Source organism: Caretta caretta, chromosome 2, assembly GCF_965140235.1.
Source record: "Caretta caretta isolate rCarCar2 chromosome 2, rCarCar1.hap1, whole genome shotgun sequence".
Taxonomy (NCBI): Eukaryota; Metazoa; Chordata; order Testudines; family Cheloniidae; genus Caretta; species Caretta caretta.
In genome coordinates, this window is record NC_134207.1 from 237,394,509 (window position 1) to 237,538,687 (window position 144,179).

Consider the following 144,179-nt stretch of genomic DNA (forward strand, 5'->3'; position numbering starts at 1 on the left):
CCACCCAGACGTTCTTGTTAAACCCTGGATTTGTGTTGGAAATGGCCCAACTTGATTATCATACACATTGTAAGGAGAGTGATCACTTTAGATAAGCTATTACCAGCAGGAGAGTGGGGTGGGGGGAGGTATTTTTTCATGCTTTGTGTGTATAAAAAGATCTTCTACACTTTCCACAGTATGCATCCGATGAAGTGAGCTGTAGCTCACGAAAGCTTATGCTCAAATAAATTGGTTAGTCTCTAGGTGCCACAAGTCCTCCTTTTCTCCTTACAATGTGTATGATAATCAAGTTGGGCCATTTCCAGCACAAATCCAGGTTTTCTTGCCCCCCCCCCCCCCGTCTTTGAGTGTCCTTTCAAAGACTGAATGACTCACCCAAGAAACTGGGTTTCAGAGACCTACCTGCCCATTAACTAAAGTGGTTTGTGATGGGCCATCCTCACTGTTCATTGTGGAAGTTGGTTTTGCCTGGAGTAGAGAAGTTTTTCTAAACCTAATACTCACCTCTCTTGTGTCCAGGGCTATCCTTAGGCATACACAGCATACGCGGCTGCATAGGGCACCTGAAAATTTGGGGCACCCCTGGGTCTTAGTGTCCATGCTCCCACCTCTTCCTATCCCTCTTCTGACCCTTCCTGCAGGCTCCCACAGCTAGCTGCTGCAGCCTGGTGAATCTTCCTCCAGAGGGGATCTTGTAACTTAAAAGTGAAAAAGCCTTCCAGCCTGCCAGACCTATTAGCACAACACTGAAACTGTTAAAGAGCCATTCAAGTGGTAATGAAGCCATTTAACAGGCATTTGCCAACCCCCAGGTATATACTGTTAGTTTCTGAATTTACTGACAAAATCACATCTCTAAAAAATCCTTGCATAGATTTTTAGATTCACAATCTGAGTATTCATCTTTAGCCTTAAATCCTTGGATCTTCAGTCATATAGTTTTTTAAATAAATCTTTCAAAAGACCACTCTTATCTAAAATACACATTTTAATTTTAATTACTACAGTACAAAAAACTTGCTTCCAAAGTCTTCCTGTCCTTTCTGTCCATCCTTTTCTCCCTTCACTCCCCTGTTGAAGAGAGCCCTTCAACAGACAACAAGTTGCAGTGGGGGAGGTTTAGATTGGATATTAGGAAAAACTTTTTCACTATGAGGGTGGTGAAACACTGGAATGCGTTACCTAGGGAGGTGGTAGAATCTCCTTCCTTAGAGGTTTTTAAGGTCAGGCTTGACAAAGCCCTGGCTGGGATGATTTAACTGGGAATTGGTCCTGCTTCGAGCAGGGGGTTGGACTAGAGGACCCTCTGGGGTCCCTTCCAACCCTGATATTCTATGATTCTATGAACACCCCTTTCCTTCCAAATAGCTGGACAAACGAGTTTCCCTTTCTTTACCTCTAACTATTTGATGAACTAGTTTTAAGACAACCCTCCAGCAAAATCAATACCTTAGCAAGATATAAAATCCTTTCTTATTTCTTATGCCTAAAATCTTTGGAAACATATTTTTTAAAGTTGGTGAAATTTCATAAACATGTCTATTGTTATGGAGATTACACAGAATAAATTAGTGTTCCCTTTTTCTAAAAGCAATGAACATTGTTATGAACACACTAAACCTCTGTGACTGATGAATTTAAAATAATGTCTTTGTTTCAGTGAGTTAAATATGTAGTAATCTGGAATGATTACTTTATGAAGGCTTAAGAGTACATTTAAAATATAAAATCACCTTAGAAATACTGATTAAGAAAATGTAAAACAGAGAAAAGCTGCATCATGTAGTCCATAATATTTAATGTTGTATTCAGCAGGACAGCTGATTTGCCCTTACTACAAAGTTTTTGCAAATAAATCTCTGACAAACTTCAGGATATATCAAAAAAACCTGTGACTGCCATTTTTATTCCCAAGTTTAGTGCTTTTAATTAGGTACCTTCTGCATGTCCAATCTTCACCTTCTCGCATGCAGTGGAAAACATGCTCCATTTTCTTTAGAAAGAAATTGCAGAAGAGTGTTTTTTTCAAATGTCATTTGCGTCATTTGAGTTCAGGGATTTGGCTGGAAGGGGGTGAGTGGGGGGGGAAGAGGGAGACAGTGGGGAGAGGGCGGGGCCTGGGCAGAGTGGGGACGGGGCCACAGGCAGAAGAGGTGGGCTGGGGAGCTAGCCTCCCCAAGCGGCAGCTTCACCCACTGCCCATGACCGCAGGTAAGAATGGGTCAGCTCCCACACACCCAGGGCGCGCTGCAGTCTCCTTAGGCAGAGGCCGTATTCATAGAGCCGAATGCACTGGCGCTGCACATTCTGCATGAGGGAGAGGGCACAGGGGTTTCTGCGGGGAACTGTGACTCTCCACCACCATGAGGCAGGCTGGGAGGCTCAGTATCCTTTGCTGCCTCGCTCTCCCACCCCCGGGCTGTGAGCCCGGGTTGCCGTCGGGCATAGGGGCACCAGTTTAATAATACTGCGTAGGGCCCCATAAATCCTAAGGATGGCCCAGCTTGTGTCCCTTCATTAAGAAATACAAATTTATTGCCAAACATATTCACTCTGTCCCCACATTACTTCAGTAAGGTGCTCTTTGGCCTTGTCTTCTCCTTGCCGTATGTGACACTGAGCCAGAAAGGGTTAAGCAATTTGCTGGCTAAATGACCCAAATTCTACCTTTAAAGACATATTAGAAAAGTATGTAAAATGGTAATTAGGGCCATTCCTTATAAATAGCTAACGAAGCCATGTTAGATAGACTAGAGCTTTGAAATGCAAACCTGTACTGTTAGGTAAATACTAAAAGGTATTCATATGTGTTTACTTACATCTTGTTAAACAGTGTAACCAGTGGTTCTTGGCAGTTATTATATTCTGTTGATTCACAGATCAGAAGGAATATTAACGTTTAGATGAAACGAGTGTAATAATATCATTGTCTATATTTCTCTTTGAAGTTTGTAGTGAACTATCTATGAACTGTTTAATGGTTAATTACCTTATACTGATGAATGCAACTGATTACCTGGGTATACATAGGAAATAGGAGATTTTAATTCAAAGCCACAATGTTTCACCCAAGGAATTCCTGCTGTCAAGAGGCTATCCACAGCCTGCCAGAAATCTATAATAACTCTAGGCCCCAATTCTGTGCCTCAGATCTGCTTAAACTTGGTCAAGGGAAGCTTGAATCGCAAGACTGAGGTCTCCAGCTCCAGTATGGATTACTCTGCTCTTTCACATGGAAGAGTTAGAACAAACTCTATATATGGTCTACATATTTGGACTATAACCTGATGAACTGATTCTGGAAAGAACTTTTTGCAACTCAGCAGCTCACCCTCTCTACTATGAAACTTACCTAAGAGCTTTATTCTGTATGTATAATGATTAAGGCTGTGTGTCTGTCATGGACGTCAAGAAAGTAATGAATTCTGACTTTTCATGACCTCCATGACTTCTGCAGTGGCCGGTGCGGCTGGCTCTGGGGCTGCTCAAACAGATCAGGCAGCCCCTAGGCCAGCCTCACCAGCCACTGCTGGGGCAGTTTGGGTGTGGGAGGGGACTCAGAGCTGTGGCAGAGGCGTTGGGGAAGCACTTACCATGGGGCGGGAGCTCCCTGGAAGTGGTCTGCATGTCTCTGCAGCTCATAGTCTGGCATGGTATGGTATTGCCACCCTTACTTCTGTGCTACTGCTAGCAGGGCTCTTCCTTCAGAGCTGTGCACCCAGCCAACAGCTGTTGCTCTCCGGCCATCCAGCTCTGAGGGCACATAGAAGTAAGGGTGGCAATACCATGACACCCCTAAAATAACCTTGCGACCCCCCTGCAACTCCCTTTTGGGTCAGGACCCCCAATTTGAGAAATCCTGGTCTCCCCCATTAAATCTGTATTGTGTAGGGTAAAAGCACACAAAATACCAAATTTCACGGGAGGAAACCAGATTTCACCATCTGTGATGCATTTTTCATGGCCGTGAATTTGGTAGGGCCCTATTCATTACACTCTCCTGTAGGCAGGTCAAATCAGTTGGGTCTGCAGTTACAAAAGAGATCCTGCATCTTTCCCATTGAGGAAGTGTCATTCCCTGGGAGGGGTTCAGCTCCCATGTCGTCATCCAGGAGATACACATCTGCAGCTGTCTGTTCGGTATGATACCAACAGTTCCATTCTCATGGTCTGTCTGGCAGAATCTTTCTAGATTTCTCCACCACCAATAACTAATCTCAAATTTAAGCCACCAAGACCAGAGATCCCAAAACAATTGCGTGCTGACTGGGAGCCAGGAGAGCAGAGCGGCACGGGCTGGGGCTGGGTCACTCCACTTCTTGCTGCCCCGTGAGTGTGGGGTCGGGACTGCCTTGCACTCACCGGGCAGCAGGAAGTGGAGCGACCCGGCCCCAACCCGCTCCACTCCACTGGCTCGTGCTGGGGGACGGTTTCCCCACTACCCCCAAAGCCTGCTCCTGCCCCCCCCTCGGAGGCCTGGGGCCCCACACACACACACCCCGCACGGAGGTGGCTGCGTAGGACACCAAAATGGCTAGGGACGGCCATGGCTCAGAGGGTGTCTATTAAACAGGGTGATTGCTGATAAGGCCAGACTAGCCAAAGGTGGCAACTCAGCTTCTGCTGCAAAGGTCCCAGATTGCTCCTGCTCTTGTGCAATAACCTGCTGTTGCTGAGTTGCCAGTCGTTGCAGTCCTTAAGTGCTGCTGCTGTTCCTAGGCCTGGTTTTCAATCAACCGCTTTAACAATTTGTCTGCTTCCATGGTAATACAGGGATGCCTACATTTAAACTTCATGAGAGTACACTGTGAGAAAGCTCAAATAATGCTGGCATAATTTATATTCCTTTTGAAATCTTTATTGGGCATTTAACACAGAATATATAAGATCAAGAGAACATGCTTTTAACTTCAAATGTATTTTAACCAATTTTTTTTGGTTTGGTAATATTCTATTATTGTGATATCATTTTACTTAACCCATGTTTTCTCTAATGATCTAAGGGCTTATCAGGATGAACAGCTTGTCCATTGCAAACTGGGGTATAATCTACAGCATACTTGCATGCTGTGTAGTAACTGTCCATGTGGACCCTGCTATGGTGCGCTAAAAGTTCCCTAGTGGGCTTTGAGCTAATCCCATTAAGTGTTAATCCTGAACAGTAGAAAACTGACATTTTCATACAATGCTAATTTAAATCTGCAGATTAATGTTTTGAAACCTTCAGCATGTTCTTTTTGGCTGATATGCTGTATTTTAAATTGTATGTAAATTGATGAGCAATCTGGATTTATTTTTCCTTCAGCATGAAGCTGTTTGATACATTACTTGGACTTTGTGCGTCACTAAAAGAGCTGCTGTTTTTTCCTCTTGTTTTTATATTTACCCTTTTGTGTGATGATCTGCCTCGAATTCCAAAAAATGTTAAAAATACTGGAATAAAAACAAGACCATGAACAGCTCCAAACAAGATAACGAGAAACATAATCTTAAAAAATGTTCTGAAGATGTAAGCTTGTGCTGCAGAGAGCACAATTACTCCTAATATAGTGGAGATAGCACCTTGGATCACCGGGTAACCTAGCAGATACAGGGCATCAACTGCCCTTTCATTGACAGTTGACTTTTCACTTGAAACAAATGCATAGGATATATGAGCAGAAAAATCTACTGAAAACCCGATGCAAATGACAAGGTTAATCATAGATATGGAATCAAGATTAACATTCCAGTATGTCATGAAACCAGCAACGCCAGCAATAACAGAAGCAATCGCAAAAGTTACCCACAAGGAGCAGAGCGGATTGGGAATAAGCAGCAAGGAAACACACAACATGACTCCAGTAGCAATTCCAATATTCTGAATGGTGTTTGGCACTATTACAATATACTGATCATAGTATATGAATGCTGGGTGATATACCATTAATGGGATCTTACAGTCCTTGGCTAGGTCTCTTAATTGGTGTAAAAGGTTCTTCTCATCAACTGCAGTAGTAACATTCACTGTTTGAATGAAAAAACGTGAGGCTGCTATTTCCTTATAGCGAATATCAATGTCCCATTCAAATTCTGGAAATAATTTATATAGTTCAGATAGATTACCCATGAAAAACGCCTTAGTATCTATATTCAGTGAACCGATTCTAGCAACATTCTCATACATTCGTAGCCATGACTCTGAGAGACTCTTCTCCACATAGGAGTTATTTTCTAAAGACTCCATACAGTTCTCAATGTCATTACGAATGGATAGATTCCAATAAGGTACATTTTCTGTGATAGTGACCATAACCCTGGGACCGTACTCTGAGAAATATTCATCTTCCCAGTCATAGTACTGAATGACATAAGAATCGTCACTAGCCAGATTTCGCAGGTCTATACCTTCCTTCATCTGAGTACACCCATAAATACTACTAGCCAGGAACCCTCCATACAGCAACACCACAAACACTTTGGTCCAGATCTTTGTAAGGAAAGGACCATAATATTTCCTAAAGAATTTGTTCATTGGATGTTCACCTTCGGCCCAAGAAGACTTATCAGAAAACCCTCCTACACAGCACATGTTGTACAAGCAGGAGTGATGAGGCGGAACAATGTCTTTCACTTTTGTGCAAATTAACCAGTGTCTGTTGCCTTCTTCCCTTTTACCATTTAAAGCAAGAACAGCTCCTAAAAATGTGATGTTGTATAAATAGCAGAAGATGAAAGCAGTTCCTGTGTAGAGACAAAAGGACTTCACAGACTGAAAGGAAGTCATGATCCCTATGTAGAAAGCTAAAACATCAGTGAGAGTGGTGATTGTGATAGACACTGCTGCCTCTGCATAAGTTTCAGCCATCCGCTTTTCAACTTTATTTTTAGGATTAGTCTGTTGCCAGCAGGAGATCATAATGAACATGTCATCAACACCAACCCCTACAAAAGGGAAAAGGTCAACTTATTGTACATACCATCAATATCAATTTTTAATGGAAAATAGCAAAATTGCAAAACAAGCAATGACTTAAGCTGAGCAATAAGCATTGTGTTCACACCAAGCGAAGTTATGGACCCACAGAAAATAAATGCCACACACCCCCTCCATATACGAGGTAATGTATTACATTTTCCCATGGTGCGATCTCTTTAGGTGAGATCTCTCTTTCTCTCTCACCACATTTCTCTGAAAGAGAAAGCACCTCTGGGATAATGAGGTAGACCTCTCATCCATGCAATGGAAAATACAGAACTGCTTTTCGGAGCATGGATTCACCTTCAACCTCACACTGAGCTGAACGGCCCTCTGCTGCTGTACTTCCTGCTATAAACCATTACAAGTGAGCCCTTATTTTGCACATTCTGCACTGCTGAATAACAGGATGGATAAACACCTGGAAAACGACTATCATACCCAGTGGTCTTAACTTATAATTGTGCTGATCCCTGATTCATGCCATGTAAACATAATCTCCCACTAGGCACATTTTGCAGTTCCATTTTTTCCATCAAGCCCAATTCCTTGTCACTTACCCAGTATAAGAAATGGTGCATTTGCTACAGTCATGTCAAATGGTATCCCACAGAACAGCAACAGTCCAAAGCTGCTTAGCACAGCTAACCCAGAAGACAGCACTCCACATGCTGCAACCCACACTTTATTCTGTACACAGTCAACCCTGGAAAATTGTGTAAAAAGCATCTAGTTTAGATTTTAAATGCTGTGTTTTTATATTATACAATTATATTATAAATAATATAAAATATGTAATGGCATGCAAAATCCTTATAATATAGAAATTTTATATATCATGTTTGGTAAAAGCAACTTTGGTTACATGAGTCTCATTAATACTTTAATGAGAGTTTCAGGTATTAACATTTTAAAGTCACAACATGGGCCAAATCAGTCCTTCAATTTAAAATGCACAACCAGTGACTCAGTGTAGTTGCATGAGTTTAACTGACATCAGAATTGTTGTAGCTCTCTATTCCCCCATCACACAACAATGAGTAAAAAGAAAGTATTATGGTGCCACCTACCTACCCTGATCATGTAAACCAGACCCACTTTTCAGTTTTCTTTGACTCCTAGGCATGTTGCCTGAGCAGTGTGGGGCGCTGTGTCGGGAGCTGCACCATGCAGCTCCCGGAAGCCATGGTAGGGCCCCGCTCCGGCTCCTACACGCTCCAATGGGAGCTGCAGGGGCGGTGCCGGAGGATGGGACAGTGTATAGAGCCGCCTGGCCGCACCTCTGCAAAGTAGCTGGAGAAGAGACATGCCACTGCTTCCGGGAGCCGCTTGAGGTATGCACTGCTCGGAGCCTGCACCCCCTGAGTCTCTCCCCACGCCCCAACCCCTTGATCCCAGGCTGAAGCACACTCCTGCACCCCACACCTCTCATCCCCAGCCCCACCCCAGAGCCTGCACCCCAGATGGAACCTGCACCCCTGCCCCAGCCCTGATCCCCCTCCTGCCCTACGAACCCCTCGGTCTCAACCCAGAGCACCATCCTACACCCCCAAACTCCTCATCCCCAGCCCTACTCCACAGCCCGCACCCCCACCCCAATTTTGTGAGTATTCATGGCCCGCCATACAATTTCTATTCCCCGATGTGGACCTCAGGCCAAAAAGTTAGCCCATCCCTGCTTTATAGCATGCCCATCAAGGCAGCATCTACGCATCTTGCAAGAGATGCTCACTGCCTTACAGAATCAATCTCTCTAGCAGATATTATGAAAATGTCCTACTGAACATTTACATACAACTAGTGCATGGCTATGTGAACCGTTTCTTTAAAGCTGTCACAGAAAACCAGGCAGGAAAGGGCTGGGGAAAGTTATAGATAGAAACTCTACAGTGAAGCAGAGAGAGAAAGAGTGGCTTTAGTAATAACATTTTTCAGAGGAACAGCCGTGTTAGTCTGTATTCGCAAAAAGAAAAGGAGTACTTGTGGCACCTTAGAGACTAACCAATTTATTTGAGCATGAGCTTTCGTGAGCTACAGCTCACTTCATCAGATGTTTACCGTGGAAACTGCAGCAGACTTTATATACACACAGAGAATATGTGTGTATATAAAGTGTGTATATAAAGTCTGCTGCAGTTTCCACGGTAAACATCTGATGAAGTGAGCTGTAGCTCACGAAAGCTCATGCTCAAATAAATTGGTTAGTCTCTAAGGTGCCACAAGTACTCCTTTTCTTTTTAGTAATAACATTGTTTTCCTTATTCGAATCAAGTTTTTTCTGCTCAGGGGACAGCATCTTCTTCTGTAAGTCCTTACATTTGTCACATGACATAGTGTCAGACATTGACTAATTTAGGACATAAGAGGAAAAGAAAATGCCAAAGTTCCTTCTCTCTACAAGTCTTTCAGTCTGGCACATACATGGAATGGCCTGAGTGGAAGGAGCATATTACAAGATTGTGAGCCCTAATGATGCTTATCACAGGGAACAGTAATGCCCAGGGAAGTTTATTAGGAGTGAAGCTGTAAATGTCTATAAATGGATTAAAAATTCCCTGACAGCTCACAAAATGTAATTGCAAATAGGAACTCCTCATCAAGGTAGTGCGTGTCTAGGGGGGTCCCAATGCGATCAGTTCCTGGCCCCGCACTATATAACGTTTTTATTAAGGACATGGAAGAAAACATAAAATCATCACTGATTAAGCTTTCAGGTGACACAAAGATTGATGGTGAGGACAAGTCACTGATAAGGAGCAATCTGGACCTTTTGGTAAGCTGGCAAGCAAACAATATGCATTTTAATAAGGCCAGAAGTTTAAGCTTTAAATTGTAAAGTTAAAGTTATACTTTTAGGAACAAAGACTGTAGGCCATTCTTACAGGACGGGGGATTCTGTTCTGGGAAGGAGTAACTCTGAAAAAGACTTGGCTGAACACAAGTTACCAGAGCAACACTGTGGCCAAAAGGGCTAAAGCGATCCTTGGATGTAGACATAGGGGAATATTGAGCAGAAAGAGGCTCAATGAGCACCTACGGGGGAAAAAAATAGCTGTTCAATGGCATGCAGGAGGCACTGAGGGAGGAGGGGGAACGGGGGTGGGGCCTGTGGTGGAGCAGGGGTCCAGCACCCCCAGGGAAATCCCAAAGTTGGCACCTCTGAGAGAGGTTATATTACCTCTATATTTGGCACTGATGTGACTGCTATTGGAATACTCGGTCCAGTTCCAGATGTTGATAAACTGGAGAGGGTTCAGAGAACATCCACAAGAATGATGAAACAATTGAAAACTACGCCTTATAGGGGCAGACTCAAGGAGGTCAATCTGTTTAGCTTTACAAAGAGAAGGGTAAGGAGTGACCTGATCAATCTATAAAAACCCAGAGAGCAAAAATGTGATAATGGGCTCTTTACATTAGCAGACAAAAGTATAACAAGATCCAGTGGCTGGACGTTGAAGTTAAACAAATTCACACTAAAAATAAGGCACATATTTTAACAGTGAGGGTAATGAATCATTGGAACAACATACAAAGGGCTGTGGTGGATTCTCCATCGCTGGCAATTTTTAAATCAAGGCTGGATGTTTTCTAAAAGAAATGGTCTAATTAAAATAGGAATTAATAGAGTGATGTTCTACGGCTTGTGTTAGGCAGAAGAGTAGAGTAGATGAGAAGATCACAGCGGTCCCTTCTGGCCTTATAACAGGGGTCGGCAAACTTTTTGGCCCGAGGGCCACATCTGGATATGGAAATTGTATGGTGGGCCATAAATGGTCACAAAATTGGGGGTTGGGGTGTGGGAGGGGGTGAGGGCTCTAGCTGGAGTTGTGGGCTCTGGGATGGGGGCAGAAATGAGGAGTTCAGGATGTGGGAGGGGGCTCCAGGCTGGTGCAGAGATGCGGGGGGTGAGGGCTTTGGCTGGGGTGCGGGCTCAGGGGTGGTGCTGAGGATGAGGAGTAGGCGGTGCAGGAGGGTGCTCCAGGATGGGACCAAGGGATTTGGAGGGTGGAAGGGGGATTAGGGGTGGTGCAGGGGGTTGCGGCATGAGAGAGGGTCGGGGTGCAGGCTCTGGGGGGGCATTTATCTCAAGCAGCTCCCAGAAGCAGCGGCATGTCCCCTCTCCAGCTCCTAGGTGGAGGCACAGCCAGGTGGCTCTGCACTCTGCCCTGTTTGCAGGCTCCACCCCTGCAGCTCCCATTGGCCATCGTTCCTCGCCAATGGGAGATGCGGGGGCGGCGCTTCAGGTGGGGGCAGCGTGCGGAGCCCCTGGCTGCCCCTATGCATAGGAGCAGGAGCGGGGACATGCTGCTGCTTCTGGGAGCCACACGGAGCGGGGCAAGCTGGTAGGGCTGGGGATGAGGAGTTTGGGGGTGTAGGAGGGTACTCCAACCCCCGGCTGGAGTGGGGCAAGCCCCGGACCCCGCTCCCTCGTGGGAGCTCAAGGGCCAGATTAAAATATATGGAGGGCCGGATGTGGCCCCCAGGCCATAATTTGCCCAACCCTGCTTTATAATCTAATCTGTGGTTTGACTTTACTGAGGAAAGAGAAGAATAATTATAACATAATTCTTAAAAAGACTGATGAGCAGTCAGTTCAAAAAAGGAATAGATTTTACACAAATGGGCATGCTCTTAGGAGAAAGTATGGAAACCTTCCTGAGGGCTCTCTATGAATAAGCAGATAATCGTGACTTTGGTGTCACTAAGGAAGAATATACAAGAGATCATCTAGCAGTTTGGATTGTAGACAAAAATTTTCAGAAAAATACAGTTAACGCCTAAGTTAGCTTTAGGACAAGCACTGCAAGTGTCATGATACCCTAATCTAAGGAAAATACAAGTCATTCAGCAAGAGAGTGGTGGAAATACAAGAAGTGGCAAAGGAATAATTCCTATTGGAAAAAGCAGTACCATTTAAAATTGCATCTTAAAGCATGGAGTTCTCTGGCTTGAATTGTAGCAGGTGTCTCACGGGAGAACACTGAACAGATGAGGTCTGCCCACACAGTAGAAGCATATGTAGAAAAAGTAATAAGGACAAGGGAATGTGTCTACGGACGCAAAGAAGTCAGGGAAATATCCTAAGCAAGAGCGAGTGCCTATTTTCTGTGATCTCTGTTCTAAGACAGCGTTCATGAACAGGCTTTGATCTCAAGATTTACAATATTATTGTTACATTTAAAATTGATTCAGGAGCAGAGGAAACCTTTATTTGTAATGAGACTTTTAACAAGATTAAGTTCTACTCTGAAGCTGGACCAGTAGAAGTCACTGTGCTCAATAGCCCTGCGTGATAAATAAATTGATGGGTCAGTTTAAAGTCTGTACTAGATGTAAAAATCAAGGAGTATGTGTTTGATCTGTTTGTCGTTAGTGGAGTTACTGCAAGTAGCCTCATGGACCAAGCCATAATCTATGCAGATGACTCTCACAAAACGCTGGAAAAAAATCAGTGTGGGGATCCAGTATAAACCAGGATCTTAAACACAAGATGGAATCATGTAAATCTTAGAGACAGACACAGCTAACTGCGGTCATTGAGACACTACATGGTGGAAGCTGTTCAAGGTACCCATCAGAAGTAACAAGGAGCATTTTAGCTGGTGTTTGTCCAACCTGCTCTTAAAAATCTCCAATGATTGAGTGTTACACTGTTGATCCATATTTAGCTTGTGGTCCACTATGACCCCCAGATCTCTTTCTGCAGTACTCCTTCCTAGGCACTCATTTCCCATTTTGTATGTGTGGAACCGATTGTTCCTTCCTAAATGGAGTCCTTTGCATTTGTCCTTATTGAACTTCATCCTATTTACTTGAGACCATTTCTCCAGTTTGTCCAGATCATTTTGAATTTTAATCCTATCCTCCAAAGCAACCCCTCCCAGCTTGGTATCATCCGCAAACTTTATAAGTGTACTCTCTCTATGCCATTATCTAAATCATTGACGTAGATATTGAACAGAACTGCACCAAGAACTGATCCCTGTCGGACCCCACTCATTATGCCCTTCCAGCATGCCTATGAACCACTGATAACTACTCTCTGGGAATGGTTTTCCAACCAGTTTTGCAACCACCTTATAGTAGCTCCATCTAAGTTGCGTTTCCCTAGTTTGTTTATGAGGTCATGCGAGACAGTATCAAAAGCTTTACTAAAATCAAGATACACCACGTCTACCGCTTCTCCCCTATTCATAAGGCTTGTTACCCTGTCAAAGAAAGCTATCACACTGGTTTGACATGATTTGTTCTTGACAAATCCATGCTGACTGTTATGTGAATGTATATGTGCATAATTATTTATTTTTCCTAAAGTTAATTAAGTATTTGGTGGCACTGTGAGGACACCAAAAATTTATTGTGAAAACCTCTGTTCTAGAGGTTTCAGAAACAAACCACCACCAAGAGATTTTCCTATCCCTAAAAAGAGTAAAACAGAAAATTCAACAAAACATGAAACTCAGCAAAATGCACACATTCATGTTACAGGTTTTTCTTGAACATTTCATATGTATTTGTCTTGTTTAAAAATGTTTTTTTTCAATTCAAGGGTAACATAACGAAAGGTTGATCTCACATAGGCCAAAACTAGAGATGCAGAGGCGCAAGAAGGGAAGATTTTCACCTTGGAACCTGGCAGCCCAGGATCCTCATTTTGGTCATTGACAATTGCCTTAAATCCATATTTTCAGATACTCTTGCAATGGAGCAGGTGTAACTAGTTATATAGGAAAGAATCCCAACACATCCTTGATGGAGGACACGCTCAGGTGTAAGAAAGCCCATGAAAGCTCTCTTCCCCCTCCCCTCCCCTCCAGGTTATTTTTCCACCTTCACTCTTTTTCTCCTGTTTTATGTAAGTGTGCTAACACAGGTACATAGAAAGCATTGCCTAGTCCACCTACCTGTGGGTGGCCACAGCACTCTGTACCCTGCAACTGCTACTCCAGGATTGGTCCCTCTGTGCTAAATTACTTTACTAATAATGTTTTGATTTAACGTATCTGCTTCTCAGTACCAGATAAGCATCAAGTCACGTTTCTCTCTTTAAAAAAATATATATGGGCATGTTTGAGCAAATCCTTACTCAAGTGAGTAGTTCTCACTCAGGCAAGATGTCTGACTTCACTACAGCTACTCACGTGTAAAACTTAAAGGTTATCTACCATTTTTGTATCAATATTAATAGCCATAGACTTTTACTATTAGTAGTAGATCACCTACAGAGGACTAGGGATCTGCTGTACTAGGCAAGAGGGTCCTTGTCTCAAATTACACACTCTTCTTTTTCAGATGAAAAAGAAGAGTTTGTAATTCAAATAAAAGGTAATTTAAATAAAATATATAAATGATATGGAAAAAATAAAAAAAAAGATGATTAACTTAGAAGACAAGAGCTTACCTTAAACAAGAAATAATGGAAAAGGTTATAGTTAGAAAGTATGTTATGGAAAACAGGGGGATCACTTTCTTAGTATTTCCTTCAAACTCTTCCTGTCTGGATACTGAGGTAAAGTAAGCCACCTGCCATTAAAAAAAAAAAAAACCCAGGTTAAATAACATTTGTCACTATTCTTTTATTGTATGCCTCTGTTTAAACATGATAGGAATAGGGTTCAGAGAGTTATCTAGGCACTTCTATTTTCATATCTTAATTATGATTTTAGCTGTAATTAGCTATGTTAGCCATAGCTAAAATCATACATTAAGAATAGAAAGAAAATAGCACACAGTTAAGCACACAGCCCAAGAGAAGACGAATGACCCTGAGCAAAGCATTTGGTTGAAATAGTCTGGACCTAGGCCTGCACTCTTTATTCAGGCAAAATTCCCATTGAACTAACTCCTAGTTTCACCCAGCACAAGCGGCCCCTCCCTGTGGCATTTCAGAGCCTTGCCTCTCATTCCGGATCCGTAACGGTGCCGGGTTTGGGATCAGAGCCCAGCGCTCCGGCTCTCCCGCCCCCGAAGCGCGGGGGCTCCAGCAGGAGGATCCCGCTGCACACACCGGGGAGGGCTCCGTGCCCCAGGGGGCTGCTCGGCCCCGTACCTGGACAGAGGTGAGATTTAAAGCCTCCAGCTCAGCCGGGATGCGCTCGAGGAAGTTTTCCAGCCACTGCAAACTCCTCTCTCGGTCCGCGGCTTCGTCTTCTCTCAGGTAATAAACCAGCCTCAGGGCTTTGGCTGCCTGCACCCGCGAGGCGGCCGCTCCGCGACCCAGCTGAACGCCGCCTAAGAAGGTGCCCATGAAAACGCTGCTCTGGAACACGGGGTAAGTGAGCTGCGGGAGGAGGGTCTCTAGCCGGGCCGGCTCCCCCTGCACGGCAGCCAGGAGCGGGTTGGGGCTGCTGCAGGGCCCTTTGTTCCGGACGCACAGGTCCGGGTAGGAGAGTTGGGTGCCTGGGTCCCCGCCGGGAACAGCGAGTCTCTGCACCGCCCCGTCCAGCCGCAGGAGCTCCGCGAAGGCGGCCGCCGTCAGGATGTTGGCGCCTGGGGCGGAGACCGCGATGAGGGAGGCGAAGGCGCCCTCTGTGAGCAGCCTCTGGCCGGAGAAGCGCTCGGAGTCGCGGGTCGGGAAATGCTCCTGGGCAAAGCGCCTCTCGCTCTTGGCGGGTCCCCCGAGCGGCGTGAACTGACCCTCGATGTCGTTGGCTTGTCTCTGCCGCAAGAAGAGGAAGCCGGCGCCGAGGCCGCCCGAGAGCAGCAGCGGGAGCAGCAGGAAGGGCCACGGGCGGGCGCCTACCAGCCCCCCGAGCCGGCCGAGCCGCCGGCTGAGAAACAGGGCTAAGTTGTCGTGCGGGGGGATGGTCGGTTCGGGGCCGGGGCCCGGCTCTGGGTCCCACTCAGGGCCCATTTTGCCGCTGCCCCGCCTCTGCTGCTGGGTCCCGGCCTCCGCGCCCGGCTCCTCGGGCCCCAGGTCCTGTCCGCTGGCCCCCGCTCCTGGCCCCGCGCCCTGCCCCGGCGCTAACGATTTAGGAAACCGGGAGATGGGCGGCGGCCGACGCTTTCTGGGGCGAGGCGTGTCCCTGTCCTTGTCGTCTTCCGCCCAGGCCCCGCACGCTGCTTGGGGTGTCCCTCCTCTCCTCCCCCCGAGCCGGTTCTTGCTGCTGGCTTCCTGCGTCTTTCATCTCCTCTACCCTCTCACGCGGCGAGCCTGGGGCGGGGAAACAGTACAGCTGACAGGGCCGTGACTGCAAGAATCACGTAGAGGAGAATCACGAGGCCAGATCCCTGAGCCTAGTTTTGTTTTGAGACTCGGGACCCGGCCGTGGAGGACACTCAAAAGGTTCAAAGAAAGGGAAGGAGGGAGACGAGGCCCAGGTACGTTGTATGTGAGGACGTTCCAGGGGGTTTGGTGGGGACCTGGTCTCACACTCTTCGTTTGGCAAGAACCGTTTGGATCAAATGTGTGCAGGGACTAATTGTTTTTGTGTATTTAAGCTGCAAGCTGGTGGGGTCTCTTGACACACAATGTTAAAGGTTTTAAAAGCACATTATGAAAAAGTACAAAAAGATGCCTCCCACTTATTTCTTACTGTAAATTTTTCAGAGGATGAGCAGTGGTTCTTCAGAAGATTTAGAGATTCTGGGCACAGGTGCCCCCAGCGAGGGTTGCCAACTTTCTAATTGCACAAAACTGAACCCCCTTCCCTGCCCCTTTATCTGGCACTTCACCAACCGGAAAGCTCTCTAAATGGGCATTTCTGATCTTCATTGAAAGCCCGGTTTATAGTCTGGTTGGCGTGGGGTCAGCAGAGGGTTGGGGCACGGACGGGGTGCGGAGTGCAGACTCTGGGAGGGAGTTTAGGTGTGGGAGGGGGCTTGGGGTGCGCTTAGGAGCAGCTGGGACAGGTCACTGCTTGCGGGGAGCCGCCTGAGGTGAGTGCCCCCCAGATCCAGCACCCCCTCCCAAACCCAAACTCCCTCCCTCTTAGTTTTTCACTTACTGGCATCCCCCATTCCTCCAACATGTTGATAAAACAGCTTGTATGGTATTTACATACCCGTTACCAGTTGGTGTCAGGGCCTTGGTGTGCCAAGGGACAGTCCGGTCTCTCCTCTGCCCTGCCTGTCGCACAGCCACTCTTCTCTGGGCTCAGACTGACTTCAGGCCCCGCTGGCCTCCGCTCACTCGCTGTAGTAGGCAGTGAGCAAGGTCTGGGGAGTGTGAGTCATATTGGGGTAGTGGTGTGCGAGTGTGTGTGACTACAACTAGATCTTGCAATGGGATCTGTGCAGGCAGAGCCAATTGCCATGGGAGTGCACTGCCTTCGGTGGGGCTCAGTGCAGATCTGTCAGAGCCTGAGATGGCACCATGAAATGCGAAAAGATGCCAAGTTGAATGGTCCCTTTTTGAGGGAGGCTAATTCTAGAGTATGCTTCTCTACTCATCTCCCACTTATTGTGTACTTGGAGAAACCCAGGCCAAACACAAAGGTGGTTCAATATAATGTTCCTCCTTAATTTAATCCACAAATCCCCACGAGTTCTCTGGCTACCAGTCAATGTAAGGAGCCTTCCTGGGCTGTTGCCTTTTCCAACTTTGATTTCATAGATTCCCAGAGGGTAAGGCCAGAACGAACCATTGTGATCACCTGATCTGACCTCTTCCATTACGCAGGCCACAGAATCTCACTCAGGAATTCCTGCATCCTGCCCAGCAACTGGTGCTTGATCTGAGAGTGCCTGTTAGAAGGAGATGCCCCCCACCGCCTCAGTCTGGATTTAAAGACTCCAAGTGATGGAGAAGCCACCATGTCCCTAGGTAAATTATTCCAATGGTTAATGAATCTCACTGTTAAAAATCTGAACCCTTTTTCTAGCCTGAATGGATCTCATGCTGCCTATTTGATTTCAGTGATTCACATTTGGCAAGTGTTATATAAACAGTGAAAGGGGAGCTTCTCAGGGATCCCCCAAGCAGCCACCAACTGAGCGGCATTCCAGCCATCGTGGAGTCCATTTGTGCAATGCCATAGCGGTGGGTGCACAGTGCCTTAGAAAAATAAATGGGTAGTGCCAGCCCCAGGAGCTTGCACTGCCTGTGCCCTTTTGGGGCAATGCCAGTTTGGCTGTTGATGCTGAAAGGGAAGCAGGGTTAGGGTCTGATTTACTGGTAAAACCAATGAAAACTTCCAACCCCAATTCTCTGTGTGGCTCTCCAAGTCCCATGCGAGGGGGAGCGGGAGAAGCAGGTGCTAACAAAAAGCAGGTACAAAGTGTCAGAGCATAAGTAAAGCTGGCTGGTGTGGCTGGTCTGTGACCCTCGCAAGCCCATAGCCATGGGAACCCCTCTGTGCATTGGGAGCTGCGGATCAGAGCTCAGCGCGGGGGCAGTGTGCAGAGCCCCCGTGGCCATCCATCTGCGTAGGAGCTGGAAGGACATGCTGTCTGCTTCCAGGAGCTGTGCAGACCCGGGCAGGGAGCCTGTGAGCCCCGTTGCACTACCAACCGGACTTTTAACGGCCTGGTCAGTACTGCTGACCGGAGCCGCCAGGGTCCTTTTTGACTGGGTGTTCTGGTCGAAAACCGGACATCTGGCAACCCTATGCTCTAACAAGGGCCCCTGGAAGCTTGTGCATGAGATATATAGGCTGTTGGGGCTTCTGGGTCTTTGCAAAGTAGCCCCCCAAACCCTATTAAATCATACCATCTTCTGCTTCAGCTGTGTCTTTTAATTTTCCCCCAGGCCTTCTGCATTAGGATTTTAGTGATCATGACATCTGTTTTCAGCAATGCCTCAGGTCTCTCTTCTACTGGTTCATATTATTTAATGCTGTAAAGCATCTGCAGTTACAGTTTGCATAAAAGTGTCATATACAAAAAACAAAAAAATCCTTAGGGTCTCTAGACAAGGTAGTAATAAACAAAATTGTAATTGCTACTTTGTAGCAGTGTCTGCAAAGCATCTCGAAGTACATAACCCCACAATGTTTTTGTTAATCTTATTTATTATTTTTGATAGTCCTTTGGATGGGGAAGATAATATCTCATAAGCAGGCACGTGTTTCTGAATGACAAATACTTGCCTGTGCAAAAGCATAATAACAAAGAATGGCTGCCTACAAAACTTTCACTCAGTGGTTTAAATCAGTTATTAATATTCCCCTAAAACTCAGGACAGCTCTTATCTCCATGCCTTGTTCCCTATGTTTGTGGTTTTTCTTATTAAATTTTTTTTATCATTGTAAAACCCATTACATGTGGGGGGGTTTAACTGTGTCCTGGGCCTTTTAAAGCTTTCTTTACAATTTACTTATTTTTGTTTTATTCTGGTCAATTCATTTAGGCAAAACTTTAAAAAGCAAGATGGTGTATTTTTTGTTGTTTTTTCATGTTAGCAAAAGAATTCCTGGGACATCTTTTATGGCCTGTGGTCTTACCGAGTGTGGAGGAGAAATTCAGTGGACCCAAGTAGGCCTAAAACTTTGGTCAAGCTAACTGTGTATATAAAGCATAAGAAAAGAGTGTGGAAAATTCCATTAAGGGGCGACTGCAAACAGCACAGCTTAAGAAATGTAACCATAACCTCTAGAAGTTAGAAAAAAACCCTTAACCACAAAAAAAACGCCTATCAATAACAAGAAAAGCTTGTTTTTGCTAAACTCCAACTAAGCCAAAGCAACTGTTGAAACTTGCACTATATGCCAAATAAGGAAAATGCTGTTAAAGGAAGTAGGATTAACAAATTGTGGTTTTCAGCAATATAAGCTCCTGTATTTTCTGCATACGCTGGAGCAGCTACTTAGAGCTGTTACCCCCCTGCGCTTGTAATCAATAAAGGAGCCTCAGGCTTGGTTCTGCTCCAAACACAACGTGTGGTTAATTTTTCCATCACAGATCTTGGTGCCAGTGACTCGGATAAACGGTAACCCCCAAGAGCCAGAGGACCGCGAGCTATTCCTCACGAGACCCCGGGCCCATCAGAAAGGTAAGAGACCTTTTGAAATCTCTATATTGGGTTTCTGGTGGAGGACCGCCCGTAGGCTCTGGGCTTGGGTGAGTTGTACGCTCTATCCGGACTTTTGCTGCCAGACACGCCTGAAGCCTTTGGGGTTGGTCAGAGTCCCATCCAGGTTTGGTTTCCCCGGAAAGAGCCACTGAGGGTGGCTGGGCAGGGCGTGGATAGACCTGGGCAGGGCGTGGATAGACCTGGTTCCGTGTGCCAGTGTGAAAGTGAAGGTCCGTAGACCGGTGTGAGTGTGAGTCACAGGAAGGCACCCAGAGCGCCTTGCAAAGCCGTGGGCTCATGACCGGCGAGGGGCCTGTCTGGGTCTAGGAGTGTGTGATCCCATCCCTTCTGTCCTCGGACAGTCTGTTTCCATACCCTCTTTCCTCCCCTGTCTCTGGTTCCCGCCTGAAGGCGGTTTGAAAAGCCACTGACTGGTCTGATCACCTTGCCTGAAACGACAGAGTATGCAGCACCAGCTGACACCTTTTGCTAAAGGGGAGCTGTAAGACAGTCGTGGAGGCCCTAAACAAACCTTCCCTGTGTGAGTAGGATGAGTGAAAGATCCGTAGGGATTCTGGGAGCCAGGGGGTCCAAAAGGGATTCCTGCACTAGCCAGCTAAAATGGGAGCCAGTGTGTCAAAAAGGATCACTGTCCCGCCAAAAGGCACATACTAGTTCACTTGCAAGTTTCTGGAAAAATTGGAATTGGTATACCAGGAATAGGGATAATTTAACGTTATGGTTTCCCTTAGAGGGAAAGCTTCGACCTTGACAAGATTGTTCACCTCAGAAGTGCTGTTCTGGCCAATGTCCGTATGAGGCATATTTCTATTGGAATAAACAAAAGAAGGGGGGGAAAAACGGCACCGTGAATCTCAAATGAGGAGTCTCAAGGACTCCCAGGAGAAACTTGCAACACAATTAAAAGAGATAAAAAGAAAATTGGCAAAGAATTTAAATCCAACTAACCCGGCAAGAAATATTAAGCAGCAGAAGCCCCTTACGTTCACCCCTCAGACAGTGACTCTCCGTACTGAGAAAATGTTCCCCTTGTCCCAGTTCCCAGGCATTGGTGCTTCAGGTCATGAGACCTCTGTGTCTGCACATGCACCTTGGTCTCCTACGGAATTGTATAATTTACTTAAAATTTTTCCAAAAATAAGTGGACCCTGTTAAATTCAAAAAGAAGTTGCAAATTGTTATAAACTGTTATAACCCTACATGGGCAAATTTAAACCAGCTTCTACGAGGGGTCATGCCTAGGGAAACACTGAGTCGCCTTTGTAAAAAAGCTCAGTGGCCCAAGCAAAATCCAGGCCATAATGAAAAAAAATTAAATCAAATCAGAAAAAAGCTGTTAAATAAAATTTTCACAGACTGCCCAAAGAAAGTTGACTGGAGCAAAAATTAGCACCTATAAACAAAGTAAAAAAATAAGAATTTGAATAAAACCCAAATATTCTCACCGCCCTAGTTGATCCAAAAGCGGTTGGGGTGGGCAATACTCTTATTCCCCAACCCGTCTCTTCACCTCTGTCCATTTCTATCTGTCCTTTGTTTGACTGTCATGCTTTCCTCCTAAGCCCTTGTTCACCTGCTAACCTTTTGGGAAAAGACTTGCTGTGTAAATTAAATTGTATAATTTGCTGTACCCCAAATGGTGTGTATCTGGACATGCCTGATCCCACTCACAATGAGGTCCTGGCAGTTTACAGGAGAAGACCGACCCTAGCCCTACCTCATTGCAACAGGAACTGCTGGCTAAGGTCTCTCCCTCCTTGTGAGCCGATCATGCCAACCACATTGGGTGCATTGGGTCTGCCCAACGCGTTAAGATTCACTTAAACCCAGCAAGACCCCTTCCCGATGTGCAGCAGTACCCTCTATCAAAACAGGCCAAGGAAAAATCCAACCTGTTCTTACCTCCTGCATTCAGCAAGGAGTCATTATTCCTAGGGTCAGTGAGTGTAACTCCCCCATTTTACTGTGCTGTTAATGCTACTGTAAATTAACAGTTTCCCGTTGTCCCTAGTCCTGCTACTATCCTTTCCTACAAAGCACCGGTGCTGAGGGGTTGTTACCGCTTCAAATAAGGAAAAGGTTGTATTAAGTCTGAACATAAAAGAATTAAGGTTATTGTTAAATAAGATGCATCTAGATGTAAAAAAATAAATGTTTGTATGTAAATAGGTGTGTATAAATAAATAAAAGGGGGGTTAGTCAAAAAGCCCTCCCTCCTTGCTAAATTGGTAGTAAAACAATGCCTGTGCCCATTGGGGGGGGGGGGGAGAAATAATGCAACAACAAAAAAAGGTTCAGGCCCAGACAAGCAGGCAACCGCAGTTTGAGGAAGTTAAAAGAAAAGACAGTGAGAGGTTAACTCTGTAGTTACTGGAGAAAATTAATTAAAAAAAAAAAAAGGTGTTATGAAAAGAAAATTCTTGGTTTCTTTGCAGCCATTCCTTTGGAGAAAGGGCGCATTTCTATGGAAGAATTTCTGGAAATAATCCAGGCAAAAGGTTATGTAAGTTAAATTAATTAATGATAAACAAGTTAGGCAAATTAGCTAAAAAACACTCCTTGTGTGTACAATCTTTGTTTTATAAGTTTAAAATAAATTGGTGGTGTTTTAAAATTGTTAAACCAAAAAAAAAAAAAAAAACTTTTGCCAGACAAAAGAAACTAGTGTTGTTTAATTTTGGTATTTAGCATTTAATCCTTAAAGTAACTTAATGCTTCACAAGATTTAAAATGTCGTGGCTGCAGCAGGGCAGTCAAAGCCAGGAAAATGAAAACAGATTTTAAATCTGTTTTGGTAACAAATAGCAGATAAAAGCTGTAGTTGGTGCCCCACACTCAGTCTTAACGTGGCTCTGTGTAATCAACGGTCACTTTGCCAAAGGGAAGCCAAAGTGGATTGTGTTTTCCTTTTCAAATCAACGTGTGCTTAAAAGCAGAAGTTAAAAGTTCATTGTGTCCTTTTGAGACAAAGTCTCTAAGCGGCTGATAACTTTGAATCCAAAAGCAAGCCAAGAATGTCTGTGTTTAATGCAAATCACCTAAATAATAAAAATAGAAGCCATTAAAACCTAATCTGCCTCTAAAACAAATACTGAAAAATATGGGAAGTAATTCCTCAGTTTTGCCTGCAATCAGCAAGGGTATTTGTGTTTTTAAATATATATATATATATGTATATTTCATGTTAGCAACCTGTTGATGCAGGGTAGAGATCTGTTGCTCCAGGCTTCTCTTTGACTCCTCTTCCTCCTCCAGCTGCTTTTGAAAGATATTCTTCTCATCTTCCATCTGCTTCAGTTTCCTCCTGAGACTCAGCTTCTGGCAAGTCTCCTCTTCCAGCAGCTCCAATGTATTCTGGTGCTGTGACTCCATTGTCTTTCACTAATTTGATCATCTCACTTTCTGACTGGCTCAGAAGGCCTGTGATGTAGTCTAGCTCAAATTGCAAACTGATCCTTGCAATCTGACTTCCACAGCCAGCTCCATCCACACACACTCACACAGTAAATTTTACCTGTAAATTTTACCTCTTGGAGCTGTCCTTCTACCTTTTTCTGCTTTATTCAGTCCTCTTTGCCCTGCCGAAATAGCTTCACTTCAGTGAACAGTACAGCCTGCTTAATCTCCAGAGCCTACTTTGTTTTCAAAGTTTGCCGTAACTAGCTTGGTTTGTTCCAGCTGTTCGGTCAGATCTTTCACAACTTATATATGCCTCCGCCTCAGCTCCTGGATTTTGTGCAGCATGGGTCTTTGCCTCATCATCCAGGGTCTTCCTCAGAAGAGTCACTTTGTGTTCTCACTTTGCCCTGAGTTTTTGCTGTGCAGCAGTGGAGCGTAATCTGTCTGCAAGCTCCGTTTCCAATGCCTTCAGTCCTCCTTTAGGTCCTGCTTCTGGGTTTCTGCTTTGTTTCGGGATGCTTGTTCATGCTCCAGGTCTGCTTGTAGTTCCTCCTCCTTCTAGGGCAGTTATCTTTTAAGTTCTGTGATCTGTAGCTCAGTAACCTGGTCATGCAGATGAGTGGAGTCTTCCTCAAGCTTCTTGGAAGTTATCCCAATTCTGGTTACTGCCCTCCATTGCAAAACAGGATCCATTTTATGACGTGCTAGTGCTGTTGTTATGTACCTCTGTCCTCTCCAGCATCATCATCTTCAGTCCTTCTCATCGCTCCCTGGATGTCTTCCTTTTGCTCTGCTGCTGCTGTAGTGCTTAGCCTGGAACTATGTTCTGGTCCCTCAGCAGATTCATCTTCTGGGTCACTGATGTCTGGAAGTGGTCCTGGAATGCTTGCAGAGCCACATCATGCAGCTTCCTCTGGCTCTGCAGCTGGTCCTGTGCCTTGGAGAGACTGCATAGTTGCCTGCAGATCCTGCTGCAACTTCTGGTTACAGACTTGCAAAAATGTCATCTCCTCCTCCAGCTTGAGCCTTCATCTACTCATGGAGTTCCCTCTTCAACGGTTGGGCTTCTTGGGAGGTTAACCAGGAATTTCCTCTGATGAATGCGCTTAGGCTGTCCAGAGTGGCTCATGAACATGGGTGCCAACCTCAGGGCAGACTGTTACAAACCAGGGCACAAACCCCAAATTGGTTGATTGTTCTATACTTAGATTTCAGCAACCAAGTATTAAGTGTGTAGTCCTCAAGAACTGTAAGAGCCTTAACATGGAGCTACAGCCAGTCCCCTTGGGCACTCCAGTCTATCTTGCCACCCCGGCAAACTTACCCTTATGACAGATGGTCCCTTACACCAAAAATCACAAGAATATTAAGGTTACTCCCAGTCCCAAAGGACTAGTCACTTACCCCAGAACAATTGCACCTTAAATCTTACACCAAAGACAATACTTGTAGCCAATCCTCTAATAAACTAATTAAAAAGTTATTAAGAAAAAGAAATGAGTTATTTACAAGGTTAAAGCAGGTAAATATGCACAAACAGAAGTGAGTTACAGTCTTAGTTTTCAAAAGGTAAAAGAAGCTGCTCTACATGTCTTTAGGCCCTGGTCTACACTAGGACTTTAGGTCGAATTTAGCAGCGTTAAATCGATGTAAATCTGCACCCGTCCACACGATGAAGCCCTTTATTTCTACTTAAAGGGCTCTTAAAATCAATTTCCTTACTCCACCCCTGACAAGTGGATTAGCGCTTAAATTGGTCTTGCCGGCTCGAATTTGGGGTACTGTGGACACAATTCGACGGTATTGGCCTCCGGGAGCTATCCCAGAGTGCTCCATTGTGACCGCTCTGGACAGCACTCTCAACTCAGATGCACTGGCCAGGTAGACAGGAAAAGAACCGCGAACTTTTGAATCTCATTGCCTGTTTGGCCAGCGTGGCAAGCTGCAGGTGACCATGCAGAGCTCATCAGCAGAGGTGACCATGATGGAGTCCCAGAATCGCAAAAGAGCTCCAGCATGGACCGAACAGGAGGTACGGGATCTGATCGCTGTTTGGTGAGAGGAATCCATGCTATCAGAACTCCGTTCCAGTTTTCGAAATGCCATAACTTTTGTCAAAATCTCCCAGGGCATGAAGGACAGAGGCCATAACAGGGACCCGAAGCAGTGCCGCGTGAAACTTAAGGAGCTGAGGCAAGCCTACCAGAAAACCAGAGAGGCGAACGGCCGCTTCGGGTCAAAGCCCCAAACATGCCGCTTCTATGATGAGCTGCATGCCATTTTAGGGGGTTCAGCCACCACTACCCCAGCCATGTTGTTTGACTCCTTCAATGGCGATGGAGGCAACACGGAAGCAGGTTTTGGGGACGAAGAAGATGATGATGATGAGGTTGTAGATAGCTCATAGCAAGCAAGTGGAGAAACCGGTTTTCCCGACAGCCAGGAACTGTTTCTCACCCTGGACCTGGAGCCAGTACCCCCTGAACCCACCCAAGGCTGCTTCCTGGACCCAGCAGGCGGAGAAGGGACCTCCGGTGAGTGTACCTTTTAAAATACTATACATGGTTTAAAAGCAAGCATGTGAAAGGATTACTTTGTCCTGGCATTCGCGGCTCTCCTGGATGTACTCCCAAAGCCTTTGCAAAACGTTTCTGGGGAGGGCAGCCTTATTGCGTCTTTCTTGGTAGGACACTTTACCACTCCAGGCCAGTAACACGGACTCGGGAATCATTGTACAACAAAGCATTGCAGTGTATGTTTGCTGGCGTTCAAACAACATCCGTTCTTTATCTCTCTGTGTTAACCTCAGGAGAGTGAGATATAATTCATGGTCACCTGGTTGAAATAGAGTGCTTTTCTTCAGGGGACACTCAGAGGAGCCCGTTTCTGCTGGGCTGTTTGCCTGTGGCTAAACAGAAATGTTCCCCGCTATTAGCCACGGGGAGGGGGGAGGGTTGAGGGGGTAGCCACGCGGTGGGGGGAGGCAAAATGCGACCTTGTAACGAAAGCACATGTGCTATACTTAGCAAGGTTTACCCTGAAAGAGTGTAGCCACTGTTTTATAAAATGTGTCTTTTTAAATACCGCTGTCCCTTTTTTTTCCTCCACCAGCTGCATGTGTTTCAATGATCACAGGATCTTCTCCTTCCCAGAGGCTAGTGAAGATTAGAAAGAAAAAAAAACGCACTCGAGATGAAATGTTCTCCGAGCTCATGCTGTCCTCCCGCACTGACAGAGCACAGACGAATGCGTGGAGGCAAATAATGTCAGAGTGCAGGAAAGCACAAAATGACCTGCAGGAGAGGTGGCGGGCTGAAGAGAGTAAGTGGCGGGCTGAAGACAGGGCTGAAGCTCAAATGTGGCGGCAGCGTGATGAGAGGAGGCAGGATTCAATGCTGAGGCTGCTGGAGGACCAAACCAGTATGCTCCAGTGTATGGTTGAGCTGCAGCAAAGGCAGATGGAGCACAGACTGCCACTACATCCCCTGTGTAACCAACCGCCTCCTCCCCAAGTTCCATAGCCTCCACACCCAGACGCCCAAGAACGCGGTGGGGGGGCCACCGGCCAACCAGCCACTCCGCCACAGAGGATTGCCCAAAAAAAAGAAGGCTGGCATTCAATAAATTTTAAAGTTGTAAACTTTTAAAGTGCTGTGTGGCATTTTCCTTCCCTCCTCCACCACCCCTCCTGGGCTACCTTGGTAGTCATCCCCCTATTTGTGTGACGAATGAATAAAGAATGCATGAATGTGAAGCAACAATGACTTTATTGCCTCTGCAAGCGGTGATCGAAGGGAGGAGGGGAGGGTGGTTAGCTTACAGGGAAGTAGAGTGAACCAAGGGGCGGGGGGTTTCATCAAGGGGAAACAAACAGAACTTTCACACCGTAGCCTGGCCAGTCATGAAACTGGTTTTCAAAGCTTCTCTGATGCGTACCGCGCCCTCCTGTGCTCTTCTAACCGCCCTGGTGTCTGGCTGCGCGTAACCAGCAGCCAGGCGATTTGCCTCAACCTCCCACCCCGCCATAAACATCTCCCCCTTACTCTCACAGATATTGTGGAGCACACAGCAAGCAGTAATAACAGTGGGAATATTGGTTTCGCTGAGGTCTAAGCGAGTCAGTAAACTGCGCCAGCGCGCCTTTAAACGTCCAAATGCACATTCTACCACCATTCTGCACTTGCTCAGCCTGTAGTTGAACAGCTCCTGACTACTGTCCAGGCTGCCTGTGTACGGCTTCATGAGCCATGGCATTAAGGGGTAGGCTGGGTCCCCAAGGATACATATAGGCTTTTCAACATCCCCAACAGTTATTTTCTGGTCTGTGAATAAAGTCCCTTCCTGCAGCTTTTGAAACAGACCAAAGTTCCTGAAGATTCGAGCGTCATGTACCTTTCCCGGCCATCCCACGTTGATGTTGGTGAAACGTCCCTTGTGATCCACCAGAGCTTGCAGCACTATTGAAAATTACCCCTTGTGGTTTATGTACTCGGCGGCTTGGTGCTCCGGTGCGAAGATAGGGATATGAGTTCCGTCTATGGCCCCACCACAGTTAGGGAATCCCATTGCAGCAAAGCCATCCAGTATGACCTGCGCATTTCCCAGGGTCACTACCCTTGATATCAGCAGATCTTTGATTGCGTGGGCTACTTGCATCACAGCAGCCCCAACAGTAGATTTGCCCACTCCAAATTGATTCCCAACTGACCGGTAGCTGTCTGGCGTTGCAAGCTTCCACAGGGCTATCACCACTCGCAGGCGAAAGTTTCGCAGCCACTGGGAATCGTCCCAGACCTGCAACACTATGCAGTCCCACCAGTCTGTGCTTGTTTCCCGAGCCCAGAATCGGCGTTCCACAGCATGAACCTGCCCCATTAGCACCATGATGCATGCATTGGCAGGGCCCATGCTTTCAGAGAAATCTGTGTCCATGTCCTGATCACTCACGTGACCGCGCTGACGTCGCCTCCTCGCCCGGTATCGCTTTGCTAGGTTCTGGTGCTGCATATACTGCTGGGTAATGCATGTGGTGTTTAATGTGCTCCTAATTGCCAAAGTGAGCTGAGCGTCCTCCATGCTTGCCTTGGTATGGCGTCCGCACAGAAAAAAGGCGCGGAACGATTGTCTGCCATTGCTCTGACGGAGGGAGGGGCGCCTGATGACATGGCTTACAGGGTTGGCTTCAGGGAGCTAAAATCAACAAAGGGGGTGGCTTTACATCAAGGAGTATTTCAGGCAGGACTTCACGGAGGGTTCCAATAAGAAACGGTGCACCTAAGTAATTGTTCTTATTGGAACAAGGAGGTTAGTCTGGCCTCTGATTGATACATGGCTAGATTTACCTTGCTGCACCTTCCCTGTGAGTGACTGCAGTGTGACCTAGAGGAATGAGTCCCCTAGACAGGGGAGGAGGCAAATGAGTACAAAACAAATCTGGTCTATTTCTTGTTTTGATCCATCCACTCCATCTATCTTTTACATCTTTGGCTGGCAGCAGACGGTGCAGAAGGACTGCATGCCATCCACATCTCATGGCTGCTCGGCAGAAGATGGTGCAGTACGACTGCTAGCCATCCTCATCTCTTGCCTGCCTGGCAGAAGATGGTACAATACGACTACTAGCAATCCTCATCTCTTGCCTGCCTGGCAGAAGATGGTACAGTACGACTGCTAGCAGTCCGTATCGCCTGCCCGCTCACCATAAGACGGTTCAATAGGACTGACTGCAGGACTAAAGAGAATGACCTGGTCAAGTCACTCCAAATTTAGTCCCTGCGCCCATGTCTGCCCAGGCGCTCATGGCCGACATGGCCAGGAGCACCTCGGACATGACGATGACGGCTACCAGTCGTACTGTACCATCTGCTGCCACGAGGCAAGGGGTTGCTGCTACTGTGTAGCAATGCAGTACTGTGTCTGCCAGCACCCAGGAGACACGATGACGGTTACCTGAGCGGGCTCCATGCTTGCCGTGGAATGGCGTCTGCACAGGTAACTCAGGAAAAAAGGCGCGAAACAATTGTCTGCCCTTGCTTTCACGGAGGGAGGGAGGGAACGGGGGCCTGACAATAAGTACCCAGAAACACCCGCGACAATGTTTTAGCCCCATCAGAGTGCTCCATTGTGACTGCTCTGGACAGCACTCTCAACTCAGATGCACGATTGTTTGCCGTTGCTCTGACGCAGGGAGGGGCGACTGAGGACACAGCTTACAGGGTTGGCTTCAGGGAGCTAAAATCAACAAAGGGGGTGGCTTTACATCAAGGAGTATTTCAGGCAGGACTTCACGGAGGGTTTCAATAAGAAATGGTGCACCTAAGTTATTTTTCTTATTGGAACAAGGAGGTTAGCCTGGCCTCTGATTGATACATGGCTAAATGTACCTTGCTGCACCTTCTCTGTGAGTGACTACAGTGTGACCTAGAGGAATGAGTCCCCTAGACAGGGGAGGGGGGAAGCAAATGAGTACAAAACAAATCTGGTCTATTTCTTGTTTTGATCCACTCCATCTATCTTTTACATCTTTGGCTGGCAGCAGACGGTACAGAAGGACTGCATGCCATCCACATCTCATGGCTGCTCGGCAGAAGATGGTACAGTACGACTGCTAGCCATCCTCATCTCTTGCCTGCCCGGCAGAAGATGGTACAATACGACTGCTAGCCATCCTCATCTCTTGCCTGCCCGGCAGAAGATGGTACAGTACGACTGCTAGCAATCCGTATCGCCTGCCTGCTCACCATAAGATGGTTCAATAGGACTGACTGCAGGACTAAAGAGAATGACCTGGTCAAGTCACTCCAAATTTAGTCCCTGCACCCATGTCTGCCCAGGTGCTTGTGGCCGACGTGGCCAGGAGAACCTCGGACACGACGATGATGGCTACCAGTCGTATTACACCGTCTGCTGCCAGAAGGCAATGGGTTGCTGCTACTGTGTAGCAATGCCGTACCGCGTCTGCCAGCACCCAGGAGACATACGATGAGGGTTACCTGAGCGGGGTCCATGCTTGCCGTGGTATGGCATCTGCACAGGTAACGCAGGAAAAAAGGCACGAAACAATTGTCTGCCCTTGCTTTCACGGAGGGAGGGAGGGAACGGGGGCCTGACGATATGTACCCAGAACCACCCGCGACAGTGTTTTAGCCCCATCAGGCATTGGGATCTCAACCCAGAATTCCAATGGGCAGCGGAGACTGCGGGAACTGTGGGATAGCTACCCACAGTGCAACGCTCCGGAAGTCGACTCTAGCCTCGGTACTGTGGAAGCACTCCGTCGAGTTAATGCACTTAATGCACTTAGAGCATTTTCTGTGGGGACACACACACTTGAATATATAAAACCGATTTCTAAAAAAACGACTTCTATAAATTCGACCTTATTCCATAATGTAGACATACCCGGGGGCTAACCCAAGCTAAGCAGCCTGAGGATCCCTTGCTTATGCTTAGAAATATTGCCTTCTCCAAATTCCAAGCAGTATAGCGCTGCCGTTTTTGCTGGTCAGGGATTTTTATTCCTGTCTACCAGAGTTCAAGCTGTGACAGGGCATGTCCACCTGCACGTTCTCTCTTCAATGGTGTGTAGGGGGAGCAACCAACAAAGTCTTTGTTCTTTGATGTTTCACAATGGCTCATTGGTTTCATTGGGCCTTCCTGGTGGGCAGGACCTAAAACTTTCTGTAGGAAGCCAGCATTTCTACATTAATTAATGCTCCTTTTCCACTTGATGACTTACACAATTACAGAGATTTACAATGCAAAGATTTAAGAGAACCTTCTAACATGGGGTAAAGCTTTTATAATTAAGTTTAATATATGCAGTGTTTTACAAGCATTTCATGAAGTCTAAACACAATCTTATAAACTTAACATCTAGTTTAACAATACTAACACACAGGTGAGCCAGACTGGTTTCCAGTATTGCATTTGTCAGTGTTCAATGAAGCCTGTCTCCGGATCTGTGAGCGTCAAAAACGTTGGTCTCGTTTTCCAGTCTGGGTACTTGTTCATCCACCTTAGCCACAGCCAAATGGCTTCTCTCCTCTTTGATTAGCTCCTTCTGTCTGTCCTTTAAATGCTGGCTTTGTTTCTGTTGCTCACCCAGACTCAATAGGAAAATGTGCATCTGGGTCTGCAAATTACTTAACTGTTCAGGATTATCAGGGCCCTTCTCACACTCGCTCTCTGGTGCATATCAACTCCTCTCAGCCTTTCCCTGGTTCCTACAGCCCAGTACCCCGATGCCCTTTGGAGCAGCTGACTGATCCTTCATCTGACTCCGGAATCAGATTACTCAAGCTTCCCACACTCTAATGTTGCAAGGCTGAGGACTGAGTCAAGGCATCCCCAGCAAATGGAGAGAAGTTTGAAACTCATGGCTTGTTCTTTTATGGTTTGTCTCTGAGGCTTGCTTCTGCCTCTGGGGCTGCCCAAACAAATCAGGCAGCCCCTAGGCCAGCCTCACCAACCGCTGCTGGGGAAATTTGGGTGTGGGAGGGGACTCAGGGCTGTGGCAGGGGGTTGGGGCAGCGTTTATCACGGTGTGGGAGCTCCCCAGAAGTGGCTGGAATGTCTCTGCAGCTCATAGTCTGGCATGGTATGGTATTGCCACCCTTACTTCTGGGCTGCTGCTGGCAGGGCTCTGCCTTCAGAGTGGTGCACCCGGCCAACAGCCACTGCTCTCCAGCCATCCAACTCTGAAGACAGCGTAGAAGTAAGGATGGCAATACCATGACATCCCATAGATGCCGATTCCGTGGCTGCGCCAGAGCTGGAGCACCCACAGGGAAAGATGAGTGGGTGCTCTGCACGCACTGGCAGCCAAGCTCCCCTCCCCATCCCCTCGGCCCCACCTCGCCTCCTGCCCCTCCCCTGAGCGCGCCATGTCCCCCGCTCCTCCACCCACCTCCCAGTACTTGCCGCCACCAAACAGCTGTAGCAAGCTCCGGGAGGAGCCAGAACATGGCGCGCTCACGGGAGGAGACGTGGAAGAGGCGGGGCTGGGATGAGGATTTGGGGAAGGGGTTGGAATAGGGGCAGGGAGGGGGCAGAGTTGAGGCAAGGACTTTGGGGAAGGAGTTGGAATGGGGAAGGGGTGGAGTCAGGGCAGGGGAAGGGAGGAGGGCGAGCAGCCACCGATACCAGTAGAAGTCAGTGCATATGTGACACCCCTAAAATAACCTTGCCGCCACCCCCCCCCGCAACTCTCTTTTGGATCAGGAGCCCCAATTTGAGAAATCCTGGTCTCCCCCTTAAATCTGTATTGTGTAGGGTAAAAGCACACAAAATACCAGATTTCACAGGGGGAAACCAGATTTCACGGTCCGTGACACATTTTTCATGGCTGTGAATTTGGTAGGGCCCTATTCATTACACTCTACTGTAGGCAGGTCAAATCAGTCGCGTCTGCAGTTACAAAAGAGATCCTGCATCTTTCCCTTGAGGAAGTCTCATTCCCTGGGAGGGGTTCAGCTTCCATGTTGTCGTCCAGGAGATGCACATCTGCAGCTGTCTGTTCGGAATGATACCAACGGTTCATTCTCATGGTCCATGTGGCAGAATCTTTCTGGATTGCTCCACCACCAATAACTAAACAAGTGCTGCAGAAGAGTGGATCTCAAGAGTAAGCCACCATCACCAGAGATCCCAAAACCATTTTATGCTGACCTGGGCTGTGTCCCAGGAGAACAGATTTTACTCTGTAACCAGCATCTGTATGTCCATCCAGTCTGGCTGATTGTAGCCTATTGCTCCTGCAAACTCCAACACTTTAAAGGTGGCCTGTTCTTTACTACAGATGAGCTGGGCCAGGCAGATTTCTCACAGGAAAACTGTGGCAACCGTTTCAAATGTCACCAAATCATCTGGTTACATTTGGGTCAGAGGGTGGCTATTCAACAGGGTGGCTGCTGATGAGGCCAGATGGCAACTCAACATCTGCTGCAATAGGTCCCAGATTGCTCCTGCTGTTGTGCAGTAACCTGCTGTTGCTGAGTAGCCAGCTGCCGCAATACTTAAGTGCTGCTGTTGCTCCTAGGCCTGGTTTTCAATCATCCACTTTAACAATTTGTCTGCTTCTATGGTAATATAGGGATGCCTACATTTAAACTTCATGAGAGTACACTATGAGAAAGCTCAAATAATACTGGCATAATTTATATTTCTTTTGAAATCTTTATTGGGCATTTAACACAGAATATATATAAGATCAAGAGAACATGCTTTTAACTTCAAATGTATTTTAACAAACTTTTTTTGGTTTGGTAATATTCTATTATTGTGATATCATTTTACTTAACCCACGTTTTCTCTAATGATCTAAGGGCTTATCAGGATGAACAGTTTGTACATGGCAAACGGGGTATAATCTACAGCACACTTGCATGCTGTGCAGTAACTGTCCATGTGGACCCTGCTATGGTGCGCTAAAAGTTCCCTGGTGGGCTTTGAGCTAATCCCATTAAGTGTTAAACCTGAACAGTACAAAACTGTAACATTTTCATACAATGCTAAATTTTAATCTGCAGATTAATGTTTTGAAACCTTCAACATGTTCTTTTTGGCTGATATGCTGTATTTTAAATTGTATGTAAATTGATGAGCAATCTGGATTTATTTTTCCTTCAGCATGAAGCTGTTTGATACATTACTTGGACTTTGTGCGTCACTAAAAGAGCTGCTGTTTTTTCCTCTTGTTTTTATATTTACCCTTTTGTGTGATGATCTGCCACGAATTCCAAAAAATGTTAAAAATACTGGAATAAAAACAAGACCATGAACAGCTCCAAACAAGATAACGAGAAACATAATCTTAAAAAATGTTCTGAAGATGTAAGCTTTTGCTGCAGAGAGCACAATTACTCCTAATATAGTGGAGATAGCACCTTGGATCACCAGGTAACCTAGCAGATACAGGGCATCAACTGCCCTTTCATTGACAGTTGACTTTTCACTTGAAACAAATGCATAGGATATATGAGCAGAAAAATCTACTGAAAACCCGATGCAAATGACAAGGTTAATCATAGATATGGAATCAAGATTAACATTCCAGTATGTCATGAAACCAGCAACTCCAGCAATAACAGAAGCAATAGCAAAAGTTACCCACAAGGAGCAGAGCGGATTGGGAATAAGCAGCAAGGAAACACACAACATGACTCCAGTAGCAATTCCAATATTCTGAATGGTGTTTGGCACTATTACAATATACTGATCATAGTATATGAATGCTGGGTGATATACCATTAATGGGATCTTACAGTCCTTGGGCTAGGTCTTTAATTGGTGTAAAAGGTTCTTCTCATCAACTGCAGTAGTAACATTCACTGTTTGAATGAAAAAATGTGAGGCTGCTATTTCTTGATAGCGAATATCAATGTCCCATTCTAACTCTGGAAATAATTTATATAGTTCAGATAGATTACCCATGAAAAACGCCTTAGTATCTATATTCAGTGAACCAATTCTAGCAACATTCTCATACATTCGTAGCCATGACTCTGAGAGACTCTTCTCCACATAGGAGTTATTTTCTAAAGACTCCATACATACGATTCTCAATGTCATTACGAATGGATGGATTCCAATAAAGTTCCAAGAAAATCCACATTTTCTGTGATAGTGACCATAATCCTAGGACCGTACTCTGAGAAATATTCATCTTCCCAGTCATAGTACCCAGTCATAGTACCGAATTCATAAGAATCGTCACTAGCCAGATTTCGCAGGACTGTACCTTCCTTTATCTGAGTACACCCATAAATACTTCTAGCCAGGAACCCTTCATACAGCAACACCACAAACACTTTGGTCCAGATCTTTGTAAGGAAAGGACCATAATATTTCCTAAAGAATTTGTTCATTGGATGTTCACCTTCTCCCCCAGAAGATTTATCAGAAAACCCTCCTACACAGCACATGTTGTACAAGCAGGAGCGATGAGGCTGAACAATGTCCTTCACTTTTGTGAAAATTAACAAATGTCTGTTGCCTTCTTCCCTTTTACCATTTAAAGCAAGAACAGCTCCTAAAAATGTGATGTTGTATAAATAGCAGAAGATGAAAGCAGTTCCTATGTAGAGACAAAAGGACTTCACAGACTGAAAGGAATTCACGATCCCTATGTAGAAAACTAAAACATCAGTGAGAGTGGTGATTGTGATAGACACTGCTGCCTCTGCATAAGTTTCAGCCATCCACTTTTCAACTTTATTTTTAGGATTAGTCTGTTGCCAGTCTGTTGAACATGTCATCAACACCAACCCCTACAAAAGGGAAAAGGTTAATAGCTTATTGTATATACCGTCAATATCAATTTCTAATGGAAAATAGCAGAATTGCAAAACAAGCAATGACTTAAGCTGAGCAATAAGCATTGTGTTCACACCAAGTGAAGTTATGGACCCCCAGAAAATAAATGTCACCCGCCCCCTCCATATATGAGGTAATGTATTACATTTTCCCATGGTGAGATCTCTTTCTCTCTCACCACATTTCTCTGAAAGAGAAAGCATGTCTAGGATAATGAGGTAGATCCCTCAGCCATGCTATGGAAAGTACAGAACTGCTTTTGGGAGCATAGATCCACCTTCAACCTCACACTGAGCTGAACGGCCCTCTGCTGCTGTACCTCCTGCATTACCTGTGAGCCCTTATTTTGTACATTCTGCACTGCTGAATAACAGAATGGATAAACACCTGGAAAACGACTATCAGACCCAGTGGTCTTAACTTATAATTGTGCTGATCCCAGATTCATGCCATGTAAAAATAATCTCCCACTAGGCACATTTTGCATTTCCATTTTTTCCATCAAGCCCAATTTCTTTTCACTTACCCAATATAAGAAATAGTACATTTGCTACAGTCATGTCAAATGGTACCCCACATAACAGCAACAATCCAAAGCTGCTTAGCACAGCTAACCCAGAAGACAGAACTCTAAAGGCTGCAGCCCACACTTTATTTCATACACAGTCAATCCTGGAAAATTGCATCTTGTTAAGATTTTAAAAGCATCTTGTTAAGATTTTAAATGCTGTAGTTTTTATATTATATAAGAATACATAAATTTATAATTACCATGTTTTGTAAAAGCACCTTTGGTTACAAGATTCTCATTAATACCTTAATGAGAGCATCAGGTATTAACATTTTAAAGTCACAACATGGGCCAAATCAGTCCTTCAGTTTAAACTGCACAACCAGTGACTCAGTGTAGGTGCATGAGTTTAACTAACAGTAGAATTGTTGTAGCTCTCTATTCCCCCATCATACAACGAGTAAAAATTATGATGCCACCTATTGGGAAGCAAAGAGTTGTGAAACTCTTCCCTGATTATGTAAACCTCAGTTTTCTTTGACTCCTAGGCTCCTTGCCTGAGAAGTGTGGAGTCCTTTCTCCTGTTCTCTCCTTCCTTCTGCCTCTCTCTCACTAACTTGCAAAACACTAAGGAAAAAGAGAAGATAAGAAAAAGGAAAGAAAATGACCAGAATGAAGAAACCTGAGGGCTCTTTTCCAGACTGGAGAGAGAGAATGAAAGGCAGTGCTCTGAGCTCTGCTGCTGAGCACCTCTGTTTTGCGGGGAGGGAAAGGCTCAACTGGGGCAGCCATTCAATTGGACATTATGACGCCCACCTCTAAGGTGGATTCCAGCATGTCTTGTCTTTGCCTCTCCTATGAGCAGCAAGTGGGCTCCCCTGACTGGAGTACATTTGGCTGTAGTATGGTGCCTGACACATTGATATGAGCACTCTGCCTGGGCCTGAAGTCCAGCTTCACAGCTTACACAGCTCTGTGATAGCATCTGTACCCTCCACAGAGTTCAGAGGTCTCCCAACTGGTCCCAGTGCTGGTGACACACTTTATTAGTAGGTAATCATTTTTCTTTTGACTTCGTTGTTTAATACATTGTTTTGAAAAGGAAACTCACCTTAACTGATTACTCTTGTTATAGTGGGTATGGCAACACCCATTTTTTCATGTTCTCTGTGTGTGTGTGTGTCTTCCTACTGTATTTTCCACTGCATGGATCTGATGAAGTGGGTTTTAGCCCATGAAAGCTTATGCTCAAATAAATTTGTTAGTCTCTAAGGTGCCACAAGTACTCCTCGTTCTTTTTGCTGATACAGAATAACATGGCTACTATTCTAAAACCTATGCAAGTTATGTTGGGAATGTATATCTTAGTTTGGTGTGAAATAAACTATTTTAGTGCATCTGTGTCCTTCGTAAATGAAAACACAGGGGTTGATGTGGCAAGGTCCTCAGGATTGTGAATCCCCCCGCTAACTTCAGCAGGAGTAAAGAAAACTCCATCTCTAGCTGCAGAATCCCTTGATACTATGCTCATCAAGGCAGTATCTAAGCATCTTGCAAGAGATGCTCACTGCCTTACAGAATCAACCTCTCTAGCAGATGCTATGAAAATGTCCTGCTGATCATTTACACATGACTAGTGCATGGCTATGTGAACCGTTTCTTTAAAGCTGTCTCAGAAAACCAGGCAGGAAAGGGTTGGGGAAAGTTGTAGGTAGAAACTACAGTTTGTTGAAGCAGAGAGAGACAGAGTGGCTTTAGTGATGATTTTGTTTTCCTTATTCGAATAAAGTTTTTTTTCTGCTTAGGGTACAGCATCTTCTTCTGTGATTCCTTACATTTGATACATGACATAGTGTCAGACTGATTAATTTTGGACATAAAAGGAAAAGAAAATGCAAGAGTTCCATCTCTCCACAAATCTTTCAGTCTGGTACCTACATGGAACGGCCTGAGTGGAAGGAGCATATCACAAGACTCTGAGACAGAAAGATGTTTACCACAGGGAACAGCAATGCCCAGGGAAGTTCACGAGGAGTGAAGCTGTAAATGTTCATAAATGGATGAAAAACTCCCAGACAGCTCACAAAATGTAATTACAATTGGGAACTCATCATCAAGCAGGTGTGTGTCCAATAACAAGACGACAAGGGATCAAATACCAGCCAAAAGTGCTCAGTTGGGCAAGCAATCCCATCATGCTGAGCACCTAGGCAGGGTGAGTGTGCCCATGCAAACGAAATAATGATGATAATAAGTAAATTAAAAGATTTTGGTTCCGTTCAAAAGTGTCTGGTTGTCTGGATTTGGCCCGTGGTCTGCCAACTGATTACCCCTGGTTAGTACACTCGGAGCCTTTTACCACACCCCTTTCTTTTTCTTTCAATATACAACTGTATTGAGCTTTTCCTGATTTCACTTAATCTCCCTATTGACTTCTAATTAAATTAGAGCCTGGTAACACAGTACACAGGAAAATGATGGTGAGTTTTTATTGTTTGATCTGATCTGTGCAATAGTATTTGCATAAACCCAAGGTGGATGTTTAATTAAATTTTTTCTGTTTTCAGTGGAGCTAAAGTTAACGTTGGTATTTTGACCAGTTTGTGTAACATCCAATTCTGCAAGGACATCTCTGTATATTTGCATCAGTTCAATTAGCACTAGCCTGACAACAGCATTAACTGCCGCAGCTAGCACATCAAACATGGAACTGCGTGCTTATAGTTTCACCATTTTTCATGTTTAGTAGAGTATTAAGCCATGGCAAAATGATGTAAAATAACAATACAATTTACATTTGATACCAGCTACTCTCAAGATTAATAAAACAAGGCACAAACATGTTGATATATTAAGTCAAGTGTATTAAGATAATATATTCTGAATTTTGTTTTAACTTTTAAGACAATAAAAAACCCACCCAGAAGAGATCAGGTACAAAATTTAGTTCATAATCCAACATCACATCCCCATCACAGATTATATTTATATTTACATATCAGTTACCAGTTGGTGTCAGGGCATTGGTGTGCAGAGGGACAGTCCGGTCTCTCCTCTGCCCTGCCTGCAGCACATCCACTCTTCTTTGGGCTCAGACTGCCCTCAGCAGAGTGAGCTGAAGCCAGGGGGGCCTGTAGTAGGCAGTGAGCAAGGTCGAGGGCGGGGGGATAAATCGTATTGGGGGAGTAGTGTGTGAATGTGAGAGACTACACTGTGGAGGCAGAGCCAATTGCCATGGGAATGCACTGCCTTCAGTGGGGCTCAGTGCAGATCCATCAGAACCTGAGATGGCACCATGAAATGGGAGAAGATGCCAAGTTGAATGGCCCCTTTGTGAAGGAGGCTGATTCCAGAGTATGCTCTTCTACTCATCTCCAACTTATGCTATACTTGGAAAAATCCCGACCAAACACAAAGTTGGTTCAATGTGTAGGCAGGGTCTGAATGAACTCTCCTCTAACAGCTAGTTTGAGAGGGGGAGAGACTTCAAGAACAAACTGTATTTATATGAATGCACCTACTCTGCATAGGTATCTTGCAGACAGGAATTGTGTAGCTCCAAGTGATCAGCTTTGGTTGGTAACTGCCCCACCGCAAGTGATTTCAGCTCTCATTTGAGCACTTTAACGTAACAGGCTCCTAATGAATCCCATTTAGCTCCGTCTTTGAACAGTGGGGAGGAACAGGTTAAACCAGACCAGGGACCCTTAGGAAGAGTCCACACCTCCTGGCTGGGACACCTGTCTTCACCCCTCTTACTTTCACAGGGGGCTGGCATTTGAGCCCCTGGCTTAGCGAGTTCCTTTCAGCTGAGGTTGACCCCTCAATTGGGACAAGCTCAGCACAGTTCTGCTCCCCTTTAGTCAGACAATTAAGATAACATTGATAACAACATTTCACTACCCCTGGGTCTGATTTATTAGAAAAACCAACAAAAACTTACAACCCCAGTGCTCTGTGCTGTCCTCTGAGTCCAATGCGAGGGGGAGCGGGAGAAGCAGGTGCTAACAAAAAGGAGATATAAAGTGTCTGAATATAAGTACATCTGGCTGGTCTGTGATAAAATCATGAATGGTGTAGAGAAATCGAATAAGGAAATGCTATTTACTCCTCATAACACAAGAACTAGGGGTCACCAAATGAAATTAATTGGCAACAGGTTTAAAACAAAAGGAAGTATTTCTTCACAGTCAGCCTGTGGAACTCTTTCCAGAGGGTATTGTGAAGGCCAAGACTGTAACAGAGTTCAAAAAAGAATAGATTAATTCATGGAGGATAGGTCCATCAAAAGCTATTAGCCAGGATGGGCAGGGATGGTGTCCCTAGCCTCCGTTTGCCGGAATCTGGGAATGGGTGACGGGGGGATGGAACATTCCCTGTGAAGCAGCTGGCATTGGCTACTGTCAGAAGACAGGATACTAGGCTAGATGGACCTTTGGTCTGACCCAATGTGGCTGTTCTTATGTTCTTAACCCTTTTTAAAATTATTTTCCTAACAGTGAAATAAAGATGTTCTACTTCTCTCTCTCTTGCTCTCAAAAAACAAACAAAACAAAACAAAAGAAAACCGAGCATGCTGTTTAAAGTTTTGCCTAAAGGAAAACTACTAAGCAGCTTATGTGAAAAAGTTAACACTTATTTGTTTACCAGAGATAAGGAGTCTCCTTTTTTGCATCACACAGCCTCTTTCTTTCCTAACTTTTTAAATACACCAATCTTTAAAGTTTTGCCCAAAGGCTTTAGATGTATGCAAAAGATGAAAAACAGTGAATATATATTGCCATCATTTACAATAAAGGTTATATCAAACTTTCTTATTTCATTTACTGGAAATTGACTTTAGCTGTAAGCTTTGTAAAGGGAGAAAGTCCTATTCCCAGCATTTACAATAAAAGGCTTGAATAATTGCATGATAGGAATAAAGCTATAATAGCAGGTTTTTATTCAGAATGACACTAAGAAAGCAGCTTATACCAAAATTAGCTACTTTTTTTAAATTTAGAAGGAAAACCTGTTGCTCTTTACAAGAGCCCCCCACCCCTCTCAGGGTCACCATTTCAGATTTTGGTAGGGGGGAAATTTAACTGTAATTCCAGGGGCTAGTTAGGCACCTGAAAACTCTAGGTTTTTTGCAGATAACTTAGCAATTAGCTGACAGGAGCACTGTATCTAATTCCTATATAAAAGAAAGAAATTTTAATAAATATTAGACCCACTCAGCTCTAATACTAACATGACACCAAAAGTGTACACGACCAGATATGGGGCAGGACGGCTGGACATAAACCATAAAAAGAGCATGGAAACCGGTCAGAATTACATGCTGATGAGTCCTGTCAAGTGGTTTACTACTAAGACGCATTTCTGATCTTCTTGCACACATGCTACTTTGTGGGTGATGGTGAAAGCAGGGAAACCATTTTTATTCTCCTGCCCTTTTGGGGGAGGGGTAATCTTTGCTTTTTAACCCCACCCCAGTTCAGGCTCTGTGCTGTTCCAGGCCACCTGCTGGAGAGCACATCCTTGTCTCTTTCTCATCTACCTGGGTTTTCTCCTCAACTGGTGTTTCCATTTCACTAACCTGGAGACTTTTCCCTTCTGTAGAGTGAGGTATACCCTCATACGACCAATCTTTTACTTGACCTTCACTAAAGCTCAAATCTTTGTTCTGGGCTGCCTTCTCTCCCGCCAGTAGTTCTGCGTCTTCATCATGTGCCCTACTCTTGCTCTGCAGCTGGTCCTGTGCCTTGGAGAGACTGTATAGTTGCCTGCAGATCCTGCTGCAACTTCCGGTTACAGACTTGCAAAAATGTCAGCTCCTCCTCCAGCTTGAGCCTTCATCTGCTCATGAAGCTCTCTCTTCAATGGCTGGGCTTCTTGGGAAGTTAACCATGAATTTCCTCTGATGAATGCTGTCAGGCTGTCCAGAGTGGCTCATGAACATGGGTGCCAACCTCAGGGCAGACTGTTACAAACAAGGGCACAACCCCCCAATTGGTTGAATGTTCTATACTTAGATTTCACCAATCAAGTATGAAGTGAACTCCTCAAGCTCTGTAACAGCCTTAACATGGAGACACAGCCAATCCCCTTGGGCACTCCCGTCTACCTTGCCACCCCAGCAAACTCATCCTTATGACAGCTGGTCCCTTACATGAAAAATCACAAGAATATTCAGGTTACTCCAAGTCCCAAAGGACCAGTCACTTACCCCAGGTCAGTTGCACCTTAAATCAAAGACAATGTTTGTAGCCAGTCCTCTAATTAACTAACTAAGAAAAAGAAACAAGAGAGTTATTTACAAGGTTAAAACTGGTAAATACACACACACAAATGAGTTACAGTCTTAGGTTTCAAAAAGCAATAGAAGCTGCTCTATATGTCTTTTCGGGCTAACACAAGCTAAGCAGCTTGGAGATCCCTTGCTTATGCTTAGAAATATTGCCTTCTCCAAATTCCAAGCACCATAGTGATGCCAAGAAACACAGTTTATTCTGGTCAGGGATTTTTATTCCCTTCTCCAGAGTTCAAGCTGTGATGGGGCATGTCCACCTGCTGGTTCTCTCTTCAACGGTGTGTAGGGGAGCAAACAAAGTCTTTGTTCTTCAATGTTTCGCAAAGGCTAATTTTGTCTCAAGGGGCCTTCCTGGTGGGCAGGACCTAACACTTTCTGTAGGAAGCCACCATTTCTACATTAATTAATGCTCCTTTTCCATTTGATGACTTACACAATTACAGAGGATTACAGTGCAAGCACTTAAGATAACCTTATAACATGTCTTCTTCCCTTTTGACATTCATGACAGGCTGGCTTGTCCAGTTGCTGCTGGGCCCCTGGGCAAGCCTGGGGTTAAGCTTTTATAAGTAAGTTTAATATATGCAGCTTTTTACAAGCATTTCATGAAGTCTAAACACAGTCTTATAAATTTAAGATCTCATTTAACAATACTAACACACAGGTGAGCCAGACTGGTTTCCAGCTTTGCATTTGTCAGTGCTCAATGAGACTTATCTCCTGCTGTGCTAGTGTCACAAATTCTGGTCTTGTTTTCCAGTCTGGGTACTTGTTCCTCCCCCTTAGCCACAGCCAACTGGCTTCTCTCCTCCTTGATTAGCTCCTTCTGTCTGTCCTTTAAATATTGGATTTGTTTTTGTTGCTCACTCAGACTCAGTAGGAACATCTGCACCTGGGTCTGCAAATTACTTAACTATTCAAGATTATCAGACTCCTTCTCACACTCGCTCCCTGGTGCCTATGAACTCCTCTCAGCCTTTGCTGCAGTTCTTTTAGCCCGGTGTCCTGCTACCCTTTGGAGCAGCTGACTGAATCTTCGTCTGACTCCTGTATTAGATTACTCTAGTTTCTCACACTCTCATGTCCTCAGGCTGAGGACTGCCTCAAGGCATCCGCAGAGGAGAAGTTTGAAACTCATGGCTGCTCTTTGCCTTTATATCTTGTCCCTGATGCTTGCTTCTGGGGCTACCCCAGGTTTGCCCAGCACTACATTCTTACTCCCCCATAACAGCCACCTGTGGAAAGTTCCTGCGGGGCAGCATCTTCTCACATGCCTTCTTCCCGGCACTTAACACAATTTACCCCTAGGGTATCATTCTAACAGGCCCCAAACTGTATCCCCTTAGTTATTTCTTCAGCTCCTGTAGCTGTCTGGGTCTCAGTATCCTTAATAGTGCAGACTTCCCCAGGTGTCTTAATGTCCTGTATTGGCCAGCAGACAACAGAGGCTGTCAAGGTTCCTCCCCCACTCTGAACTCTAGGGTACAGATGTGGGGACCTGCATGAAAAACCTCCTAAGCTTATCTTTACCAGCTTAGGTCAAAACTTCCCCAAGGTACAAAATATTCCACCCGTTGTCCTTGGACCAGCCGCTACCACCACCAAACTAATACTGGTTACTGGGGAAGAGCTGTTTGGACGCGTCCTTCCCCCCAAAATACTTCCCAAAACCTTGCACCCCACTTCCTGGACAAGGTTTGGTAAAAAGCCTCACCAATTTGCCTAGGTGACTACAGACCCAGACCCTTGGATCTTAAGAACAATGAACAATCCTCCCAACACTTGCACCCCCCCTTTCCTGGGAAATGTTGGAATAAAAGCCTCACCAATTTGCATAGGTGACCACAGACCCAAACCCTTGGATCTGAGAACAATGAAAAAGCATTCAGTTTTCTTACAAGACGACTTTTAATAAAAATAGAAGTAAATAGAAATAAAGAAATCCCCCCTGTAAAATCAGGATGGTAGATATCTTACAGGGTAATTAGATTCAAAAACATAGAGAACCCCTCTAGGCAAAACCTTAAGTTACAAAAAAGATACACAGACAGAAATAGAATTTCTATTCAGCACAATTCTTTTCTCAGCCATTTAAAGAAATCATAATCTAACACATACCTAGCTAGATTACTTACTAAAAGTTCTAAGACTCCATTCCTGGTCTATCCCCGGTAAAGACCAGCATATAGACAGACACAGACCCTTTGTTTCTCTCCCTCCTCCCAGCTTTTGAAAGTATCTTGTCTCCTCATTGGTCATTTTGGTCAGGTGCCAGCGAGGTTACCTTTAGCTTCTTAACCCTTTACAGGTGAGAGGAGCTTTCCCCTGGCCAGGAGGGATTTCAAAGGGGTTTACCCTTCCCTTTATATTTATGACAGAGGCTCTGGTTCCCCAGTGAAGATCTAATTTACATGCCCTTTTGGCAAAAGTCCACACATTCAGTTGGCAAGACCACATATCTCCTTCCCTTTTGACATTCATGACAGGCTGGCTTGTCCAGTTGCTGCTGCGCCCCCGGCCAAGCCTGGGACTGGAACTCCTGGGGTTCTTGCTGTCACTCAATCCACCAGCCTGGGGTATTGTACATCTCTCAGCCCTGGTAGCATAGGCACCTCTCTGCTTTCTCATCCCTCCTTGTGTCAGGGGCAGGGCCATCCTTAGACGTATGCAGCATACACAGCTGCGAAGGGCACCTGAAAATTGGGGGCACCCCTGGATCTTAGTGTCCACCCTCACTGTCTCTTCCTATCCCTTTTCTGACCCTTTCTGCAGGCTCCGACAGCCAGCTGCTGGAGCCTGATGAGTCTTCCTCCAGATGGGATCTAGTAACTTAAAAGTGAAAAAGCCTTCCAGGCTGCCAGACCTATTAGCACAACACTGAAACTGTTAAAGAGCCATTCAAGTGGTAATGAAGCCATTTAACAGGCATTTGCCAACCCTCAGGTATATAGAATCATAGAATATCAGGGTTGGAAGGGACCTCAGGATGTCATCTAGTCCAACCCCCTGCTCAAAGCAGGACCAATCCCCAACTAAATCATCCCAGCCAGGGCTTTGTCAAGCCTGACCTTAAAATATAAATATACACACACACACACACACTGTCAGTTTTTGAATGTACTGACAAAAATATTTGTGCATTACTGTAATATTTACTCAGAACAGGTTAGTCTACAGGACCTTAATTTAAAATTTGCTTTAAAAATATTTTATTAGAAGATTGCTGAAGATTACAAAATCACATCTCTAAAAAATCCTTGCATAGATATTTAGATGCACAATCTGAGTATTCATCTTTAGCCTTAAATCCTTGGATCTTCAGTCATATAGTTTTTTAAATAAATCTTTCAAAAGACCACCCTTATCTAAAATACACATTTTAATTTTAATTACTATAGTACAAAAAAAACTTGCTTCCAAAGTCTTCCTGTCCTTTCTGCCCATCCGTTTCTCCCTTCTCCCCCTGTTGAAGGAAGACCTTAAAGGAACAACACCGTTTCCTTCCAGATAGCTGGACAAACGAGTTTCCCTTTCTTTACTTCTGACTATTTTATGAACTAGTTTTAAGAGAACCCTCCAGCAAAATTAATACCTTTGTGAGATATAAAATCCTTTCTTATGCCTAAAATCTTCAGAAAAATTTTTTAAAGTTGGTAAAATTTCATAAACATGTCTATCGTGATGGAGATCACATAAAGTAAATTAGTGTTCCCTTTTTCTAAAAGCAATGAACATTGTTATGAACACACTAAACCTCTGTGACTGATGAATTTAAAATAATGTCTTTGTTTCAGTGAGTTAAATATGTAGTAATCTGGAATGATTACTTTATGAAGGCTTAAGAGTACATTTAAAGTATTTTCCACTGAATGCATCTGATGAAGTGAGCTGTAGCTCATGAAAGCGTATGCTCAAATAAATTTGTTAGTCTCTAAGGTGCCACAAGTACTCTTTTTCTTTTTGCGAATACAGACTAACACGGCTGCTACTCTGAAACCTGTCATTTAAAATATAAAATCATCTAGAAATACTGATTAAGAAAATGTAAAACAGAGAAAAGCTGCATCATGTATTCCATAATATTTAATTTTGTATTCAGGACAGCTGACTTGCCCTTAGTACAAAGTTTTTGCAAATAAATCTTTGACAAATTTCACAGTATATCAAAATATCTGTGACTGCCATTTTTTCTTCCCAAATTTAGTGCTTTTAATTAAGTACTTTCTGCACATCCAGTCTTCATCATCTGGCATGCAGTGGAAGACATGCTCCATTTTCTTTAGAAAGAAATTGCAGAAGAGTGTTTTTTTCAAATGTCATTCGGGTTCAGGGATTTGGCTGGAAGGGGGTGAGCAGGGAGGGAAGAGGAGGAAGGAGATAGTGGAGAGAGGGCAGGGCCTGGGCAGGGTGGGCCACAGGCAGAAGAGGTGGCTTGGGGAGATAGCCTGCCCAAGCGGCAGCTTTACCCACTGTCCACGACAGCAGGTAAGAATGGGCTGGCTCCCACACACCCCGTGTGCGCTGGAGTATCCTTAGGCAGCGGCCGTATTCACCAAACCAAATGTTCTGGCACCGCACATTCTGCGTGAGGGAGAGGGTACGAGGGTCTCTGCAGGGAACTGTGACTCTCTGTCACTGTGGGGCAGGCCGGGCGGATCAGTATTCTTGCTGCCTCATCCGTCCCTCACCGGGCTGCGAGCCCAGGCTGCTGTCGCGCATAGGGGCACCAGTTTAATAATACTGTGTGGGGCCCTGTAGAGAGGCTAGCCGGGGCTCGTCTCTCTCCGGGGCGGCAGGGAACCACACCGCCTGACTACCTTCCGGAATAGCTCTTGCGGGAAATTAGTCTGCCCGCGGGAGTCTTCCTCTACGGCCTTAGTGAAGGTACAAATAAACACAGTGAGCCCAGGCCCTGGGTCAGGGCAGGGCACTGGTGAGTCAGGCCCTGAGGCCGGGGCTGAGCAGTAACAGTATATAGTAACAAGCCCAGGCCCTAGGACAGGGCAGGGCAATGGTGAGTCAGGCGCTCAGGCAGGGGCTGAGCAACAACAGTATAGAAACAGTAGGCCCAGTCCCTAGGTTCCAAAGGGCCTAGGAGAGGGGGAGACAGCCGCCCATGAGTTGGGTTGCAGGGGGGATGCAGGCCCTCCCAATCCACTGCATCCCAGCCCTAGCAGCGGCAGAAGACCCGCTGCTGAATCAGTGGGGATCCTGGCCAGAACACACCGACATGGGTTCTGGCAGTGCTGCAGTCAGACTAGGGTCGGCTGCCCCCGGGCTATTTCCAGACTCCCCCTCTTGAGGTACCTGGGTCAGGGTGGTGTCCTTAGGGGGGTCCATCACCATGAGTTCCTCAAGATAGCTGGCCAGGGGTAGACTCGGCAATTCCTTTTGGGTAGCTGGCACGGGGCAGGCTTGGCAACTCCTCTGGGTAGCTGGCACGGGTCAGGCCAGGCCAGGCCAGTCCTCGGGTTTTCCACAGGCCACTGGGCTTTCCCAATCGCGAGCTAGGCCAGAGGCAACTGGCCTTCCCAGCGGCTGCTTCCCCGGTGAGCCCTGAGGTCGGGCCTTTATACTTCCAGGGCAACGCCTGACGCTCTGGGGGGTGGGCTCAGAGCTCCCTGGCTCTGCCCGCTGTAGTGTCCAGAGGGGCTCATCTTTCTTCGGGGCAGCAGGGAACCACACCGGCTCACTACAGGCCCCATAAATCCTAAGGAAGGCCCTTGTCAGGGGTCTTTCAATCTCTGTTTGGGCACCATTTGCAATGGTGCAGGCAATCCCCGTGTGCCCCCTTCAAGCCCAATGTCATGCTGTAGGCGTGTCACACCTTAATGTCCCCCAATTGGGGAAGCCATAGTCACTTTAACAGCCCAGGCAAGAAGAAGCCAGCACACTGTAGTCAAATAACATGTTCCCTTTTTAATCAGGTTTTCAGGACAGGAACCATTGAAAATGCAGTCTGTAATTGCCACTCATCATTGGCAAGCGTGTTGGACCAGCTGCCTCTGCCTATCCCCAGGCTGCACCTCTGCAGCCCCAGGACCTCCTTAGGCCTTAACGAGGCCTCAGCCTGGAGCTCTCCAGCTCTTCCCAGCATTGCTCTGCTTCAGGTGCCCTGCTCCCAGGCAGCTAGGTCCTTCCCACTCCAAGGCTGAAGTGAGACTGACCTAGCTCCTCCCTTAGCCCTTCTTATACTGGCCCAGCTGGGCCCTGATTGGCTGCCTCAAGCCTGCTCATGATGGGCTCTCCGAGGCAGCCCTTTCCCAGGGCTGTTTTTAACCTCCTCCAAACTGGAGCGGGGTGACTGCCCCGCTACACGTTATTGTTTTTTTAATCCCTGTGTAGACCTACCCATCGTGCTTGAGAAGTTTATACATGATAATTGGTTGGTGAAATCAAAATATAGAACTCACAACCAGTTTGGGGTTTGTGCCCTGGTTTCTTACACTCTGCCTGAGGTTGGTATTCATGCTCTTGAATCACTGCAGGCAGCAGGATTCACAAATCACAGGTCATTTAATTTTATAGATCATAACCCCAGCACTGTGAAAGTTTAGACTTGATAGTATGAGTTTTGAAGGTTGAAGAATAGACACAATAAGTGAATCACAGTCATATGTTGGCCTTGGGACAAAAGACCTTGAACAATTATGTTTGCAGGAGGGAATATCCTTTAAAGAGAAAACCCCAGATTAGGAGCTGAAAGGTTTGCTCATAAATTTTGGCCAGGTGCCAAGGGAAGGAGAAGAGTTGCAGTCCAATCTAGAGGAATAGAACCCTCCTGTCCCAGACCCTGCAGAGGCAACCATCACAGGGGAACTGGTCCGATTGCAGCAGTGGAGAGCCAAGGAAGAACCCGAGCACCAGAGATTCATGGTGGAATTGTGGATCAGGCAGACCAAGAAGCAGAGGCAGCTGAAGAGAAAGCCCACTGGAACTCAAGCAATACAGCTCAAAATACTGTAACGGCAAAAGGAGTTTCACCCCCACAACACAAGAGAGTAGGAAAGTCTGCCCAATTTATAAAGGAACAGAATGTACAGAAGAGTTCCTGTCTACTGTAGAGACTATGTAGGATGATCAGTATTCCAGCAGATAAACAGATGGCCATCCTTTTAACTAGGTTAACTGGGAAAGCTAGATAAGTTTTTAATCATATGGAGGGAGGTGATGGAAGAAATTTAAAGAAAACGTATTGACAAGATTTGTTTACCCCTGAGACCTATTGACTGAAGTATAGAAACCTCAGAATGTTTGACAATGTCACTAATGTTGAATGTGTACATAAAATGTGTAATTTTATGGAAAATAAGGATAATGGGAGTGGGGTCTGAAGATGATTATGGAAAACTGTTTGATCTGATGGCCCAGAAGCAATTACTATGGGTAGGTATAGATGAGGTAAAGGCAGCCATCTGTGACAGAAAACCATCCACAGTTTTATCAGCTGCGGAAATTGCTGACGAATATGTTGAATCAAGGGCCCATGCAGGGCCAAATCCCAGGGGAAGGGAAATCCCCACGTCACCCAGGTTAAGAGAGAAGAGGGAATTGGAAATAAACCTAACTCCAACTTTGTTAAAAAAAACCAAAGGAGCCCCGCATTTAAAAGTCCCTACCCAAATGGTAGGCAAGTAATCTGCTATCATTGTGGGGCTGCCAGCCACATAAAACCAAATTGCCCTAAACTTAAGGTAACCATAACCCCATGATCCATACACCCACCTGCCACACTGAATGCCACTTCACTGCTCCAGAGGCAGCAGTAGAGCAGGAGGAAATCCTAGTGAACTATATTAAGTCTGAGTCTTGGGAGGGGGTGACGGGATTCCCGGGGTGCAACCTGGACGGAGGGACCACTGAGTCCTCCAAGCCCGCCAACCATCTCACACTGTGATGCTGATGTCAAACTACAAATCTCTGATAGGCACTGCACTTACACAGACATTCCCAGGCAGTGATACACCCAACTGTATTATATGAATGATCTCCCAGCCATTCATGAATCATCAACAGAGAGGCTCCAGCCAATTCCCCCTAGTTCCCCAGTCTGGTACCCCAGAACTGTATAGTCTTGCATTGGTCAGAAGCCTGCCCTGTGTAAGTTCATTAGTTACTTCACCACTTCTTCATAGGAAAGTGGACATGAACCAGCCTTTGTAACCTGAGATTTCCCAAGCACTTCTCCCAAAACACACTGTTTTAGGTAAAATATAAAACAGATTTATTAACTACAGAAAGACAGATTTTAAGTGATTATAAGTGGTAGGCACAAAAGTCATAGACAGTTACCTTAAGAAAATAAGTAAACAGGCATTCTAAATCCTAAACTTTTAAGCAAGAGTTGAATAAAACTGCTTTTCTCACCCTGACAGATGGTACAAGGAGGTTACAGTTCCTCAGTACACATCTTGGGACTACCTTTGCCTGGGAGCAAACTCCCTCAATTCAAAGTCGTCTTCCTCCAGATGTGCTTCCAGGTGTTGAGATGGGGAAGGGGAGAGACCAAGTGATGATGTCACTTCCTCTTTTATACTTTCTTGCAACTTGCTGGAAAGATGTGCTGTGACATGGGGGTCAGGCAATCCCCATTGGTCAAGCAGTCTCCATTGCATACGTGCCTTTTCGAAGGAGTCTCTGGGATAGTGGATTCTTTTCTTCATGGGTTTTGGTTATTAATGGCTTCTCCTCTGTTGTAACTGAAAGGCTGGTTTTGGGTGTTCCCAGTCTCACAACATATTTCAGTAACACATATAGCAATACTTCTTACTTCACATACAATGACAGAACATACAATCCAACAGCATACTAATGTTCAACAGATCAGAATTTTTAAAATGATTCCTCACACGGTATACTTTGTACCAAACATATCATAATAGTATCACCGTGGTGAATATGGAGGTTCCAGGGTACTATTTGAGGTACAGAGTTCACAGAGGGTAGTGAAGAATTTATTAAAAATGCCAAGGTAAATGGCATAGTTTGTAAGGGCTGGAGAACACAGCATCCCAAGTCACTTTGGTCAAGGAAAGTTTGGTGAGGGAGGAAGACAAACTTTCTGGTAAAAGTTTAAATATATTAGCTTTGGCTGAATTCTCTGTAACTGTACCTCTGGCTACGGTTCCCTTCGAGTGGGAGGCTTTTAAGGCAGATATTAGGCATTAGATATCTTCTTCCTGCTGATATTTCAATAGGTTTATACTTTATAGGTTAATATTTTAGCCATGTCTAAAAAAGTTAATGTCAGATCTCTCAGCCAGAAACAGTATGGCTCTAACTCACCTGCTTTGTCTGTGGACAGCTGCGACGGCTACGAGGAGGAGGGAGATGCCCTCAGTCCTTTGTCAGCTGAAGGTAGCAGTTTGTCCTCAGAGGAGGGGTTTGAGAATTCCACTGCTTTGCCAGAGTCTGCTCTGAACTTAAGTGAGACTCAAAAGGAGTTTATGGAGGCTCAACAGGCTGATCCTACCTTGGACAAGGAAAGGAATGCAGCTCCGAATAGTACCCTAGCTGTGGAAGGGAAGGGTTGATTTTTTCTAGAAGATGAATTGTTGTACAGAGGCTCCCATAGGGAAAAAGAGGTGTCCTGGTGAAATTTGAAAACAGGTGCTTGTGCCTGATAAGACAGGCTCCAAAAAAGCTCAGGTTTTTATACCCACCTACATCTTTGTTTCAAAGTTCAATCTCTGTATTTAGTTGGTTGACATGTTCACTGCAGCTCTTAATTAATAGATACATAAGGAATTTATGCACCCGTCCCCAAACATCCCCATTTGTGATTTGTGGGTGAAAATTAAATTGTCTACACAACAGGACTACTTTTGGCTAATTTAGCTAAAATATATTTGTCTGTTTTCTGTTAAAAATAGAGCACTACAAAGTGTTCTTATAGTATTAAACATTAAACTACCACATACAACAATCTGTATTACTGTATCCTCTCCTGAATGAGGGCCTTACAGATGTCATTGAGTGTCTTAGTTCTTTCATTTTAAACATGTTTTTTTTTGTGCTTAAAGTTTTGATTTTTAAAGAAAAATGGATGTAGCACAACAAAAATGAACATCCCACAAATACACACAGTTTTAAAATGTCCAACTGTTCTTACAGTATATTATTTTATAAATATAAGGTTTATGAATCCTTGCAACATTTCAGTTTTGGGTTAGATTGCTGTTTAAAAATAATGTATTTTGAAAACTAAATGTTTAAAGACTTTGAGTTGCTAGAAAAACTGACCCCATAGTGTTCTACAAACTCAGAAGGTTTTATTTAATATTAATCAGAGCTTGCTGCCCTCATTTCTGTGGGTGATAGCCCAGAAAACCTAATTACTGATAATTTTTCCAGGCCACAGCAGGCTCTAAGACCTTTAACCCTGATGGAACATGAAGGGAACATGGGTCTGCGATGACATCTGAAGGCAATAGTTCCACACAACTCCATTTTTTCAGTAGGTTCTGGTTAAATCAATATAGTTCAATGGGGTTGAGTCAGCTCTATTGTATTGAAGCACATGTCTCAGACATCCATGTTTTATACAAAAGAAAGAAGCTGTTTGCTTTATTTTAAAGGCATGTTTTTGGTTTTGGTTTTTTATTTTCCCTGGATTCTACTACATCCATTTCAGCTTTTTGCTGTAAAAAAGTCTCCTTTCTTAAAGACACAATAGCTTGGTTTTCACAAACTATTTTTATTTAAAAGACATACAACCCTTGAAAACAAACCAAGATGCCCCATCAAGACTTTCATCTTATTTAAGGACAACACAGACCTTGTAACAGAAACACAGATAGTCAGAAAGACTTTTTCAACAGATATTTTTATTTACAAAGATATCAAGATTTATAACATGTTATGTCACATGTTTGTGACATTTTCTAACTTAATCCTTTTAGATTTCTTACAAATAGTCTTTTTCCTAAGCAGGGTTCTGTAACTTTTTGTGTGGATCAGGTAGTCAATATAATACGCTAAGAGGGTATCTTTCAGTTTGGCAATTTTGTTTAAAACACTGTTAGGGTCTTGAGTGCTTTGTACAGCATTTATCAAGGTCACCCCTTGTGCTAAATTTTCTTGGGTTAAGCACAGACCCTGCATTGAATAACCTCTGGCAATAACCTTGTTTAATTAGCTTTCCAAACACAGGTCAGAATACAGGGCCTGGAGCTTGCAGTTTATATCCTCTCCACATGATATTGTTGGCCTGGTATGTCTATAACACAGCCCTCAATCTTTAAAAAGCTTCTCTCAAAGACAGTGATTAAGGACAGCATAAACAGAAATGTGTACAATAGACTGCATAACTCTTTTACAGTCATGACTTAGCAGTAGCTCAGTTCTGTGTTGGCATCCTTTCATCTGCAAGAGATGGTGGAACTGCAGCCTATGATGTAGATGGTTTGCAATGTCTCATGTGACTGAATAGTCCAATTCGAGATTTGTATGGTCTTTGGCAGTTATTGCAAATTAATGTATCTTGGTTGGGAACTGCTTGCTTCTTACGGGCGCTTTTCTCTTTAAGCTGTAGGAACCAGCTTTTGTCATGGACTTTGATACCCTGATGGAGATGATGGTGTTATGCTCATACAAAGCACACGGGATCTTTTTCAGGGAAAAAGGCAATACGCTGCATTTATTGAGAGTACAGCAGTTCGCATATGCTTTTCAGTCACACACACACACACACACACAGAGTCAGAGAGAGTCCTGCCAGTCAATGTTTATAGTTACCAGTCCAGAGTCTGGCTCAATCTAGTGGCCAGCCAGATTGGTCGTAGAGGGGAGATTGGCTTTGTCAGTCGTGATCTGATGCTCCTGGAGTTGTGGCAAGACGAACCCAAAGCCCCATGGCAAAGCACCCTGTTCTTATGGTCCTCTCTCTTCATTAAAGTCTATGGATTTTGCTGTGTCAGTTTATGACCGGTTACTCCTTAATTGGTATTATCTTTTGATATTAACACTCCAAAGCACCTCTGAGAGGATCATCCTGTCCTGGATTGATTTGAACAATTGTCATTTAGGGCATTTAAACAATTGCCAGCCTCCACCTCAGGGTCATCAGTCTGCCCTTCCTCAATCATGGATGCGCGTTGATGGTTCTCTGATAAATCTCGTTAAGTTTCTTTACTCCTCCTCTCTTGACCATCTGGTTTTAACAATGGCCTTCACACCTTATCTTTTCCTGATGCGTGCATTCCTCATTCACACAAACAGTCTTTTACAGAGACTTTCAAAGGTATACAAACAGCAGTATTTTATATTGAGCAAAAAGACATTGTAAATTAAACCTTGCTAAATGTTATGACCAAAACAATTCACATTGGGGCCCAGGCCTATTGTAAATTAAACCTCTAATAATCTCATTAACATAGACACAATACAAGATTCTGTCTCTTATTAACTAAACCTTAAAACAAAGAAATGTATATTTAACTAAATGGCCTAATTTGTAATGCATATAGGAAACAAGACCCCATAGTAAACATTGTAACTTATCCTAAAACAGAGGGTGACCATAATCAGCCATGAGGATTAGTCTGATCTGCCCCTGCCTTAACATCAGTACAGACACTGGCAGTCTGTCAGATGCATTTCTACCAATGTCCCAGAAGGTCATTCCTTTCTGCTATTCAAAAAAGGTGGCTGGCAGGTGATCAAATCATACATTAATACATACTACATTACTATAACCGTCAATCATTATAACCTCTAATACAAATATAAAATCCTTCTCCTACAATGGCGCCACTTGTTATGATCACTTGCCAAGATTTCCCATTAACCAGGATCAATTCCAAATTCCTTCATATCTCACTTGCATGTGTCTTTATAGTGAAGCTTGGGATGTCCTGTTGTTCTTGTTCCCTCTGATAGGTCCCTGTATAGTATGTCCTTGGCTATATGTCAGTCTTCCAACCTACTCAGACGGCCCAGCCAATGCAGTCATCTTTGCTTGAGCAGGGGTGTCACACTTGGTAAATTTGCCCTTTGATGAACCTCTGCGTTGGTGATTTTATCCTGCCATTTGGTGTTCAGTATGCGGCATAAACAACGTAGGTGGGAACTGTTTAACCTTTTCGCCTGATGAGGATAAGTTTTCCATGTTTCCCCACCATACACGAGAGTGCTGAGGACACAAGCTTGGTACACTAGCATTTTGGTCTTGATGGTAAGCTTTGAGTTGTTCCATGCTCTTTTAGTTAGTTTGCTAAAGGTGGTGGCAGCCTTTCCAATGCAAACATTAATCCAGTGAGAGGTTGGTGGTCACTGTGGAACTTAAATAGCTGAACTTTTGGACTACTTTTAGCTGGTTTGCATTTAAGGTCATTGAAGGATCTTGTGGAATCTCCTGTCCTAATACAACCATTTTCTTGATGCTGATGGTGAGAGCAAATGCCTGACAGGCACTTGAAAGGCAGTCCAGGAGTTCTTGAGAACTATAGAACTAGAACTACAAGAACTCATAGTTCTATGCCCAGGGCCTTCCTTAAATCCAGAGAGCTGTCATCCTCTTCATGCTCAGTTTACTCTTGAACAATTTGTCTTGGTGCTCAGTAAAAACAAGTTGGGCTTGATTCATTTTCGCTCTCTGATGCAACATTGTCCAGGGTCTCTGAGTCCTCTAGAAAAGTGTCATTGAGCTGTTGAGAGATATTCAGAAAAGAAACAGCTGTAAGTCCCCTGGTTTTAGATTTTCACCACCCTAAATTGGTTCCTTGACCGTCACTTTTTATAGTTTATTTACCTGAGCAACATATGCTCTGTTCACCTTGTCCAATAGTGCCTCCAATGAGCTGTGGTTGCCTTCCTTCATGGGGACAGACAATGGGTGGCCATCATGCTTATCAATGTGCCTCATAAGTGCTTGAGTCTCAAGGTCAGGTTCTGGCATATCCCTCAATGAACTCCCTTTGGCAGCTCCCTCCTCCTCCTCAGAACTGTCACTAATGTAGTGCTTTCTTCCCAGGCAACTGAGCACCCTTGAAGCTAAAATGAGTTTTGTAGTTCTCACGAGGGTGGTGAAAAAGGCCATGTTTCCTCTAAGCATTTCCACAATTTCTGAAAAACATTTGTTGAAACAACACGGCCTGCTCCACACAGTGATGGGACTTCTGAGGATGGTGCTGCCCTCTGGCCAACCATTAAACTCCAGAGATTGGGGTTTCTGGCCTAGACCCTTGTGCTAATTTATTCTGATTAGTACATGTTTCCCTTCTGGGAGGCCCTACAGGGGGTGAAACCGAGGCCAATTGGTAAAAGGAGTGGGAAGAGGGGTATCAAAACCCTCTTCTAGATGGATCTCCCCACCCCAGAACTTACCCTAGTTAGTCAACCCCGCTCTTAGGGAGGTCCTACAAGGCTGAAACCCCCTACTGCCCTCTACCAATTGGAGTGGAAGCTCTTAGAGGTGGTCACATGCCAACTCTTGCTTCTAGTCATGTGTCAACCTTGGCCCGTCAAGTAATATTCTTGGCTAGGGGCTTACGGTGAAAGATGTGCGGGCCTTAGCAGTCGGGGACAGTGTCAACATTTGATTGACTTTGTATCCTTAGGTTATGGGGGGGTTAGGGGGAGAGACTTCCTTAATCTTGGATGTCCTTTTAACAACAAACTCATAAGCAGGGGAAGAAACAAAAGCAACAATACTGAGAACCCTTAAAAGAACCTTGGCTATCAAAGGGCATTCAGACACCCAGGATCAGTAGCCACTCTTGAAAATTTGAGCCCAGAAAAAATTTTCTGTTCCCCTTGTTAACCAACTTCTCTCTTCTTTCAAACCTTTAGGCTGCCAGGGTGTTTTTCTCCAAATGAGGCTGCGGAATTTTTTATGATGTCTCATTTAAGACACTTTTGGAGACAAATTTCTCCAAAATGCCCAGGGCTGGATTTCCATGTGCTCAGAACTCATAATCAGGGCCAGTGTGCAGAAAGGAACTGTGTTCACTTGAAATTCTGAGATGCGATGTGATAGGATATGGGCTTATGGTACGCCAACAGGTATGAAGGAGCACACGGTTCAGACAGAGACATCCTTTGTAGGAGGATGTATTAATGGGGATTCTCTGTATCCTAGTCAAGAAGAGAGGATAGAAGTTGATAAAGTACAGGTAGGACCTGAAGAGAAATAGTCAAATGAAAAAAAGTCCCATTCAGTTACATCACATCAAGGAAGACCAAAAAAAATGACAAATTTGATAAGTGCTTGTATACAAATGCTAGAAGTCTAAATACTAAGATGGGTGAACATGAGTGCCTTGTATTAAACGAGGATATTGATATAATAAGCTGTAACCATGCCTTTGCGGGTCACAACTGAGAATGCCAAATTCAGAACAAACTGCTGAGAAATAGGGCCAATACACCCCAAGACTGTTGGCTAAACCCCCATGAGATATACCAAGCCAGCAACAAAAGTAAACTTCTGCTTCACAACACTGTCTAACAAGAAGTCAGAACAGCAGTTTCCTCAGCATTCCAGTGCTTGTATCACCACCAAAAACACTGGATTTAAAGATGAATGGTTTTAAAGAACCTATCTCATTAAATAAAAGGTTCTTCAGATCCCAAAGGGCCAGCCATACACTCAAGTCAATATATAATTTAGATCTTACCCAAAAATCATGCTGTTGCCAATCCATTAGTATCTAGAATCTAAAGGTTTATTCATAAAAAGGAAGAAAGAAAGGTGGGAGTTAAAATTGTTAAAGGAATCAAATACAATAAATGCAAATTTCTTGGTTCAGGTTTGCAGCAGTGATGGAATAAACTGCTGGCTTATGTCAAGTCTCTGGCTGCTTCCAAATCTTTGGAAGGTCCTCAGTCCATTGATTAGAATGCTCCTATTAGTATAGCCCATAATCCAGAGGTTTGGGCAGGAAAGAGGCTGGAGCAGGAAAGAGACAAAATGGAGGTATTTGCAGGCCCTTTTATATCTTCTGCCATGTGGAGGGAATCCCATTGTTCTTACTGTGGAAAATTACAGCAACAAGATGGAGTTTGGAGTCACACGGGCAAGTCACATGTCCATACATTTCACTTAGTCACAGCGGGAAATTCCATTAAGTGTAGCTAGGTATCTCCCATGGTCCATTGTGAGTTAAGTGTCCTTGTGATGGGCCACTCAATTTGACTAATCCCTCCAAGATGTGCTGGCTAACTACCTTGTGGGCATTACCCCAGGAGCAAATATTTGAAATCCAGGTTAGAGCCAATATTCATAACTTCAAATACAAAAGTGATGCAGGCATACAGATAGCATAATCATATTCAGCAAATCATAACCTTTCCATAGACACCTTCCTTGATAACCTTTGTGCAAGATTTGTTGCAAATATATAACAGTGGTTGCAACAATGATCTGTGTAGTCATATTTTAATCAGATAATGTCACATAAGCATCACAGAAACTTGGACCTACGATAATCTATGGGTCATGGTAATACCAGGGTACAATTATATAGAAATGACAGAGTAGGTTGTGCTGGTGCGGAGTGGCACTATATGTCAAAGAAAGCAGAGTCAAATATAGTAAAAATCTTAAATGAATCAAACTGTACCATAGAAACTCTATCGATAGAAATTCCATGCTTAAATAATAAGAGTATAGCAGTAGGAATATATTATTGATGAACTGACCAGGATAGTGAGGGTGATTGTGAGATGGTGAAGGAGATTAGAAAGGCTACAAAAACAGAAAACTCAGTAATAATGGGGGATTTCAACTATCCCCATATTGACTGGATATATGTCACTTCAGGACAGGATGCAGAGATAAAATTTTGAGACACCATTAACGATGGCTTTTTGGAGCAGCTAGTCCTGGAACCCACAAGGAGAGAGGCAATTCTTGATATAGTTCTAGGTGGCACAAGGATCTGGTTCAAGAGGTGAATATAGCAGAACCACTTGCTAACAGCAATCATAATGGAATTAAAAATAACACCTGTCATAAATATAAAGGGAAGGGTAAGCCCCTTTAAAAACCCTCCTGGCCAGAGGAAAAATCCTCTCACCTGTAAAGGGTTAAGAAGCTAAAGGTAACCTCGCTGGCACCTGACCAAAATGACCAATGAGGAGACAAGATACTTTCAAAAGCTGGGAGGAGGGAGAGAAACAAAGGGTCTGTGTCTGTGGTATGCTGCTTTTGCTGGGGATAGACCAGGAATGGAGTCTTAGAACTTTAGTGAGTAATCTAGCTAGGTATGTGTTAGATTATGATTTCTTTAAATGGCTGAGAAAAGAACTGTGCTGAATAGAATGACTATTCCTGTCTGTGTGTCTTTTTTGTAACTTGAGGTTTTGCCTAGAGGGATTCTCTATGTTTTGAATCTAATTACCCTGTAAGGTACCTTACTGGGGGGGAGGGATAGCTCAGTGGTTTGAGCATTGGCCTGCTAAACCCAGGGTTGTGAGTTCAATCCTTGAGGGGGCCATTTAGGGATCTGGGGCAAAAATTGGGGATTGGTCCTGCTTTGAGCAGGGGGTTGGACTAGATGACCTCCTGAGGTCCCTTCCAACCCTGATATTCTATGATTCTACCATCCTGATTTTACAGAGGTGATTTCTTTACTTCTATTAAAAGTCTTCTTGTAAGAAAACTGAATGCTTTTTCATTGTTCTCAGATCCAAGGGTTTGGGTCTGTGGTCACCTATGCAAATTGGTGAGGATTTTTACCAAACCTTCCCCAGGAAGTGGGGTGCAAGGGTTGGGAGGATTTTTGGGGGAAAGACGTGTCCAAACGACATTTCCCAGTAAACCCAGTTAGAGTTTGATGGTGGCAGTGGAGATCCAGGGACAAAGGATAAAATTAATTTGTACCTTGGGGAAGTTTTAACCTAAGCTGGTGAAAGTAAGCTTAGGAGGTTTTCATGCAGGTCCCCACATCTGTACCCTAAAGTTCAGAGTGGGGGAGGAACCTTGACAACATCCTTGTGAGGAGGGGAGAATACCCAAGAAGCCCACCAGAGTAGCATTTAACTTCAAAAAGGAAACTACACAAAATGAAGAAGCTAGGTAAACAAAAATTAAAAGAAACAGTCACAAGAGTGAAATGCCTGCTAATTGCCTGGACATATGTAACACCAGAAACTATGTAAAAACACCATAATAAAGGCTCACACTAAATGGATATCCCAAAGGAAAAAAAACAGTAAGAGGTCCAAAAAAAACCCAAAAAACCAACACCACCGTGGCTAAACAACAGAGTAAAAGAGTCAAATATAGTAAAAATGAATTCTTCACTACCATCCCAAGTTAGAGGCAAAGAGGAATCCTTTAAAAATTGGAAGTCAAATCCTGCTGAAATAGAAAGGAGCATAAATTATGGCAAGTATAGTGTAAATGTATAATTAGGCAGGCCATAAAAGAATTTGAAGAGCAACTAGCAAAAGACACAAAAACTAACAGCAAAAAATTTTTAAGAACATCTGAAGCAGGAAGTCTTCCAAACAATCAGTGGGGGGCCTGGATGATTGAGGTGCTATAGGAGCATTCAAGGAAGAGAAGGCCATTGTGGAGAAGTTAAATGAATTCTTTGCATCAATCTTCACTACAGAAGATGTGAGAGAGATTCCCACACCTTATCCATTCTTTTTAGGTGACAAATCTGAGGAACTGTCCAAGACTGAGGTGTCAGTAGAAGAGGTTTTGGAACAAATTGATAAATTAAACAGTAAAAACTCATCAGGATCATATGGTATTCACTCAAGAGTTCTGAACTCAAATATGAAATTTCAGAACAACTAACTGTGGTATGTTTCAGAGTAGCAGCCATGTTAGTCTGTATCCGCAAAAAGAAAAGGAGTACTTGTGGCACCTTAGAGACTAACAAATTTATTTGAGCATAAGCTTTCATGAGCTACAGCTCACTTCATCGGATGCATGTAGTGGCAACGCGTTAATGTTACTGCATCCGATGAAGTGAGCTGTAGCTCACGAAAGCTTATGCTCAAATAAATTTGTTAGTCTCTAAGGTGCCACAAGTACTCCTTTTTTTTTTTAACTGTGGTATGTAACCTACCACTAAATCAGCCTCTGTACCAGATGACTGGAGGATAGAAAATATAACACTGATTTTTTTAAAAAGCTTCAGAGGCAATCCTGGCAATTACAGGCCAGTAAGCACAACTTCAGTGCCAGGCAAATTGGGTGAAACTATAGTAAAGAACAGAATTATCAGATACATAGATGAACAAAATATGTTGAGGAATAGTCAACATAGCTTTTGTAAAGAGAAATCATACCTCTCTTGTCTATTAAAATTTTTTGAGGGGGTCAACAAACATGTGGACAAGAGTGATCAAGTGGATATAGCATACTTGGACTTTCAGAAAGCTGGGTCATGGGATAGGGGGGAAGGTCCTCTCATGGATCAGTAACTGGCAGGGGTAAAGTAACTTAAAAGTCTTACCGGTACGGAGGCCCAACTCTGGGCCCCTGGAAGGGGCGGGGCCTTGGTCAGAAGGGGCGGGGCTGCGGGTCAGCTTCCCCCAGCCAGCCCTTCCACGCTGCCTGATCTGCACTGCTTGAGGCTCTGGCAGTGATTTAAAGGGCCCGGGACTCTGGCCGCTGACAGGGGGTGGGAAAGGGGCAGTAACATTAAGGCGTTGCCACGGCAGCACTTTAAGAACCCTACTGTCAGGGGGGACAAAAGGGGAGGACAAAAGGGGCAGCGACAGGGTGGAACAACAGGGGCAGCGACGTTAAAGTGTTTCTGCAGCAGCGCTTTAACATCGGCTGTGTACAGGCCAGTACTGGTGGCCACTTCTTAGCGGTACGCTCTACCGGCCCATAACAGCCCATTTTCACCTCTGGTAACTGGTCAAAAGACAGGAAACAAAATGTAGAAATAAATGGTCAGTTTTCAGAATGGCAAGAGGTCAGTAGCAGTGTACTGGGACCAGTGCTGTTCAACATACTCAGAAATGATCTGGAAAAGTAGTTAAACAGTGAGGTACCAAGTTTTCAAATGATACAAAATAACTCAAGATAGTTGACTGCAAAGCAGACTGCAAAGAGTTACAAAGAGATCTGTGATGGTCTGTACTACTATGTTCACCTCTTTAAGGGCAGATTTAATTTCTTTTTGTATTTCACTTAAATCCAGAGGAGATTCTGGTACAATAGAATCTTCAACTCCTTTCTCAGCCAGCAAGCTGCCATTCTCAACAGACAATAGCTTGAGTGGATTCCCCTCCCTTCACAGGCCTCCTCACTGACAACAGGCAAAGTAGAGGAATCAGATTTATACTTTCCCTGGGATCTGGTTATAAAACTTGTCACATTAACCTGTTTAGACATAACGGCAATGCTATTACCTATTAAAATATCAGCGGGTAGCAAATTCCTAATGCTAACCACTTTCACCTTTAAAATCTTCCCACTCAAGGTGGATTTTAGCCAGTCACTGAAAATGTAGTTAAAACCAAAATATTTATACTTCTGCCGGGCAATCTATCTTCATCTCTTACAAAACTTTCCTTAACCAAAGTAACATGAGATGCCATCTCTCTCCAACCTGTACACTCAATGCCATTTACTTTTGCACTCTTAATGAATTCCTCACGACCATCCCAAGACTCAATTCTAATATAATTTATGATGCCATTTTTTTCCTCCACAATTTCCTTTGGGACTAATGGCCAGTATAACGCTCATGCTGGCAGCACTGGCACGCATGGTGGGGATTGTGGATGTAATTGGTGGGGTGGTTTTGAGCAATTCGGTTTTATATGGCCAGGAGACCCACAGTGATGGCAGACTACTGGTTTTCCTTGAGGTAGGAGGTTTTAAAATCTGGGCTCCCTCAAGGTTTGTTAACAAAAGTGAGGTTAGACTTATTCTTAAACCCTTTATCCCTTTTAGCAGAGGAATTACCCTTCCCCTGGGGCTTGTGCCCTTCCTGAGCCCTGGATTCAACATATTCATCAGCTATTTCTGCTGCCTTTAAAACCGTGGAAGATTTTTTTTGACACAGATAGCTGCTTTTTCCTTGTCGGTGACTGCCCACAATAACTGCTCTTATATTACCAAATCTAATAGCTTGTTAAAACTATTATCAATGCCCATCCCAATTAACCATTTTTTTCACATAACACAGTTTATGCACATATTCCACATAAGTGATATTGTCAGATATTTCAAGATTTCTAAATGTCATTCGATAAGACTCAGGGGTGATCTTAAACCTCTTCAATAGAGTTTCTTTAAAGTTCTTATATATCATAGCATCATCCACCTTCATTTCATTAAATATCTGTCTGGCTTTTCCAGTCAATCTGGTTAAAAGGATTGGTATCCATTTATCCTCTGGAATCTTGTGGATATCACACAGTCTCTCAAAGGTGGATAGGACTTCCTCAGTGCCGTTAGACTCATGATACATTGGGCAGGCTTCCATTCTCTGCTGTTGAGAGGGGATGTACCCACAGGCTGAGGTGGCTGTTTCTTTTGCTGCTTCAGGACTTGCAGCTGCAGCGTGTAAGCTTCCACTTAACTCTGGTGACCTTTTTTCTCAGCTGCCCACTGCTGCATGTGTCTTTGGTGGGTTTCCTTCTCCATCTCATCAATTGCTTTCTTCTCCTACATTTGGAGTTCCATAATTTTTATTTCATGCTCATGATGTTTCTTGGCTGTCAGGATCTGCATTTGGATCATTTCTGCATCTGGGAGGGGGGAGCGGAGACTGAGACCCTGCTTTTTGGTCAAAGTCCATGAGCAAAGTTCTCGGTTCCTGTTCTGGGGTAGCCTTCTTAATAGGTATCCCCCTTTCTTTAAATAATTTTAAAGTTATTTTTGTAAAGACCCTCATATGACTGTGATTGACTCATTGTGACTAATCTTTAACCCTCAAAACTCTCAATACCAAATTTAAACTTTAAAAAGCATTGGATTCTGGTCTTAAAGCCCAGTTGATCTGTGGCATGTGAATCCTGCCGACTATGTCAATTGTCACTGCTATGTGGCTTATAACTGAGATTGCCAATCTTAGGTCAGACTGCCAGAAAACAGGGCAGACACCCCAAACTGGTGGTATATTCCATAATTAGATTTCACCAAGGCAGTAACAAATGTGAACTCCTGGACTACTGTATTAGTCTCACCATGGAGCCACTCACAGTCACCTTAGGCTCTCCAGCACGTCTTGCCATCAGACAAGCTGAACTTCTGTGATGAAAGGTTATTAAAACCAAAAATCACCACACATTAGGTTACTCCCAGCCCCAAAGGGCCAGTCACTTATCCCAGGTCAATGGATGCTCTGGATCTCACACCATAAACAACGCTGGCAGCCAATCCTCTAATAATCTAACTAAAGATATATTAGCTAAGAAAAAGAAATGAGAGTTATTGAGAGGTTAAAGTCGATAAAATACATAACAGGTGAGTCAGAGTTTGTAAATCCAAATGATGGCAGTGATGTGGTATCTCCTAATTTCCCATAGGTCTCTCTGAGTTGCCCCAAATGGCTTTAGGGACCTCTGTCTTACATCTGGAATACCTGCTGACAGCCTCCAAATGGATCAGAGATGCAGAATGTTCTCAGTACAGCATGGATCTGTAGATCCCCCATTGATGAACACACAATGACCCACACTTTGAAGTCAACATGTTCCTTCATTTACATTTCCAAGGCTCCAATTTCCAAGAGGTAAACATAATATTAATTACAGTGTGATAGCCAGAAAAAATTCTTCACTAGTTTTCATGCAGTTTTACACATCAAGTAAATTCACATCTAAATACTAATGCCATTATTGTTCTAGGGTTAATTAAGAACAAGGATAGCAAGCACAGGAAACAGACAAGTAGATACAATAACGTTAGTACTTCCTTTTGATCCATACTAACAAGTGAATTGGCTTGAACACACTATGACCTTTTAACATTTCTTTGGTATTCACACACAAGTGAATTGCCCTATTGCTCTAATCTGAGCTGGTCTACCAGCATCAGAGTGATAGTAACCTGTTAGACAGCATCACAGGAGGTTAACAGTGAGGTGGCAAAGTTTGCAGATGATACAAAATTACTCAAGATAGTTGAATCCAAAGTAGACTGTGGAAAGTTACAAAGGGATCTCTGATGGTCTATACCAGGGGAAGTGGTGGCCTGGCCCGTGCCCCTTCCCGCTGTCAAAGTTTGACTCAGACTCACAATGTATCAGACCACTCTGTTTTATTAGCAAAGCTGCTCTGCTAATACATTTAGAAGTGAGCCCCCCGAATGGGGCTTGTGTCTCTTAATTTATACAGCTTGCTGGAGAACAAGTTACAGAGAAGTTACAGACAAAAAAAGAAAAAGATTTTAGTCACCACCCTTCGAGATCCCTGAGACCAGTCACGTATCTTCAATTACCTGCCACCCTTAACAATCTCCTTTAACAGCTTCCAGTTAACTTAACTAATTGCCCTTCACACCTTCCATTCTGATGCCTGCTTCTTAGACATGCTGGCTCTATCTTAATTGCTTCTCCATTCAAAAGCTAACTGTCCCTACATGTGCTCCCTCAGATACTTTGTAACATGTTTTGGCATGCCCTCTCATATACAATGTATCCAGCATGTCCCCTTATACAACGTTATACTTATGCAATGTTATACTTCCACACCGCATCTCCCGTTGGCCGGGAACGGTGAACCGCGGCCACTGGGAGGTGCGCGCGGCCATATCTGCAGATGCTCAGGTAAACAAAGTGTCCCGCAGCCCGCCAGGGGCTTACCCTGAACAAGCCACGAACCAAGTTTGGGAACCCCTGGTCTATATTATTATGTTCACCACTTTTACAAGACTATGATAAATTTTGTACAAAGTATGCCTTGTGAGGTATCATTCAAAATTTCATAATCTGCTGAGCATTATTGTCCTGGTAAAATACGTGTATCAACATTGTATGTAAAATTACAAGATTCTACTGTATAACATTGTTATAACATGCTCCAAGGTTAAGAAAAGCAGGCCCAAACCAGTTTTTCAGAGACAAAGTCACAGGCAACCTAGCCAGGTGTAAAAGAGCTATCACCTGCTTAAGAAGCCATTCTCCAACAACAGGAAGGTGTAAACAAGAAATTTACATTTCATCACAGGGACAGTTCAAACCTCAGGTCCACAATGGACTGCATGTCACCATGACTTAGCAGTGATGTTTCTAGCACAAGAAATTGCATTATAAAGAGGGGAGGAAAACACTTGATTTCACTCCTTCTCCCATCTTTGTGCTCATGACATCAAGGAATACCTAAAGGACACTGAACTAAGGGCAAGAGGGGTCCCATGCTGAAAGGTGATCCAGCCTGTGAAATTAACTCCAGCACATGGTGAGACAAAACCTTTTGCTTTTAAATTCACTTAGGTTGTTAAATTAGGGATTAGCTTGTGTTTTGCTCTTTTATTAGTTTCTTTTGTAACCAATCCTGACTTTTAGGCATGTTAACATTTCTTTACCGCATTTTATTGAGGTTAGTTGAATTTGAAACTTTCTCAGAAGACTATATAAAGGCTTTCAACAAAATCATCATTTAACACCATTCAGGAGAAATGAAACAAGGTAAGAACAACATATCTCCTTTAATAGACAAGAATGCTATATAATTTGAAATATGTTATGTTTGATTGTGACTATTATTTTTCCATTGCAATTGTTTATATGCTACATAGGTTCAGTAATAAGTAGCCTTCTGTTAGTGTCTATACCAGGCTTTCCAGATTTAGCTTAAAAATGAAATAACTCAACTGGATCAAAAAAGTGAAGGCCAGATTTTTATAGAATATTTTATAATCCAAAATCAACAAAATATTTATCATTTCTGTGATTGTCGGGTCTCTGCTTCCTGGGAGAGAATCTTCAGGCTTCATAAGGGAGCAATTTTAGAAAGAATACAAAGAAAAGAATTTTTTTAGACACATATAAAAACAGATTTTTACTTCTGGAGGGCCACATTCTGACCCCCTTCCTCAAGTTTGGGTAGCACCTTACACCACAGCATTTGTGAGATTACTCAGCATGCGTGAGTGTACTAACTTTAAAATTTAGAAAAAAAGAAACACTGGAAACTGTAACTATAAACAACCTACAGGGATCTAAAACCTCAGTCTGATCTCAGTTACACCAATGTCAATTTGAAATAATTGCACTGCAGACAGTGAAGTTTCTCTGGATCTACACTGGTGTAACTGAGATCAGAATCTGACCCCCAGAGTTTGAATGTCTTCTTTACTAATTTTTTTTTTTACTAGAAATGCAATACTAACAGTTAAAACAAATTTATCTTTCTGGACAGCTTTTCAAAAGCTGCTCCCAGCAGCTCTCATTTAAAATCTGGCCACAAGCACAAAGACTAAAGAGCGTTAGTTTTCTGCAGATCGGACGAAATCCAACAAAACCGTCAAAGGGGGATGTAAAGTATTCTTTTCCGCATCAGCCCAATTGACTGCATCCAAGGACAGTCATACCAGCAGAAGGTAGTTAATGCTTCCTCCTCTACACTCTGGTAGTGCTGCCACTGAACTGGGACAAAGACAACTTCAGTATTTTCCAGTACATTATGGGGCGTGTACCAGTGGGCACCTCTGAAGGGAAATGTTGAATTCTCACTCTGCTGTTTCCCTCGGCATGCCCCCTTTTAGCCAACATTTCCCACTTTTGCAGCAGTAGTGGCCCTTTATTGCCTCCAATATGAATGGAGGCACCACCTGTTATGGTGCACACTCACTCCCAGAGCTCCCCAGCACATCAGGGTGCAATGTTTCTGGGGTCTTCATCTCCAATGCACCCTGTAGACCATCAGCCGCTGTGCGCAACTCAGCCCTCCACCTGAGAATTGTGTAGTTCAGATCCCTTTTGGCACAACGAAAGCTCAAACTAATATCCAACAGAGCAGCCTTTCCTTTGGGTTCTGTCTTCAATCTCCTATGTCAGCTAGTCTGAAGTTTTCCACCAAGCTCCAGTATTGAGCACTCACCCCTCAGACTGCCTTCCTCAGGTGTCTGTTTACCTGCAGACTTTGGCTCAGGCCCCTTCACAGAATGAACTGTCTCCCTTTGCTAGGCCCAGGTGTCCATTAAGTTATCACCTGATGCCTCTTCCTGCCCCTTTGGCCTAGAGCAACTAATTAACATTAATCTCAAGCAAGTTAATGGAGCAGATAATATGGGACTTGATCAATAAAGAATTAATGGAGGGTAGTATAATTAATGGTAGTCAAAGTAACTAACAGATCACTGATGCAGAGTGCGTGGGTTGCTTGGTAAACTGGTCATAAGAAACCAATATGGGTTTTAATACAGCTAAATGTGATATATACATCTAGGAACAAAGAATGTAGGCCATACTTACACGATGGGGGGTCTTTATCCTGGGAAGCAGTGAGTCTGAAAAGGATTTGGGTGTAGTGGTAGATAATTATCTGAACATGAGCTCCCAGTACTACACTGTGGCCAAAGGGCCTAGTGCGATCCTTGGATGCATAAATAGGAGAATCTTAAGTAAGAGTGGAGAGATTGCTTTTCTGTATTTGGCGCCGGTGTGACTGCTACTGGTATTCTGTGTCCAGTTGTGGTGTCCGCAATTCAAGAAGGATGTGGATTAATTGGAGAGGATTCAGAGGAGAGCCATGAGAATGATTAAACAATTAGAAAACATTCCTGATAGTGATAGACTTAAGGAGCTCAATCTATTGAGGTTAATAAAGTAAAGATTACTGAATGACATGATCACAGTTTATAAGCACCTATGTGGGGAATAAATATTTGATAATGGGCTTTTCAATCTAGCAGAGAAACACGATCCAATTGTTGGAAGTTGAAGCTAGACAAATTCATACCGGAAATAAGGCATACATTTTTAACAGTGAGGCTAATTAACCATTGGAACAATTTATTAAGGGTCATGATGGATTCTCCATCACCAGTAATTTTAAGAACAAGATTGGATATTTTTCTAAAAGATATGCTTTAGGAATTATTTCAGGGAAGTTCTGTGGCCTGTGGTATACAGGAGGTCAGACTAGATGATCACACCTTCTGGTATTGGAATCTATGAATTAATTATGGCACAGGTGCAATAAATGTAACTAATAGGCTATGAACAACTTTCTAGCCTGTAATGGGGTGAAACCCCATCGCATGACCTCTTCATAATTTGTCACAACATGATTGGGTTGCTAACACTTTGGGGGATAGGATTAGAATTCAAAATCACCTTGACAAATTGAAGAATTGGTCTGACATCAAGATGAAATTCAATAAAGGCAAAAGTACTACACTTCAGAAGAAGAAATAAAATGTGAAACTACACAATGGAGAATAATTAGCTAGTAGTACCGCTGAAAAGGATCTGGGGGCTATAGTGGATCACACATTGAATATGTGTCAACAGTGTGATGCAGTTGTGAAAAAGTCTACTATCAAACAGATGGGGATAGTAGCAGTCTGGTCACCATTTGGGAGTATGAATCCCACACAATCCACACAGAATGTTTGAGATTAATCAAGCTTTGTCTGGATGTGTATGATTATGGCAAGTTCAACTTCTGCAAGAATATTTATTTAATGAGAGAAATATACTTTCATTTGAAATATGTGATATCTAAAGTGTATTTTGCAGTGCAAGAATAGATTTGAAAAAATGACGGCAACTGGAGATGAAATTGCCATAGTGGGAATAGGATGCAATTTTCCCGGAGGTAAGTTTTGAATAAATACAAATCACAATACTGATAGAGTATCGAAGAGTGCTATCATTCAATCCCCTCTTTGTTTTACTATGTGATAAGATATCTACAGTAAGTTTGCGCTACTGTGTAATATGTAGTAATATCATATGGAAGGGATGGCATCATTAGTAGGTTCAAACTACAAAATGAGGATCTGGGTTTAGATTTGGAACACTTTCTGATGTTTTAAGTTCAGAGAAGGCATTTATAAGTTAATTGTGTAAATCTCACTGCTCCAGGAAATAGTGTGACTGACTGTGTCACTTCCTGCTTCTGACAAATAAAGGACTTGATCCAAAGCCCATTGAAGTTACCAGGAATTCTCCCATTGACTTTATTGGCTTTGATTAGGCCCAAAGCATTAACCTCTGTGAGTACATGTTCCTCTCTGTGCTCCTGGCTTCTGCCTCCATCACAACAGGGTGGGACCCAATCTCTACTATTTGTTTCTTCACACTGATAAACATGAGTCAGTTTTTCATTGCTTTGAGATTTAGAGCAAACCTAACCCAAAATGTTATTTAAGAACAGCTTGAGTTTATTAACATGACTGTCAAGAGTTCAGTTCAGAGCTCTGTGTAGCTTGAAAGCTTGGCTCTTTCACCATCAGAAGTTGGTCCAATAAAATATGTTATCTCACACACCTTATCTCTCTGATATCCTGGGACCCTCACTTCGAACAACTGTTCACCTGGACTAAAAAGTGGGGTCATTTGTAGGTTACAGGCCATATTGAGACATGGGGTAAGCAGGTTCAGCCCCATTAAGATCCATGCTTTATCCAGAGTCTGCATTTTGCCCTTATCTGCTAAATGAAAAGAATGTGATGATGTTATTCTGTAGCTGTTATAGGAACATAAATACTTCTGAAAATCTGAGGCTCCTAGACAAGGTCATGCAGCAGTAACCAAGAAGTATGTGTCAGCTTTCAGATAATGTGGCTGTTTTATTACATATTATCAGGGTTTGCCATTATTTTCTCTCTCATACACAAACTGTTCTGGCAACTTGAGAATTTTATGGACTATACCAGATTTATGTCCATGCATACGTTCTAAAACAGGATTTTCTTTTTAACATTCTGTTTATTATGCTTTTATTATTACCCATAGGCCATTTCTAGAGCAGCTCTAGGTTATATTTCCCATATGGGACTTGCAAACTCATCATTCTTCCTTCAAATGGCATGCACTGGCCATCCCATTATGTGAACCTGAATTATAACCACAGACATAAAAATTAGATACAGTTTAAACAAACATACATAATCCATGCCAAAGAATCAGGCTTAAAAATCTGGTTTTGAAAAGAAAAATAATTCGGAGCCAATTTTTACCATGATTGAGGTTGCACATTGGTATAAATCAGGGCAGAATTTGGACCTCTTCTTATTATATCATGCCTATAAAATGCATGTTTAAAGTGACAACTCCAGGTAGATGGTTTCCCTCCTTCTCCAGCACCATTAGATTTTCTCCAATATCTTGTCTTTCACATTCACATATCATTCTGCTGCCTGATTCATCTGCCACTGGAGACTCCCATTAACTTCAATGGGAATTGAATAGGGCCCTCGATGACCAGCCAACTTTCCAACTTCTCAAAAATGGAGCTCCACTTTCCCTAATAACTGAACAAACATTCTGAAAATGAGTATTTATTATTACTTGTATTGTGGTAGCACATAGAGGCCCCAAACAGAATTAGGGCCTCATACATATAGGAAATATAGTGCCTTCCCCAATCTAAGAGCTTGTCAACATAGTAAGTTACTGCACGGCAAGACAGGGTGTGAATCTACACTACACTTGCTTGCTGCACAGTAACATCCTGTATGGACTCTACTATGGCACAACAGATGTTCCAGAGTGAGGATTAGCATACCGTGCTTTCAAGTAGAAGTACACTAAGCCAAACTCAAGAACTTTCACTACACTCGAGCAGTTTCAACTTGGGACATTACCATGTGGCAAACTGGTGCACTGTCGATTCACGTCCTGGCTTGCACTGCAGTAACTTGCTGTGTAGACAAGTGCTAAATACATTCTTTGTATCTCTAAGTCCTTTCCTGTTTTTACACACACACACAAACACACGCACAGTACCATTCCTTTTTCTGTATATTTTATATATATTACATCAAAACAAACAAAGTTAAAGAACATTAAAGTTGCAATGTCAAGCACGCAACAGTTAGGGAATGTCAGAATTAAGGTTGCCTGTGCATCCTTAACTCAGCTTTTTTGTGCACATAGATTACAATACAGTCTGTAATTACATGATCACATACTTTTTTTTCCACAGGACCTTACCTCGTTCAGTGCACAGGATGAATAATGCTCAATAAATGCTTTTCAATATTTCTTTTTGTCCTCATCCTTAATGTGTTACCTCCTGCTTTAGTTACTGCACACCATTCAAAACCTACCTTGAATATAATATTACTATATTCCTACTGGGCTTTTATGGGGTGCTATCATAGTGTCTTAGTTCTTTACAAACGTTAAGGAATAACATTTTGTTATTCTCCAGCAATTCTCCAGCAGGCATTAGACTGCCTTAACCATCATGAGACCATTCTTTCTTTTCCTTGAATCACCTCCCTCATTCACCACACAACTTCTGAATTCTTCAACAAACAAAACAGGGGGCATTCACAGCCTCATTCACTGCACAACCTTGATACATTCCCAGAGAGCAATTTGTCGGATGGTTGGTGGCTAACCCCTTCATTAAAGCGGGTTCAGCTTCTCTGTGCTAAAACAGGTGTTTTTTCCCAGTTTTTTAAGTCCCTTAGGAGGCAGTGAAAATCTTCTGGGGAAAAAGACTTCTACGGAGAAAAGCAGCGCTCAGTTAAAAGAGCGATGGGCCCTGAAGCAGGAGGGACTAAGAGAGGCAAAGGGGCAAATCCCCTGGGAGCTGTAGGTTGGGATGGGCCGAGGAACTGGTTTCTGTGTTTTGCCAGTCTGGAAGATAAAACTGTGCCTGGAAAGTGACAGTGTGCCCTTCCTGGGCTGGGGACAAACCGGTATTTTATATGGTCTTGTGCACTGAATAAGGCAGGGGTACTGTGGAAAAAATAGTATATGATCATGTAATTAAAGACTGTATTGTAATGCAGACACACAAGGGAGATAAATTAAGATTTCATGGGGAACATTAGTTCTGGCATTTCTTAACTTTTTGAGTGCTTGACTTTACAACCGTAATTTTTTTATAATGAAGATGTGTTTTTTTAATGTGAATTCTAGAGCTTTCAAATAATTAAAAAAATAATCATGAGATTAAAAAATAATCACGATTAATTGCAGTTTTAATCACACAGTTAAACAATAATAGAATACCATTTATTAAAATATTTTTGGATATTTTCTACATTTTGAAATATATTGATTTCAATTACACCACCGAATACAAAGTGTACAGTGCTCACTTTATATTATTTTTTATTACAAATATTTGCACTGTAAAATAGATAAACAAAAGAAATAGTATTTTTCAATTCACCTCATAACAGTACTGTAGTGCAATCTCTTTACCATGAAAGTGTAACTTACAAATGTAGAATTATTTTTTACATAACTGCACTCAAAAATAAAACAATGTAAAACTTTAGAGCCTACAAGTTCACTCCGTCCTATTTCTTGTTCAGCCAATTGCTCAGACAAACAAGTTTGTCTACTTTTATGGGAGGTGATGCTGCCTGCTTCTTATTTACAATGTCACCTGAAAGTAAGAACAGGCATTCACATTGCACTGTAGTAGCTAGCGTTGCAAGGTATTTATGTGCCAGATATGCTAAACATTTGTATGCCCCTTCATGCTTTGACCACCATTCCAGGCTACATGCTTCCATGCTGATGACGGGTTCTGCTCCACAACCATCCAAAGCAGTGCGCACTGATGCATGTTCATTTTCATCATCTGAGTCAGATGCCACAAACACAAGATTGATTTTATTTGTTGGTGGTTTGGGTTCTGTAGTTTCCGCATCTGAGTGTTGCTCTTTTAAGACTTCTGAAATCACGCTCCACACCTCATCCCTCTCAGATTTAGGAAGGCACTTCAGATTCTTAAACCTTGGGTTGAGTGATATAGCTATCTTTGGTACTTTCTTTGCGTTTTGTCAGATCTGCAGTGAAAGAGTTCTTAAATCAAATGACATGTTCTGGGTCGTCACCTGAGACTTCCGTAACACAAAATATATGGCAGAATGCAGGTAAAACCACAGAGCAGGAAACATACAATTCTTCCTCAAGAAGTTCAGTCAAAAATTTAATTAGCATGTTATTTTTTTAATGAGTGTCATCCACATAGAAGCATATTCTATTATTGTTTAACAGTGTGATTAAAACGGCAATTAATCTTGATTAATTGTTTTAATCAAGTTAGTTTGTTTTGAGTTAATTGCTTGAGTTAACGGGGATTAATTGACAGCCCTAGTAAATTCCTAAGTTTTTAAAAAAATGTAAAAAATGAAAGAAATCCAAATTTCATTGGGTAGAAAGATCCTGACCCCCACATGGATCATCATCGGGGCAGGGATCTTTAGTTCTGCAGCACAGTCCTCCACCAGTTAAGTTTATGGAGTACTTTAGAAGGCTGGTATCTTCTAGTTGGATTTGTCACTACAGGAGAATGAGACATACACACTTTGCCAGTGGCTTTCACAACTATTTGCTAGACAGCAAAGTAATGTTGAGACTCAGGAGTAATAGGTTCAAATCCAGTTTCTTTAGGGGAATGTTCTCTAGTGGTTATGGATCCTTTTGCCCCTCTTCCCTCTCCCTGTCCCATTCTGTTCCTATCACCTGTCTCCTCCCCTTTTTCTATCCCCCTGGCTCTTGCATGTCAACTCCCCTCCCTCCACACAGCTCCTGCTCCTTCTTTCCTCTCACTTCTATCCTCTCATCCCTGGCTCCTGCATCCCCTTTTGTTCCTTTCTTCCTTATCTTCTGACCCCCACTTCTCCTGCCTCTGTCCCCCCCACTCCCAGCTCTTAACTCCCTTCCCTACCTGCCCTCCATCTCTTCCACTCTCCCCACTTCCCATTCCTCTGCATTCAAATCCCACTGTTTTCTCTTTCTTCTTGCTTACTGGCCACCAGAAGTAGGAACATTGAGCACAGAGGAAGGACAGTCTCTTTATAGATCTGCAGCAGCCAGAAGCAGCAATGGCAGGGAAAGTTCTGCTCATCCTTGCATCCCAGGGATGCACCTTGCACCTCAGCAGGGATAGCGCATATGCCAGGGGTGGCCAAACTGTGGCTCGTGGAGCCCCCCGCCCCCCAAATTCTCCACCTAGCAGACTGGGTGGGGTGGGGTGGGGGCTCAGGACCTCTGCCTTGCAGCAGGGTGGTTGGGTAGGGGCAACTGCCCAGAGAAGAGGGAGGTCTCAGGGCTTCAACCCCACGGGACGCGCCTGCCAGGGCTCCGTCTCTTGAACTTCTAAAGAGTGTTATATGCGGCTCGGAGGGTCAGTAAGTTTGGTCATGCCGGCATATGCAGTCTGATCAGCACATGAAGGGGGTGAAACATGCTCAGTGAAGATGGAACCTTCAGAGAATTTAGTTGCCAAATTCTAACAAACTCCTACTGAGCATGTGCAAACTGAGATTTTTCAGAAGCTTATAACTTGGTCAAGTTTGGGCAAATTTTCATGAGGATGGGAAAAGGCACATACCTGTCTCCAGAGTAACCATGGTGTCTAATTTGAAGTCCTTTCTCCAAAGCATCGAGAGCTTCTCAGTGAAATGGTTATAAGATATTATATTATTGTTATTTGTATTATTGTAGTGCCTAGGAGCCCTAGTCATGGACCAGGATCCCATTGTGCTAGGCACTGTACAAACACAGAATAACAAGGCAGTCCCTGCCCAAAGAGGTTACAATCTAAGTATAAGACAAGAAACAACAGATGGATACAGACAGGCAGACGGGGAGTAAAAGGAAACAGTGAGACAATATTGATCAGGATGATAGAATCATAGAATCATAGAATCATAGAATATAAGGGTTGGAAGGGACCCCAGAAGGTCATCTAGTCCAACCCCCTGCTCAAAGCAGGACCAATTCCCAGTTAAATCATCCCAGCCAGGGCTTTGTCAAGCCTGACCTTAAAAACCTCTAAGGAAGGAGATTCTACCACCTCCCTAGGTAACGCATTCCAGTGTTTCACTACCCTCTTAGTGAAAAAGTTTTTCCTAATATCCAATCTAAACCTCCCCCACTGTAACTTGAGACCATTACTCCTCGTTCTGTCATCTGATACCATTGAGAACAGTCTAGAGCCATCCTCTTTGGAACCCCCTTTCAGGTAGTTGAAAACAGCTATCAAATCCCCCCTCATTCTTCTCTTCTGCAGGCTAAACAATCCCAGCTCCCTCAGCCTCTCCTCATAACTCATATGTTCCAGACCCCTAATCATTTTTGTTGCCCTTCGCTGGACTCTCTCCAATTTATCCACATCCTTCTTGAAGTGTGGGGCCCAAAACTGGACACAGTACTCCAGATGAGGCCTCACCAATGTCGAATAGAGGGGAACGATCACGTCCCTCGATCTGCTCGCTATGCCCCTACTTATACATCCCAAAATGCCATTGGCCTTCTTGGCAACAAGGGCACACTGCTGACTCATATCCAGCTTCTCGTCCACTGTCACCCCTAGGTCCTTTTCCGCAGAACTGCTGCCTAGACATTCGGTCCCTAGTCTGTAGCTGTGCATTGGGTTCTTCTGTCCTAAGTGCAGGACCCTGCACTTATCCTTATTGAACCTCATCAGATTTCTTTTGGCCCAATCCTCCAATTTGTCTAGGTCCTTCTGTATCCTATCCCTCCCCTCCAGCGTATCTACCACTCCTCCCAGTTTAGTATCAGTATAGGTTGTGGTCTTAGCATACCAGCAGCCTAAGTGACAAAACAACATGGGCAAAGTTATAAAGAACTGACAATAGAGGCTTACAATGGGACGTGTCACTAGAGGAGTCACTACCTGTGCAGCCTATCATTTTATTAGCCCTCAAGAGATGGAAAGCACCGTGCAGTCAGTGAAAAGACAACTAAACCCTTTACAGATCGTCTCTGAGCAACTGCAGCTCTATTTCTGGGAAGATGAAACTTGACCTCTACCCCCAATGAAACACCAAGGACCTATATTTCTAGAAACAAACCAGAAAGTGTAACCTAGTGTATGAACATGAAACTTGCCTTTGAAAAGAACAAAGACTGAACATTAGAACAAACAGTGACAGGCCACATCACAACAGTCTGAAGGAACAAAAATGGACACCGTTCGTTTGCAGAACTTTAAATTCCTTGTCATGGGGGAATTTACATTTTGTTATCTCCAGTAATTTTTTAAAAAAAAGACAGTATAAAATTTTACTTTTACAAGGTAGATCTAGGCGGGTTTCTGTGTCGGTATGTACTGTTGAGGGGGAAAAACATTTAATCTAGCATTAAAAAATATTGATGCAACAGGTGAAGGAATCAACAATTTCTGGCAAGTACTGGTGGAGGGCAGAAACTGTACTGTAGAAATAACGCCAGAAAGATTCAATACCAGAGAATGGTATGATCCAGATGATAACAAACCAGGAAAAATTTGCACGACACGAGCTGTACTTATTGATGGGAAGTCTGTTTCTATGCTCCTAAACTATTAATCAGATTTCTTACATGAGATGTTAAGGTACAATCCTGATCCCAATGAAGTGATTAGCATTGGCTTGAGAAGAGCTACCAAAATTTACATCATCTGAGAATCTGGCCCCTTGATCATAAGATGAGTTGGCTGAAACTCAGAATTTCCATTTCACAGGAAATGCTGACATTTCAAAATGTCTGACATTCTGAAATTTTCTGTTTTGGAAAAATCGAACTATTTCCATTCATGTTTTTTCTAAAAAACAAAAACAAAAACAGAGCAGTGGAGCCTGACTCTATGGGACACTCTAGGAATCCTCTGTCCGGGTTCCACTGAAACTTCATTGGTACCAAACTGTCTCTGCAGATCATTTTGATTTTCACAAATCAGCGAATTCGGACTAAAAAAAAGTTTCACTGGAATTTTTCTAACCACCTCTAGTGTGAAACCTGACAGTGTTATATCTATGTCTAATGTACATCTATAGTTATAAGATATATATTACATTATTATTTATTATTTATAAATGTGAATAATAATCTTATTTCTCTAGGTTAGTGGTATAACATTTTAAAAAATAAGTTTCTCTTAATATTTTTTTCCTCCATTATTTATTTCAATTCTTTATATAGTTGTTTTTTTAGTGAATCCCTCTGGCTATTTGGTAAATATACTGTTGTAAAGATAAATATTTTTGGAGATAGTGCTTAACACAGATACAAGAACAACATAAGAACAGCCAGGCTGGGTCAGACCAATGATTCATCTAGCCCAGTATCCTGTCTTCTGACAGTGGCTGGTGCCAGATGCTTCAGAGGGAACGAACAGAACAGGGCAAATTTGAGTAACCCATCCCCTGTCATCCAGTCCCAGCTTCTGGCAGTCAGAGGACTAGGAACACCGAGACAAACTTCACTAAAAGCCTTTGATGGACCATGAATTTCTTTAATTCTTTTTTCAACCCAGTTATAATCTTCACCTTCAACTACACCCTGGGCAATGAGTTCCATAAGTTAACTGTGTATTGTGTGAAGAAGTACTTCCTTATGTTTCTTTTAAACCTTCTGCCTATTCATTTCATTGGGTTATCCCTGGTTCTTGTGTTATGTGAATTAGTAACAACACTTCCTTATTCACTTTCTCCACACAATTCAAGATTTTATAGATCTCTGTCATATTCCTCCTTAGTCATCTCTTTTCTAAGATGAATAGTCCCAGTCTTTTTAATCTCTCCTCATATGGAAGCTGGTCCATGCCCCTTATAATTTTTGTTGCCTCTCTCTGTACTTTTTCCAGTTCTAATATATCTTTTTATGAGATGGGTTGACCAGAACTGCACACAGTATTCAAGTTGTGGGCATACCATGGATTTATATAGTGGCATTATGATATTTCTTGTCAATATTTTTCCCTTTCCTAATGGATCTTAACATTCTATTAGGTTTTTTTTTACTGATGCTGCACATTGAGCAGATGTTTTCAGAGAACTATTCATGATAACTCCAAGATCTCTTTCTTGAGTGGTAACAGCTACTTTAGATCCCATCATTTTGTATGTATAGTTGGGATTAAGTTTTCTAATGTGCATTACTTTGCACTAATCAACATTGAACTTCACCTGCCATTTTGTTGCCCAGTGGCCCAGTTTTGTGAGACCCCTTTTGTAATTCTTCAGACAGCTTTTTACTCAAGTATCTTGAGTAATTTTGTATTGTCTGCAAACTTTACCACCTCACTGTTTATTCCCTTTTACAGCTTATTTATGAATATATTACCAGGGCTCGTAGGAGGCATAGAGCAGCATTTCCCGAGGAGACTAAAACCCATGGGGTAAACCCAAACCCTAACGGGAATGGCCAGATCCCTCAAACTGACCCAGTATTACCCGAGGATAGGGAAATAGAAAATATGAGTAACGAACCACCGGTTTTAAAAAGGTCCCAGAGGGCTAATAAGGGTGTACTTCCTGTTAGATTTAGAGATGATTATGTTATTGGTTCTATGTAGTGTTTTAATGAATATTGTTATGTATAGTATGAAGAAGTAGATGTGATATGTTAAATATGTTAAATGTTCTTTTGATAATTGTTAATGGGTTTTTGATATGATATGATGTGGGTATATGTTGTTACTATGGGGCCAGGATGTATTGGTGTGAATATTGTGGCTGTGGCAGAATTTTAGCAAGGGTGAATGTAAGGGGACTGTTGCCCCCTTACTAACATTCAGTGGGGGTGTTTTAGTTGCTAGCTCCCAGTATTAAAAAGGGGGAAGTGTCGATGGGGAATCAGGACCCTGAGACTGACAGTCCCCAGGAACAATGGGGAGAGGCCAATGCTCCAGGTCAGCCTGAATGACAGGGCGGGCAGGCCAATCAGGGAGTCAGGAGGCCAGGGAGGTCCCATCCTCCGTGTGAGCTGGAATTGCTTGGGTCAGACAGAGTGGGGCCGAGCTAAGGAGAAAGCAGGGGCCCAAGCTAAGCCGGAGGGCAGAGCTGTGCCAGATCCAGAGAAAGCAGACTTGCCCTTGGAGCAGAGCTGCAGCAACCAGAGCCAGAGGGGCCAGAAAAGCAGCCCACGAAGCAGGTCAGTTCTGGGAGCAGAGTCACAGAAGCAGCCTGCAGAGCAGACCTGTCCTGGGAGCAAAGCTGTAGCAACCAGAGCCAGAGGGGCCAGAGAAGCAGCCCAGGGAGCTGGAGGCAGAGCAGCAGCCATGCTGAGACAGAGTGGTGGAGCTGGGGCTGGAGCAGTCCGGAGCTGGGTGCGGTGAGCAGCTGGGGAGAGCGAGGGGGACCCTGGGCAGTGGGCCCAGCACAGGGAGATGCCTCAGCCAAGAGGCTCTGCAGGCCAGGCTTGGCTCGTAACCCCGACAGGGCATGGGCGACACTGGGAAGAAGGGTCCTACCACTTAGAGTCTGAGAGCATGTGGCCACCACCAGAGCGAGTGTCCAACCCACAGCATCCCTGCAGCACAGCCAGGGCCTGAGAAGAAGGCCTGGGACTTAAAAAGAACAGACTGTGAACGGCCCTGACATTCCAGAGACACTGTTTGTGATGTTCCCTGCCACAGAGCAGGTTGATGTGTTTCCTTTAACCTTTCCCATTTTTCCTTATTCTTTTTAAAATTAATTGTTGGTTAAATAACTTGCATTTGCTTTAACTTGTATGTAATGGTCAGTGGGTCAGAGAAGTGCACAGTGCAGAGAGAGTACCCCAGGGTGGGGACACCCTAGCCCCTGTCCTAGGTGACCACAGCAGGGTTGGGGGTCGAGCCCCCCAGGAATCCTGGGCCCAGCCTTGTTGGGGTTACGAGGACTCTGCCAGACAGGAGAGTGGAAGGGGAGTCCTCAAGGGCAGGGAGGCCACTCGGTAAAGGAAATGGGAGCGAGGACTCAGATCCTTTTGCTAGCCCACTTCACCGGGGTAGTGCAGAAGCCAGGAAAGTTCCCCACAATAGCGGGACTATTCCCCTACTTACACAAGTGTAGCCAAGCCCGTAGTTTTGGCCTTCACAATATTCCCTGGCAGTGTGTTCCACAAATTGCCTGTGCATTGCATGAAGAAGTACTTCCTTTTTTAAAAAAAAATCTGCTGCCTATTAATTTCATTGTGTGACCCCTGGTTCTCCTGTTATCTGAAGGGGTAAATAACACTTCCTTATTCACTTTCTCCCCACCATACATGATCTTATAGACCGCTGTCACAACCCCCCGGGTCATCTCTTTTCCAGGTTCAGCAGTCCCAGCCTTTTTAATCTCTTCTCCTATGGAAGCTGTTCCCTGCCCCAACTCATTTTTGTTGCCCTTCTCTGTACCTTTTTCCATTCCGAATATATCTTTTTTGAGACGGGATGGCCACACCTGCATGCAGTATTCAAGGTGTGGGTGTACCATCGATTTATATAATGGCATTGTTATCAGAGGGTTTCACTTGTTTGACGCCTGTGTAGATTGCAGCACCCTGGACAGGGATACTGACAGTCAGAAAGGGAGCGGGGGGGGGGGGGGGGGGCGGGAACATCATGAGCAGTTCACCTCTCCCGATTAGCATTTTAAAGGTAGTGTTAGCATCAAAGTCCTTTAGTTTGTAGGGATAGTAGTTAGTTTTAGGCTAGATGCTTTAGCTAAATTATAATTAATGACAGTTTATAGTTAAAAATCCAAAATGGTGGATGCACTAACTTTCTATTAGGAATTCCCAAGATGGAGGACACAGACTAAACTGACCAACAGCAAGTCAGAAACAAAGGTCGAACAAAGTTCAAGAGTATGAATTGAAACACCTGCAGGGAGGAGGCAGGAGGAGGAGTAGCTATTATGTCAGAACAGAGCTGATTGGCTGAACGAGTTGCCACCCACACAGGGAGCTTGTAAGGTCAACCAATCAGAGAAGGCCAGAAACTGAACACAAGGAGTCATTTGACAAGCTAGAGTGTGTGGTGCTTGAGAGCGTGAGTAAGAGTGGAGAAGACCAAAGAAGAGGACAGAAAGGAGAAGACAAGAGAACACAGGGAAGCAGCAGCAGCAAAAGGAAAAGATCGCAAGCAGCAATAGGAGAAGTAACAGAGCAGAAGAACCCTAGACCAGTGGTTCTCAAACTTTAGCAACCCAAGGACCCCCATTTTGATTTTAAAAATTTTGTGGACCCCCAAACCCCCGCCACACTCAGCCCTTATCGGCCCCCTTCTCCGAGACTCCGCCCTGCTCACTCCATCTCTCCTCCCTCCATTGCTCTCCCTCCCCCACCCTCACTCACTTTAAACAGGCTGGGACAAGGGGTTGGGATGTGGGAGTGGGTGAGGGGTGTGAGCTCTGGGAGGGAGTTTGGCGGCAGGAGGGGGTGAGGGTGCGGGCTCTGGGCTGGGGCAGGGGCTAAGGGAGGGGGTGAGGGGCTTACCTCGGGCGGCTCCCAAAAGCAACCAGCACATCCTTCTAGCAGCGGCTCCTAGGCGGAGGGGGGCAGGGGTCTCCATGTGCTGCCCCTGCCACAGGCACCCCGCCCCCCGCAGCTCCCATTGGCCGCAGTTACTTATCTTGAGTAATTTTGCATCATCTGCAAAATTTTCTACCTTACTGTTTATTCATTTTTCCAGATCATATATGAATATGTTGAACAGCATTGGTCCCAGTACACATCCCTAGGGCATACTGCCATTTACCTCTCTCCATTCTGAAAACTGACCATTTATTGCTACTTTTTGCTTTGTGTCTTTTAACCAGTTACTGATCCATAAGAGGACCCTTCCTCTTATCCCATGACTGCTTACTTTGCTTAAGAATCTTTGGTGAAGGACCTTGTCAAAAGGTTTCTGAAAGTCCAAGTACACTATATCCACTGAATCACCCTCGTCCACATCCTTCTTAACTCCCTTAAAGAATTTTAATAGATTGATGAGGCATGATATCCTTTTACAAAAGCCATGTTGACTCTTCCACAATGAATTGTCTAGTTGGCAGCCGGTATGAAGCAGAGTGCCCCAAGGGTTGGTCCTGGGGCTGGTTTTGTTCAATATCTTCATTAATGATCTGGAGGATGGCGTGGATTGCACCCTCAGCAAGTCTGCAGATGACACTAAATGGGGAGGAGTGGTAGATACGCTGGAGGGTAGGGATAGGATACAGAGGGACCTAGACAAATTAGAGGATTGGGCCAAAAGAAATCTGTTGAGGTTCAACAAGGACAAGTGCAGAGTCCTGCACTTAGGACGGAAGAATCCCATGCACCATTATAGACTAGGGATCGAATGGCAGCAGTTCTGCAGAAAAGGACCTAGGGGTTACAGTGGACGAGAAGCTGGATATGAGTCAGCAGTGTGCCCTTGTTGCCAAGAAGACCAATGGCATTTTGGGATGTATAAGTAGGGGCATTGCCAGCAGATCGAGGGACGTGATCATTCCCCGCTATTCGACACTGGTGAGGCCTCATCTGGAGTACGGTGTCCAGTTTTGGGCCCCACACTACAAGAAGGATGTGAAAAAATTGGAAAGCGTCCAGTGGAAGGCAACAAAAATGATTAGGGGACTGGAACACATGACTTATGAGGAGAGGCTGAGGGAACTGGGATTGTTTAGTCTGCAGAAGAGAAGAACGAGGGGGGATTTGATAGCTGCTTTCAACTACCTGAAAGGGGGTTCCAAAGAGGATGGCTCTAGACTGTTCTCAGTGGTAGCAGATGACAGAACAAGGAGTAATGGTCTCAAGTTGGAGTGGGGGAGGTTTAGGTTGGATATTAGGAAAAACTTTTTCACTAGGTCAGGCTTGACAAGCTCTGGCTGGGATGATTTAGTTGGGGATCGGTCCTGCTTTGAGCAGGGGGTTGGACTAGATGACCTCCTGAGGTCCCTTCCAACCCTGATATTCTATGATTCTATGAATTGGGTTAATCTATGTGTCTAATAAATCTGTTCTTTACTATAATTTCAATCAATTTGCCTGTAATGAAGTTATACTTAATGGCCTTTAATTGCCAGGATTACCTCTGGATCCTTTTTAAAAATGTGTGTCACATTAGCTATCTTCCAGTCATCTGGTACATAAGCTGATTTAGGTGATAGGTTACATACCAGAGTTAGATGTTCTACAATTTCATATTTGAGTTCCTTCAGAACTCTTAGGTGAATATCATCTGGTCCTGGTGACTAATTACTATCACTCCTTGATATAGCTCAGCAGGTAGTCATATCATAAGGCACCTTGCCCCAGACCCTCCACACATATTCCCAGCTTGGTCTGCTGATCCTTCCCAGAACTACCACCTTGGATAAAGGTTGGCCACCCCCATCCCCATTTTTCTTAAAAGTGGCAGACCATCCTGTTGCAATGTTTAAAATTAAATACGTGCATAAATGCCTGCAAAATTAAGACCCTAAATTCCAGTCCTGGAATCTGATCTGAACTGGTGGAACACTATGGCTATATATAGCTCCACTGCCTTCTGTGGGAAGTGCAACGAAAAGTTACCCATGTGTAACCCTTCTGCCAGGCGAAGCCAGCACCAACCAAGGTCGGGTTCAATATCTAGGAGTTCCTTTCCATTGACACCACACAGAACTGGCTTGAGCTCCCACCCAGCAATGTGGAAAAATTACACACCACCCCGGGTGCCTCTGAGAGGCAATGCTTCCCCACTCGCAAGCACAGAGTCTGAGTGTACAAAAGAAGCTTTTCATAAAAGGAGGGAAGTAACTTGGCGTTAATTTGGGAAAACACCACAAACAGGGTTCATAAACAATCCATGAGCAAAAGTCCCACCCCCAAGTAAGTTGGGCAGTGTCCTTTTCCCCTCATGTTCTTAAGTTCAGCAACCCAAAAGTCCCTTTAACGTGCCCATCCCTTTTCTGCACCTCACTTACACTTGCTGTCCTTGGTCAGTGCAGACCCAGAGTTCAGAGGTGCATCTGCAGAGTTCGCCTCCCACACTGGGTGGAGGTAAGGATGTACCTTACCCGCTCCGCTGCTTGGCACTTATCCACCACCCCTCTCTGCCAGCCACCCTCTTGGCTGCTCACTGTGCTTCTCTGCCAGCCACCCTGCTGGCCGCTCGTTCTGCTCACCACTTCACCAGCCACTCATTCGCCAGCCAACTGTCACCTTCTGTTGCCACCTGTCTCTCTGCTGTGTCCTCCGCACATCAGTCTCTTAGTGATTTTCAGCTCTTTGCAGGCTGAGCGGAAACACAGTCCAACCACAACTGGTCTCAGCTCTGATTGAGCATTTAAAACAGCAAAAGAGTCTCCTAATGAAGCCTATTTAGCTCTTTCTTTGAACAGAGGGGAGGAACTGGTCAATCCAGTCTGGGGGCTCCTAGGGAGAGTCCACACACTGCCAGGCTGGGACATCTGTCCCCACCGGTCTTACTTTCACAAGGTACTGGCATTTGAGTATGTGGCTTAAAGAGGTCCTTTCAGCTGAAGGTGACCGCCCCTCATTTGGAACAGGTTAAGCACAGTCCTGCTTCACTGTATGCCTACAATAATTATAACATTTTGGTAACAGCATTTCACTACCCCTGTAGTCAGTAATAAAGTGATTTGTAACCCAACACCAGCAAAAGTTGATGACTTTGAGCAAAACACAACTCTATTTGCTGGATATCTAAGCAGAGCAGGAACATACTGCATTTACATAAACACACCCAAAATCTCTCCCCTTCCCAGCTAGCTGTCAGGGAAGAATTCATTCCCTGTTTACACAAGTGTGTAAATGTTTCAGTCCAAAATGGCAGTTTGCAGGACTGCCACCATGGTGCTTGCTCCTGTTTCCTATGAAGTCAATGGGGTTTTTGCCATTGACTTTGGTAGGAGTAGGATTAAGCTCACAACTTCTTCAAAAAAATCTCTTCAAAGTCAGTTGCAAAATGGACTTTTAGCTCAAACAAGTAAAATGTTCCTTAAACAATAATATAATCATTTGGGGGTAAAATTCTCACCTTAATCTACTTTGTTATACTTTTAAATAGACTTGGCTACACTACCACTTAAGTCGGTTTAATTTATGTCACTCAGGGGAGTGAAAAAGCCACCCCCTTGTGTGATGTAAGTTACAGCGACTTAAAATGGTGTCTACTCTCCTGCCAACATAGCTTCTGCCTCTTGTTGAGGTGGAGTAATAATGCTGACAGAAGAGTGCTCTCCCATTGGTATAGCACATCTTCACCAGACATGCCACAGTGGCACAGCTGCATTGGTGAACCTGTGCTGATGTAGCGCAGTAGTGTAGACTATCCCGTAGATGCAGTTGTGCCATGCAAGGTCGTCAAGGTTCCTTCCCCACTCTGAACTCTAGTGTACAGATGTGGGGACCTGCATGAAAACCCCCTAAGCTTATTTTTTCCAGCTTACGTTAAAACTTCCCCTAGGTACAAACTATTTTACCTTTTGCCCTTGGACTTTATTGCTGCCACCACCAAGCGTCTAACAAATATATAACCGGGAAAGAGCCCACTTGGAAACGTCTTTCCCCCAAAAATCCTCCCAAACCCTACACCCCCTTTCCTGGGGAAGGCTTGATAAAAATCCTCACCAATTTGCATAGGTGAACACAGACTCAAACCCTTGGATCTTAAGAACAATGAAAAAGCAATCAGGTTCTTAAAAGAAGAATTTTAATTGAAGAAAAAAAAGTTAAAGAATCACCTCTGTAAAATCAGGATGGTAAATACCTTACAGGGTAATCAGATTCAAAACACAGAGAATCCCTCTAGGCAAAACCTTAAGTTACAAAAAGACACAAAAACAGGAATATACATTCCATTCATCACAGCTTATTTTCTCAGCCATTTAAACAAGACAGAATCTAACGCATATCTAGCTAGATTACTTACTAAATTCTAAGACTCCATTCCTTTTCTGTTTCCGGCAAAAGCATCACACAGACAGAGAGAACCTTTGTTTCCCCCCGCCCCCTGCTCCAGCTTTGAAAGTATCTTGTCTTCTCATTGGTCATTTTGGTCAGGTGCCAGCAAGGTTATCCTAGCTTCTTAACCCTTTACAGGTGAAAGGGTTTTTCCTCTGGCCAGGAGGGATTTAAACGTGTTTACCCTTCCCTTTATATTTATGACAAAGGTGTATAAAAGTGGGAGCATAAATGTGGGACTATACAAATATGCCGGGAGAGACTGACTGAAGCTTTACGCTTTGTAAGGGGAACTGCAGGACAGCACCAGTGGGAGCTTCTGAAGGTCCTCCGTAAAGAATAGAGGCTGGCAGAATGCCTCTGACTGTCTTGGGAGAGCACATGCAGGAATGGCACCTGCTACACCCTGTAAAAGAGGAAGCATGTGACCCAGACTGCTGGCCAGTGCTGAAGGGAAGTGATGATACAATGGCCCTGCTCCCACTGAGCCTCATCCCCTTTGGTTTGTCTAGTACTACTTGGTACTCAGAGCTAAAGCATGTAGATTCTGGCTGCCAGTGCTAAGACACAAGAGAATCTAGCCCTCTGTGTATGGTTGCTGCAAATGTAAAAAGCCATTTCTAAACAACTTTTTTAAGGACAAATGCATTTTTATGCCAACAGAACAGTCCAGTGAGCAGTCAGGCCTGTGTGGTTCCTTCTGCCCAGAAAACCCATGTTGGGTATGTGGGGAGGGAGGAAGAGCCCTTATAGGTTAAAATACCAATGATGCAGCCCTATCGCCTACCGTTGTGTTGCTGACTGTATGAATTCCATACCCCCTATCCTTACCTCATACCCCCACCAAACCTAATTACTTTGGTTTTGTCCAAAGAGGGGTGAATTGTACCCTCTGTAGAAAACAATAGCACACTAATATGTCACTTTTAATTAGTAATTTTTCAACCTATTTTGCACCAGGTTTGACTGTGTACAAAATCAAACCTGGGTGGCAGTATTCAGAGTGCTGTCTCCTGGGTTAGCTGTGCTAAGCAGTTTTGGACTGTTGCTGTTCTGTGGGGTGCCATTTGTCATCACAGTAGCAAATGCATCATTTCTTATACTGGGTAAATGAATAAAATAAAATATGTATTAAACTATTCTCAGATTGGTGATCTGCATTGTCCAGAAGATCGGAACTGTCTTGCTGGTTCATGTATGGAGATGCTGCCCGTAAAGGAGCTAGGAATAGATCCATTAATATCTTTAAAGATCATGCTTGAAGCCATGGACTGAAAGCCATTGAGCACAGGAGTACTATGCTCATACTGGCTTTACCAACGGAGGAGGCAAGCAGTCCAAGAGACAGAGTAGATTTCCTATTTCATACATGAGCACTATAGAACTTCTGTACGTAGAAGGAGCACCAGCACCTAGGGGTTCTGAGATGGAAGTATAAAAATATGGAGAGTCATGTTCTTTAACACCAACATTTACTTAAACAGATACAGAATCAGAGCTCACCTGCTGATAGTATTTTTTAGGGATTGTTTTCCTTTTCATATTGGGGTTAAAAATAGGGTTAGGAGTAAGGCCTTTGATTGGGAAGATTTGAAGTAAGGTCTTTTTTTGTTTTCTATAAACATTAAGGAAATGGAAGAATTGTTTATGATTATACAAAGAGCTCTAGTTAAAGGAAAATATGAAAATAAAGAAGGAGAAACTCTAGCCTGGATAACAGAAAAATAATCCGACTACATTTACTCAACTATGGAATAGTCTCTCAAGGGAAATAATGTAAAGCTTAGTCCTGTGGTGTGATATCATTACAATTAAAATTAACAAAGCAGTCAGGAATTTATTCTAGGGCATGTTCCTGCACTGTGTGCAAAGAGATGTACAATGTAACTGATTTGTCTATTCCATTAATTCACTAAGGAGCCCATACACAGTTGCTTGGTGGTTGAGCTATCTCATTAATTACACAATATACTACCTTATATATACACAACAGAACTTTCATTTTCCTTCAGCAATTGATGTTGATTATGTGTGATCATGTTATCTTTCCCCCTCTTTTAGGGGTTGGTGTTGATGACATGTTCATTATCATCTGCTGGCAACAGACTGATGTTAAAAGTAAAGAGGAAAAGCAGATGGCTGAAACTTATGCAGAGGCAGCAGTGTCTATCACAATCACCACTACTCTCACTTATGTCTTAGCTTTCAACATAGGGATGATGACTTCCTTTCAGTCTGTGACGTCCTTTTGTCTCTACACAGGAACTGCTTTCCTTTTCTGCTATTTATACAACACCTCACTCTTTACCTCTGTTCTTACATGAAATGGTAAAAGGCAAGAAGGCAACAGACACTGGTTAGTTTTCATAAAAGGGGGCATTTTCCAGCCTAATCTCTCCTGCTTGTACAACATGTGCTGTGTAGGAGGAAATTCTGAAAAGTCATCTAGGGCAGAAGATGAACATCCAATGGACAAATTCTTTAGGAAATATTATGGTCCTTGTGAAGGGACATGCCCTCATTCTGGTGTGGATGAGACAAACCAGCTCTTCTGGGCCTACACAGCACTAATGAGGAGCTCCTTCAAGGCTTGTGCTACTTAATGCGGGAAGGAGCTTTAAAAAAGGAAAATGGCCACAGGAAGGTTTCTGCCTCAAAGACTGTAGACAACAGAGAGATGTCAGCTGAGAAGGGGACAGTTACAGGACACACCATTCCCAAAGCTGCACTAACTAGTAGCACAGCAGTATGCCCCAAGAGGCAGGTCAGGAGATAGTCCCCACTAAGGGGCAATAGACCCTGATAGACCTGAAAGACTGCTAGAAAGATAGGCCAACTTTGTCTTTCTTTGTTTTCTCACAGATTCTCCTCACTCATAAGGGAAGGAGAGGAGAGAGGACTTTTCTTTCACCTGTTTGTTTAACTCAGAGAACCCCTTGTGCTATGAACTAGGGGGAAAGAGTACAAATGATGGAGAGCAGGCTCTGGAGGAGGGAAAAGGAGCCTCTGCACCCCCACCCCCAGTCCTTTCCTCACAAACATCTGGTCCAAAATGTTTGTGGTGTTGCTCTGTGGAGGGTTCCTGGCTAGTAGTATTTATGGGTGTACTCAGATGAAGGAAGGTATAGTTGATGCATTATGTTTTCTTGGTTACCCGGTGATCCAAGGTGCTATCTCCACTATATTAGGAGTAATTGTGCTCTCTGCAGCACAGAAGCAATAGTCCTGTTCTTGTGCTCTGACACAGGAAGTACAGAAGCCCCCAATCTCCCATTTCTGTTTCATTCATTATTTTATATACTTTTATAATGTCCCCTCTTGATTATTGTCTTTTTAAGGTAAACTATCCCAATCTTTAGTCTCTTTTGATATGAGTTTTTGTGTGCCCCTAGTTCTCTCATCATCCTTTTCTGAACTCACTCTAATTCTGTTTCTCCTTCATATGGGGTGATAATCCCATATGTTTATGCATCCTAACATCATTTTCCCCACCCTGTTTTGTGTTTGGGTTATTTTGTTTTGTTTTTACTGCAGCTGCACATTGAGCTGAGATCTTCCTTAAGTTGTCCATAATGTTGCCTCTTTCCTGAATTGGTAGTTAATCTAGAATCCTATAAAATGTACAAGTGGTTTAAAATTGTCCCACCAGTATGCATTACTCTGCATTTATTAACACCAACTTTACTGGCTATCACATTATCCATTCTTCTAGCTTGTATATGTCTCTCTGAAGTTCCTTTCAGTCTTCTTTGGGTTTGATGAAATAACTTAGTGTCATCTGCAGACTTTACTACCTCACTACTTTTGCCAGATCATTAATATATTAAACAACATAGAACCTAGTACAGAACTCTGAGGTACCCCACTGGTAACATACCTGGTGAATCTCAGGCTTCATTACTGTACTTTTGGCTCAAGTCAGAAGCTGACACGAGGGAGCACAGCTGCCATGGTGGAGGAGAGCAAGGGATCTATCCTCTTGTATACCTTCATTACAAATTAGCCTGATAAGTTTCTTCAAAGGCAGGCACAGTTCAGCAGGAGTAAGTGAAGAAGACATTATGGCAAAATTTTAAGAACCAAATTTTCCAAGGCAGCATCTAAAATTGTTGTTGCAGTTTTACAGACACAGGCCCATCTTTCTGTGTAACAACTGGAGGTCCTGGTGATGTCAAGGAATTATGACGTGATTGGAATAACAGAGACTTGGTGGGATAACTCACATGACTGGAGTACTGTCATGGATGGTTATAAACTGTTCAGGAAGGACAGGCAGGGCAGAAAAGGTGGAGGAGTAGCATTGTATGTAAGGGAGCAGTATGACTGCTCAGAGCTCCGGTACGAAACTGCAGAAAAACCTGAGTGTCTCTGGATTAAGTTTAGAAGTGTGAGCTACAAGAGTGATGTAGTGGTGGGAGTCTGCTATAGACCACTGGACCAGGGGGATGAGGTGGATGAGGCTTTCTTCCGGCAACTCGCAGAAGCTACTAGATCGCACGCACTGGTTCTCATGGGTGACTTTAATTTTCCTGATATCTGCTGGGAGAGCAATACAGCGGTGCATAGACAATCCAGGAAGTTTTTGGAAAATGTAGGGGACAATTTCCTGGTGCAAGTGCTAGAGGAGCCAACTAGTGGGGGGAGCTTTTCTTGACCTGCTGCTCACAAACCGGGAAGAATTAGTGGGGGAAGCAAAAGTGGATGGGAATCTGGGAGGCAGTGACCATGAGTTGGTTGAGTTCAGGATCCTGACACAGGGAAGAAAGGTAAGCAACAGGATACGGACCCTGAACTTCAGGAAAGCAGACTTCGACTCCCTCAGGGAACAGATGGGTAGGATCACCTGGGGGACTAACATGAAGGGGAAAGGAGTCCAGGAGAGCTGGCTGTATTTCAAGGAATCCCTGTTGAGGTTACAGGGACAAACCATCCCGATGAGTCGAAAGAATAGTAAATATGGCAGGCGACCAGCTTGGCTTAACAGTGAAATCCTAGCAGATCTAAAACATAAAAAAGAAGCTTACAAGAAGTGGAAGGTTGGACATATGACCAGGGAAGAGTATAAAAATATTGCTCGGGCATGTAGGAATGAAATCAGGAGGGCCAAATCGCACCTGGAGCTGCAGCTAGCAAGAGATGTCAAGAGTAACAAGAAGGGTTTCTTCAGGTATATTGGCAACAAGAAGAAAGCCAAGGAAAGTGTGGGCCCCTTACTGAATGAGGGAGGCAATCTAGTGACAGAGGATGTGGAAAAAACTAATGTACTCAAGGCTTTTTTTGCCTCTGTCTTCACTAACAAGGTCAGCTCCCAGACTGCTGCGCTGGGCATCACAACATGGGGAGTAGATGGCCAGCCCTCTGTGGAGAAAGAGGTGGTTAGGGACTATTTAGAAAAGCTGGACATGCACAAATCCATGGGGCCGGACGAGTTGCATCCGAGAGTGCTAAAGGAACTGGCGGCTGTGATTGCAGAGCCATTGGCTGTTATCTTTGAAAACTCGTGGCGAACGGGGGAAGTCCCAGATGACTGGAAAAAGGCTAATGTAGTGCCAATCTTTAAAAAAGGGAAGAAGAAGGATCCTGGGAACTACAGGCCAGTCAGCCTCACCTCAGTCCCTGGAAAAATCATGGAGCAGGTCCTCAAAGAATCAATCCTGAAGCACTTACATGAGAGGAAAGTGATCAGGAACAGTCAGCATGGATTCACCAAGGGAAGGTCATGCCTGACTAATCTAATCGCCTTCTATGATGAGATTACTGGTTCTGTGGATGAAGGGAAAGCAGTGGATGTATTGTTTCTTGACTTTAGCAAAGCTTTTGACACGGTCTCCCACAGTATTCTTGTCAGCAAGTTAAAGAAGTATGGGCTGGATGAATGCACTATAAGGTGGGTAGAAAGTTGGCTAGATTGTCAGGCTCAGCGGGTAGTGATCAATGGCTCCATGTCTAGTTGGCAGCCGGTGTCAATTGGAGTGCCCCAGGGGTCGGTCCTGGGGCCGGTTTTGTTCAATATCTTCATAAATGATCTGGAGGGTGGTGTGGATTGCACCCTCAGCAAATTTGCGGATGATACTAAACTAGGAGGAGTGGTAGATACCCTGGAGGGCAGGGATAGGATACAGAGGGACCTAGACAAATTGGAGGATTGGGCCAAAAGAAATCTGATGAGGTTCAATAAGGATAAGTGCAGGGTCCTGCACTTAGGACGGAAGAACCCAATGCACAGCTACAGACTAGGGACTGAATGGCTAGGCAGGGGAAAAGGACCAAGGGGTGACTGAATATGAGAAGCTGGATATGAGTCAGCAGTGTGCCCTTGTTGCCAAGAAGGCCAATGGCATTTTGGGATGTATAAGTAGGGGCATTGCCAGCGGATCAAGGGACGTGATCGTTCCCCTCTATTCGACATTGGTGAGGCCTCATCTGGAGTACTGTGTCCAGTTTTGGGCCCCACACTAAAAGAAGGATGTGAAAAAATTGGAAAGTGTCCAGTGGAAGGCAACAAAAATGATTAGGGGACTGGAACACATGACTTCTGAGGAGAGGCTGAGGGAACTGGGATGTTTAGTCTGCAGAAGAGAAGAATGAGGGGGGATTTGATAGCTGCTTTCAACTACGTGAGAGGTGGTTCCAGAGAGGATGGTTCTAGACTATTCTCAGTGGTAGAAGAGGACAGGACAAGGAGTAATGGTCTCAAGTTGGAGTGGGGGAGGTTTAGGTTGGATATTAGGAAAAACTTTTTCACTAGGAGGGTGGTGAAACACTGGAATGCGTTACCTAGGGAGGTGGTAGAATCTCCTTCCTTAGAAGTTTTTAAGGTCAGGCTTGACAAAGCCCTGGCTGGGATGATTTAATTGGGGATTGGTCCTGCTTTGAGCAGGGGGTTGGACTAGATGACCTCCTGAGGTCCCTTCCAACCCTGATATTCTATGGTTCTATGATTCTATGAACTGGGCAGACCAACATCTAAAATAATCACTTTCCTCACGCAAGTGCCGCTTGCTTTCACAAAGCTGGGTAGGTGCAAATTTAGAGGCTGAGGGAAGGCTACTTTGACAATTTGGTCCCACAGTGCTCCAATTCGTTTGTGATTCTGGACCATCTCATAAAGAAACTTAATTCTCAAGGAGTGGCTTTCATTGCAGACGTAATGTTGACCATTTCTCTGTCTGAAATGTATTTGAAAATTCTTCCTTTTAAAAAGGAAAAAGAGAATTATCAAAATGCAGTAAAGAATGTGTGGGGTTTTTTGGAGGGTTTTTTTTTCTAGCTGCATAGACTATTTAGTGTCTTGTGCTATGTAACACAAAACTAAAAAAATCTGACTCACAGCCCAATTGACTGGAAAGAGCTTCAGGCTGGATTCCTTAGCTGTTTGGCCGTGGTTCTTTCTTTTCCATCTGCTTCCAGCGTTCTTTCTCTCTTTCCTCCCCCCTTCATTTCCAAAGTCACACACTCGATCCTTTCCCTTTCTACTTTAAATTCTTTTTAGTGGTGGGGGATGTGAATCCAAACAGTGATTGAAACAATCAAAGGGCATGAAAGAAAATGATCTTTCATCAGCATTATAATCAAGGAAATATAAGGGCAAAAGAAAGACATGTGAAAATTGAACTTTGGCCCAGAGTTCAGGCATTGTGTTCAGAAACACTATGGAACTATGGAGACAGGGTTTAGCACTGATTACTCATTTTACCTCATCACTGAAGGAGGAAAAGCTGCTTGCCTGTTGTGAGGGCTCCCACTGAAGTCAATGAAAATATGCACCTGGGTAAGGCAGTCAGATTTCACTCTTGAATCCTCAGTGCTGCAGCCACAGATTGACCCCCCTGAAGCTGTCAGCATAGCAGCTCCTGTATCACGCCCACTTCCCACAGCTGGCATAGGGCATAGCTGAGAAAGGGGACACGGCCAGATGTTCCCTGTGCACTCCCAAACCCCATCTGCCCATAATAGCCATTGACAGAGCAGCCGGAGCCAGCTAAGTTATGCCAGGGCACTGGACATATTGCCTGCCCAGAACCAGGAACTTCCAAAGGCATCATTTGCGTGACCCCTCTTATGAAATGCACTTTATCTCCTATTTCTCTCTCCCTGCTGACTTTCCGCTATGGACTAGCTCCAGTTCCCTCTTTCCCTGCATTCCTTTTTAATTCCCCAGACACTTCTTCTTGCCCCAGCATAACAGCTAATTTAGCTGCAACCTCAGTTAGAGGCACTGGAGGTTGGACATGAGGGTGGCAAGGTGTTGGCTGCTGGGGTGAGAAGCCATCATTTCTAAAAACACGGTTAGTATTCATTATGCTCATTTAGCTTTCATGAGTCTCTTTGTCTGTATTGAATTTAAGGCCTGAAGTTTGTTTGCAGCTGCAGCTGCCGCCGTGGCAGCATTTTGTTGGAATAACTGTCACAACTGGGCAAGCCAGATGAAAAGAAAACATTGAGAAAGCAGGCCAAAATCATAAATGTCAGAACCAGGAGAATGAAAGCTAGAAGGGCAGTTAACAAGAGAAGCAGCTTTTCAAATCCCAAAGCAGAAGCACAGCTAAGTAGGTGAAGTCACTTTTTTTTAAGTTTAGTCTATTAAAGACAATGTTTTGCATTGATTTGGGTGTTTTCCTCTTTGCTGTAATGCTGGGTGTTTTCATGACCTCGTTTTTGCTCTTTTATTTATATGTTTCTCTGTAAATCTTGGGACTTAGGAAACCTGGAGGCAGCTTGTTTTTGTTTCACACATCTTACTACCTCATGATTCATGGTGCAGAATCCATTTTTATGCCAGAAGCATTTATCCCATGTTAGGTTACTTCTGTTATACATTTTTATGGTCACTCTTTTGTTTGAATCGTAGCAAGTTATGTTGCTGTGATTCACAGGTAGCAGTCTGTGAACCACACTGATCAAAATGAATAGGGTAAAAAGTTGTTATAAAACAATTGACTTTGGCTGTTAGGCCACATTCACTCACAATTTCTCCTTAGTAGTTTTCCTAAAATTAGGCTATAAATTCAAGACTGAGTAAATGATTTGGCAAAACATTCAAAGTCTTTCTACTTGGCAGGACGGTAAGCTCCAAAACCAGATGTCCAGATTAACATTCAGAGATGGCAAAGAGCTGCAGGGGAGGGAACTCCTTTTAATTGCACAATGAGCAGTAGTACTAGAAAGGAAATTCTTGTTGTGATACAGTAAGTAATCCATAGGGGGAAAACCTGCTGAGAATGTAATTCTAATTCGGAGGATTGAACATCCCTTTTCAAAAAGCAGAATATCTTTCTCTTTGGTGGGAAGTATTAAGGAAGAAGAGAGAGTAGGGGAACATTGTTTTATGCTGTCTTTTCTTGCAACCAGTTAAAATATAGCACTATGGAAATAACTGTGTAGTAGGGCTTTAAATATTCTACCTGTTAAATAGATTCTTGTTACTCCCATACATTTCTCACATGGAAAAATCCAGGGTGAGATACATCTGAGAGCAGTGTCAGATGGCAAGATACCTCCATGACCTGGGAATGATTAATTTGTATATATTTTTTACCTGTAACCATCCTAGGCACTTTAGATGTACAGTAAATTGTTTTTATGGTCACTCCTTGTGTTTCAAAGGAAATGATTTTGATCACTTCTGTTTTAAATGGAAACAATGGGCCATCCCTGTCTATTCATACAGGCAGTCAATGCTCAGCTGTCACTTTTTAACAGAATTGCATCTTGTTTTAGTGCTTGGGGAGGGAGAAATGCCAGAATCACACTGGCTGCTGCTATGAGCCCTAAACAGCTGATGGAACTCTGATGAAGCTTCTTGTAGAGGACAGAGCGAGATTTGTAAGTGACAGAGAGGATGCAGGGATGTAGATTTTGTTTTCCCTCCAGGTCTCATGCCCTGCAAGACCACTTACCGTTCAACAGTTCTCTGCAGCAATAAGTCTTTGGCCTGCATACACTCCAGCCCGCTCCTACTATTGTTATTGCAGTGATGCCTCAGGACCTGAATTATAAGCCAGGGTCTCACTGTGGTAATCACTGTACAAACCTAAGCTGAACAGATCTCATACCCTGCAGCCTTCTGCAGGTAGAGACAGCTTCTTGGCACTTTCAAGAGTGCCAAAATGACTTACGCTCTTAAGTCCCATTTTCAAAAGACTGGGTCTAAGTGACTAAATTTTTAAAAGGTATTTAGGTGCTGCTTCACACAGTATTGCAAGGTCTAAATCCCATTTTCAAAAGTGATTTAGGGCTAGATCTCCAAAGGACTTAGGCATTGCAACACCGAGCATTGCAGTGCCTAATGTTTAGCACCCTACCCATACAGCAGGATCCTCAGCCCCAAGTTAGTGGACCAGTCTCCCTAGATAACACAAAGGATGAGTTAGGTGCCAGTAGTGTACTGCTTCATAGTACTCATCACCATGTACTTTTGACAGACTTCCACGCTCTTTCTATGACTTATATCTTGCCTTCCCATCCCATTTCTAGTCATGCACACATTTGGTGTCTTCAGCAATTTAAAAAATATATTTTTCTTCATTTTTTAATTTTTGTATTGGGTAATGTTAGGGGTGCTTGTGTGCATGTGTTTTGACATGGTTTTGTGAGAAAAAAAATTAAAGAAAAGAGAAATTAAGAAAAGTTTAAAAAAAATAAAGAATAGAGTTGAGAAAAGCAAGAGAACCTGTGTCACAGAGCTCATGGCAGTAAGAGGAGGGTTTTAAAATCCTTTTTTCTAAACTTTTAAAACCCTCTTTGCTCTCATACTCTGCCATGTACTCTGCTTTAAAACTCATTCTTTATTCTTAAAAAACTCTTTTCTTTCTTAAACCTTTTGGAACAAGCACAACTCTATTGTTTAATTTCTTTAAAATCCTCTTTAATTTCTCAACTCTATAATTCAAAATAATCCTTTTTTCTAGAGTATAGAGTTGAGACAATACAGGAAGAAAAAGATTTTAAAGAAAAGATATAGAGTCTGTATCACTGAACACATGGAAAAGAGATTTCAAACAAGAGAGAAGCAGCAAGCGTACCCCAAGCAGCTGCCCCTAGTGAAATAACTATTCTGGGTGGTGAGCCTTAGGGGCAAATCACACGGGACCAATCAGAAGCTGTTCATGGAATTTGACTACCATTGTGGTCTAAATTAAAAAAATAAAAACTTTAAAAACATTTCTTTCAAGAATAAGCCATAATTCTGTAAAATATTAAACATCTTACCAAAATTTAACCCTTCTAGTGTAGTTTGTGATATTTCAAGGAAAAAGGTGTCATCCTATTTAGCAAAAAATAATGGCTTTTTATTTTAAACACCTCACATGTATAAAAATCATGGTGGCACACACAAAATAATATTTTCCCTTTCGATTTCATTGCTCTCCATGATGACTGAAGTCTTATTTCTTTGAACACTATGTCCAGTTTTCTCTATTTATAGGCCTCAGCCTGTTTTTTTAAAAAAAGAGGAGGACTGGGGGGGGGGTCCCCTGAAAATTAATTTTTAAAAAGTCATTTCTTCAAATAAGAAGGGGAGGGAGTCCATTTTTTTCTACCTCTTTCACACAGTTTTCTTCTAGGGAAAAAAAGGAGGGGGGCTGTTGTGACATAATTTCTCTCCTTTAAACTTTTATTATAAAACAATTAAAAATGTGTTAAATACATTGTAACTGGTTACCGGTATATTGTCATTTCTTTACAATTTACATTCCTGTAAACAGGGGCTTTCTTACTAGGTATGTCCTTCAGACTAAAACCTTTATGCTGCGATGATGATTATTTAATGATGGAATTTAAGTAAACTTAGCATCTCTGTAGGTTTACATTATTTAATTTTAAGCCAACAGTGTGCCGTTGTTGCCAAGAAGGCCAATGGCATTTTGGGATGTATAAGTAGGGGCATTGCCAGCGGATCGAGGGACGTGATCGTTCCCCTCTATTCGACATTGGTGAGGCCTCATCTGGAGTACTGTGTCCAGTTTTGGGCCCCACACTACAAGAAGGATGTGAAAAAATTGGAAAGTGTCCAGTGGAAGGCAACAAAAATGATTAGGGGACTGGAACACATGACTTCTGAGGAGAGGCTGAGGGAACTGGGATGTTTAGTCTGCAGAAGAGAAGAATGAGGGGGGATTTGATAGCTGCTTTCAACTACCTGAAAGGGGTTTCCAAAGAGGATGGCTCTAGACTGTTCTCAGTGGTAGCAGATGACAGGACAAGGAGTAATGGTCTCAAGTTGGAGTGGGGGAGGTTTAGGTTGGATATTAGGAAAATCTTTTTCACTAGGAAGGTGGTGAAACACTGGAATGCGTTGCCTAGGGAGGTGGTGGAATCTCCTGCCTTTGAGGTTTTTAAGGTCAGGCTTGACAAAGCCCTGGCTGGGATGATTTAATTGGGGATTGGTCCTGCTCTGGGCAGGGGGTTGGACTAGATGACCTCCTGAGGTCCCTTCCAACCCTGATAGTCTATGGTTCTATGGTTCTAAGCCTGTGCTATCGCTGCCGCTTTTAAGAAAACTTGCTACTTCAAATAGGCCTCACTGCATATGAAACATCCCTAAAAGAGGCCTTGTTATGTTATAGCTATTTCAATGCTGTATTTTCATGTTAAACTTTTAAAAACTATTTTGAAATGATTAAACACTGCATGTTTAGCAAAAGGCGAAAAGTCAAGAATGGGTGTTTCTTCAGCGAGGCTATAGCTGAACTTCATGCAGTCACATGTCTTGTCTTTTAAAATTTTTATACAGCTTTATTCCTAATAAACACTATTTTGTTGCAGTAGTTAACAGCTTCAAATAACAGGAGAGGGGGATATTTATCTTACTCCTTCATGCAGTTATTCATTCCTCTTAAATTTTTATTGTAAATGACATTCACCCTTTTACAAAGCTAAAGTCAGTTTCTAGTAAATAAAATAAGGAAGTTTGTTATAAGTTTCACAAGTTTCTTTAACAAAACTAAATAAAGAAATCTACCTGCCTGTTCCCTTTAATGTTTCAAAAGTTTGTTTGTTTGTACTTGGTTTAGATTTAAAAAAAAATTAGGAAAGAAGAAAGTCTGTGTATGGTGGGGGAAAACAGACTCCTTGTCTCTGGTAAGAAGTGTTAACTCTTTTGCATGCGCTGCTTTTTTTTTTTCAATTAGCCCATGTTTTTGTATAATTTCTTTACAGAAGTTTTCCTATAGGCAAAACTTTAAAAAGCAAGCAGGTATATTTTTTTTGAGAGAGAAATAGAACACCTTTATTTCACTGTTAACAAAAGAATTTTTAAAATGGGTTTGTTTCTGTTTATCTTACATCTTCAAACAGAAAGGAGGGGAGGGAGAGAGGAGCAGGTAGATCTTGATTTAAAATCTTGGTATGATATGATTGCATTCTTCCTGAAACAGTCTATGATGTAGCTGTAGAACAGCTTCTGATTGGTCTGGTGTGGTTTGCCCCTAAGGCTCGCTGTCCCAGATAGTTGTCATTTCACTAAGGACATCTGCTTGGGTAAGTTTGCTGCTTCTCTCCTTTAAAATCTCTTTGCCCTGTATTCTTTAATTTCTTTAAAACCATTTTCTTTATTTTTCATCTTATTTAATAACCCTTTTTGCTTTTATTTAATTTATTTCAAAATAATACTTATTTTTTCTAAAGCATTTTTAAAATCCTCTGTGCTCCTCTTATTGCCATGTGCTAAGTGACACAGCTTCTCTTGCTTTTCTCAACTCTATTCTTTATTTTTTAAAACTCTTCTTAATTTCTCTTTTCTTTAATTTTTCTCACCAAACCCAGACAAACATGTCAAAACACAAGCACCCCTAACATTCCCCAATACAAAAAAAAAGGAAAAAAAATTCAAAATGGCCATTGGTGCCAAATGTGTACATGACCAGAAATGGGCCAAGAGGGGGGGACATAAACCATAAAAAGGGTGTGGAAACCTGTCAAAAATATATGATGATGAGTACTATTGGGCGGTATACTACTGACGCCCAGCTATGGGATTCACAGGGTATGTCTACACTGCAATAAAACACCTGTGGCTGGCCCAGGTTAGATGACTTGAGCTTGCAGGGCTTTGGCTGCAGGGCGATAAAATTGTGATGTAGACACTGGGGCTCAGGCTGGGTTCTGGGACCCACCTCCTGGTGGATTCTCACAGCCCAGGCTCTAGCATGTGGGAGACTCAGATTCAAATCACACTCTGCCTGACTGGGAGCATGGACTTGAATCTAGATCTCCCGGGTGAATGCCCTAACTACTGTGCTAGAGGGTATTCTGGGGTAGGTGTCTCAGTCTCTCATGTCGAAGCTGTTCCACTGGGCCAGAGAGAGCTCTCCATAGCTCAGCAGTTAGGGGACTCCCCTGGGATGTGGGAAAGTCGGATCGAAGCCCATGCACCAATAAAGTAGCTACCAATAAGTAGCTCATACAAACCATAACAGCTTTGCAGAAGCCTGAGATCCCCACCCCAGAATACACTATAGTTCCATGTGTTTGCCTGGGAGATTGGAGACCTGGGTGGAAGCCTCTACACCAAATCAGACAGAGTGGGGATTTGAACTTGTTTCCCATGTCCTGCATGCATGCTCTAACCACTGGGGTAAAGGGCACCACTGTTTTGTGCAAGGCACAATCCAGTAGATGGCTCTGAGCACACGTATCGAATCATGCCTCACAGATGAGTCATCCCCTCATCTACCCTGAGGATCCCGCTGGGGCTTATTCACTGAGCAGCTCAGCGGTGTCAGGACTCAGGTGGCTGTATATGTGCCCACCAGCAAAAATGTAAATTGTCGGACTTAGGCACCTGAAGTGGTTAGGTGCCTAAATCCTTTATGGATCTAGCCCTAAGTGTCTCAGTCTCATTTTCAAGAGTGACTTAGACAAGATACAAAGGGGCAGTTTCTAAGGCATGTAGGCACCAATACACTTCAAAATCCCACTAGGCCTCTATCTGTATAATTAGGTGCATAGATACTTTTAAAAATCTGGCCCACAGTCTCCACTTCCTCCAGCCCTTTGCAAGAAAATCTCCAGTGTTCTCCAGTTACTACTTCCAGTTCAGTCTGGCTTCGTTACTATTCAGCTTACCCAGCATGCACAGTAGCTACTCAGAACACTTCCAAAATAACTGGTCGCCCCACAAAATATTAAGCAATATTAACCACTACAAACACTTAATTTTATATATTTAGAAGGAGAGCAGAGAAGGTGTTGGGGGAATTACTGCAGGCTTTCCCAATTTCTAGTCCCTGTTGCCAAAAGTTATTTATATGCAAGGCAAATCCACCCCCTCTGTCGGAATCCAATCCTGCTAAACTACAGAAATATCTGTGAGGTTTTCTTGCCTGCTGAGGAGATGTTACTGAGATGCAATCTAGCACATCGACAATTCCAGGAAATGTTCCCCAGAGGCATCACTGCTGTGGACTTGGTAGTGGACCTCACAGGAGATATTTCTTAGAGATGTAGCAGTGGACAGCTGTCAGCATGGGGAAGAGCTTCAATCTTGCTGTTGCCATGGGACCTGTACTCCCCACACAGTTTCTCCCTGATAGCATTGCTGGCAGTTTACAAGTAGTTAAAGGGGCAGGAGACCCCTCTGAAAGCCCAGGAGGGGTTTAAATCATTGTTGAGTGGGGAGTGCAAGGGCTAATCAGCTTGCTCTCTCCCCTTATGGCTGGCGAATGGTGGGCAGAGAATCCAAGGAGAAGGGCCTAGCCCTGGCATGCATTCTCCTTTCCTCCCTCCCCCTTCTATCTGGCCCTTGCATCATTCTTGCCACTCTGAACAACATCTCCCTAAATATGGAGTGGGGGCAGGGCGCTCACAAAGCCATAGCAGTGGACTTGTGAGCAGTGATACAGTCTCAAAAACTATTTTCTGAAGTCACACAAATTTGAACTACAATAACTAAGTCTGTTTTTACTTACAGCTCTAGTTAGTTCAATGCAGATCTATGTATGGACACATTCCGGATTAAGAGTTTCCTACTTTGATTTAAAAGATTTGTTTAAATTAATTGTTTAAATTATTTTGTTTAAATGAGCAAGTCTCTTAATCTGAAATAAGCATCCAACACCCAAAATAACTAGAGCTGTGAATTAAAAACCAGTTTAGTTATTTTGGTTATTTCTATTGTATGTAGACAAGGTGTTTTTGTGGATTAATTGTTTCACATGTTCCTTGTTGGGTCTTGAACTGCTTCATTGAAATTGCTAAACTGAGGCAATGCTGTTGGATGATAGTCATCAATCAACTCACCAAGGCCTAAAAATGAAATGGGAAATGTTTAATTTAACCCAAAGAACAAATTCTGTTAACTAACAAGCAGAATCCCACCACAAAATAGGGCCTGTATCCCCAAGGGCATAATTATTTGTGTCCAGAAAGAATTTGTTTGATCAGAGGTCATGGAAATTCCTAGTTCATTGTCACCTTGATTCACCAGATAAAACATTACAGAAATTAAGTCACTGATGTGTATATTAAGCTACTGTAAGAAACATGAAAAGATAGGCTCTGTCCCCAAGAAGTAACTATCCTAGAGTTTCTCTACAGTGGACATGTGCTTAGCATCAAATAAATCCTCTAGGTCATCTGAGGCCAAAGAGAAGCCCTCCCAAATTAAGCTTGACAGCACAATGATCTGGCCCTACAATGAGGGGAGAGCCCATCAGCAGCCTTTCTGCAGTCAGATGCTGAGAGGCTTTCACCGTGAGACTTAGATGCCTATAGATATAAGACAAAGGGTTTTTTCTCCAGTAGCTAAGTATGATTCTCCCCACATCACATACCAAGACCACCTTAACTCTACCCTCCCATAAGCCATCATATTGGAGACAAGTAGATCTGAGTGTCATGATACTTTGGGTCACATTGCATCAGTCCAATCAATAATTGGACCGTCACAAAATGAATGTTTGTTATGGAGGGACAAGGTACTGTAATGTAGTGAGACCCTTACAGTATCCCCCCTCAGGGCAGAATTAAGTTTGTCTTGGTGTGTTGTATGGGAAGAGTAAACCAGGAAAAGCACAGTTAAGGTTTAGGTATGTGATTTGCTTTTTGTTGTACTGTTAACATTCTTAAGGGATACATGGCAGGATTTCAACTGAACATTTCCTGTTTTTTCCCCAACATTTGAGGTTGCTTTTTGTTGTAATGCTAGATGCTGTTAAGGGATATATGGCTGGACCCTGCTGCAACATTTCCTGGTTTTCCAGTGTTTGAGTCTGGGGTTTTGATGTCTTGACTTCTGGAAAGGCACAAGCAGAAGAAGTCCTGTTGTGCCGCAGCAACCATAACTGCCCCTTAAAGTTTTTGTAGGTGAATTTGCAGAAACTGTATTGATTGCAATGAAATCATTCCAGATTTACATTTGTGTAAAACAGATCCGATTTTAACCTAGGTTTCTTTATACTATTAACAGAACCATTTCACTATGAATCAGCCTCAAGCCAAGACACCATCACAATCTTGTATCTACAATGACATCCTATTGCAGGCAGCTATCATCATCTCCTGTAGGGGACAGACCTCATAACTGATGCAAGAATGATAATACAAATTATAACATTTTTAATATTAGGTCATTACAAACTTATTTGTGCCTTTACTGAATAGTTACAGGTACATTATAGCCAAGATGCTTAAATATAACAGTACATAAATGTAGATAGTTATGTTACAAAATGTTAAAGCTAATCTAAGAAATTCCGGAAGATTTCTATTTTGTGTCTCAAGAACAAGCAAACACCAAGAAGATAACCTCATTAGCCATGAAACCATTCTTGTTTTAGGAAGGGACCTAATTATAAAAGGAATGTAGGATGTGTTATCAGAGCAATAAACCTAGGAGTAAAGCAAGCCCTGCCAACCCCCCTTTTCTTTTCAAAGAAAAACCTCCACTTGTGTTTTAGAGAAAAATATGAAGTTGGAGATGTTTAAACCTTTTGTTTATTTCTGAAATGTTGAAATAGGAAACATTTGTGAAATGCACACTTGCAAATATGTTGGCTAAGTAGTGCAGAGCTCCTAATATAATTGCTATGCAAACAGTAAAATAAGTCCATGATGGGACATCAAGCTAATAGTCTTGCTAACCTAATTACTAATGCAAGAAGCCATTTAAGTATAGAATATTTATATTGATGAGTAGTTAATTACTGCCAGTGTTACCCTGGATTTGAGGGGTGTGTGTATCCCAGAATGTGATCAAGCCAATTGTAAGCATATTATACGCATTCAGCCACCATCAATTAATAAAATAGAACACCACATAGTACAGAGTTAATTGGAAAACAGGCTTTTAGAGGCAAGATCAAAAATAGCTGGCAATTTCTGTTAATCAGAATGGGAGGAGGGGAAAGAAAGTAAATAATTGAGACTGAAAGAGATAAGTGGATGGAAAACCTTGAGTCTGAGCTCCTCTGGTATTAGAAGGTTATTGAAAATTAGTAAAAGTGATGATCCAGAAAGGGTCATTATAACCTATGTGTTTTGTAGAAGTTAGTTATAAAAAGGATTAGCTATAGAACAGGGGTTCTCAAACTGGGAGTCGGGACCCCTCAGGAGGTTGTGTGGTTATTACATGTGGGATTGCGAGCTGTCAGGCTCCACCCCAAACCCTGCTTTTCCTCCAGCATTTATAATGGTGTTCAATATGTAAAAAAGTGGTTTTAATGTATAAGGGGGTCGTACTCAGAGGCTTGCTATGTGAAAGGGGTCACCAGTACAAAAGTTTGAAAACCACTGCTATAGAGTGTACTTTGGAGCAGTCCTCTGAAGCCATCTTAAGAGATGTTTTTCCTGACACTTTTTTTCCCCAGCAGGTGAGCAATTGGCCACTCCGTATCTGCTGCTCAATACTGTTCCAGATTTTAGGTAAATATCTGGGATGTTCTAAACTTATTGCTTATGTCTGTGTGTGCTCAAATCTAATGAACTGCAGTTTTAGCCCAGGTCTACACTACGAGTTTAGGTCGAATTTAGCAGCATTAGGTCGATTTAACCCTGCACCCGACCACATGACCAAGCCTGTTTTGTCGACTTAAAGGGCTCTTAAAATTGATTTCTGTACTCCTCCCCAGCGAGGGGAGGAATGATAAAATTGATCTCGCTGGGTCGAATTTGGGGTAGCGTGGACTGAATTTGACGGTATTGGCCTCTGGGAGCTACCCGAGAGTGCTCCATTGTGACCGCTCTGGACAGCACTCTCAACTCAGAGGCACTGGCCAGGTAGACAGGAAAAGCCCTGGGAACTTTTGAATTTCATTTCCTGTTTGGCCAGCGTGGCAATCTGGTCAGCACAGGTGACCATGGAGTCCCAGAATCTCAAAAGAGCTCCAGCATGGACTGAACGGGAGGTACTGGATCGGATCGCTGTATGGGGAGAAGAATCCATGCAGGCAGAACTCTGTTCCAAGAGACAAAATGCCAATATATTTGCCAAAATCTCCAAGGGCATAATGGATAGAGGCTACAACAGGGACACACAGCAGTGCCACAGGAAAGTTAAGGAGCTGAGGCAAGCCTACCAAAAAACAAAGGATGCAAACAGTTGCTCTGGGTCAGAGTCTCATACATGCTGCTTCTATGATGAGCTGAATGCAATTCCAGGGAGAGCCCCTATCACTTCCCAACTACTGTCCATGGACACCTGCAAGGGGGAAGTCTCATGCAACAGGCATGAGGATTTTGTGGATGAGGAAGATGAGGAGGAGGAAAAGGTTGAGGATAACGCACAGCAGGCAAGCGGAGCATCCCTCCTTCCTGGCAGCTGGAACTGTTCATCACCCTGGAGCCAATACCCTCCCAACCCTCCCAAGGTGGGCTCCTGGACCATGAAGCCAGAGGAGGCACCTCTGGTGAGTGTACCTTTGTAAATATAATGCAGGGTTTAAAAGCAAGCGTGTTTAATGATTAATTTGCCCTGAAGACTTGGGATGCATTCTCGGCCAGTATAGCTACTGGAAAAGTCTGTTAACATGTCTGGGGATGAAGCCAAAATCCTCCAGGAACATCTTCATGAAGCTCTCCTGGAGGTACTCTCTGTGTTAGTCTCAGGAGAGCGATATAATTCATGGTCACCTGGTTGAAATACGGGAAATTTGTTTAAGGGGACATTCAGAGATGCCCATTCCTGCTGGGCTGTTTGCCTTTGGCTGAAAAGAAATCATCCCCGCTGTTAGCCATGCGGTGCGGGGAGGCCCATTCATGCTGAGCTGGTCACTTTTGGCTGACAGGGATCTTCCCTGATACTAGCCATGCGTTGGGTGGTGGGGTGAAGCGATCATCCCAGAGAACTGGGGGGGGGGGGGGTTGTGCTGCACATTCACCCTAAAACCACAGCCCCTCCTTTTAAATGGCCAACCCAACAGGCTTTGCTTGGTATGGGAAAGGAGGGCACTGCTGTTTGAAACCATTCCCACATGTTATGAAGGTTGAAGAAGCCGAAACCCTTTGCCTTACCACGGCTGCCTGCAAGCCAAATTCTGTTGCCCAGCTGAGCGTGTGTGATGTCTCACACCAAACTGGCAGGCACTCAATATAAGAGGCAAAATGCAACCTTGTACCAAAAGCACATGTGCTATGTACTGTGAATCGCTTGATTCAGTGTGAAATAGTCTTTCCTTTGTTCTCTAAAATGTATCTTTTTAAATACTACTCTCCATTTTTTTCCTCCCTCAGCTGAAAATGTTTCTACGCTCCCCCTAACACCTCCGCCCCATAGGCTAGCTCAGATTAGAAGGCGAAAAAAAACGCACTCATGATGAAATGCTCTCAGAGCTCATGCAGTCCTCCCACACTGAAAGAGGTCAGCAGAATGCATGGAGGCAAAAAATGGCAGAGTCCAGGAACGCATTAAATGAGCATGATGTGAGGAGGCAGGAGCGCGATGAAAGGAGGCAGGAGCGTGATGCTGAGCCTAATGGGGGAGCAAACTGACATGCTTGGGCATCTGGTGGAGCTGCAGGAAAGGCAGCAGGAGCACAGACCACCACTGCAGCCCCTGTATAACCGCGTGCCCTCCTCCCCAAGTTCCATATCCTCCTCACCCAGACGCCCAAGAATGCGGGGGAAGGGGGAGAGGCTATGGGCACCCAGCCACTCCACCCTAGAGGATTGCACAAGAAACCGAAGGCTGGCATTCAATAAGTTCTGAACTGTAGTGTGGCCTTGTCCTTCCCGCCTCCCCTCATCCACCACCCAACCCGATGCTGCCCTCCTCACCCAACCCTCCCGGGCTACCTTGCGAGTTTTCTCCCTATTTGTGTGATGAATTAATAAAGAATGCATGATTTTAAAACAATAATGACTTTATTGCCTCTGAAAGTGGTGATCGAAGGGGGGAGGTTGGTTGGCTTACAGGGAAGTAGAGTCAACCAAGGGGGTGGGTTTTCATCAAGGAGAAACAAACAGAACTGTCACACCATAGCCTGACCAGTCATGAAACTGGTTTTCAAAGCTTCTCTGATGTGCACGGCGCCCAGCTGTGCTCTTCTAATCGCCCTGGTGTCTGGCTGTGTGTAATCGGCCGACAGGCGATTTGCCTCAACCTCCCACCCCGCCATAAACGTCTCCCCCTTACTCTCACAGATATTGTGGAGCACACAACAAGCAGCAATAACAATGGGAATATTGGTCTCACTGAGGTCTAACCTAGTCAGTAAACTCCATCAGCGAGCTTTTAAACATCCAAATGCACATTCTACCACCATTCTGCACTTGCTCAGCCTATAATTGAACTGCTCCTTACTACTGTTGTGGGTACCTGTGTATGGCTTCATGAGCCATGGCATTAAGGGGTAGACTGGGTCACCAAGGATAACTATAGGCATTTCAACATCCCCAATGGTAATTTTCTGGTCTGGGAAGTAAGTTCCTTCCTGAAGCTGTTCAAATGGACCAGAATTCCTGAAGATGTGAGCGTCATGCACCTTTCCCGGTGATCCCACGTTGACGTCGGTGAAATGTCCCTTGTGATCCACCAGTGCTTGCAGCACCATTGAAAAGTACCCCTTGCGGTTTATGTACTGGCTGCCACGGTGGTCTGGTCCCAAGATAGGGATATGCATTCCTTCTATTGCCCCACCACAGTTAGGGAACCTCATTGCAGCAAAGCCATCCACTATGACCTGCACATTTCCCAGAGTCACTACCCTTGATAGCAGCAGCTCAATGATTGCGTTGGTTACCTGGATCACAGCAGCCCCCACAGTAGATTTACCCATTCCAAATTGATTCCTGACTGACCGATAGCTGTCTGGCATTGCAAGCTTCCAGAGGGCTATCGCCACTCGCTTCTCAACTGTGAAGGCTGCTCTCATCTTGGTATTCTTGTGCTTCAGGGCAGGGGAAAGCAAGTCAAAGTTCCATGAAAGTGCCCTTACGCATGCAAAAGTTTCGGAGCCACTGGGAATCATCCCAGACCTGCAACACTATGTGGTCCCAACAGTCTGTGCTTGTTTCCTGGGCCCAGAATTGGCGTTCCATGGCATGAACCTGCCCCATTACCATCATGATGTCCAAATTGCCAGGGCGCATGCTTTGAGAGAAGTCTGTGTCCATGTCCTCATCACTATCATGATCGTGCTGTCGTCGCCTCCTCACCTGCTTTTGCACATTCTGCACATACTGAAGGATAATGCGCGAGGTGTTTGCAATGCTCACAACAGCAGCAGTGAGTTGAGCGGGCTCCATGCTTGCCGTGGTATGGCATCTGCAGGAGAGCAGAGTTGCTGCAGAAGCAGTGGATGACGACGGATGCCATGAGAATAGATATTTATACAGATCGACGAGAGGAACTGTGAGGTGAATGCATGGCACTAGGAGAGCAGAGTTGCAGCAGAAGCAGTGGATGACGATGATGATGGTGGAGGACGATGATGGTTAGCAGTCCTACTGCACCATCTGCTGACAGCAGTATGGCGACTGCATGGAAAAAAGGCGCAAAATGATTGTCTGCCATTGCTTTTATGGAAGGAGGGGTGACTGACGACACATACCCAAAACCACCCATGACAATGTTTTTGCCCCATCAGGCATTGGGAGCTCAATCCAGAATTCCAATGGGCAGCGGAGACTGCAGGAACTGTGGAATAGCTACCCACAGTGCAACACTCTGAAAGTCGATGCTAGCCACGGTAGTGAGGACTCACTCTACCGACTTAATGCGCTTTGTGTGGACATACGCAATCGATTGTATAAAATCAATTTCTAAAAATTGACTTCTATAAGATTGACCTAATTTCGTAGTGTAGACATACTCTTAGGTACAGCACACTTACTTGCATTAATCTTTTATCAGACGGAATTGCTGTGTTCCCACTGATTCACTCCTGACACCACCTGGAGTTAAGCAGTTAAGTTACCACTGCTGCGGGTTCTGAAAACCATAGGTAACAGCAGTGTATAAGCAAATCTCACTCAACTCAGGAAGACAAGAATCATCTCTCCAAAAATTGCTATAAGAATCAGCAATTTTAATTATTTAAAACTAAACATTTTTAAGAGTTATTTAATTTACAAAGACTGTTATGAGAACTAAAACCTTTATATAAAAGAATAGGAGTGTTTCAACTTTTTGAAAACAGAATTTCATTTCCTGTCAAATGCTAATAAAATTGGAAGAGTATCTCAGAAAATGGACCAAATAGAAAGTTTTAATTCTCCCTAACTTTAAAAGTTCTCTGATGCTTTCCTGCCACAAGAAGAACAAAGGTAATTAAAGAAATGCAGCATATTCTTTAGGCAGGTTGTATATTCAGAAACTGAAGGTGTCACCTAAGCAAACCCGAAAGGCATGCAACCAATGAAAGTGACACCAACCAACCATGGATCTAAATCAGCTTGAAAGAGGTGTGTTTTCCTATAATTTCTTGGAAATAGGAATGAGAAAAGTATTTTTTTTAAAAACCTATGCTTAGACAGCAACCCTCAGCAACAAGCACCTCTGGTCAGATAGCAAGCATATCACAATTCAGTCTGTTCATCTCTACAAACAAGCTGCCACTGCCATATAAGAAAAGAAAGAGAAGACCCAAGAAGAAACCATGCTAAGGAGAACCTCCCCAAAACGTCAGTGTGAATTGGTGAGAGAAAGTTAACTAAGAAACTGCCAAGATTGTAGATTTAAATTCATATAATGATTTTACTGGACTATGGAAATATTGTTGTAACTGACCATACTATGTTTCTCCTACTAGTCGCCCAGTGGCTAGACCAGGTGTTCCTGGAGAGGAGACAGGAGCTAAACAAAGAAATAAGACTTAATTAGATTTAAGATTATTAATATTCATCAATTGGCCTCTCAAGACAGTTTCTTAAATGACTTCTTCTAAGTAACTGACTTTTCTTCATCTTCATAGGATGTAGTTAGATTGGTTTCCCATCCTGCCGTTAAACAAATTATTTTGCAGAATTATAAACAGTTTGAGTATGTAATAAGATACTAAAACTGAATTCACAATAATTTGGGGAATCAATATATTCTGATCTTACTTTACCAAACAAAGAATGCCCCCAGGAGGCAATCCACTCAAAGGTGTAATCTCTGCTTCAAGCTCTCTGCTCCACAGAGACAAAGACAGAAAAGATTGTGACAGAAGTTGTGTTTTGTCTTGTTTAAAGTTTTCTTTTCCTTGCTTCAATAATAAAATAGCCATGGTTAATAATGGACTTTCTGCGTAGGTGTTCCCTAAGGTATGTAAAAGAACCATGACTAAAATAGTGGGGGCCACACCCCTAAGTCGGCAGTAAGAGAAACAATTGGAAGAGCTGCCAACCATTTCTTGTTTCTCTAAACTAAATAGTTCTGGCCGTTCAGTACCAGACTTAAGGATGGCAATTTTGCAACAGAAAAACTTCAAAAACAGACTCCAAAGAGAAACTGCTGATCCTGAATTAATATGCAAACTAGATACCATTAACTTGGGTTTGAATAGAGACTGGGAGTGGCTGGGTCATTACAGATATTGAATCTATTTCCCCATGTTAAGTATCCTCACACCTTCTTGTCAACTGTCTAAATGGGCCATCTTGATTATCACTACAAAATTTTTTCTCATGCTGATAATAGCTCATCTTAATTAATTAGCCTCTTACAGTTTGTATGGCAACTCCCACCTTTTCATGATTCTCTGTATGTATATATATATCCTCTTACTATATGTTCCATTATATGCATCAGATGAAGTGGGCTGTAGCCCATGAAAGCTTATGCTCAAATAAATTTGTTAGTCTCCAAGGTGCCACAAGTACTCCTGTTCTTTTTGCGGATACAGACTAACACAGCTGCTATTCTAAATAGTTTTAGTAATTTTTAAAATAAGAGTGACTTGGGATCCCATAGTTAAAATTACCCCTTTCCACTCCATACTCATACACTACAGATTTAGTGTCTTCCATTTACATACTGCCAAATATCCACTTATTTAATGGCTACATATAAACGGTGCACTTACAGACTGGTCAGTTTGGAACGCCTTGGAACTGAAACTGTCAGTGGGAGGAGACTAACACTAATTACAGCCACACAGTACTCAGAGACAGCACACTTTTCTCAAAGATGTAGTAAATTTTTGCTCCCATTCCCAGATGGGCAGGACAGAAGGGATACCTCTCAAGTTTCAGTACATTCAAGAGAGGCAGAGAGAAGATCAGCCACAAGTGCTGCTTCCCCTTTTATCCCAAGCTGGAAGAAACCTCTCCCTTCTTAGTCAACTCTCTGTCTTCCAAGACTTACTTTGGCTCTCTTGTTGCACTTGAGTGTCATTGGTAAGTTCATTGATGAAGCTTTCCCTGCAGCTCAGAGACCAGATCCTCCACAGAACAAAATTCCTAAACACGTGATTCGAGAATAGGAAATGTTTTATTACAATCCCAGCAGTGTGTGAGCTTTGAGAAAACTATTTAAACTGGAAAGAGGTATTGATGTAGAATTTAAATGTGGTCCCACTCTGAAAAGTGACTATTTGAAGATGTTTCTTTTGCACTTAACATATCTGCTCCTTGTGTGTATTCAGTTTTGTAACTGCCTCCTTCCCTGGCCAAAAAAACAAACGAACCAAGAAACCCCCCATTTTTCCCTTTTTTTTCTTCTTGTTGGCTCTGCAGAGCTAACACTACTGAGAGAGCATGAATTGAAGTCTATTCAGGGTCACAGATCAACAGAATTTCTCATTACATTTCAAATATAGGGCCAAATTCTGGCCTCAGTTGTAGCCACTCAACCAAAATGAAAGAAGAAACTGAGGGGGTTGCATAAGATATACCATGCTGAGTCTTTATTATTGATAATGATGCATGAGCCAGAAAGAACCCATCTTGGCCTCCAGCGCCTCAGTTGAGTGTTCTGGGTGCTTCAGTAGTAAGGCAACCCCACTGGAGTTTGCTCATGAGGCCACGTCTGCAATTGCACAAGTGGCACTAGTACTGGGTCCCAGATCCCTCCAGTCCTGGCCAACTCAGGCTGACACTTCAAGGCCTTGTCCTTCACAGCACTCCTCTTGACCGACTTCCGGGAGTCTCTGAGATGTCCCAAAGAAAGAGCCACTCCTCATGTTTCTTGATTGTAGAGGGCTACCTCTGTGGGAATATGATGCACACACTGATCCTACTCCCCCATATACTGTAGAGAATGCAGAGAATGCACCTTATGTGGTCATCTGTTCTTGACACTGTTCAGTCATAGGGGCAGTTCTTGAAGCTGAAGAGCTTGTATCCTTCCCTTCCAAGGACATTCTGTATATAAGAAAAACTGATAAAATGGGTGAAGGCTTCAAGGTGGCAAACCACCAAAACAGGCTTCAGGGTGCCAGGGCACCAGAACAGGCCAAAGTCTAGAGACCACAAGTTTGCTGAAGTCATAAAACACTGGAACACTGAGGGCTTGGAGGTGCTGGAGCACTGAAGCTGATGCCCTGCAGCTCCACTTCAGCAGGTATGCTGAAGCACTGAACACCACACCACAGGAATCTTAAAGCAGCTGGACACTGAGTAGGAACAGGCCAAAACAATAAAAACGTATGGTGATCTGTTGATAGCAAAGAGCAGCAGGGAGCTCCTCTGCTCGCCACGATCAAGCGGAAACTAGCATGGAACATCTGGACAGGGGTGTGTGTATATAACCTAAAAGAGGGGTTTGTGAGCGCTAATATGGAGTCTGGCTTACACTCTACCCTACTACTGCTGCCAAAGAGGACCAAAAATCTAGGAAGCGCAAACCCAGAAGTAAGAGTGTTGTATGGGTGGTGTGTTTAAAGGACTTTTTTGCTCTTTACCATCCCCTGGTGATGTCTGGGCCTTCAGCTGTTGCTTGCAGGCAACCAACTTCAGGAACACCAAAAAGAAAAAGCAAATGGGAAAGGGTGATTTTTTTGTGTGCATTGCATCCTCAGGAGACATTCAACAGCTTATTTCTGGCCTTAGACAATGACTGGATGAAGATGTATCCTGCAGTGTGATATTCCCCCATCTCCCTCCTGGACAGTGGTGGAAGCAACACTGGAGAAACATTAAGAAAAAAGAAGTTTTAAGACCTAATCAAGCCAAAGCTTGCTATTTAATGATCAATGTCAAATCCTTAGTAGTGATTCTTTCTTTGCTTGGCTCAAAGAGGACATCACCCAGTGACAACAGGCTGTCTATGAGAATCCCCAAAACTAGAAAGTACACACACCCCAGGGCACCTTGTCCCAATTTTCCTTCAGTTGAGATTCTTCTTTGCTTCTCTCAGCCTCCACCTCAATCTATATAAGTGACCGCAGTATTGCCACTCACTCTCTTGGGTCACTCTGAAGCCAAACAGCTACAAGCATGGCTGAAAGCTCTTTTTGTTCAGAATATCACCACATTAAGTCATCACTAGGATTCATGGTCTATTACAGTCTAGTTTTTAAGTTCTCAGTCATTTTGACATCAGAGGTAAATCAAGCAATCACCATCCTTACTCTACAGCTAATTTGCAGGCAACAATTTCATTAGTTGTACGAGGGAGACTGCACAGATAGTGGATTACTTGGCCCCACTGCCCCACTCATGAGACAGCACAGGCTTTTGGCTACTAGTAATATGAGAGTTACTCAATAAAAAAGGGAAGAAGGAGGATCCAGGGAACTACAGGCCAGTCAGCCTCACCTCAGTCCCTGGAAAAATCATGGAGCAGGTCCTCAAAGAATCAATCCTGAAGCACTTGCATGAGAGGAAAGTGATCGGGAACAGCCAGCATGGATTCACCAAGGGAAGGTCATGCCTGACTAATCTAATTGCCTTTTATGATGAGATTACTGGTTCTGTGGATGAAGGGAAAGCAGTGGATGTATTGTTTCTTGACTTTAGCAAAGCTTTTGACACGGTCTCCCACAGTATTCTTGTCAGCAAGTTAAGGAAGTATTGGCTGGATGAATGCACTATGAGGTGGGTAGAAAGCTGGCTAGAGTGTTGGGCTCAACGGGTAGTGATCAATGGCTCCATGTCTAGTTGGCAGCTGGTATCAAGTGGAGTGCCCCAGGGGTCGGTCCTGGGGCCGGTTTTGTTCAATATCTTCATAAATGATCTGGAGGATGGTGTGGATTGCACTCTCAGCAAATTTGCGGATGATACTAAACTGGGAGGAGTGGTAGATACGCTGGAGGGGAGGGATAGGATACAGAAGGACCTAGACAAATTGGAGGATTGGGCCAAAAGAAATCTGATGAGGTTCAATAAGGATAAGTGCTGGGTCCTGCACTTAGGACGGAAGAATCCAATGCACCGCTACAGACTAGGGGCCGAATGGCTAGGCAGCAGTTCTGCGGAAAAGGACCTAGGGGTGACAGTGGACGAGAAGCTGGATATGAGTCAGCAGTGTGCCCTTGTTGCCAAGAAGGCCAATGGCATTTTGGGATGTATAAGTAGGGGCATAGCAAGCAGATCGAGGGACGTGATCGTTCCCCTCTATTCGACATTGGTGAAGCCTCATCTGGAGTACTGTGTCCAGTTTTGCGCCCCACACTACAAGAAGGATGTGGATAAATTGGAGAGAGTCCAGCGAAGGGCAACAGAAATGATTAGGGGTCTAGAACACATGACTTATGAGGAGAGGCTGAGGGAGCTGGGATTGTTTAGCCTGCAGAAGAGAAGAATGAGGGGGGATTTGATAGCTGCTTTCAACTACCTGAAAGGGGGTTCCAAAGAGGATGGCTCTAGACTGTTCTCAATGGTAGCAGATGACAGAACGAGGAGTAATGGTCTCAAGTTGCAGTGGGGGAGGTTTAGATTGGATATTAGGAAAAACTTTTTCACTAAGAGGGTGGTGAAACACTGGAATGCGTTACCTAGGGAGGTGGTAGAATCTCCTTCCTTAGAGGTTTTTAAGGTCAGGCTTGACAAAGCCCTGGCTGGGATGATTTAACTGGGAATTGGTCCTGCTTCGAGCAGGGGGTTGGACTAGATGACCTTCAGGGGTCCCTTCCAACCCTGATATTCTATGATTCTATTCTATGATTCTATGATACTCTCTTCTTACAAAAAGAAAAGGAGGACTTGTGGCACCTTAGAGACTAACAAATTTATTTGAGCATAAGCTTTCATGAGCTACAGCTGTAGCTCATGAAAGCTTATGCTCAAGTAAATTTGTTAGTCTCTAAGGTGCCACAAGTCCTCCTTTTCTTTTTGCGGATACAGACTAATACGGCTGCTACTCTGAAACCTATCTTCTTACAGCACTTTTAAGCCACAGATCACAAAGCTCTTTACAAAAGTGGGCAAGTATCCACATTTTACAAATGGAAAAACTGAGAAATGAAGCAACTTGCCTAAAGTCACACTGCAAGTCAGTGGAACTGCTACAACTAGAACCTAGGTCTTCTGTCCCCCAGCCAGTGCTCTTTCCATGGGAGCATGTCATCTCCCTAAGTTTCCATTAGGGGAGGTACAAGTGTAATCCTCGTGGCTAATAGGGAGATATCTCATTAAGGAAGCTAGAGGGGAAGGAGGAATGAGTTGTGTCTGGGCTACTGTTGTTAGGCAGATGCACAGTTAGCATTTCACACCCATAAGTTTCTGGGCATGCTCAATAGGTTCTTTGTAGCTGGCCTCAGACATTGAGGGCAAGTAGTCAGAGTAGCTGCTTTAGCAAAAGATGTATGACCTGCATGGGTGGCTTGGGAGAAGTTCAGCTGCAGGAGCAGAAGGTAGGCAAGTTGTTTTTCTCCAACTCTGGAGTATTTTGGAGCAGGTTAATGCTATTGTTAACCTCCCAGCACAGGGAAGCCCTGGCAGCACTGGGTTTCATTTATGTACTTAATACTGGTTGGTTCAGTAGTTAGCTAACTGAGTGCGTCCATAGTCCGGCAGAGGAGGAGGAAGAGTCTGCCTGGGTTCTAGTTGGAGATTTCTGCAAGCAAGAGGAGGGAAGATAGGATTGCAGTGCTTTTGACTCAGCAGACTGTATAGAACTGATGAACAAAGACTCAGGTGAACTCAGCCTAAACTTTTAGAACTCACTACATGTGAGGGAGGGGGGAACTAATCTGTTTAGATTTCATTTGTTTCTTCTATTTACATTTATGTAAACCATGAAGATAATATATGTGGATTATGAAGTAACCTTGTTATGTAGTAAAAATTAAGTAATTTATTTCTTTATCATTATAAGATTTTTATAAAGTTGGTATTTAAAAATTAAGTTATTCCTTTTGTTCTTTTGGACCTGACTGAGGGGAGGTTGACCCTGTGCAATCCTTGCTAAAAATCCTCAGTGACTGAATTCTGGGTTTCCTTGTGCTTTTCTGTGGGAGTTGTGTTTAAGCGCTAGGAGACGGCCAGTAAAGTAAATTCTAGCCCAGGGGTTCTCAACGTTTTTCTTTCTGAGGCCCCCCAAACATGCTTTAAAAACCTCCACGGCCCACCTGTGCCACAATCACTGTTTTTTCTGCATATCCAGTAGATTAAAAGCCAGGGCTGGCCTTAAGAGGTGTCAAGGTTCCTCCCCCACTCTGAACTCTAGGGTACAGATGTGGGGACCTGCATGAAAACCTCCTAAGCTTACTTTTACCAGCTTAGGTTAAAACTTCCCCAAGGTACAAATTAATTTTATCCTTTGTCCTTGGAATATCCACTGCCACCACCAAACTCTAACTGGGTTTACTGGGAAACGCAGTTTGGACACATCTTTCCCCCCAAAATCCTCCCAACCCTTGCACCCCGCTTCCTGGGAAAGGTTTGGTAAAAATCCTCACCAATTTGCATACGTGACCACAGACCCAAACCCTTGGATCTGAGAACAATGAAAAAGCATTCAGTTTTCTTACAAGAAGACTTTTAATAGAAATAGAAGTAGATAGAAGTAAAGGAATCACCCCTGTAAAATCAGGATGGCAGATACCTAACAGGGTAATTAGATTCAAAACATAGAGAATCCCTCTAGGCAAAACCTTAAGTTACAAAAAATACACACAGACAGAAATAGTCATTCTATTCAGCACAATTCTTTTCTCAGCCATTTAAAGAAATCATAATCTAACGCATACCTAGCTAGATTACTTACTAAAAGTTCTAAGACTCCATTCCTGTTCTATCCCCGGCAAAAGCAGCATACCAACAGACACACAGACCTTTGTTTCTCTCCCTCCTCCCCGCTTTTGAAAGTATCTTGTCTCCTCATTGGTCATTTTGGTCAGGTGCCAGCGAGGTTACCTTTAGCTTCTTAACCCTTTACAGGTGAGAGGATTTTTCCTCTGGCCAGGAGGGATTTTAAAGGGGTTTACCCTTCCCTTTATATTTATGACAAGGGGTAGCAAGCAGGGCAATTGTCTGTGGCCCGCCACCACAAGGGGTCCTGCAATGCTGAGTTGCTTGGGTTTTGGCTTCAGCCCCGCGTAGCTTGGGCTTCAGCTTTCTATGCTGAGCCCCACGGAGTCTAACGCTGGCCCTGCTCTCTGGTTTATTTTGGAGGACCCCCTAAAACCTGCTTGCGGATCCTTAGGGGGCCCCGAACTCATGGTTGAGAACCGCTGCTCTAGCCCACCCAAAGGGTACACAAGGACTCTTCTTTATTTCAGAGGAAGATCTGTTACAAAGCTCACAAAAGTCTTATTACTTTGACCTTTTGAGATTTTGCAGATTAAGCTTCTTGGAGCAACCCAAGAATGTGGGGATGTCACTAATTTACTCTGGCTGGCTGGCCTGCTCAACGCTTCTTATCTTGTTCTCCTCACAACACTCTTACGTGTATTGTGCGGAGAAAGCCTTAAGTACATGTCAGACGGTAATCAGCAGCATTCTGAACATGCAGGAATCTAGACAACTGGACTTGAGGAGGCCAAAAGAGTTGCACTGCTGAAAGCAAAAGGGGATGAAGGATGAATGAGGATAATCTAAGTACTAGTTGAAGTACAAGTTTAAGTTTAAGTGTATCAAATAAAGGCAAATTAAGTTTAGTTACCTACTAACTTCTTATATAGGATTTGCCTATCGGTTCTCAACAGTTTGATTGCTCTTCTGCTATGCAGCAACAAAGACACAGTAAAACAGTTAAAGAGCAGAGAGCATCCCTTAACCCTCTTTCTTTGACTCAACTGCAAATTCCCTACCTCCTTTGAAGGAAAAGCACTTCCAAAGGGAGCAAAATATTGGAAAAAATGCAACAGTTATTGTGAGTTATACCCAGATGAAGGGTCTCTTCCCTTTATACCCAAAGAAGAGGAAGGAAAGTCTGGCAACCCAAAGTTATCAGGCTAGATTTTCAAAGGAGCTTCAACCTGGCTGTGGTTTATCTAGATGTAATTTTGCACATGCAGATGCTTGTGTATTCATTCCTTGAGCACTCTCCCCTGTGTGTACAGCTGATAAAGTCTAACATTTGCACATCAAAGTGATGGTGCTCCAAAATAGCCTGTACGGATATTTGGACATGTCCAAATGGAGGGGATGCTTTGAAATGTTCACCCACTATTGTATCATCTTCAAAAGAAACACGTGTATAAACTAGACTGGTCTCTCTCTGATGGGAGTGTGACAGTTTTACCCAACTGTAAAGTAACTACCAGTGAAATACCATGAAGGGAGAGGGAAGAGAAGAAAATAGAAAAACCTCTCTTCATTCTAATCTCCTAGGGAAAATATTAATGATTTTACCATAATTAGTACGGAACACCCTTTGTCTTAAAGCTGCATCTGCCATGGCCCTCAGAACAAACTTGTAATGCTTAGAAACTATGCAGATGCTGGGCCATGTTCCAAATTTCCCATGCCTTAGGTGAACTTTAGGAGGAGGAAGATGAGAATCCATCCCTCGCAGTCCCCTCTAGCTTCTCCATCTCTGACTGCACAGTTGTAGTCTGTTTATTTTTAAAGTCACTTAAACAAATTGACTTACCTGAGGGGGAAGTTACATTGGCAGTTACCATAAAGCAAAACTCTTAAAAAATAAACAAACCACACTGTGCTGAATGGCAGTATTATTGCCTGAAGATGCTCCTTCTCTGCATTGATTTTGCTGGAGTCCTTGAAGAAAAAGAGGGGAAACAATTTAGATTTTGCCTGCAGAGAATTCAACCCCCACCTGTGCTTAGGGTGACCAGATGTCCCATTTTTATAGGGACAGTCCCGTTTTTGGGGACTTTTTCTTATATAGGTGCCTATTACCTCCAACTACCCTGTCCCGTTTTTTCACAGTTGCTATCTGGTCACCCTACCTATGCTAAAACTCGTCACAATCACCCCTAACATATTTAGTACCAGGGGAAGTGCATTAATGTTAGTTTGCAAGGGGAGGGAAGTGGTTAGGAGAAGCAACTGCAAGGTAGAAAGGTTCACCCTGCCCTGAAAATGCTGATTCGAGTGAGGAGGAGTGGATAGGTCAAGCAGAGGGTGCAAAGCAGTGCTAACTGACTGGAAGGATCTCAGTGGGAGATGCTTCCAATGGGGGAAAAATTTTCCCCATCTGTGGAATGATGTGAGCTAATCAGGCCTGTCCACTGGCATGTATGTATCATATCTGGGGAGCAACCACCAGAGCCAAGGGTCTGTGTTACTTGTAGTGGAGGCCAAGATCAATAACAAAGGAAGACGCTCATTTATAGTCCATAAGCACTGTGTGGAAATGGGCAACATGCAATGGTTTCATTTTGCAAATCTGCTGCTTTTTTGGAAACTGGTAGTAGGTATTTGTTGTGATCTAAGCCTGGCACTGAATCTCTAGATTCTTTGAAGGCTTTTTATTTTTTCCTTGAAAGCTTTTGGATGGGACTGTCACCAGTGACCAATGTCCATATGCCTACAGAAATAATAAACAAAAATTGCACCAAATTAAACTTCTGTGCCAAGTTGCTTTAAGAGAATTTAACTCCACTCTTCACAAATAAATGGAAATGAGTAAATATTATTTTTCCTAATTTACAAAAATAAACCTTGGTCTCTGGTTACATATATACAAGCTGTAGCAATGTAGATATAATTCATTCATTGAAAGAACATCCATTAACAATATTATGGAGCTCCCCAAAACTACTAAATGTTAAAAAAAAAAATTAGAAGCAAATTCTCTTAAGCCACACACCTTCTGGGTGTCCTTTTGTGTCCCATCTAGTGGCACTGAGACCACTTAGAGAGAGAGAGAGAGAAAATGAGTCTGCTCTACAGCTTTTGCTAACATCCAGTTGGCTTTCAGCTCATGCAGTAGAGGCTCATGCACTAAGCTCCAGAGGTCCCCAGGTCAGTCCTGCCCACCATTACACGTCCTCTTATTTGACTGAGAGAAATTCCTTAACCCAGTCCTCTCTCGGGGTAGTCAGTCCCCTTTTGTTTCACAGTGCCTTACTTATGCAGGAATCCCATTTTAAAACAACTTATTTTCTTTAATCTTCAAACCTCTTTTTGTTTAAAATTAGAGGTTTTCTTAAATTCCTTGTATACCAGACCCCCTTTGGCAAAACTCTGCTTCTGACATAAACCCCCCCATCCCAAATCTCCTCCTCTTCATCTCTGCTCTCACTGAAAAAAATCCTCTTCACCATCACCCCCAGTCCATACTTGATATCTGATTGGGTAAATTGTATGGTATCACTGAGGATTCAGCCACGCAGCAAAGGGACTCAAGCTAGTGGATTCTACAGCATTCCTTCATGACAATGTTGCAGCTTCAACAGGAACGTGCTGTCCTGGCCAAAGCCCAGACTTGGCTTTAATACTGAAAAGCAGTACAGCTCTGCTGCAGAGCCCTGTGCTACTCTGCCTGGACAAGGGCAGCTGGTTCAAGGAGCAGTGGTGCCATATTTGTGCAGACCGTTAACTCTGAGGCCCTTAGAAACCTTGTGGCTATCACAGTATTGGTAACACCACATGAGCTGGAAAATCAGCAGAGACAACCAAGAAAAAGAGTTTTTTGTGAAAATCAAAATCCTTTTCTAGGACTATATTTTCTGTGGCTTCCAGGTTGTGAGCCTGGGGTGGGGGTAGCTCCCCTTCCTCCCTCGTGTTGAGTGTTTATTTCACGTGGAAAATGTGACCTGGACTCCACACGCCAACATGAGGAGGGGCTCCCACTCTTCTTCCTTACTGGTGGGAAGAGCCCTTCCCCCAGTGTCCCATGGGTGCTTCCCTGAACTCCTTTCCCTGCTCCTCCCATGGGCATCCTCTTCTCTTGCTCCTAAGTATCTTTATCTACTCCCCTGTCACCTTCTCGTACTCCCCCAGAGGTCAGTCTTCCTTATCCCCCCCACCCGTTTCCTTGCTGGCTACCCTCCTTCCCCCATACAGGAGCTGGGCAGCAGCAAGAGAGGCAGAAGGCAGAGTAGGGGCAGCTGGCCCTGCAGGGAGTCACTTCACCGGGGGGGGGGGGGGGGGGGAGGGATTTCTACTTTGTTTGTCTCTCTCACTGTAGCAGTAAGTGGGGTGGGAGAGGAGGGGATACAACATGGTGCTACCTTCTCTGCTGCTCTCCCAGCTTGGGCCGGGCTGCCCCGCCACAGGCAGCATGTGCAGGGGAGCTGAGTTAGGATAACAGCAACTAGGCAAGGGCAAACAACCTCTGGCAGGAGCTGGAAACTGCAACCTAACCCAGTAGTGCACCCTTAAAATTCCACCAGGTGCCTGCAGCTGCTTGCATCATTATGAGCACTACAGCATTTAGAAATGCCATCAGACTGTGAGGCCAATTATAGTTTTGCAAGTCAACAGCACTGGAACCAACTCTCCCCAGAAGTCCTATGGGTGAACACCTGGTGCCCAGTGTTTACTTGGTGCCCAGTGTTTCCTTGTGAAGAATCCACATGATACAAATAGACACAATTATTAGTTGAAACATGCATGCTCTCATTTGGGAAATGAGGTTAAGAACCTTGGTCCTTTGGCACCAGAAACACAGGCTTTTACCTGTCTTAAAAGAGCATAAGACATCCAATGAAAGCTTGATCCTGCATAGGGCAGGTACAGACTGTTGTATGTGCATCCTGGAAAGGAGATGGCCAGGGGACGTGTCCTTAACACAACATTTCAGATCCTCATGAAATGTTCGGTTCATATTTAAGTCTAAAAAGGGGAACCAAGTTGGGAAAGGGGAAGGAGGGATTAGGGGTGGATCATCTTTTCCAAAGAAAGTTTGCCTTTCTCTTATGGAAAAATGTATTTTTTAAAAGTTATCACTAAATGTATTGTAGCTTTAGATGGTGTCTTATAGTCATGTCGGTGTGAGGATATTAGTGAGAAAAGGTGGGTGAGGTAATATCTTTTATTGGACCAACTTCTGTTGGAGAGAGAGAGAGAGAGAGAAAGAGAGGCTTTCAAGCTTACACAGAGCTCTTCTTCAGTTCTGGGAAACTTAAGTCAGAGTATCTAAATACAAGATGGAAGAAGAGTTCTGTGTAAACTCAAAAGCTTCTCTCTCTCCAACAGAAGTTGGTCCAATAAAACAGGGGTGGCCAACCTGTGGTTCAGGAGCCCCATGCGGCTCTTCAGAAGTTAATATGCGTCTCCTTGTATAGGCACCAATTCTGGGGCTGGACTACAGGCGCCAATTTTCCAGTGTGCCGGGGGGTACTCACTGCTCGACCCCTGGCTCTGCCACAGGCCTTGCCGCCACTCCACCCCTTCCCGCCCCCTCCCCTGAGCCTAATTACTTAGATTAAGACACTCTGACTTAAGTTTCGCAGGCCTAAAGAAGAGCTCTGTGTAAGCTCGAAAGCTTGTCTCTCTTTTTCCAACAGAAGTTGGTCCAATAAAAAATATTACCTCACCCACCTTTTCTTTCTTATAGGTTTAGGGACAGATTTCCCAAAGCTGATATTACTTTTTGTGCCCGCAAATGGGGGTCTTCAACATCTAATTGGCACATATGATAACTTCAATTAATTATAGACTAAGGGTATGTCTACACTAAAAATGCCACAGCAGCACAGCTATAGCCCTCCAACTGCACCGCTGTAGCTTGGACACTTACTATAGCCATGGAAGGGGTTCTTGTGTCACTGTTGTAAATCCATCTCTCTGTGAGGCAGTAGCTAGGATAATGTAAGAATTCTTCTATCAGCCTCGCGCTGCCTACACTGGGGTTTAGGTTGGCTTAACTACATTTCTCAAGGGATGTGAATTTTTCACACCCCTGAGTGATGTAACTAGGTCGACCTACCTTTCTAGTTAGACCAGCCCTAAGTATTGTCAGCTCTCATGATTTTATCACAAACCTCATGACATTTGGTCTTGTCTTAAAGTCCCCAGCTCCTGGAGTCATCTGATTATGTGAGAATCTCAGTATTCTTTTAAAAAAAAATTCAAGTTTTTAGCTGTCATGGTTGTTTGGAAAAGCTTGAAAATGTGACTCTTAAGCACTCAAAAAACAGAAGGCAAATAAAATCCTAACACAACCCACATCTAATTTTTTTTTTTAAATAACTCATGATTTTTAAGCCAGTGTTGTGATTTTCTTTTTGAATACGTGGTATTCCACGGAACACGGGGCCATAAGGAAAGCCTGATTAAGGCCAGGCTTTAAAAAGAAATCCGGTCCTTCGATGTAGCTCTCTCTTGAAAAAAGACTGTTATGTGGTCCCATATTTATTTTGTCCTACTGAATTCCAGATGAAACTTGCTCATTGAAAAATGGAGGGGTTTTCTAACTGCCAACACCTCAAACTTTAACACGACTGTGAAAAATCAGGTTGGCCTCTTCCAGCATGTGCACCACAACCACACATTTTTGTGTGTATGCATCCGATGAAGCAGGGTTTTAGCCCACGAAAGCTTATGCTCTGATAAATTTGTTAGTCTCTAAGGTGCCACAAGTCCTCCTGTTCTTTTTGCGGATACAGACTAACACGGCTGCTACTCTGAAACCACACATTTTTCAGAGCAGAACTATGCTTCTGATGTGCAAAAATCAAAATGGCCACATGGGGGCACCAAACCCTTAGCAGTAAGAAAGCAATGCAGCATGTCACACAGCCGGACTCTCCTGGGCATGTGTTTTATTCATCTACAGTTACACCTTCATTTTCTTCTAAATAGCAACAATCACAGGTATGGAGGGAGAGAGGAGGAGAAAGCGCTGTGGGAAAATGCAGAAAAATCTCTTCTACCAGCTCAGAGAAGTCAGCAGCAGGAACTCTGTGGCTTCGGCGACTGTTTCTTTTCAGTTTGGAGGACCGGTGGTTCTCAAAACTTCAGCTGTCCACTTTTAGGTTGCCGGGTGTCCAGTTTTCGACCCAAACACCCAGTCAAAAAGGGACCCTGGTGATTCTGGTCAGCACCACTGACTGGGCGTTAAAAATCTGGTTGGTGGTGCAGCAGGGCTGGCAGACTCCTTGCCCAGCTCCATGTGGCTCCCAGGAAGCAGCTGGCATGTCCCTCCAGCTCTTAAGAGAAGTGGCAGCCATGGGGCTCTATGCACTGCCCCTCCCTGAGCGCCTGCTCCATAGTTTGTATTGGCTGGGAACTGCGGCCAATGGGAGCTAAGGGGGTGGCACCTGCAGGCAGCGTGCAGAGCCCCCAGCCATCCCTCTGCCTAGGAGCTGAGGGACATGTCGCCAATTTCCAGGAGCCGCCTGAGGTCAGCACTATCTGGAGCCTGTGCCCCAACCCCATCCCGTGCCCCTGCCCCAGCCCTCTCCCTCACCCTCACCCAAAGCCCCAAACCCCCTTCTGCACCTCAAACCCCTGCCTCAGCCCAGAGCCCCCTCCTGCACCCTAAACCCATCATCCCCACCCCCAGCCAGAGCCCTCACCCCCTCCCACCGGCACCCCAAACCCTGCCCCAGGCCGGTGAAAATGAGCGAGTGAGCGAGGGTGGGGGAGAGAGAGGGGGGATGGAGTGAGCGGGGGCAGGGCCTCAGAGAAGAGGTGAGGCAGAGGTGGGGTCTCAGGGAACAGGTGGGGCAGGGGTTTTTGGTTTTCTTCCATTAGAAAGTTGGCAACCCTACGTCCAGTTAATATATTGTTAAAAGGAAACAGTCAGAGACTCTTGTGAAGTTGCAGGTGATTACATGAGCTGATACATCTCTGGAAAACTCCTTAGTATGAACAGTTAGAGAAGGTCCATCTGGACTCACACACGCAACTGGCCGTGAAGCCACATGCGTTCACTGAGGCAAAGGGAGCTAAATGCTCCTGATCTCTCATCTCTACTCTAGATATGGAAGGTGTCATTTCCAGCTTGAGGAGACATACATGCACTAGCTCTGATTGAGCTAGCACACTAAAAACAGAAATGTAGCTGTGGTGGAACAAGCCTGGGAGAAGCTAGCAGCCCTGAGTACATGCCTAGGTTTTGGATGGGCTCTCTCTCTCTCTCTCTCATATACACTATTCTAGGTTACGTCCCTGTTCCCTTCCTAAATCTCCTTTCGGACTTTTAAAGGACATTGAATATCAGTGTAGCTAGGGGAGTTAATCACAAATAAATGATGCTCATTGCTAAAAATTGTCTAAGTACTAGTATGTGCTGCCACTGATTGGAGAAGTTTAATACATGTGTCAAGGTTCCTTCCCCACTCTGAACTTTAGGGTACAGATGTGGGGACCTGCATGAAAACCCCCTAAGCTTATTTTTACCAGCTTACGTTAAAACTTCCCCTAGGTACAAACTATTTTACCTTTTGCCCTTGGACTTTATCGCTACCACCACCAAATGTCTAACAGATATATAACTGGGAAAGAGCCCGCTTGGAAACGTCTTTCCCCCAAAAATCCTCCCAAATCCTACACCCCCTTTCTTGGGGAAGGCTTGATAAAAGTCCTCACCAATTTGCATAGGTGAACACAGACCCAAACCCTTGGATCTTAAGAACAATGAAAAAAGCAATCAGGTTCTTAAAAGAAGAATTTTAATTGAAGAAAAAAAAGTAAAAGAATCACCTCTGTAAAATCAGGATGGTAAATACCTTACAGGGTAATCAGATTCAAAACATAGAGAATTCCTCTAGGCAAAACCTTAAGTTACAAAAAGACACAAAAACAGGAATATACATTCCATTCAGCACAGCTTATTTTCTCAGCCATTTAAACAAGACAGAATCTAACGCATATCTAGCTAGATTACTTACTAAGTTCTAAGACTCCATTCCTGTTCTGTTCCCGGCAAAAGCATCACCCAGACAGAGAGAGCCTTTGTTTTTCCCCACCTCCAGCTTTGAAAGTATCTTGTCTCCTCATTGGTCATTTTGGTCAGGTGCCAGCAAAATTATCTTAGCTTCTTAACCCTTTACAGATGAAAGGGTTTTTCCTCTGGCCAGGAGGGATTTTAAAGTGTTTACCCTTCCCTTTATATTTATGACAACATGGATCTATTATGCTGCTAGTGGATAATGTATAAAGAATTCAGTTAAATTAAAAGTACACATTTATAATGATTTATTAAAGCCTAATATAATTTTATGCTTAACAGCTCTGTTTTGTTATCATGTGAGTGAAGTTTGTATACCCTTGCACAAAAATGCACACACAATTGCTTCAACTGAGAAGACAAATTGCTATTTTGCCACCTGATGAGCCATTTGCACATGCAAGCACCCTCTGATGCTAATAAGAATACGTTGGACTTTCATTATACTTTCCATCTGAGGCTCTCCAAACACTTTTCAGATGTCCATTATTCTAGCCTCACAACACCTGAGAAACTGAGTCACAAACTTACATGACATGCTCAAGGTCACAGAGGAAGTCTGTTGAATTGAAGCTGAGTCTCCCAAGTTGCAGACTAGCCCACCAACCACTGGACCATCCTTTCTCTCCATGGGATGAAGAGTTGAGAGAGGGTGAGATTTTGATGGTGGTGGCGCATAGCATTGGAAGCAACGTAAGAACTGCCATACTGGGTCAGACCAATGGTTTATATAGCCCAGTACCCTCTTTCTGACAGTGGCCAGTACCAGAGCTTCAGGGGCATACAGAACAGGGCAGTTGGAGTGATCCAAGCCTCTCTTCTCCTCCCAGTTTCAGAAGGGTTGCCCTGACCATTGGATTGCATCCCTGACTATCATTGTCAATAGTCATTCATCCTTCAGGAACTTACCTAGTTCTTTTTTTTAACCCAGTTGTACTTTTGGCCTTCACAAGATCCCCTGGCAATGAATTCCACCGTTAATTGTGTTATGTGTGAAAAAGTACTTCCCCTTGTTTGTATGAAACCTTCCGACTATGAGTTTCATCAGGTGACCTGTGATTTTTGTATTGTGGGAAAGGATAAATAACACTGCTCTATTCACTTTTTCCACACCATTCATGATTTCATAGTCCTCTGTTATATCTCACCCGTAGTAATCTCTTTTCCAAGCTGAACAGCCCTAATCTTGTTACTATCTCCTCTTATAGAAGTTGTTCTGTACGCTTGACCATCTTTATTGCTCCTCTCTGAACCTTTTCCTGTACCACTATATAGAGATGGGTCGACCAGAATAGAACACAGTATTCAAGGTGTGGATGCACCAAGGATTTATATAATGGCATTATGATATTTTCTATCTCTTTCCTAATAGTGCCTAACATACTGTTAGCCTTTTTGACCACTGCTACACATGGAGTTGAAGGTTTCTGAGAACAATCATGGTGACTCCAAGATCTCTTTTTTGAGCGGTAACAGCTAATGAACTGATTTTATATATGTGTAGTTCAGATTATTTTTTCAATGTGCATTGCTTTGTACTGATCAATGTCAAATTGCATCTGCCCAGTCACCTAGTTTTGTGAGATCCCCCGGTAGCTCCTTGCAATCAGCTTTGGACTTAACTATCTTGGATCATTGTATATAGTCTGCAGACATTGCCACTTAACTATTCACTTCCTTTCTCAGATCATTAATGAATATGCTGAACAGCACAGGTCCCATTACAGCTCCTTACAGGGTGCTGCCATTTACCTCTCACCATTGTGCAAACTGACCATTTATTCCTACCCTCTGTTTCCTATCTTTTAACCAATTACTGATCCCTGAGAGGATCTACCCTGTTACCCCTGACTACTTAGTTTCCTTAGGAGCTTTTGGTGAGGGACTTTGTCAAAGGTGTTCTGAAAATCCAAGTACAATATATCAGCTGGATCACCCTTATTCACATGCTTGTTGACACCCTCAGAAAATTTTACTTACAAAAACCATGTTGACTCTTCCCCAGCAAAATTTGTTGATCTATGTGTTCAATAATTCTGTTCTTTACTATAATTTCTACCAATTTGCCCGGTACGGAAGTTAGGCTCGCTCACCTGCCTGTAATTGTTAGGATCCAGCCCTAACTACCCTCCAGTCATCTGGCATAGAGGCTGATTGCAGTGATAGATTACATACCACAGTTAGTAGTTCTGCAATTTTATATGAGTTCCTTTGGAACTCTTGGGTGAATACCATCTGGTCCTGGGGTCTTAGTACAGTTTTATTAATCAATTTGTTCTAAAAACTCATTGACTGACACATCAATGTGGGAAAATACTACAGTGGCCACTAGAGATATTGCCATGACCGTAGCTCTTAAAACATAAGTCTTCAGGTTTTTTTTTTCCTTTTTAAATTCTTCTATCTCAAAAAAGAAGGAAATTCAAAATAGAAAATGTGAGATTAAATCAAAGGCTACTATTCTTACAAGTCAAAGGCTTTCATAGTAATAGCAACCCACAGTGCATACTTGTTATGATTTCCATTCCTGTCTGGTTTTTTTTTTTAATTATTCTTATTTCTTTTGCTGCTACAGCCTTTTCCCGCTGGAATTCCTTGCTTTCTAATATAAGAAGTACTATGGATATAGTGTTGTTTAAATGGGGCTACTCATATCCTGAAATTTTTGCCAGAGGATCATTTGTGTAATTTTAAAAACAATTAGCAGTATTTTCGTTTTCCTGTCTCTTTTGGGTGAGGCATCTACTGCAGAATTCTTGAGCAGAATAGTTCTTGTATCACTAAAATCCACTATATTGTTACTGGTTGCTGCAGATTGATCACCAATGTCTCACAGTTTCAGAAAATGAATGTTCTTGAAAAGTGGATGATCAGCATTTATAAAGAACTGACACTTGAAATCCCAGCATATCAGTGATATATAGAAGCTATATGATGTGCTGCACAAGCAAACAAACTTTTGACTTTCGTATTGAATTTCTAACCTATTAATATCACTGCCACCCTGAGAAATGAAGAAAAGCACTAACAGTAGTTTAAAAACATTTCTCTAGTGCCAATGACATTATCAGGCATGAAACAGCTGACACTCCTTTGACCAAAAGAGAAAAACAAATTCACTCTGAGTCACGACATAGGATGTCCATAGAGTACAGTATTTGTCTATTTTTCCGTTGTAGAATGAGAGGTATTTAGTATTGAGTCCCCTTAGTATAATTGGTCTAACATGATTATTAAGTGCATATCGCATTTCTAAGAGATCAAACATTTGGCCCAGTCATAGGCACCTTTGATTAGAATGTCTTATGTTATAAAAGGTTACAAATAATAGATGCAGTGACAATTCTTCCCCATGGGATAGGGTTATTTGGAGGGCTTTAAGTAGGTCAGGTATTTTACTTAAATAAACTTACAGAGAGCTAGTTGCTGCCGCAAACTAAGCTATACTTATCAAGTAAGTGAAGAAATTACTTTTGTGCTGCATTATCCTTGCTTTTTAAATTCTGTTTGCAGATGCTAACCAATAGGGTCTCCAGTCATTAGTGCAAAGGAACTACTGCAGTAATGGAAACTACACACACATCACTCCATGCACCTACCATTAAGTATGCTGGATACTCAGGTGCATCAAGTAATCCACACTTGGCCCATTGCTAGTAATAATCTTCTTTCTCCACTAAGAGAGATGGGCGACGAGAGAGCCCACAATCAAATGCCCTGAGCTCACTGCCAGCAAAACAGTTTAAACTAAAAATATTTTCAGAATCATAGTGCTGTTCCAGTATGAGATTGATTTTAAAAGGAACAGAAATGGGGGATTTTTCTGAGTTACCTGAAAAATGAAAATGTCTTTTCCAGATCTTTCCAACATTCCAGAAATTGTCCCAAGAAAAGGAAGGCATTTTGTATCTAATGGTATTGTAGCAGAGAATCCAGAATATGCTACTGGAAAAACAATGTTACCTTGGAAAACATCTTGGCTGTTCAGTGAAAGAATTAGGCTGTCATTGTGATTGTTAAATTATCTGAAGCAGTGAAAGATACTATTGAAAGGGACATTGGAAATGATGGATTATACCTATTTGCTACATGCTGGCAAAATAGATGAATAATACTGTATTTTCTAGTGTTCCTCCTTTTTATTTCTCATGATTTGTTGGCAGAACTCCTGTAATAATAAGGGGAAATTGTGTAACTGAAGAAAGCAACCACTTAATACAAAAATGAAAGAGTTAATCTGTTTAATCTGTTAGAAAACCACGTTTTTATTTGAAATAATATCACTTTTGAAGTGAGGTATCGTATTCTTTGTCTGAAGTCAAAGCAGGTATGCGTTGTTTGCATAATTTATACAGCACACAGTTTTTATTTGTTATTGCTGGAGGTAGAGAACAGCACTGGATGTAGAAGAACTCCAGGATTGCATCCTTAGGGGTGTGTTCTCTTCTTGAAACTCATGCATCTCTCCAACTGGACTTCACACAAATGACCTGTGTACACCTTTGTTGTTTAAACTTATGTGCTGAAAGTCTTCTTCGGGAGGTGATTCTGAATGAGTGGAAATGAAGCTAAACCCCTTTCTGTTTGACATATTCTGCCCTGTTAGCAGAAGTACAGTACCTGAGTGGAAGGTCAAGATTATAAAACTACTTTTATGAAAATGAGAGAAAAATATATAAGAGGGAAACAATCGCTAATGCTGGGGTATCTAAACTGTGATTGAAGCCTTATTGCTGACACCCATGGAAATGCATGTTCTGCAGAGTGAGCTACCTCCAGAGGTGGAGAAGGAACAAGATTGAAAAATGTCAGAAAATGTGCCAAGATCTAACTTTGTGAAAAGTTTAACTTTGTAGTCAAGTTTTTGTAGGCTGAGGAGCCCCATTTGAAATGTCTGTTTTGACGGTGAAGGATAAAAACTTACACATCAACCACTTAATCATAATCTTCAATAGTCTCTTGACTGCCAGGCTAAAATTAGATTTACCATACAGCCTAATTTAGTTGGTTCAATTCTTCTCTTGATGGTTTGAATGGCTTAATATCTGCCTCTTTCAATACATGAGCTCCAGTAACACTCATTCCAATCTCTGGAGCATGGCTTCTTATGGAAGAAGGAGATTCCCCCCCCCCCCCCCCAGCAGCAGCATCCCGACAGTATTCTTATCTTTTAGATTAAGCTGCTGACACAAACACACATTATTTGTGAGATAGTTGTTGACTACATCATTTGATCTAGTTAAAACACTGCATGGACACCAGGAGTCACTAGACTCTTGAATCAAGGAAGGATAGGGTAATGAATTTGGTTGTTTGAGTGTATCTGACTTAAAGTCATACAGTATCACCAGAATGCAGTAATTGATTGATGCATATAATTAGTGTATTTCAGGAAGGCTGTAGGTGTCATGGTTACAGGGCTAGCTTTATGTCTTTCCCTTCTCTGGTCTCCAAGTGCATCTCCAAAGGTGTCAGGCCTTGTGTCTTTACCTCTTCTGGAGTGGAATCCTGCAATTCTCCTACTTGGAGACAGGCCCCTGAGTATCATCTGTGGGTGTCTGTGACCAGTGATGAATACAGTGAACAGACAGCCCCCATAAGCCAAAGGATTGCTTGCTCTTAACAGGAACAGAAGTATAACACAGGTAAGAGGATTTGTAAACAACAGAAGGGCTACATACATGCATGTCTGTCTTATCTAGAGGCCTGCCATCCTGTGGTTGGCAACGTGATGCCTGTGAAGGGTACCTGTCACCCCTAACCTCTGGGTTCTTAGTGTTAGTCTTTCCCTTAAATGTCTCTCCCTTGGTGGAGGGGGTGTGCCCTCTTATATCTAGTCAGATATGTGTTCTCCTGTGTTCACAAGCTTGGATGCTTTGAAAAACTATGACAGTGACTCCCGCAGGGGGTCAGAGGTAGAACACCAAAGCAAACAGCTCTTGCGTGTCCCTTAAGTCAATGGTGGCTGTATGAGAGGAGTCACCTCCTGTGCACCCTTCCCCCACCCCAAAGGCCTTGAGGTTACACGTCAGGCAGCCTGCCTCCGTTTCCCCCCCTTAAGCTGTTCAAAAATAGAACTTCATCCAGGCTTTCCTGTTGTCAAACTTACCCCTTTTTGGGCTGTGTTTGTTAATGTAAACAAAGCCCAAATCAAACTTAAAACCCCCAAAGTCCATCCAAAAGTCCACACCAAACAAAAATTTCTCTTTCTCTTCCCATGCCTTCCTGCCTGGGGCTTTTCCAAACAAAAGGTTCTCTTCCTTCCCCCAGTTTTCCTACCTCGGCTATTCGTGCTTTGGCAGGTCACGCCACTGACTGGAGTCTCAGCCCTAACCCCCAGGGCTCTCCTATAATTAGCACCTGCTCACTCCTGTCAGTCTCTGACCCCTGAGCATTTCTTCTTCTTCTGTTTTATGGCCTAACAGACTCATATTCTGAGTCCATAACCGTCAAGTGCTAGATTTCATGAATATGTAGTTAGAGACTCTCTCTTTTCCCAGTGTTTTTAAAGAATTGTAATATTGCTTTCTTAGTTGTGCCCCATTTTTCTGATGCTCTTACTAGCTGTTTTGGGGCAAACTGTCACGTTTAAGTGCCTGAGTTTGTCATATAAAATCCCCCTACCAATGTTACATTCTTCATACTCCCAGAGGATGCAATCAACCATTTCTTTGACCTTCCATTTCTCACACAGCCCATCTTTGTATTTATTAATTAAGACCAAACTGTTGTTTAAGCCACAGTGTCCAATAAGTATTTGGAGAAGAGCTACGTTTCCTCTTAGATTCTTGCAGTAGGTCAGCATTTTTTATTCTAGGGCATAGTTCATGTAATCTTGCCCCCCTTGTTTCTTTTGTCCATTCTTCCTGCCACTCTTCTCTTAGTTCACTTTTAACTAGGTTTTTAAACTGTTTATTTAGAGATCCCTGTCAATTTTTTGCATTTTTACAGCATTTTTGCTACTTCGTCCGCCATGTGGTTTCCTGCTGTCCCAGCATGCCCTGGGATCCAGGCTATTTCAGTGTTTACTCCCACCTATGCCGATTCTGTCATTAGTGACTATTTCATTAATTATATTGTTTCTGCTCTCTGAATTCCCATTTCTGATAACCAGTAGTACTGATAGTGAATCTGACAAGATGAAAACAGAGGCAGGTCATATGTCCAGGATCCAATATAATGCCAGCATTATCCCTACTAATATGGCTGTTTTAATTGCTAACGGTCTAATGAATTTCTTTATTCCAAGTGTTGGGACGCAGAATGCTTTCTCCACTCTCCCGGTTTCCTCATCTTTAGACTCATCCATACATATTTGGCAGTGTTTGCTCCATTTATCACATATAAATTGAATATATGTAGTCTACTTTCCCCCTTTTAATTTCATTGTGTAGTTTCACATTTATATGGTGGTGGTGGGAGGGGGGTGATTTTCCACCCATAATGCATTTTCCTATGGTTGTATATGCTGATTTCTTTTAGGTCTTTCTTTTCTTTAGCTCCTTTGCCCATACTTTAGTCCAGCATTCTTCATATATGCCTAGTGTTTCTATCTTCCCTGTTTCCTAGGAGTTTTGTCCAAAAGGTTAAGTCCATGTGACATATGGTGAGTACCTTTAGGCTGACTTGCCACTCTGGGTACTTCCTCCTTAAGGGCTGAATGATTAACCAATTAACAATGTGGTTCAGCTCATCAGCTGAGGACAGCTAAAAGATGAACAGGAAGAGGGGTAAGTTGGAAGGAGGGTTAGAGAAATCCAGGATTTTAGGAAGGTGAGATCTCTGTCCCCTCTCACTCTGTGTCTAGGAAGAATGTCAGAACATCGAGTTGTGGGGAACTTGTTCTGTTATATTCACACAGTAAATAAAGCACTTGGTGTTTGAACTTGCCATGAGTTCTGTGTGAGGACTGTTTGCAGTAAGGAACCCAGGGTGAGGGAACCCTGTCCTATCACAGTCCAATAATTTTGTTCTTAATGCTGCAGGCATTTCACCAGCACAACACAAAGAGGTCCTGATGAGGGCACTACATGCAATATGTAATGCTTGGGCTTGCATTGAGTCTAGCTTCCTTAGGTATGTTTTTGATGCTGAACTAAATGCTTGGCATCCATACTCAATGACTGGTTTTATTAATGCTCTATAAAGCATTACCATTGCTTTCTTTTCCACACCCCGGGTGGTTCTGGAAATATTTTTCAGTAGATTGATCACACTGAAAATATTGTAGATAAATGTAAAGGTAAAATCAGTCTGTGTTAGCTTGCTATTAAATGTCAAACCCAAGAATCTGTAGCTTTTAACTATGCCTATTTGCTGCCCATATAGAACCAGTTTACAATCTATTTTCCTTTTAGTGAATTTCATTCCTTTAGTTTTGAGAACTGAAAATTGAAAGCTGCACATTTCCCCATTCTGCATTCTTCCTAAGTACTTCATTAATTTGGTTCTCCTGGTTTCTGTTTTTAGCTCATATGGTGCACTCATCTGCAAATGAGGAAATGCCTATTCCTGCCATCATCCTTCTCAGGAGATTGTTTATCATTATGTTGAATAAGATAGGGCTGATGACACTCCGCTGTGGAGTGCCATTTGCGATCATATATATGCTGGAGTAGGCTCTCTCTGCCCTGACCTGCATAGTTCTTTTACTTAAGAAATCCTTTATCCACCTATATAGTCTTCCTTTTATGATCATGCACGCTATTTTATGCAATAAGCCCCCTCTTCATACTGTATCATGCTTTTTTCAGCATCTGGGAAAGCTATTCTTTATTTGTCAGACTTTTTTATGCTTCCATCTCCACTCTTACTTTATGATCAACTGTACTCCTTCCTCCTTTGAGCCCACTTTGTACATTGTCTATAAGTCCATTTCTCTCTAGCTATGTTGTTAATCTTTCTATTACCATTCTTTCCATAGCTTTACCCATACATGATATAAGGGCAGCGGGCCTGTAGAAATCACATCTTGTTCACAGCTTACGTGGTTTCCGCTCTGGAACTACAATCGTATGTTTCTACTCCATTGGTTGCTCACCTTTTCCCCATATTCTCTTGTACAGTTTTAGCAATATTTTTCTGACTCCCTTGATCCAGGTGTTTTAGCATTTTGTTACATACACCATCTCTACCTAGTGCAGAGATTTTGCTTTTAGCTATAGCTTTTTGAAGTTCCCTCATGGAAATATTTTTATTTAACATCATATCTTCATCTTCCTCCCATCTCATCTAGTTCTCATGATTCTTTAATGATTTATTTTTCCCTCACGTGGATTTATGAACTCTGATTTTCACCATTACTAATATTGTGGAATATTTCTGCTAAGACTTCTGCTTGTCTTCCTTAGATCTTTTTATCCCTTGGCCTTCTGCAATGAGGCCTGTATAGAATTGATCTGACTCCATATTCCATTCATTGTCCTAATCTGCCTATATACACCTCTGATGTTTTAGTGTCTTTCTTTATTTTTCCGCAGTACTTTCTCCAGCTTTCTTTTTCTCCTTTTAAATAGCCCTATGCACAATTGCCTTGTTTCTTTTATATTTCATGAAGCGCTCATTATTCATCGTATTTTTGTCTTACCTTCTTCCTTTCTTTAATTGCCTTTTTACATTCACCATGTTACATGGGTTCTACTTTTTAGGGTGACTTGATATCTTAGGTATAGCTGGCTTTGCTGGCATTATGAGTCCTTTTGCTATATTGCTATTAACCTCCTCAGTGTCACTTATACATTGTTCATTAATATTTTTATTACATTTGCTTCTAAACAGTTCTCATTCCCTCCTCTTTATCAATGTCCCAGTTGTATTTGCTTGCTATAGTACTTGACACAATTCCCAGGTCTAGACAGGACAGATTTCCTTTGACTACATTAAACCTAGTGGGTGTACCCTCATTCTGTTTTACTACATTTTTTTCATCCATGAATTATTCTAGACATTTACCATTCTTACCATTTTTTCTCCTTCCCCATGATCTATTATGGCTGTTTATGTCTCTGCATATAATATACAGGCCTGTTGCATCTTCAACTATATCTATCAAATCCTTAATCTCTAGCTATCTACAGAGGTTGTATATGCTATGTATTCTCAAAGAGGAAGATTTATTTTGCAGTGGAATCTCAATAGCATTATGCTCTATATTTAGTTTCTTCACCTCCATTTCAAGATACTGTAGGTTTTCCTTAATGAGTGTACAAACCCCTCCACCACTTCTTTCTTCTGTCTTGCCTGTGGATGTCATATCCTGGGATTCTGAAATCCAGTTTTCCTATAAACTATGTTACTTATATGCAAATGATATCAAGTTTAGTAGCCTTATCGGGGTATTTTTCTTTAGTTCCTGTCCATGTGCTATTAGGCTGTGATGTGCAGTTTATTACTTCAGTCATACAAGCTATAAACTTCTTTTTGCCTATACATAATATGTCTTCTCCTATTTTCCCTGCATCACTCATTATATCTGTTGAGTTATTCTGTTGTGTGTTTGTCTTTCTCCCTACTGAGTTTCCTTTCCTCTTCCTCTTAAATGCCTCAGGTACCTTCTGCATAGGATATCATAGAATCATAGAATATAAGGGTTGGAAGGGACCCCAGAAGGTCATCTAGTCCAACCCCCCTGCTCGAAGCAGGACCAATTCCCAGTTAAATCATCCCAGCCAGGGCTTTGTCAAGCCTGACCTTAAAAACCTCTAAGGAAGGAGATTCTACCACCTCCCTAGGTAACGCATTCCAGTGTTTCACCACCCTCTTAGTGAAAAAGTTTTTCCTAATATCCAATCTAAACCTCCCCCACTGCAGCTTGAGACCATTACTCCTCGTTCTGTCATCTGATACCATTGAGAACAGTCTAGAGCCATCCTCTTTGGAACCCCCTTTCAGGTAGTTGAAAGCAGCTATCAAATCCCCCCTCATTCTTCTCTTCTGCAGGCTAAACAATCCCAGCTCCCTCAGCCTCTCCTCATAACTCATGTGTTCCAGACCCCTAATCATTTTTGTTGCCCTTCGCTGGACTCTCTCCAATTTATCCACATCCTTCTTGAAGTGTGGGGCCCAAAACTGGACACAGTACTCCAGATGAGGCCTCACCAATGTCGAATAGAGGGGAACGATCACGTCCCTTGATCTGCTCGCTATGCCCCTACTTATACATCCCAAAATGCCATTGGCCTTCTTGGCAACAAGGGCACACTGCTGACTCATATCCAGCTTCTCGTCCACTGTCACCCCTATCTGAAACATGTTTTAAAATCTATCTTTCTTGCTTTGCTGCTATAGACCATCTCTATACTGCATTGTGCTTTCCTCCATAGTTGCTACACTTTAATTCACCTCCCCCCCCAAAAAAAGAATTGTCATAAGAGTCAGGTTTCAGAGGAACAGCCGTGTTAGTCTGTATTCGCAAAAAGAAAAGGAGTACTTGTGGCACCTTAGAGACTAACCAATTTATTTGAGCATGAGCTTTCGTGAGCTACAGCTCACTTCATCAGATGTTTACCGTGGAAACTGCAGCAGACCCCATATACACACAGAGAATATGAAACAATACCTCCTCCCACCCCACTGTCCTGCTGGTAATAGCTTATCTAAAGTGATCAACAGGTGGGTCATTTCCAGCACAAATCCAGGTTTTCTCACCCCCCACCCCCCACACAAATTCACTCTCCTGCTGGTGCTAGCCCATCCAAAGTGACAACTCTTTGCATAATCAAGTCGGGCTATTTCCTGCATAGATCAAGGTTTTCTCACATCCCCCCCACCCCCATACACACACAAACTCACTCTCCTGCTGGTAATAGCTCATCTAAACTGACCACTCTCCAAGTTTAAATCCAAGTTAAACCAGAACATCTGGAGGGGGGGGGGTAGGAAAAAACAAGAAGAAACAGGCTACCTTGCATAATGACTTAGCCACTCCCAGTCTCTATTTAAGCCTAAATTAATAGTATCCAATTTGCAAATGAATTCCAATTCAGCAGTTTCTCGCTGGAGTCTGGATTTGAAGTTTTTTTGTTTTAAGATAGCGACCTTCATGTCTGTGATTGCGTGACCAGAGAGATTGAAGTGTTCTCCGACTGGTTTATGAATGTTATAATTCTTGACATCTGATTTGTGTCCATTTATTCTTTTACGTAGAGACTGTCCAGTTTGACCAATGTACATGGCAGAGGGGCATCTATTCAGGGGACACCATCACAGGGCCTAATAACATCAGCCACACTATCAGAGGCTCGTTCACCTGCACATCCACCAATGTGATATATGCCATCATGTGCCAGCAATGCCCCTCTGCCATGTACATTGGTCAAACTGGACAGTCTCTACGTAAAAGAATAAATGGACACAAATCAGATGTCAAGAATTATAACATTCATAAACCAGTCGGAGAACACTTCAATCTCTCTGGTCACGCAATCACAGACATGAAGGTCGCTATCTTAAAACAAAAAAACTTCAAATCCAGACTCCAGCGAGAAACTGCTGAATTGGAATTCATTTGCAAATTGGATACTATTAATTTAGGCTTAAATAGAGACTGGGAGTGGCTAAGTCATTATGCAAGGTAGCCTGTTTCTTCTTGTTTTTTCCTACCCCCCCCCCTCCAGATGTTCTGGTTTAACTTGGATTTAAACTTGGAGAGTGGTCAGTTTAGATGAGCTATTACCAGCAGGAGAGTGAGTTTGTGTGTGTATGGGGGTGGGGGGGATGTGAGAAAACCTTGATCTATGCAGGAAATAGCCCGACTTGATTATGCAAAGAGTTGTCACTTTGGATGGGCTAGCACCAGCAGGAGAGTGAATTTGTGTGGGGGGTGGGGGGTGAGAAAACCTGGATTTGTGCTGGAAATGACCCACCTGTTGATCACTTTAGATAAGCTATTACCAGCAGGACAGTGGGGTGGGAGGAGGTATTGTTTCATATTCTCTGTGTGTATATGGGGTCTGCTGCAGTTTCCACGGTAAACATCTGATGAAGTGAGCTGTAGCTCACGAAAGCTCATGCTCAAATAAATTGGTTAGTCTCTAAGGTGCCACAAGTACTCCTTTTCTTTTTGTCATAAGAGTGCTCCCCTCCTCATTTACTTCATCTGATTTTCTCTTTACATATATTTGCCACATGTCCAAACCTTTGGCATCAGTAACACCACACTGGGGTGGGATATATGGCTTCATCCAAAAAATCTGGTATCCTATTTTTATGGTATCTGGAAGGGTTTCTCCTTTAAATGCAGCTGGCACAGCTATTGACGGCTTTTCTTTCCCGTCCTCTCTTGCTAATTAGCGGTTCAGCTATAGTATCTTATCATCCCGTGTCTTGCTTTACTTCATCTTCAGTCATTTTGATCAGTACCGTATATACTACAACTCCTGTCTCCATCAGATACTTGCTACAGTTGGCAGCTTACTTTGTTTGCCTAACAATCTAATCTTTAATAGCTTCCCCATTTGTTCCTTCCTTTTTCATTCAATTAACAGATCTCCTCCTTGTGGCTTTCTAGCTTTTTCTGTGTCTCCAGCACTTTAAAAATCCATTCTGCCACTTTCAGAGGTTTTATAACCCCTGTCTTCACATCTGTGACTAGTGATTTCATTCTTTTCATTTCATAACAGTTTGATTTTTCTCTTTATGCTTTCTGCCTGCTGTTTCTTTTTGTAAGTCTGGCATGTCCACCCTTATCTTTTTCCTAACCTATGACCAGTTGTCCCATCTGCTATCTCCTTCATCACCTTCTAGACTGGCTTCAGCATTCTCCCTTATGTCTTCTGTCTCTCCCCAAAGTGTAGGTCAGCCAGCCTATATCCAGGCATCCCCCTAGCCACCAGCCTTTCTGCTACAAACTTCCTGGCTTTATAATCCTGCCAGCACAGTTCTTCCTGCTGATCTTTACAGAGAAATCACCTGATGCCTATCAGGTCCAGCTCCTTCAGTAATCAGGGTTGGCTGGCTTTATAGGGCAAGCCATTCTGTTTAAAGTGGCTCTCGCATGCCACTGTCCCACTTTCTGCTTATTTGTCCAACAGCCTGCTATTGAAAATTCATACAGTAAACATCCCAATAACCAGGTCAACATATAGTATTCAGAAATACTCATGGTCAAGCACAGTGGACAGAATTGGAAATGCTACCGATGAAGGTGACTAACCATTCCCTTCCTTGTCACTCTGGGTATGTCTACACAGTGAAGAAAAACCTGCAGCAGGCCTGTGCCAGCCGACTCAGGCTCACAGGGCTTGGGCTGCGGGGCTATTTCATTGCTGTGTAGATTTCTGGGCTCAGGCTGGAGCCCCAGCTCTGGGAACCTCCCACCCTGCAGGGTCCTAGAGCCCGGGCTCCAGCCCGAGCCCAGAAGACTATGCAGCAATGAAACAGTGCCACAGCCCAAACCCCATGAGCCCGAGTCGGCTGGCATCAGCCACCTGCAGGTGCCTAGTTATTATGTAGACATATCTTCTGTAATCTGAGGAATGAAATGTCTTTGAAGCAACTCTTTCAGTCAGTACTTTGTGCTTTTACAATCAAAACTCTCATTGTATTTACATGGGACTTTTCACAAAGGACAGCCATTTTTGACCCTTTTTATTTTATTAAAGAGCTAGTGTAACTGAATCTGGATAGCAGAGGAAAACAGGAAAAACCATTGGGACTATGCTATATCTGTAAGTGTAATAATGAACTTTCCAAAACATAATCTTTTTCCCACAGTAATGTGTGTGAAGGTACTTGGGTTCTTTATTCCTCACACTTTGAGCTATATCAAATAATTTTTTGCTTTATCCCTCCTGCTTTCATGTGGTGGATGACACAACGCAATATTGTGAAACAACTTTGCTTCTTTTATGTTTTATCTATTACAGTACAGTATAGAGCTCCAAACTTTGCAGAATGTGGTTGTAATGTTTTTCTTGAATATGGTAATACACTTTGCATGCACATAGTTTGATATGAACTAGGGAATGTGCTTTGTTTGTAACCTGGGGACCTTAAACACAGTTTTTAAACACCCATACAAATATGCAGAATTAATCTGAATTAGTAATTGGATGGAAGACCTCTTGGGAACACTTAGTTGCCTCTGGAAATGGTGTGAGTGATTCAGTAGAGTGCATTTCATCCTCTGAGTCACAGTGAACCAATCCCCCAGCATGGTGCCAGGGAGCACTGATATTGTATTTCAGATACAGCATAGAATTGAGGCCCTGTCTATGGTCATTAAAAAATTAATATTGCTTTTTGTAAGAGCAGGGGTTTGAAAACATGAATGTCCTGACCAAGTGCCCACTTGTGTCATTACATTCCACCTACTTAAATTCCCCTGTTGCTTCAACTGCATGCAATATTATTCTTCGCTTCCGGCTCTAAACTCTTGTAAAGATAACTGTGCATTGTTAAACAGCTGCTGCATTCCATCTCAGGAATGAGTCAAGTTGTCCCTACCTCTCAGGAGTGATGTTAGACTAGGAAATTAATATTTTGAAAGAACTTTGAGATTTCTCAGAAGAAAGATGATACAGAAGAGGAGAAAGGTGGGGGGGGGAGGTGTGAGTGTGTGTGTGAGAGAGAGAGAGAGAGAGAGAGCAAACACACTTCCTAACTTTGTGAAAATTCAAATCTGGACCCAAAAGTCAGGCCATAACTACCATGAGCCAAACCAAGTCTCTTGAATCCAAACACTCCCAAACATAAAGAAGTTTGCGTCTAGATATGGATTTGAACTCTGTGTCTTGGTCTGTTTCTTCTTTTAACACTATTACCTTCCGTTGACAGATTCACTGAAATCTGCAATAAAATCCCTTAGCTTTCCATCAGATTTTCATATTTGGGATGATTTACTCTTCCAGCATCTCAACACATGGCACTGTGGAAATGACGAGGAAGTGGTGGACCAGGAAGCTGGCAGCCAGCCAGTTTCTCTTGCTGTAGAACACTGATAGCTGCAAGCTAGGACTGTGGCTTTTGGTACATTGCTGGGAGGTACCTTTTGAATTTAACAGCTTTTTTTATATACTGCTCATCTGCGTTGTACTAGCTCAGCCTGTTTTCTAGATTTTCCAGAGGGAGGGGATTGTATGTTGTCATTACTGGTATGTGCTTGCTGAGCTCTGTATATTTCAACCATGCAAACTGAGCTTTTTTGGATCGTTTTGCCTTAATGTTAGCCACATTATGTCCACCTCCAAAAATGAACACGAACCCCCTGGGAAGCTCTTCCAGTACTTATGTTCATTGGAGCCTTTACTGAAGTCTGCTGCTGGTGCTCAGATTGGAAGCAGCAATCCAGTATGGCTTCACTGTGGCAGCTATTTATTTCTCCCCTGTACTCTGTTACAATGTCCAATGAGTTGTTTTGTTCTGAATGGAAACAAACCTGGCACAGCTTTTTTGCAAATAATCGGAGCAGGAATTATCTGACTGGAAACTTAAATGGATACTTATAAACCTTGCC

The 144,179-nt window shown here is 43.4% G+C and overlaps 3 protein-coding genes across 5 annotated transcripts; 1 reads left to right on the top strand and 2 right to left on the bottom strand.

Annotated features, from left to right (window-relative positions):
- Positions 1-1,784: 1,784 nt before the first annotated feature.
- On the bottom strand, positions 1,785-16,088 carry LOC125631321 (patched domain-containing protein 3; the record flags this gene model as incomplete). Its single annotated transcript, XM_048837805.2, has 4 exons — positions 1,785-6,927; positions 7,522-7,667; positions 14,367-14,488; positions 15,015-16,088. Coding segments are annotated over 4 exons (2,976 nt in total), but the record flags the coding sequence as incomplete, so codon positions are not given.
- On the top strand, positions 16,087-108,543 carry LOC125631326 (zinc finger and SCAN domain-containing protein 20). Of its 3 annotated transcripts, XM_075125938.1 has the most exons (10): positions 16,087-16,285; positions 17,586-17,729; positions 19,805-19,895; positions 64,907-65,112; positions 66,694-66,778; positions 66,925-67,008; positions 70,066-70,144; positions 105,984-106,035; positions 106,442-107,018; positions 107,842-108,543. In XM_075125938.1, exons 7-10 carry the CDS (start codon positions 70,087-70,089, stop codon positions 107,866-107,868), a joined length of 714 nt encoding a protein of 237 aa, XP_074982039.1. In that variant the 5' UTR covers positions 16,087-16,285; positions 17,586-17,729; positions 19,805-19,895; positions 64,907-65,112; positions 66,694-66,778; positions 66,925-67,008; positions 70,066-70,086; the 3' UTR covers positions 107,869-108,543. The 3 variants fall into 3 exon arrangements, 2 of the variants coding, with proteins under 2 accessions (XP_074982039.1, XP_074982040.1); XM_075125939.1 differs by lacking the exon at positions 66,694-66,778; XR_012667270.1 differs by lacking the exons at positions 64,907-65,112; positions 66,694-66,778; positions 66,925-67,008; ... (2 more) ...; positions 106,442-107,018; positions 107,842-108,543 and adding exons at positions 22,373-22,440; positions 25,465-25,870; positions 26,448-26,984.
- LOC125631324 (patched domain-containing protein 3-like) lies at positions 33,707-35,593 on the bottom strand. The gene is given in 3 exon segments (XM_048837810.2): positions 33,707-34,889; positions 34,891-34,929; positions 34,931-35,593. Coding segments are annotated over 3 exon segments (1,641 nt in total). The 3' UTR covers positions 33,707-33,950.
- Positions 108,544-144,179: the final 35,636 nt, after the last annotated feature.

Bases quoted from the DNA above. Each gene is read 5' to 3' on its own strand.
- LOC125631326 (XM_075125938.1), top strand. From the start codon at position 70,087: ATGACGGCAACTGGAGATGAAATTGCCATAGTGGGAATAGGATGCAAT. The intron at 70,145-105,983 runs GTAAGTTTTGAA...TTTCCCCAGCAG, and splicing joins AGGATGCAATTTTCCCGGAG to GTGAGCAATTGGCCACTCCG. The intron at 106,036-106,441 runs GTAAATATCTGG...CTGTTTGGCCAG, and splicing joins AATACTGTTCCAGATTTTAG to CGTGGCAATCTGGTCAGCAC.